We start from the raw sequence: 140,695 nt of genomic DNA on the forward strand, positions 1-140,695 counted from the left end.
TTAATAGCCCCTTTCCCATAAAACATAAATCAAGGCCGGGCGCAGTGGTTCACTGCAGTAAGCCGAGATCACTCCACTGCACTCCAGCCTGGGTGACAGAGCGAGACTCTGTCTCAAAACAAACAAACAAAAAACTGTGAATCAAAATCTACAAACCTTGTCATATAATAAAGCAAATAAAGCAAGGTGTACTAAGTTATAATCAGTGTGCACATTAGAGCAAGCACTACTTTTCCGATCTTAATTATTCCAGAGATGCTTGACCAATTTACTGGGCACGTGGGCAGTTTTCTGATTGCTGTTTCCACACTTTGCTTTCCCACAGAGAGATTTCCGCAGTTAGGGGCTGCTTTTTCAACGCAGGGAGATAAAAAGAAAAAAAAAAAAACACTTCCTCTTCTACCCCGCTAAAAACACCCATCCTAGGGAGCACGCCAGCATTTCCAGCGCTCAGGGCAGGGCCACCCGGGCCTGCGGCCGTTGCATTGGCTGGAAGCAGGCGGGCGATCACGGTTGATCGGCTCGGGTGCGGTCCAAGGGCAGCACCGCCTTCGGCGGGCCGCCTAGGGTGATTGGCTGCTGCAGACCCACCCACTCGTCGGTTTGCGGGTCGGCGAAGCCTGGATTGGTGGAGCTAAGAGCTGGCTCAGCAGCAGCTCACGCTCTTGGTTCAGGGTAGAGATGGCGACTGCGACTGGGCTGCTGAGGTGGCGTGTGGCGAGCTGGAGGCTGCGGCCGCCGCTTGCCGGCTTCGTTTCCCAGCGGGCCCACTCGCTTTTACCGGTGGACGATGCAATCAACGGGCTAAGCGAGGAGCAGAGGCAGGTGAGGAGACTGACCCCCTTCCTAGCCCGAAGGTCTCGTTCCTGCCTGGTCCCCATCGGCCCAGCGCCCCCCCAGCCTTGGCTTTTGCCCGTGGGCCGTTGGGAGCGCCAGCGCCCGGGCGGGATGCGGGCCTCCGGCCTGGGGCCGGTCCCCTGACCTCAGCCTGACGTCTGTGGGGTGAAGATTTGAGACCGCAGGGCAGTACTGCTGGAAGTAGAGAGGAGTCGAGGCTGGGAGAGCTCCTGGGGGACCGATGGTGTTTTGGTGGAGGATTGGCCAGGCTACTGCTTGTGGCACAAGGGCCCTCAATCTGTATGTAGTTCACTTAACCTGAACAGTCTGAGGTATGCTTCTGACACCTGGGTGATCATCGTAATCACCAGGGAGTCTTTTTTGTATAAACAGTTTGAGGGTTTTAAAAAGCTACAGTGAGCTCTCCTGTCGCTCCTCAGCCCATTGGGTCAAAACACAAAGTTGAACAAGTACTCGAAAGAAGCAGTTAGAGGCCAGGCACCGTGGCTCACACCTGTAATCCTAGCACTTTGGGAGGCCGAGGTGGGAGGATTGTTTGAGCTCAGGGGTTTGAGATCAGCCTGAGCAACATAGCCAGACCCCCATCTCATAAAAAATAGAAAAGAAGACGATGAAGAAGTATTTACAAATGGAGCAGAACCAGAGTCCTTCCTGAGACTTCATCTGGAGGCTGGATGGAGCTGGCAGAGGTGTGAGCCTCCCAGCAACTCCATAGTTTGTTTATAGCCAGCGAACGCTCAGAGCTTCCGTGAACCACCTCAGGCAGAAAGGGTTCAACCCCTGTTCTCAAGCTTTCCTGGCAAGAGGAGTTTCTTTCTTTTTCTTTTTTTTTTTTTTTTGAGATGGAGTTTCGCTCTTGTTGCCCAGGCTGGAGTGTAATGGCACTATCTCTGCTCACCGCAACCTCCGCCTCCCAGGTTCAAGTGATTCTCCTGCCTCAGCCTCCCAAGTAGCTGGGATTACAGGCATGTGCCACCACGCCCAGCTAATTTGGTATCTTTAGTAGAGATGGAGTTTCTCCATGTTGGTCAGGCTGGTCTCAAACTCCCAACCTCAGGTGATCCTCCTGCCTCGGCCTCCCAAAGTGCTGGGATTCCAGGCGGGAACCACCATGCCCAGCCACCAAGAGGAGTTTCTAATCTCTCTGAGTAATTGGTCCCTTTTAGTCAAAGGTTCAGGGGCTTGAAAGAGGCTGACAACTGTTGAGATCTGGAGGCTGCCTGGAATGCAGCTGGAGCACAGAGGGTGGGAGGTGGGAAGGTGCTGGGGAAGCTGGGAGAGTCAGCTGGGGTCAGCTCCTGCAGGGCCTAGCAGGCCTGGGTGAGAAGCTTGTGTTTCATTCTAAGTATAGTGGAAACCAATGGAATGATTTTTACGTAGGGTGTGACGTTTTAAAAATTACCATCAAGCTATCTAGGCTGAAGACCTTAAGAAAGAAGATCATCTCTGAGGAGGCATAAACTGCTGAGGCCTCTCACTTTCAGTCCGATGCTGTTTGGTGAAGTTACTTGTGACCTTTTCTCTTGAATGTGCCTTGGTAGTGGAGATGCTTTCCGCAGTGGCATCTGTTTACTTCTCTCCTATTAGCTTCGTCAGACCATGGCTAAGTTCCTTCAGGAGCACCTGGCCCCCAAGGCCCAGGAGATTGATTGCAGCAATGAGTTCAAGAACCTGCGAGTGAGTTGGGAGGCCTGGGCATTGGGGGGCAGTCTGGGAGTGGGGCTGAGCTTCACTGCTGCCTGGAAGAGCTCACATAGTTTTCTGGTAAATGAAACCTCCCTAAATGCAGCCCCTCTCTCTGAAGTGTTTGGGTCTCATTGTTCCAGCCACATGTGACTGGCTGCCTTCCGCTCAACACTCATTCCACTTATTCTGTTGGCAGGAGTTTTGGAAGCAGCTGGGGAACCTGGGCGTATTGGGCATCACAGCCCCTGGTGAGTATAGTGTATTTCCCTAAAGAGAACTTTTCTTGTGTGCCCTTTAAGACAGTTCCCAAAAGAAGCAGGAAGGGAAGGGAAAGACTGTGTTTAAAGAAACCCAGAACTGCATCTTTTGGACCTGTGAAAGCACCCATTGTCAGCCCAGAGAACAGAACACTCTTCTATTTTATTAGACAGTGATGTGGAGAAGGCAGAGGGATTAACTTGGTCATTGTGGCTCACTTGGATCAGGATCAGTCCAACTCTTGAACTCTGCTTACTTAACAGGCTCACCCAGGTGATTTGGGAAGTTTAGAAAACTCTGGATCAGGCCGGGCGCGGTGGCTCACGCCTGTAATCCCAGCACTTTGGGAGGCCGAGGCGGGCGGATCACAAGGTCAGGAGATCGAGACCACGGTGAAACCCCGTCTCTACTAAAAATACAAAAAATTAGCCGGGCGCGGTGGCGGGCGCCTGTAGTCCCAGCTAGTCAGGAGGCTGAGGCAGGAGAATGGCGTAAACCCAGGAGGCGGAGCTTGCAGTGAGCCAAGATCGCGCCACTGCACTCCAGCCTGGGCGACAGAGCGAGACTCCGTCTCAAAAAAAAAAAAAAAAAAAAAGAAAACTCTGGATCAAGTGGTTGTCTTCATGGTACCTCAGTCCTACTGCCTCCCCTAATCCCTATAAGCTTTGTCCTACCAGTGGCCTCTCGGCAGGAACACTCCGGGCAGGGTGTCCCTGCAGGGACTGCCTGTGTCCTCTTCTGCCCACACCTTGGTGCTCATTTGGGAGCAGATGGCAGGGGGAGTAGGGTGGGGGGTGGGCAGGGGAGAGAGGTGTCTATCTGGGCTTCCAGGTGAGGTGGCCAGATGATGTGTTTACTAGGCTCTCCGGAGGGAGAAGGCAGGGATCTGGCAGGCTCTGGTTTGGATATTCTTTTTTTTTTTTTTTTTTTTTTTTTTGAGATGGAGTCTCACTCTGTCACCCAGGCTGGAGTGAAGTGGCATGATCTTGGCTCACTGCAAGCTCCGCCTCCCAGGTTCACGCCATTCTCCTGCCTCAGCCTCCCGAGTAGCTGGGACTACAGGCACCCGCCACCACGCCCGGCTAATTTTATGTATTTTTAGTAGAGACGGGATTTCACTGTGTTAGCCAGGATGGTCTCGATCTCCTGACCTCATGGTCTACCCGCCTTGGCCTCCCAAAGTGCTGGGATTACAGGCATGAGCCACCGCGTCTGGCCTGGTTTGGATATTCTTAACCTCTGAAGGAGGCCCAGCCTGGCTTGCAGTGTCCAGTAAAGAGATGAGCCTAGGCCAGGCACAGTGGCTCATGCCTGTAATCCCAGCACTTTTAGAGGCTGAAGCAGGTGGATCCCCTGAGGTTGTGAGTTTGAGACCAGCCTGACCAACATGGAGAAACCCTTTCTACACTGAAAATACAAAATTAGCCAGGCGTGGTGGTATATACCTGTAATCCCAGCTACTCGAGAGGCTGAAGCAGGAGAATTGCTTGAACCTGGGAGGTGGAGGTTGCAGTGAGCTGAGATGGCGCCACTGCACTCCAGCCCAGGCAACAGAGCAAGACTCCATTTCCAAAAAAGAAAAAAAAAAGCCCAACCTGCTTTGGCCTGTATTCACTCTGGGCATGAGAGTATGAGTGAAACCCAATACTTCTCCTTACGTCCTAGAAAGTTACATCACCTTTCATAAAATGAAACCACTTAAAGATTAATTGCAACCATCTTAATGTAAAAGCATTGGGGGAAAGCCTGCTGGTCATTCCTAAGGAAGACTCTCCTATTGTGTTTTGGTGGTTTATGTACCCCACTCCCTGCAGATAATATGCTTCTGAATCAGATTGTATTTTATGGAAGAAAGAGGCAGTTAGAAATCAGATGAAAATGGCCAGGTGTGGTAGTGGGCTTCTGTAATCCCAGCAACTGGGGAGGCCAAGGCAGGAGGATCGCTTGAGCCCAGGAGTTCAAGGCTGCAGTGAGCCAAGATTACACCATTGCACCCCAGCCTGGGCAAAAGAATGAGAGCCCGCCTCTTGAAAAAAAAAGAAAAAATTCGATGACAACTCTTTCAAGGGAACCTGAAAAAGAAAGCCGGATATAAGTTCCAGTTTCTGCACGATGTCATGGTGGCTGTTTCTAATGTCACCTGCCTTCATACTTTCCTTCCTGCAGTTGTAGGGGCAGGTCAAGCTTTCCTTAGAGCCGAGGACAAGCCTGACTTGTTGGTCAGAGTGAACATGTGTATAGGACCTTGTTAGGCTTGACCCAATCAGCAGGGCTGGGGGTGGTATCAGGTGACCCAGCCACTTTGAGTTTGGATCTGCTGCCAAGGAAAAACCATGTATTTTATGAGGAGTTCTGAAATTCTCTGCCAGCATCTCATCTTCCCTCTGCTGCACAGCCCACCTGAAGATTGTCCCTGAGGCTGTGGCTCTCCTGTCCTGTTATCAGTCCTGCTTCTTTGGGTTCAGCCCTATGCTATAAAATCTCACCTTCCTTAGGCCTTTTGCAGACACATCACATCCTCTGGCTTTGTATCTGTTCTTGGTGCTTTGGATACCACCTCCATCCCAATGTCTTTGTTTTTCTCTGTTAAACTCCAGGCCCTCTTTCTTCATTTATTCATCTGCCTCTGCATTTCTGTAACTTTCTGAGTAGTGGGTGCTCAGGTTGTTCACGTATCTTCATCAAGAGGTCTGTCTGGGATAAAGCAGGAGTTGCAATGATTGCCTTCTGAATCACCCCTCAGCTGACAAGCAGCAGCAGGCAAAACCAGTCCAGTGAGCTTATAAGCAGGTCTGTAGCATCAGCTTATTCTTGTTGCTAGAGGGAATTTGGAATAGGTGCTGCAAGGTGTTTCCCTTCTGCCAACAAATGGAATCTCCCAATTTAATCTGGGCTGCCTTTTCCATTCCCTTGTACCACACCACTCCCAGTTCAGTATGGCGGCTCTGGCCTGGGCTACCTGGAGCATGTGCTGGTGATGGAGGAGATATCCCGAGCTTCTGGAGCAGTGGGGCTCAGTTACGGTGCCCACTCCAACCTTTGCGTCAACCAGCTTGTGCGCAATGGGAATGAGGCCCAGAAAGAGAAGTATCTCCCAAAGGTAAGGAAATGGAAATGTAATACTTGCTAATCTCACAGTGCAACAACCAGCTATAAGGCACCCTCTCCCCTTGGTGAGGGCCAGTGAGACCTGCTTTCTGTAGCATGCTGCCATGAACCCAGTGTGGTTAGGAAGGGGCCATGGATTGCTTTAAAATATTTGAGCCAAAAACAAAAATAGGACCAGACCTCTTGCATTGAACAACAGACAGACAACATGTGAAGAGAACGCTAAGAAATGGAAGAGTAGGACTAGCTTTCTTTGCAAAGGGAATGGAAAAAGGAGAGGCATTTTCAGCCTTGTAGCCATTGGGCTTCTTAGAAGAGACTTCTAGGACTTTACTGATACCCTGGTGTGAGAAGTTTAAAGGGGTGTAATGTGGACAGGAAGAAGCAGTATCAGTGAGCTGCTCTAGAGTACTCCAAGGTTGTAACAAGGCCTGTTGGGGGTTTTCCTTGCAGCTGACCAGTGGTGAGTACATCGGAGCCCTGGCTATGAGTGAGCCCAATTCAGGCTCTGACGTTGTCTCTATGAAGCTCAAAGCAGAAAAGAAAGGTGAGGCCGCTCTCTACTTGGGAGCCAAAATGGGCAGAAGTTCAGATATTATCAGGGTGAGGGAGGAACAATTGGAGGTGGCCCCTGTTGGGTTTCCAGAACTTTCTCAGAGCTGGACAGCTACTTGCTCAGCAGAAGGTCTATGGCCTGGCTGAGACAGGCCGAGATGGCTTGAGCAAATAGCCAACATCCTGCCCTTAGGAGATCACTATGTCCTGAATGGCAACAAGTCCTGGATCACTAATGGCCCTGATGCTGACGTCCTGATTGTCTATGCCAAGACAGATCTGGCTGCTACGCCGGCTTCTCGGGGCATCACGGCCTTCATTGTAGAGAAGGTGAGTATAGATGGGTGTAGGGCCGGGGAGGCTTCTGCCTCCTGACAGTGGAACCAGAGATAGCCCCTTCACTGATCTCAAATGCAAGCAGTGTTGTGTGCTCTGCAAGGCCCCAGAGGTGGGGATGAGGCAGAGAGCAGACTGCAAGGAGGGTAACCAGGAAGTCCAGGGCAGATGGGTCACTTCTGAAGACAGTGGAGCCGTCCTCAGTGCCAGGCCACACAAAGAGGTCTAGAAAGGGAAGGACTGAAAGGAGGTCAGGACGTGACAGTCAGGGTACATTGGTGGACCTGATGAGTGTGGCCGTGGGAGACTGAGGTGTGGGTGGGATATAAGTGGAGACTGCCCCTGCAACAGCCTTGACAACAAAAGCAAGAAGGAAGCAGAGCAGGAGTTCAAACAAAAAGTTAGGAGTTTGGGTGTGTTTTTAGGAATGAGAGAACTGAGCAAAGTTTTTGGTCAGAAGGGAAAAAAAAAGGGAAGAAAAAGGAAAATAGAGGGAGCAATTGAGGCGTCTGGGAATGAGTGGGCAGAACACAATGGTGAGCGGGGACAGGAGAGAGAAGGATGGGTTACAGGTGATGGTGCAGGAACCACCTGCCTGGCGATCATGAGGAGGAAGCTAGGGGCCCTGTGAGGGCTGGGGCCACGGGGGGGAGTTGGCAGAGAGTTTCACGAGCGAGTATTGTAAAGGTTTGCGGTACCCTCCATAGAGGGGGGGAAAGTAGCTCTCTAGAGTTGGAGCAGTAGGGACCTGGCTGAGATTGGAAATCTCAAGGTTATGTGACGCCCTGCTCATTACAGGTCGAACGGCAGCATGTTCAGCACTCTGCTGGGCACTTGCCAAAACATGCTGCAATCCAGTAGTCCAGGTCAAAGCACAGAGGGCTCAGTTCAGCCCTAGTGATATCCTTTTGGGTACAGACAGGAGAAAACAGAGGATAAGGGAATTGACTGGGCGGATGACAGTGTCTTGGAAGTAATGTCCCCTGGGGGAAGGAAATAAGGCCGGGGGGTCAGGAGGGCTCAGAGAACTGAGCATATCATTGAGAAAGAACTGTCCCCTTGAGAACTGGGGAGAACACAAGCTAGTGGCAGAGGAGGCTGGGATCAATCTGGGGCGTTAGCACTTGAAGGACCTGGGGGGAGCATGGGACTAGGATGCTGCCATGCTGTGCAGGTACAGGGACTCAGTAGGAAGGTGGGTGCCTTCTTCCCAGGGGCCTTTCCTTTACCAGGCCCCCTTGGGGCTAATCTGTAACCAGGACTGCCTTTTGATTCCTATAAAGGGTATGCCTGGCTTTAGCACCTCTAAGAAGCTGGACAAGCTGGGGATGAGGGGCTCTGACACCTGTGAGCTAATCTTTGAAGACTGTAAGGTTCCTGGTAAGTAGCACCGAGAATCGGGGAGCCCCTCTCCTGACCCCCTTCCAGGCTGATCTGGCTGTTCTCAAGCTGAGAAAGCCTCTGGGTTAGACAGGCTTGGCATTGTTAGCTCTTCAGTGACATGTGGCTAGGCTGTGAGCTGGGGCTGCGGGACAGCGCTCCTTCCTGTCCAGGGCCCTGCAGCGGCATGCCTAACTGGCATCACACGCTCCACACAGAGTCTGTACTCAGTAGCCAGAGAAGGGTCAGACCTACCCTTTCCCACTGATGTCCTTCAGTCTTCCTGTACTTTCGCCCGTCCACTGCATGTAAGTAACTCATTAACTCACATTTTTGTAAAAAAAATTTAAACATGAGTTATTCATTTTTAGCATTAATGATGCTAAGAAAAAAAAAAACACCTGAATCCACTGATGGAAACCAGACTCAGTGAAGAGAAGGCAGTTCTGTTTGAGTATGAGTATTTTCTCCCCCGAGGTGTAACTGAAATATGACATGGTGGAGGACTGTGGGAGAGCCAGCGCAGCCATCATGTACTAACCAGACCAGGGGCGTGGATTTGTTGTTTGGGTATTTTTTTTTTTTTTTTTTTTTTTTCGAGAAGGAGTCTTGGCTCTGTCACCCAGGCTAGAGTGCAGTGGTGTGATCTCGGCTCACTGCAGCCTCCACCTTCCAGGTTCCAATGATTCTCATGCCTCAGCCTCCCGAATAGCTGGGATTATGGGCACACGCCACCCTGCCCAGCTAATTTTTTTTTGTTTTTTTGAGATGGAGTGTCACTCTTGTTGCCCAGGCTGGAGTGCAATGGTGCGATCTCAGCTCACTGCAACCTCTGTCCCCTGGGTTCAGCCTTCTGAGTAGCTGGGATGACAGGCACACACCACCACGCCCCGCTAATTTTGTAATTTTAGTAGACAGATGGGGTTTCACCATGTTGGCCAGGCTGCTCTTGAACTCCTGGCCTCAGGTGATCCACCCGTCTCAGCCTCCCAAAGTGCCAGGATTATAGGCCTGAGCCACCGCGCCTGGCCAGGGGCGTGGATTTGATCACCAGTTAGGTTTGCTGTCTGCCTCAGCCATGTACCATGCCTATCACTGACAGCCCAAAAAAGTGTGCTTTAATTACAGGGAGCATCCAGGGAGGGGAACCTGTGCAGCTCCTTCTTTGTTGACAGGAAAAAATTCAGCTAGCATTAAAGGCAGGTCAGTGGTGTCAACTCATTTTCCTGCCCACACCTCCCAAGGCCATCCAGTCTGGCTTACTGGGTGGAGAGGTGCTCAGCAGCTTCTGTTACTATCTCTGAATGGCCTGTCTCCTGGACAAAGAAGCTTTCGTGGACTACCCTGCAGGGAGGTGACACTGGACCAGAGCTGACTCCACCTGGGGAAAGAGTAACTCTCTGGTTTCTTTATAGGTGCCTGTGTAGAAAGAGTCAGGGAGGGATTGGGTGACTTCTAGACCAATTAACTTTTCTTCTTTCCCATCCAAGGGAGTCCAGAGAGGGAAGGGAAAGATCTAACAACCCTGGGCTTTGTGGTTGGCCTTGTGGATGGGGTGGGGGTCCTGGCAGCTCCACTTCTGACTGGAAGGGGTTCACTTGATCGTTTTCTTTTACCTGGAACCTTAGTTGAATAAAGGTCAAGTGACATATTTTAGTGCCTTACTTGAGAGCCATGTTTCCACATCTAGTACCTTTGATAAAAGTGAGGAGGCTGTGGACAGCTCTCTCCCTCTGACCAGCACTTACCCTGGCAGCTGCCAACATCCTGGGCCATGAGAATAAGGGTGTCTACGTGCTGATGAGTGGGCTGGACCTGGAGCGGCTGGTGCTGGCCGGGGGGCCTCTCGGGTAAGTGTGAGGCTTGGGGGAAGCTGGGCTCTGTCGGCCTCCTTGGCCAGTGGCCCACCATGAGCAGCAGCATCCTTCCCCTTGGGGGCCAAAGGGAGCTGCCTCCTGGCCCCGCACTCTCCTGGGAGACAAAAAGAACCACCTCCTCCCATGTTGAATTTCTTCCCACAGCAGGGAAATATCATTAAGTGACAGACCAAAGGCCTGAGGAGCAGGGTGGCTCACTCGGCTGTGGAACGACACCTGGGCTGTCACACCCCTGCACCTCTGGTCAGTCAATGCCATAACTGCGGCTAGACTTTCTGAGGCTGCTTTTCTCCTCCCTGGGACTCCGGCCTTCCCACGCTAGCATTTTGCCACCACGCCCAGTGGGATGAGGAGGTGCCCATAGGACCTTTCTCCTTTCTGACAGGCTCATGCAAGCGGTCCTGGACCACACCATTCCCTACCTGCACGTGAGGGAAGCCTTTGGCCAGAAGATCGGCCACTTCCAGGTGAGCCGCGTGCTTTTGCTGACATGTACGCTTCGACTGGGCTGAAGTTTTCTTTGAAAAGAGAGGAAGTGAGGTGGGCACCGTGGAGGTTCACTGTCTCCTCTAGCAAATTGAGCTTGACTGCTTGGAATGCAGTCTTCCTCAGCATGCAGCCCGGCTCTGGAAGTCATCAGGAAGTTCATCACATTGCCACCTCGATGCCTGTGTGAGGTGGATGAACTAGACGTTGTAAGGTTGGAGAGCAAAGTGTGCAGGTTGTGGGGGCAGAAGGGAAAGAGGTTGCTATTTGTAGTTAGACCACCTGGTCCGAAGAAGCTGCTGGAAGGTAATAAGCGCTGGAGTAAATGGTGCCTTGGGAGCCATGCCTTTCGGAGGCAGTGATGGCCACTTGAGGGTGTCATGCGGGCCGTGGAATGGCCACTGTCTGGCCCTAACTCCCACACCTGCCTCCATCTCCGTCATCCTGGGTAAATCCCATCTCCTCTCCATGCCCCTGCTTCCTCATCCTTGGCTGTCTTGTTGCCGTTGCTGACCTGGCTTTTGGTAACTGGGAGAGTGTTCCAGCATGTTGACCTGTGACATCCCTTTGTGCTCAGTTGATGCAGGGGAAGATGGCTGACATGTACACCCGCCTCATGGCATGTCGGCAGTACGTCTACAATGTTGCCAAGGCCTGCGATGAGGGCCACTGCACTGCCAAGGTGAGAACCGCCTCAGTCCAGGAGAGGGGGGGCAGTGGGCCGGCGGCTGGGACTTGCTGTCTGCGTGCCTCGCAGGGCCCTGCTGACCTGAGCTTCCTCCCGTAGGACTGTGCAGGTGTGATTCTTTACTCAGCTGAGTGCGCCACACAGGTAGCCCTGGATGGCATTCAGTGTTTTGGTGAGTGATCCCCACTCCCCACTCCCAGGGCTCCCTCACTCTTGGGGCCTGTGGCTGCTTCAGAAAGCGTTTCAGGGCGGGCGTGGTGGCTCACACCCATAATCTCAGCACTTTGGGAGGCCGAGGCGGGTGGATCACCTGAGGCCAGGAATTCGAGACTAGCCTGGCCTACATAGTGAAACCCCATGCCGGGCGTGATGGTGCATGCCTGTAATCCCAGCTACTTGGGAGGCTGAGGCAAGAGAATCGCTTGAACCCGGGAGGTGGAGGTTGCAGTGAGCCAAGATTGCACCATTGCACTCCAGCCTGGGTGACAGACTGAGACTCTGTCTCAAAAAAAAAAAGCAGTCTCCTCTCCACTCCTCACTATGTGCTTATGCTAGGCCCAGATGAGCTGGGACCTTTGGGCTCTTTCTGTCCCAGTTACAAGGTGGAAATGGAAAGCAAATGAGAAAACTGCTAGATGCCAGGAGTTGCTGCTGCCTTCAGCAACACTCCCCTCTCATCCTCCCTGCCTCATAGACGCTAGGAAATGGGGAAAGGGAGATGTCTCAGAGGTAGGCCAGCCTTGTTTCCATGCTGTGTGGTGGTTAAGAGCATAGACTCGAGCCGAGCAGCTGAGGTTTGAATCCTTGAGCTGCTATGCTGGCGTCCTCTCATCCCCATTTGCCATGCCTGTCAGTGGCACCCCTCTTTCTTTGTCTGGTATCCTTAGCACTCTGAGTGGCCTTTCAGCTGCAACCTCTTGCCCACCCTACCCAACAAGGTACAGTAGTCCCTTCTTCTCCTCAGCTTTGCTTTTCACAGCTTCATTTACTGTGGTCAACCAAGGTCCAAATACACTAAATGGTGCTGGGCTCACACCAATAATCCCAGCACTTTGGGAGGCCAAGGTGGGCGGGTCACCCGAGGTCAGAAGTTTGAGACCATCCTGGCCAACATGGAGAAACCCCATCTCTCTTAAAAATACAAAAATTAACTGGGCGTGGTGGTGCATGCCTGTAATCCCAGCTACTTGGGAGGCTGAGGCAGGAGAATCTCTGGAACCCGTGAGGCAGAGGTTGCAGTGAGCCGAGATCGTGCCACTGCACTCCAGCCTGGGTGACAGAGCAAGACTCCATCTCAAAAAAAAAAAGTGCAGCTGGGCACAGTGGCTCATACCTATAACTCCAGCACTTTAGGAGGCTGAGGCGGGTGAATCACCTGAGGTCAGGAGTTCGAGACCAGCCTGGCCAACATGGTGAAACCCCATCTCTACTAAAAAATACAAAAAAAAAAAAAAAATTAGCCAAGTGTGACGGCGGGAGCCTGTAATCCCAGCTATTTGGAAGGCTGAGGCTGAAGAATCGCTTGAACCCAGGAGGCGGAAGTTGCAGTAACCGGAGATTACGCCATTGCACTCCAGCCTGGGTGACAAGAGTGAAACTCCATCTCAAAAAAAAAAAAAAAAAGGCCAGGCGCAGTGGCTTACACCTGTAATCCCAGCACTTTGGGAGGCCGAGGCAGGCAGATCACCTGAGGTCAGGAGTTTGAGACCAGCCTGACCAACATGGTGAAACCCTATCTCTACTAAAAATACAAAAATTAGCCGGGGCCGGGCACGGTGGCTCAAGCCTGTAATCCCAGCACTTTGGGAGGCCGAGGCGGGTGGATCACGAGGTCAGGAGATCGAGACTATCCTGGCTAACATGGTGAAACCCCGTCTCTACTAAAAATACAAAAAACTAGCAGGGTGTGGTGGCGGGCGCCTGTAGTCCCAGCTACTTGGGAGGCTGAGGCGGGAGAATGGCGTGAACCCGGGAGGCGGAGCTTGCAGTGAGCCGAGATCACGCCACTGCACTCCAGCCTGGGAGACACAGCGAGACTCCGTCTCAAAAAAAAAAAAAAAAATTAGCCGGGTGTGGTGGTGCGTGCCTATAATCCCGGCTACTCAGGAGGCTGAGGCAGGAGAATTGCTTGAACTTTGGAGGCGGAGGCTGCAGTGAGCCAAGATCATGCCACTGCCCGCCAACCTGGGTGACAGAGCACAACTCCTTCTCAAAAAAAAAAAGCTAAATGGAAATTTCTAGAAATAAGCAGTTCATAAGTTTAAAATCCACACTATTCTGAATACCATGATGAAGCATTGTGCCATCTGCTCTGTCATGTTTGGTACGTGAAGCGTCCCTTTGTGCAGCCTATCCATGCTATGTGGGCTACCTGCCCGTTAGTAGTCACCTAGAGTATCCAATCAGCTGTCTTGGTATCACAGTGCCTGTGTTCAAGTAACTCTTATTATTTTACTCAGTGGCCCCAAAGTGCAAGAATAGTGATGCTGGCATGTCATAATAGTTCTGTTTTAGTATTAGTTATTATTGTTGATCTCTTATTGTGCCTAACTCATAAATTAAACTTGCTCATAAATATGTGTGTATAGGGGAAAAAACAACATATATATGGGGTTTGGTACTATCCACGGTTTCAGGCATCCACTGGGGTCTTGGAATGTATCCCCCAAGGATAAGAAGGGACTAGTGCATTCCCCACACCCCTCCATCTTGCTACCTTTTGCTGCTTTTCTTTAATCAGTCTCTCCTCCTATGGCCTGTTTCTATATACTCGGCCTTCTCTTTGCTTTCTTTGTTTTGCCCACTGTCAATCACTTCCTTTCTTCTCTGCCCAAACCCTTGTTGCAGGTGGCAATGGCTACATCAATGACTTTCCCATGGGCCGCTTTCTTCGAGATGCCAAGCTGTATGAGATAGGGGCTGGGACCAGCGAGGTGAGGCGGCTGGTCATCGGCAGAGCCTTCAACGCAGACTTTCACTAGTCCTGAGACCCTTCGCCCCCTTTTCCTGTACCTAGTAGCCTTTCTTGGCAAGTAGAGATGTGGCGGCTCTCCCACCCTGCCTGCAGCAGGCCCTCCTGCCCAGCTGGTCTTGTTAGCCCTCTGGCCTCTGGATGAGGTTGAGTTCTCCACAACAGCTCCCAAGCATCATGGCCCTCACAGCCGGGCCAGTGCCAGGACTAGTGTTCCGTGACTTAAAATGGACTCAGCAGGAAGCATATTGTCTGGGGATTGTTGGGACAGGTTTTGGTGACTCTGTGTCCTTGCGCTCTAACTTCTGAGCCCACTTCCCAGGGTAGGCGTCTGGGGGCATGCAGATACCCGCCTCTTTCTCTTGGGTGAGCCTCTGGCAGGACGATCTCTCTGCTCAAGCACAGCAGAATCATGGCCCCTCCGTGAATTGGAACTTGGTGCAGGTTAAGTATCCCTAATCCTAAAATCTGAAACACTTCTGGTTCCAAGCATTTTGGATAAGGCGTATTCAACTTGCAGTCTCTTTTCTGGGGGAAAAAAATAATTAAAAACCTAGCCTAGCCAGGCGTGGTGGCTCACGCCTGTAATCCCAGCACTTCAGGATGCCAAGGTGGGTGGATCACCTGAGTTCAGGAGTTCAAACCCAGCCTGGCCAACATGTGGAAACCCCATCTCAACTAAAAATAGAAAAAAATGAGTTGGGCATGGTGGCGGGCACCTGTAACCCCAGCTACTTCAGGAGGCTGAGGCGGGAGAAACACTTGAACCCGGGAGGCGGAGGTTGCAGTGAGCCAAGATTGCGCCATTGCACTCCAGCCTGGGTGACAAGAGCAAAACTCTGTCTCAAAAAAACAAAACAAAAACCTGGCCCTTGTTTCTTCCAGTTTCTAGAGGTATCATCTCCTAGCAGCTTATGAACACATATGCTTGGCCAGGCAGGGTGGTGTGTGCCTGTAATCCCAGCACTTTGGGAGGCCCAGGCGGGAAGATCACTTGAGCCTAGGAGTTCAAGGCTGTAGTGAGCTATGATGAGACCACTGTACTCCAGCCTGGGCAACAAAGTGAGACCCTGTCTCTAAAAATAAAAATAAATGATGGCTGGGTGCCGTGGCACACGTCTGTAATCCCAGCACTTTGGGAGGCCAAGACGGGTGGATCACTTGAGCTCAGGAGTTCGAGACCAGCCTTGCCAACATGGTGAAACCCCATCTCTACTAAAAATACAAAAATTTTCCAGGGGCGGTGGTGCACACTTGTAATCCCAGCTACTCAGGAGGCTGAGGCAGGAGAATCACTTGAACCTGGGAGGCGGAGGTTGCAATGTGCCAAGATGACACCGCTGCACTCCAGCCTAGGCCATAGAGCGAGACTCTGTCTCAAAAAAGAAAAGAAAAATAGGCCGGGCGCAGTGGTTCACACCTGTAATGCCAACACTTTTGGGAGGCCAAGGCAGGTGGACCATGAGGTCAAGAGTTCAAGACCAGCCTGGCCAAGATGGTAAAACCTCATCTCTACTAAAAATACAAAAATTAGCCGTATTAGCCAGGCGTGGTGGCAGGCGCCTGTAATCCCAGCTAATCCCAGTCTCAGGAGGCTGAGTCAGAGAATTGCTTGAACCCGGGAGGCAGAAGTTGCAGTGAGCCAAGATCACACCACTGCACTCCAGCTTGGGTGACAGAGTGAGACTCTGTCTCAAAAAATAATAGGCTGGGTGCAATGGCTCACACCTGTAATCCCAGCACTTTGGGAGGCCGAGGCGGGCAGATCACAAGGTCAGGAGTTTGAGAACAGCCTGACGACCAACATGGTGAAAACCCGTCTCTACTAAAAATATAAAAATTAGCCGGGCCTGGTGGCACACGCCTGTAATCCCAGTTACTCGGGAGGCTGAGGCAGGAGAATCACTTGAACGTAGGAGGCGGAGGTTGCAGGAGCCGTGATCGTGCCATTGCACTCCAGCCTGGGCGACAACAGAGTGAAACTGTCTCAAAAAATAATAACAAAGTAAATGAACACATGTGCTGCTAAGAGTCTGCTGTGTGGCAGAGCAGAGGACAGCGTGCTTTTGTGTGCTGTTGGAAGACTAGCTCCTCCTGTACAGCACCTCTGAGCCCTTGTGCACTGCCCCACCCTGCCACAGGCACCATCCAGTCCTGGCCATGTGACCACCCACAGCTGACTGGGCAGCAGGCACAGGCCCTACCCGAGCAGACCGGAGTTGGCTAGCCTGACTCCAGCTGAGGCTGCCTGTGTACATTTCTCCAGATACCCTTTGGCTAATTTTGTTATTACTGCACAGTGGCTGCTGCCATTTTGTATTAAATATATTGTGAAACAAACCCATCTGCTTCTAAAGCAGTGATTTTGGGGAGAAGCAATCTACTTGCTGCTGCTTCCTTTCTGGATCCAGCTTGTGTCCTTGGAGAGTGGCTGGTCCAGGTCATATTCCTGCCCTTCAGCCTGTTATTTCATGAGGGACAGGAAGATAAAATCAGCCCTTAGGATAGAGGTCTCAGCCTCCCTTTCCCAGATCTCCCAGTGAGTTTTAAAAGAAACAGGGAGCAGGCCGGGCGCGGTGGCTCACGCCTGTAATCCCAGCACTTTGGGAGGCCGAGGCGGGCGGATCACAAGGTCAGGAGATCGAGACCACGGTGAAACCCCGTCTCTACTAAAAATACAAAAAATTAGCCGGGCGCGGTTGTGGGCGCCTGTAGTCCCAGCTACTCGGGAGGCTGAGGCAGGAGAATGGCGTGAACCCGGGAGGCGGAGCTTGCAGTAAGCCGAGATCGCGCCACTGCACTCCAGCCTGGGCTGGGCGACAAAGCGAGACTCCGTCTCAAAAAAAAAAAAAAAAAGAAACAGGGAGCCCAGAGTGCTAAGTTCTTACAGCCAGAAGGAAGCTTATAGATTTCTGAAAACTACGCCTATGTTTTTAAAAAGATCAACACAATTTGACTTTGTCAAGGTCAAAATGAACTAGAATCCAGATCTGCTAGTGGCAAAAATGGGGATGTTCTGAGAATTGCAGCCTTGGGCCCCACTGTACAGCCTGGATAGAGTGTGGTCTGAGAAGGGAATGGGTCTAGGTTGTTCCACCCCTTCCGAGTTCCCTAAAGAGGTAACTGGTTTTCTTGGCTCTCAGCCCAGCAGCGCCTATCCTGGCTTTTGGTCCTGGCCTGCAGCCAAGTTGCTGTTCCTAGCCTGAGGCTTGAGACAGGTGGGGTTAGCTCCTCACCAACCCCAGTTCAGTCCCATCCTGAGGGCAAGATCCTGGCCTCATAGGCAGTGCCTTTCACTTCCCTGCCATGCTCCCTGCTGTGTTGGAGATGAATGTGACTGAAAGGGCCATCTTGCTGGCTTAATGTGTGGCTGGAACGACCAGCCTGGAGACACAATGTGGCAAAATGGGGCGCTTCATCCAGTCTGTCTAAACCCTGTCGACTTGGGGAGGTGATTTCTTTCCTGATTCTGTATGTGAAGCAAAAGAAATGTTTTAAAATTAAAAGGAAAAAAACCAAAATGAACCATGTAGCCTGAGTGGTAAATGGAAGAACAAGGGGCACGTCTACTTTGGTTCTGGTGGGCGTGTTTGGTTGCCTACATGCATTGGGCAAATCTGCAGCACCAGCTGCCAGCACTGCTCCTTCCTGCGGCTGGCTTATTCCACTCCAATTTTAGGCAGGTCACACTATCAGAGCAGCTCACTGCTGTTGATGCTGCCTGCTCTGTGGGAGGGCAACAGAACCTTGGGATGTTTTTTAAGCGTGGTCTGAGCACACCCCTTATCAGAATTTGGCAACCTGAAAGAAATGCAGGTTCCTGGATCCTGCCCCAGACCTAATCACATCCCCAAGGGTGATTCTAGACACGGCAATCTTTTACAACTACCATCTGGGTCCTAGAGCAGGCTTCCCCGGGAGCCTGAGTCCTAATTCTAAATCCATATAATCCAGTGATAACAATCCCTTGCCCATGTAACTCTCTCAAGTCTGAGCTCCTTGATCTTTGCACAACCGAGTGCAGGAGGCAAGGTTTCGCGCAGGACACGCTTTCAGTAGACCGGTAAGGTGAGTTGCCCTCGGTGGGATGGGACCAGACCTGGTGTAAATGCAGCGCGCTGACTGGAGAGAGGTGCCCAGTCCACTGCCTGCTGGACGGGAACTGGGACCTAAGACCCGGGTGGTCATCTGTCTCGACCCCCAGCCTAGGGCAGGTCCAGAGTCCTTCCTCTGACCCTCTCCCTCCAGGCAGCGCGCTTCTTGGAGCGCAGCACTGGCTTGCCAGACGCAGCTCAGAAGTCGCATGGAGCTCGCCTGACCCCTGCCGGCTGCCGCGTGGTTGCAGACGCGCGGAGCCAGTCTATCCGGCCTTTGCCTGGGGTTCTGGTTCCAAGGCCCCCAGTCTGGGATTTCAGGACTCAACGACGTTTTGTTTTAGCCAATAAGGACATTAAAGGGAAGGGGGGTTGGGGGAATGCCATCCTCTATTACCATCATTTCATACAAGGCCTTTTTTTTTTTTTTTTAAGACGGAGTCTCGCTCTGTCGCCCAGGCTGGAGTGCAGTGGTGCCATCTCGTCTCACTGCCAGCTCCACCTCCCGGGTTCACGCCATTCTCCTGCCTCAGCCTCCCGACTAGCTGGGACTGCAGGCACCCACCACCGCGCCAGGCTAATGTTTTGTATTTTTAGTAGAGACAGGGTTTCGCCCTGTTAGCCAGGATGGTCTTGATCTCCCGACCTTGTGATCCGCCCGCTTCAGCCTCCCAAAGTGCTGGGATTACAGGCGTGAGCCATCGCGCCCGACTGGCTTTTTTTTTTTTAAAGACGTAGTCTCACTTTGTCGCCCAGGCTGGAGTGCAGTGGCCCGATCCCGGCTCACTGCAACCTCTGCATCTTGGGTTCAAGCGATTCTGGTGCCTTAGCCTCCCAAAGAGCTGGGATTACAGGCATGTGCCACCACGGCCGGATAATTTTTGTATTTTTAGTAGAGATGGGGTTTCACTATGTTGGCCTGGCTGGTCTCAAACTCCTGGCCTCAAGTGATCCACCGGCCTCAGCCTCCCAAAGTGCTGCGATTACAGGCATGAGCTACCCGGCCCAGCTAGGCCAGGAATTTTTTTTTTTTTTTTTTTTTTTTTTTTTTTTTTTTTTTTTTTAGACAGGATCTCACTCTGTCGCCCAGTGCAGTGGCGTGATCTCAGCTTACTGCATCCTCGACCTCCCTGGCTCAAGAGATCCTCCGGCCTCAGCCCTCCCCTGGCCACCCCCTTAACCCCTCAGTAGCTGGGACTAGAGGTGTGCACCACCATGCCAGACTAATTTTTGTGTTTTTTGTAGAGCTAGGCTTTCACCATGTTGTCCAGGCTGGGCTCAACTCCTGGGCTTAAGCGATCCTCCCGCCTCCACTTCCCAAAGCGTTGGGATTATAGGTGTTGAGCCAGTGTGCCCAGCCCTCAAATTTTTGTATATGCTTTATGTTCATGGTTTTAAAAAATACTACTATTTTTAAAAACTTATTTTAAAAAATAAAAGTCCCCTGTCCCTCCTATCCCCATTCCCACTCCCAGGACAAAACCACTTTTGAATCTTTAAGGGGCTTATTTTGATAATTCACTTCATACCTCTAAGTGACATGCTTACTTATTGATTTAATTGTAAGCACTTTTAAGGATAGTTTTTGTTTTTGTTTTTAAGATGGAATCTTGCACTCTGTCACCCATGCTGGAGTGCAGTGGCACAATCTCAGCTGACTGCAACCTCTGCCTCCCAGGTTCTAGTGATTCTTCTGCCTCAGCCTCCCGAGTAGCTGGGACTACAGGTGCACACCACCATTCCCAGCTAATTTTTGTATTTTTAGTAGAGACAGGGTTTCACCATATTGGCCAGGCTGGTCTCAAACTCTTGACCTCATGATCCGTCTGCCTCAGCCTCCCAAAGTGCTGGGATTCCAGGCATGAGCCACCATGCCCAGCCCAAGGATAGTTCTTTAAAGTGCATACATTTGATTTATGAGAAGTTATGCCCATACTTTTTTCACTTCCTCGGGCCAGCCCTGTCCACGGGCCAGTGTTTGGAAGCCCTGAAATCAGGTGGTACAGAGCCCCATGCACATTCCTGGCTGTCCCCAACCCTTGCCACATTTGGTACACAGAGCCTACAGCCACGCTAGTGCCGAGTGGGGGCTCTCTTCTCTCTATGTGCACCACTTGGTTACTCTTGCAGGGGGCCATTCCAGAATTCGGCCTCTCTCCCTCACCCACCACCCACCCACTCTCAGAGGCTAGCCTGATATCTCTTAAATATTTCTTGGACTTTCAACATCCTGCCAATTTGCCTCCATTCTTCCAGGCCACGCCCCTCAACCCTTCCTCTACACTGAACCAGTGAACTGTCAAGCTCCCTGCAAATTCTTCAGTGGCTCCCAGCACCTATAAGATCTAAGGCTTGGCAAGGCAAATATGACTCTAATCCCCCTGGGCCTTCCCCTTCTGCTGCTTCCCTCCTTCCCTGCTCAATGTTCATGTTCTTGTTGCAAGGAGTCCTCACTGCTGTGTTTCTCACCCCTGTGCCTTTTGTCTGGGGCAGCTCTGGAAGTCCTGCCAGCCCTTCAACCTTTCTCTTGCTCCCTCATCTCTAAAGCCTCAGGCCAGGGCCTGCCTCCTTCAGGAAGACCTCTCTTCTCCAACCTTTCCTCACTCCTCTGTCTCCATCTCATCCATTCTAGACGGGTCCCCTTCCTCCTTCTCCCTGGGCATATCTGCACTAATGGGCTTGCCACAAAGTTGTGTTTACTCCAGTCTCCCCAGCATTAGGCAGGCTATGAATTTGAGGGCTAGGACTGTGATTTAACTGTCTTTACATGATCACCAGCCAGCACAGTTCCCGGCATGTAATAGGTGCACAACAAATGTTTATTGAAAGAGTAAATGAGCTGTCACGTGACACTTAGCTCACACTTTGCTGGTATACAGTTATTTGTGTATATGGTGCTCTCTGAGTATATTGTAAGATCTTTTAGGTCAAAGACCATCTCTCACTTATCTGAACTCTCCCAATAACACCCGGGGCTCACAGTAAGTGCTCAGTGGCTATGTTCTTGCTAAATGAGTGAAATGACAGGTGGGCCAGAGCCCTGGACTAATCCCAGCATTGGCAGAAACAGCAGGGCCAGCCGGCTTTGCCTGGCCCTGTTTTCTCCAGGCCTTCCCACCCTGGAGTGGCCAGGGCCCAGCCGCAGAAGGGAGGCCCTCACCCCCATGCTCCTCTGACCCACTCAGAGACAGAAGGAAGCTGTGCTAAAAGACCCTGACCCTCCCCTGCTAGCCGAGGACGAGAATGGGAGCTGGAAGGGGAAAGGGGAAGAGCAGAGCCACACAGCCTTTGTGTTCTTGTGTGAAATGAATGGTATATATGGGGGAGTACGTACATGCACATATGCAGTGTGAAAAATAACAAATTCCTGTGTACCCAACATGCAGGTCAATGAAGAGAGTATTCCAAGCCCATGTGCCCCTCCTTGACATATTCTCCCCAGGGGAGCCACCATCCTGAATTTGGTGACAATCCTCCCCTTACCTTTCTCAGTGGCTTCCTGCCTCTGTATAGATCCCTGAACAATATTGTTTAGGTTGCCTGATTTCAAACTTTCTATAGCTGGACTCATACCACATATATATATATATTCTTCCATGTCTTGCTTTTTGGCTCATCATTGTACAGTTTTTGTTTTCTTGTTTTTTTGTTGTTGTTTTTCATTTGTTTTGAAACAGGGTCTCACTCTGTTCATGATCATGGCTCACTACAGCCTCAACCTCCTGGGCTCGAGCCATCCTCCCGCCTGGGCCTCCCAGGTAACTGGGATTACAGGGGCTTGCCATGATGCTCAGCTAATTTTTTTGTATTTTTTGTAGAGATGGGGTTTCATTATGTTGCCCAGGCTGGTCTCAGACTCCTGGGCTTAAGGGATCTGCCTGCCTCAGCCTCCCAAAGCTACTCAGCTCTTTTAAATTTTTTATTGTTTTTGAGACAGGGCCTCACTTTGTCACCAAGGCTGGAGTGCAGCGGCGCAGTCATGACTAACTGCAGCCTTGACCTCCCAGGCTCAAGTGATTCTCCCACTTCAGCCTCTTCAGTAGCTAGGACTATAGGCCCAGTCCAGCTATTTTTTTTTTTCTTAAATGTTTACAGAGACAGGGTCTTACTATGTTTCCCAGGCTGGTCTCCTGAGCTCAAGCCATCCTCCTGCTTCAGCCTCCCAAAGTGCTGGGATTACAGGTGTGAGACACGGTGCCCAGCCTCATTCATGTTAATGAGCAGGACTGTAATCTCTTCAATTTTTTTTCTTGTGTAGTATTCTATAATGTGGAAATATAACAATTTAATTGTCCATTCTACTGTCGATGGACATTTGGGCTGCTTCCAGTTTGGGGCTATTGTAAAACATTCCTGGCCAGACGCAGTGGCTTTTACCTGTAACCCCAGCACTTTGCGAGGCCAAGGCGGGCGGATCACCTGAGGTCAGGAGTTCGAAACCAGTCCGGCCAACATGGCAAAACCCTGTCTCTAATAAAAATACAAAAATTAGCCAGGTGTGGTGGCGGATGCCTGTAATCCCAGCTACTCTGGACGCTGATGCATGAGAATAGCTAGAACCTGGGAGGCAGAGGTTACAGTGAGCTGAGATCGTGCCATTGCACTTCAGCCTGGGTGACAGAGCGACACTCTGTCTCAAAAATAAAAGAAAAAAGGAAAAAACCATTCCCATGGGCATCTTCTGATGCAGATGTGCAAGTGTTCCTCAAGTCATAGTCCCAGGAATATAATTTCTCCGTTGTAGGCTATGCACCTGATCAACCTTACTAGATCATTCACAACTGCTTTCCAAAGTAGTTGTGGGTCTATTATTTTTTAGAACGATGCCACCAGAGGTGACTTGGGGTAAAAGTTGAATGCCAGCCCCAGGGCCAACCCCATGAGCTTATTTTCAGCAAGGGAGAGAAGTCAGATGGCAAAAGAGTGTGCATCTGTGCATTGCTGCTTCCCCAGCCAGGCCCATAAACCACATGTTCAACAAACCTTTACAGGCAAGCTACTAAGACCCATGCACTGGGCGAGGGGCTGGGGAGACGATAATGATTTAGCACAGACCAGCCTCAGAGAGAACAATTATGTTTCCATTTACCCTGCCAGGCAGCCGGATGCTCCAGTTTTGCCCTGGAAGACACGAGAGAGTAAGGGCCGGATAGATAAGAGGGAATTTTCTTGAAGGAAAAAAGGTATTCTGGGCCCAGGAATATCTCAGCACAGGCAGTACCTCCACTCCTCAAAGGTGGCCGGTGGCTCAGTGGCGGAAGTACAGAGGGCTGCCCTTGCTGGCAGGAGAAGGAAGGAAGGAAGGAAGCAAGAAGACTAGGGCTATGCTCGTGCTGGCAGAGAGACACAGCTCCAGATCCAGATCCATTCAGATGCATCTTGTGCCTTGTGCCCGTCCAGGAGCAAACACGGGTGAGCATGCACGTGGACACGCATACCTCCGCACACACTTTCAGAGAGGCTGTCAGACACGCTGCAGGAGCAGAGGCAAGGAGTGTGAACACGCAGCTGCTTGTGGAAGATAAGCCCAGCACTGGGGGCTGCCTGCCTGGCCTGTCTTGAGAGTCCCCTTGCACATCTGCCTGGGCTCCCAAGAGGCAACCTCTACAAAGATATGTGTTTTCAGGACAAGCTGCCCCCTCCCGCAAAACCTTTCTGTTTACAGGAATGGAGTAGCAAAATCCCTTAGTTCATATTTGAGTCCTGTCTGATGCTGACAGGCTGGCCAGGGCTGGGCATACAGTAGGTCTCTTTACTTGCTGAAGTAAAATAGTTAAATGAAATTTACTATAAGATAAATTAAGATAACTTTACTATAAGCTATATGAAGATTCAAAACAGGGGGAAAGAGAAACCTGAAATGAGAAAAGGGGAGTGAAGGAAGACTTGATGTCCTTCATAACTGGCCTGCATCCTGCCCAGCCCCTCCTTTCTTTCCAGAAGCCCACCAGTGGCCCAGAGTGGAAGGGTGGGAGTCAGACCAGCCCAAGGTTGCTAATTAAGACTAGACTGCCAAGCACGGTGGCTCATGCCTGTAATCCCAGCACTTTGGGAGGCTGAGGCAGGCAGATCACCTGAGGTCAGGAGTTCGAGACCAGCCTGGCCAGCATGGTGAAACTCCATCTTTACTAAAAATACAAAAACTGACTGGGTGTGATGGCACGCACCTGTAATGCCAGCTACTCGGGAGGCAATTCTCCAAGAATTGCTTGAACCTGGGAGACGGAGGTTGCAGTGAGCCGAGATTTGGCCACTGCATTCCAGCCTGGGTGACAGAGTGAGACTCTGTGTCAAAAAAAAAAAAAAAAAAAAGACTGGACTGTTTGTGGATTTTATATGACTGCTGCTGCTTGAGAGAGCTGAGATCTGCTCTCCCTTCCTAAGATTGCTTCCAAGGCCCAGAGCTGGCTGGCAGCAGTTCAGAATCACCACCTAGATATTGAGATACAGCCAGTCCCAGCTCCTCTTGTACCTCTTCCCAGCCCCTCCCTCCCAGGTACCCCTAGGCAGAGTATACCCTACGGTCCTTTGAGGCTGGAGAAGCAGGTGGTTGTGAAGTAGGCTGGCCTTTGGGACCTCCCTCTCCCCTGGTACCCTCCCTCCCTGGGAGGCTGCTTGGCTCCAGAGTGAAGGAGCAAGTAGGGGCCCTCAGTAGTCTTCTCCTTCCATGGCCAGGCTGCCCACCTGCTTGGAACCCGGCCACACACATCCCGGTGCCCCATTCACTGGCCCTCCAGGTTGTCAGAGACCTTTGTGCTGCAGTTTTTCTGCCCTCCCACCTGATCACCCACACCTCCAAGGGGGCTGCAACCTCATGTTCGGAACTCCTGAGCCTGGAGAGAGGCTGTGGGGGGTGGGGCAAGAGCCCTGGAAGTGCCCCAGAGTGTGGAGCCTGTTGCCAATAGGGGCAACAAGACAATCTCTCTGTAGGACTGACTGTGAGGCCACCCCAAAGAAGGATCAGGCAGAGAAATGCAGGCTCCTCAGCCCTGCCTGGGACATCTGCAGCTGCCTCAGAGCTCACATTGTGTGGATCCCAACAGCGTTTCCCTCACTAATGAAGACCCGGCCCTCTCCCAATTCTGCATTCCCCTCTTCCCCAAGGCTGGAAACCCGCTATGGCCACTCCTGTAGGCTCAGCCATCTTACACTACAAGCTCCCCTGATAAGCCCCATCCCCCACCCAGCCTGCTCACTCACCAGGAGCAGCCATACGACTCACTTCCCTGCTGCCCCGTGGAACTTCATCTCTCTGTGCCTCAGAGGGTCTGCCGAGCCCCTGTGGCCCACCACTCCATCCCCTGCCAGTGGATGCTCTGGCGTGGCCAGCCTCCTCACTCAGGCACCTGTTCCCCAGCTGGCACACCCCAGGCTCAGCCCACTCGAGTGACCTGCCCCCACATCCACCAATCCCCTGCTCAGTTAAGAATTGGCATTTGCTGAGGGACCATTATGTCCCAGGGTGCCAGCGATTCAAAGACTAGTAACAGTATGGGGCCAAAAAAGTTTACGAGTTATTTGGGGAGATAGACATAAAAATTATGAGACATCTCAATTACTCCAATTTTAATGTTACCCATTCTTTAAGACCCAGCATGGGCACTAACCCACTACATACCCACCTGTCTCTGGTTTGCTGCTGTATCCCCAACACTTTGCACTTGGCTCAGTGGAGCCCCTCTCCCTCCAAACAAATACTTGCATAATGAATGCAAAGCGGCGGGGGTGGCGGGGGGCAGGCTGCAGGGAGGATGACTTCTTTCCTTTGCCCTCCACCAAGCTTATCTAGATGAAATCAGATTTAAATAAAACATCAAGGGCGGCCTTGGAGCAGGGAGGGCAGGAGTGGGCAGGGGGGAATCGCAAGGCTTTGCCTTGAACTAAATTCTCCCATCTTTTTAGCAGCAGCTAAAAGAGCAGAGTTCTGGGGCCACAGCCTCTAGCTTCTTGGGGAAGCCATCTGGACTGCCAAAGCCAGAACTGTTTATGCCTCCAAATTTCAATGAGTCTGCCTTGTCAAACCCATAACCAATTGTTATCCAGTTGTTGAATGAATCGGGTCAGGAAATTTTATAGTAAAAATATGTACAAGTCACAAAAAGTACAAATGTTGGCGATCACTCCTGAAAACAGGCAAACTGGGTCAGGATGAGTGTGTTTAAAGGTAGGGAGGCAGAGCCTGGCACACAGTGTGGCTGCAGGAGGTAGTTTTCTAAGCTAATATGGCAGTCTAGCACTGTGGCCACCTGGCAGAGCAGTCAGGCTGCAGAGCCGCTGCGGCACAGGCAAAGGCTTGATTTCTCTGCCATTCATTCATCACTGAGTAGCTATTACCGAGAACCTATCATGTGCAGGTACCCTGTGGGCCATGGGGAAACAGTAGGACCCAGGCAGACGCAGATGTGGTTTTCACCCTAGCCTAGCCGGGCAGGCAGGTCTTAGCCAGGAATCACCGGCTTGCCAGGCTTGCCAGGAAGAAAGCATCGCAGGTTGCGGAGTGTGACTGAGCCTGAGAGATGAGATCAGAGAGCCTCCTGGCTGGGGCGGCAACAACAGTCAGTTCCAGATTTGGATCTTTATCCTGAGTGTAAGCAGGAGTCACGGAAGGGTTTAAGCAGGAGAGTGCTATGATGCAGTCTATTTTGGAAAGATCCCTCTGACTGAGAGCCCTCTGACTGGGGCAGAGTGGATGCGGGAGGCCGGGCTGTGGTTGGTCACAGAGGTGGGAGGAGATTCGAGGCTGGAGGCTCCAGTAAATGACAGGCTGTGGTGATGGATTAGCTATGGGTGGCGGCTCGGGAGGGAGAGGGAGGTGCCAAGGATGAGTCCAAGGTTCTTGACTTTTAAAACTGCCAGTGCCTTTACCCCACAGTGGAAACATTGGGAGAACACTGAGTTTGCTTGTAGCTGGAAGTTGGCTGAAGTGTATCTGATGTTCCTGAAAGACCATATTGATGTTTCAGTGTCAAAGAGAGTGCAGAAGGCAGGGAAAGGGTACTTTTGATAACGGCTTTGCCAAAGGAATATCTTTTTATAAAGAAATATGACAATCGACTTGCAACATTTTGCCCCCAATCTAACAGCGAGATGAATGTTGCTCACAGCAACTTCATGTGTAAAATTCGAATGAGTTGCTAACAGACATTTGGAAAACGTAAGAGTAGAGAATTGTTTGGGGAAGCTTATTTAGGAAGAAGTGATGGAGAAATCATTAAAAGTGACAAGGCTGGGATCTAAACCCTGGCTCCACTATTATTAACGTGACCCTGGGAAGTTACCGAACCTCTCTATGCTTCAGTTTTCTCATCAGTAAAATGAGAATAATAACATTATCTATCTCATAAGACTGGCTGGGGATTAAGAGTATGTGTAAAGAGCTTAATGCAGTGCCTAACTCATGGAATCTCTCCAGGAACATTACCTATCACAGAATACACCCTGACAGGGAAGCAACGAAGCAGGCAATTGCTGATTTCCCATAATCCCTTTCAACAAAGAAGAGTTGTTGTCCATATAACTAAGTGTAATTTTTATAAATGCCCTTATTAGATTTTTAAATATAGTATAATATTCACAAACCAAGGGGAAAAATTGTCAGGCTTCTCATATCTAACTAAGTCTTTCTTTGTTTTTTTTTGAGATAGACTCTCACTCCATCACCCAGGTTGGAGTTCAATCATGGCTCACTGCAATCTCCACCCCCCAGGTTCAAGCGATTCTTATGCCTCAGCCTCCTGAGTAGCTGGAACTACAGATGCGTGTCACCACACCTGTAGAGATGGGGTTTTGCCACATTGGCCAGATTGGTCTCGAACTCCTGGCCTCAAGTAATCTGCCCACCTCGGCGTCCCAAAGTGCTGGAATTACAGGTGTGAGCCATTGTGCCTGGCCTACCATATCTAAGTCTTGATGTCACTTTTCCAGCTACTAATCATCTGGCCCAGTCTTGCTTAGGTCATATACTCTTTGATGCACTCTTCAGTTTCTGAGGATCATGCCTCTGCTAGGTGGAGTAGCTTTCCTAGGTCAGAAGCAATGCTATCTGCATGGCCTCCCAAGTCTTCTTGGTGTCTGAACAGTGCAGAGCACAGGTGGCACTGTGGTTGGTTAACACCATACTTGTGGCCCAGACTGTAGTCCCCCCAGAGGGTGTCTGCTGGAAAGGGCTGGTCCTGGCTCTTGCTGTGGGTTCACTGAGGTTAAGTGAGGGTGGCAAAAGAACCGCAGGTGATTCTCTCCTCTGCTCTGGGTCTTGCAAGACTAGAGAGGTCAGTGGCTGTGGCTGGGAGCCTGTAGGAGATGGAACTATCTCACCTTGAGGAATGAGATTAGGGATGCCACAGAGAATCTTTCCCGAAGAGGGGAATGGCTATAGGGCCCTGGCCTTGGGAGGGTGGAGTGGAGAAGTCACGGGAAGAGGGGCTGGCCTCTCCCCCACACCTAGCAAAGGGAGCAATCCTGCCTTACTGAAGCCAGAGTGGGGCCCACTGCTGGGTGGACAGAATACAGCCACAGGCACTACATTGTCAGGGCTCCAGATGGGAGATAAGGAGTACAAAACAGAGGTGGAAGACTGATTCCAGCACGGAAGCAGGGCAGGCTTCAGGCATGGCCAGATTTGGACATGATGAAGTAGATTCACAATTGCTAATGTTCTGGGGGCACTTGGCTACATCAGGTGCTATTCTAAGTACTTTATATGTTTTAAGAAGCTATAGAGCCAGGATTGTACTCAGAAAGTCTGTGTTCTTAACCACTACGCTATGTGAAATGTAGAAAGAAGAAAGGTTTTATACCTATAAAGGGTTAGACCTCTATTTTATATGTTAAATGTCGCATGAAAAAAAGTGAAGGTTTTGGAGCCACTCCAAGCCTATGTGATCTTGAGCACTTACTTAGATTCTCCAGGTCTCAGTTTCCTCATTTGTTTGTAAATTTGAGAGTACATTTACCTACCAGAGTTCTTGAGGGTTAAATAAAGAAACATATGTTGAGTGCCTGTTCATGTCTTCTGTAAGACACCTGCCCCCTCTGGACCTCCTGCTGGCTTTGGAGGTTCTCAATACACTGTCCATTCCAGATCTGGATTTCCTCATCTTCCCAGGGGTCTGTACGTCTGGAATAAAGGAACCAACCATAGTGGATGCATCCCTGGACTTCCAGTCCGCAGTGCTGGGAGTTCCTCAGGGGAGAAGTCATACTCCAAGTTGATATCTGAGCAGATACGTGTTCTGGTAACAGTGAAGGAGGTGACCCTAGAAGCTGAGGTCCCAAGCAACCCAAACCTAGATCATCACAGAAATGTCATGTTTCTTGGAATGATTCTCCCATCTCCGTGTATTTATCCATTCAGTTTCTATTTACCAATTATTTACTATTCAGTTCACCAAGCATTATTAGGCAACTACTATTTGCCAGGTATCATTCCATGTTCTCAGGAGTCGCCTAGAAGAGCCCACAAACTCTGGACCATGTTTAATTTCCCTTTTCGTCTCCAGCCTGGGTCCATGGATCTTGGAGTGTGCTCAGTAAACATCTGCTCCTGGGGCGATAATGAAGGTACTACTAGAGACTGGCATGAGAATGCAACAGGGCTCTCTGAGTAGGTTCAAGGGAAGTAGACACTGCAAAGGCCTGCACCACGATACTCATCCATGTCTCTGTGGCCACAATGCAGGGCAAGGATCACACACCTGAAAACCTCTAGGGTTCAGGTCCCGTAAATGTCCCACATGGGCAAGGTGGGAGCATGGCAAACTGGAGCATGCCTACCCCATAAAGACTGCATTTGCTACTTAGTACCAACCTATTGTTGCAAGTGAAAATGTGCGACAAGGGTAGCAAATCTGATTTTTTTCAAGAGAAACTGTAATCCTGGATTTTTATTTTAAATCTCCAAAAATTCTAGCACTGGCCCCTAATTTTAATCTTTTTTGAAAGTCCCATAGACAGTTAAATAGAACTTGTCTGCCTGCTTACTTTTGCTCAAAGGCTACTAGTTTGGGAGCCCTAAGTGTGCCTGTGAAAGGGGAGAGGTAGAGGGCTGTGTGTCCTGGGGCCAGCTTATGAGAGACCTAGAATGCCATCCTTCCTTGGGGCCAGGACTGTGCTAGACACAGGAAGCCATAAAGAGGATGTCAAAGCCATAGGCCTGCCCTCCAGGGGTTTATAATCTTATAAATAAAGACTTACAGGCAAAACAGCAGATGGTCAGGAATGTGTGAGGAGGAGACAGCTTGGAGTCCGTGGAGTTCAGGGCAGCAGAGAGCAAGGTGGCCTTGAGCTTCAGGAGAGTTTCACCTGAGCTTCGAGAGACCTTTCCAGGAAGTCAGGCTTGGACTCTGAGAATGAGGATTCTGGAGGAGTCTGGGAGATCCATAAACAAATATGAATGGGCACGACCTATGCCGGAGACCCCAAAGAAAAGCCCCAGGGAATCCGCTTCCAGGTGTCATGGGAAAAGGCTCACAGGAAAGGGCAGGGCTACAGCATGAGGCTTCACTGACACCCCCACACCCCTTCCTATTGAAACTGGCCATCCCTGGCCTCAGAAGTCCAGTGGGGTCAGCCTCTCCAAGCTTGCAGAAGTCAGTGTTGGAGGCTTGGGCAAGTGTTCCAATTTCGGCTGGGGTATAAGCCCTGCCTGTGTGGCTCAGGCCAGGCATTAATGGCTCTAAGCCTCAATTTCCTAATTTGTGAAATGGTGATAGTAATTGCATATACCTATTGAGATTGGGGTGAGAATGAGAAACCAATATAGGATGTCATTTGCCCCTGTTCCTGTATGGTTTTTACGACAAATGTCCACCACCAGTTTGTCTCCAGTAGCGTGGGGAAAAAGCACCTGGAGGGCGAAGCGAAGCTGGTCCCCATGTTTTTCTTGTTACTGCTCTGGAAATGACATGGATTCTGGGAGGGCTGCCTATCTTAGAGGGCGAGGGAGGAGATGGAGCATGGGGGCCCCTCCATTTCTTCCCCCGGGACAGAGATGGTAGAGCTCCCGGTGAGCGGCAGGCAGGAGCGGCTGGGGTTGGGGGCAGCGCTAAAAGAGGGCTCTCTTTCCTCCAGGGCAGACCCTTTCCACCCAACACCCACCTGGGAGGGAGGGCGAGACCCAAGGTCAGAAGTCCCTGGAACAGGTGAGCACTGCGAGGGAACTGAGATGCAAGATCCTCCTGCCTGAACTCACACCCCGCGTGCTGCTCTCCCAACTCGCCTCTCGGATCTCAGACCAGAAGCTTCCTTTCCTTAAAATCCTTCTATGTTCTCCAAGGCCTTTGGGACAGAGCTCCTTGGCAGGGTTTACAAAGCTTAGGTGGCCCTACCCACCTCTCCGGCCTCATCTGCTGCCTCACCCCTATACCACAGCTCTGCACCTTTGCTGAAACTGGTACTCGCGCTTGGCGTGTCCTCATCTTTCTCCCACCTATGGCAGCCTGCCCGAAGAGTGCCTGCTCCTTCAGGCTCCGCTCTCGGCTTAGCCCCTTCTCGGAACGTCCCCGCACCTCAACCCAGCCCCTCGCCAGGGGCAGACCCTGGCAGCCTTCCTTCCTCCTCAGCAGCCATTACGTGTTGCTGTCATAAAGTTATCACTCTGTTTTCTGTCTACTTGTCTCTCTAGCCCCTGCCCATCCCAGCCTCCGACTGCAGGATCCTGGAGAGCAGGAAAGCTTGGCTCCCCGTGGTAACCCTAAGGCAGGCCCTCTGCCTGGGGCGTCCTGGCACCCGACGCGGGCCGGAGAGCCCGGCGGGGGCGCGGCGAGGGGGCGGCCGGGCCGCGGGCTCGGAGCCGGGGCTGGGGGTGGGCGAGGGGAGTCCTTCACCCTTGTGGCGGGCTCCTACCCAAGCCAGCCCACCGGGCCCAGCTCCCGCTCCGGAGCCGTGCCCACCGGGCCAGGTGATCTCGAACCTTCTGTCTCTCACACCCCAACAACAAACAACCCTCCGCGCTCTCCCTCTGGAGAAAGGAGGTGGAGCCTGACCTCAGCCGGAGGCTGCCGCAGCTGCCGGGGGGAGGGCTTGGAGCTCCAGCCCTTGGGGGAGCCTTTCCTCCAGGGAGTGGTAGGGGTGGGGGGCTTGGAGGGGGCTCCAGAGCGCCGGGGAACCTCTCCCCCGGCAGCATCGACCCTCCCCCAGCGAAGGGAGGAGGGGCGAGGGGGGTGGCTTCAGTGAGTGCCCGCTTCCGACTCTGTCCCTCTCTCAGGCTGGACTGCCCTCGGACACCTCCTCCCCCACTTACACCCACCCCCTCCTTGAACTCTGCAGTCCCAGAGGCAGGGTGAGACTGGGGACCGAGTGAGCCCAAGGGCTAAGATGCGACTCTGCGGGGCTCCCGGGAGCCGGGAGGGTGCCCATCCCCCACCCCTTGACGGTAGTCGGGGGTGTGGGCGGGGTGAGAAGGACCCCGGGGACACTCCGATTAGGTCTGGAGAGAGCCTGAAATAGGGTGCAGTCCGCCGTTGTTGGGGCTGCGGAGGAGGCGACTGGGGTGAGGGGCAGAGAATGCACCCCCAGAGAAAGGCATGGGGCCCCAAAGAGGGTAGGAGACGGGATTCAGAGGGCGGGAAGGAGAATGCAGAAACAGCTTTTACGGGGAGAGGCAGACTGCAAAGACGTCCCCTGGCCGGCAATCTGGAGGCTAGCGCTGGGCAGATGGGGGTTTTGGACACAGCGCCATGGACATGTGTTCCCCAAAGTCTGAGCGCATGCAGCCCCCTTGTTCCTTCTTGTGCGGAGACTGAGTCCCACACAGTCCCTACCTCACCGGGACCTCCCCACCCCCAAGGCCGGGGCCGTAGGTGCGTTTAGGAGAGGGAGAGGTCTTGTTCCTCACTGGGCGCTCAACAGCTCGCTCCTTGGTGGTAGGAGGCTACCTTGCCCCTCCAGCTCAAGAGTCAGGAGTAGCACTTCTACCTCCCCATCCCTAGGGAAGAGGGCCCCTGCAGGTGAAGACCAGACTTGTGCACTAGGATCTGCCTGGGGGCAAATAATTTCTGGAGATCCCTTTAAGGAGGGGTGTTCCAATCCCTTTAAGAGGGAGTGGGTCACAGCAAAAGGACTATAAAAGTCCAGCTTTCTTTATTCCCCCACCCCCCGGGGGCTTCCTATGATGGGGGAAGGGGCAAGTGCTGTTGCCGCATTTAATTGTTGCCTTGGTGTCCCTCCCGCAAAGAGCTGTGCTCTTCAGTTCCTCCAGTGGGGCTGAAGAGCCAGGTGGCTCAGTAAGTACTGCGGGGACCTAGACTTCAGGTACTCTGGGGGTTGGGATGGGGGCTGCCCCACTTCCAGGAAAGAAGATGGGACCCGGGCAGGGGTGCAGGGAGGAGAAAGTGGTCACTGCCACCACCGCAGGGACTGCACTGCTGCTGGGGTGCCCTGCCTGGTGCCAGGTGGTTGGATCTCAGGCCAGGCGGTCTTGGGGGACTGCAGCGGGCAGTGGCGGGGAGGTGCTGGGGCTGGGCTGGAGATGACGGAGCAGCCAGTCTGTCCTGGCTGTCAGTCTGGTTGTGTGTGGTGGGGGAGGGGTGCGCCGTGTGTTCTCTCTGGCCCTGGATGTTTTCCTCTCCGGCATCTCCCTCTGAGGCAGTTAACCCTTCCCGATGGGTCTGGAGGTGTCTGGGGAGAGAGAGCCCCTGCCTGGCAGCAGCTGGGGGAAGACTCCAGAGACCTGATGGACCCATTCCTCTTTCTAGACCAAGTGCCAAACCCTTTTTTCAGTGGGAGACCTCTGGGCTGCCAAACATACCAGGGAGAGGAAAGGTGATGGGCCCCAGGCATTGGCACAGCTGTCCAGTGAAGTGGGGTGGGGGCAGCATTCTCTCAGAAAAGGTTACAGGACCGAAGGAAGGAGGAAGAAGTGGAGCCCTTTCCAGCTGTGGAAGGGCTTTGGACTGGGAAAGAAGGAGGCCCAGTTGCAGAGGTCCCTGAAAGTTGGGTGAAGGAGGCTAGAAGAGGCCAAAAGATCCCTTTGGGGAACAGACAGGGTGTAGCCCCTGCCTCTTCTTTGCTGGCTTGTTTTAACAAGCAATAGGGAGGAAGGGGGGACAGAGGTGGCTCAATGAGCTGGCACAGGAGGAACACTTAGTGCTTTTAGCCAGCCTGTGTCCCCGCACCATAGCCCACTCAGTCAGAGCCTCCTGGGGCAGCAGATACAGTCACCCACACGGGAGGCTCTGAGGAGAGAACTCCTCCAGCGGCCGGGCAGGCACTTGTAGAGTGGGCTGTCATGACTACTTTGCCTCCTCTCCAGTCGGTATTCCTTCCTTTCCCTCCCACCGAGACCCCAGGTAAGACAACTCTCCCCTGCTCACCCCAGGGCCCCCTGATGCCAACACCAGGAAGACACCCAGTCCTGCCACCTCATCTGCTACCATTTCCTCGGCTGAGTGTGGGCTTCCTGCCACTTGGGTCTCCTTCCCTGCCACCAGGTACGTTCCTCTTCTGACCCTCCCAGCCTCCATCCTTGCCCATTATCAGGCCTGAAGTGGCTGCCAAGGTCAATGCCGCCCGGGCTGCAGACAGGAGCCTGGCCTCTCTTCTCTCTTGGCCTGTAGCATGGCTCTGCTCCTGTGGCCACCACTGCTGTACCCTCCGCCACCACTGCTGTACCCTCCACCACCAATCTCTGACGAGTGGGAGCCACCATGGGGTTAATTTCCCCATGAGACAGACTGGGACTGGGAGAGGGGGAATTCTGTGAGGCGGGGAGTAGTGCTGGCCTGCTGTGTGTTGGGGGGCCACTGCCGGGAACCTCTGCCCTATCCAGGAAGGGGAGAGATCTTTCAGTGCCCTACTTTTACAGCTTTGGGGGTTTTGCTTTCCCCAAGGGTGGGAGGTGGGAGAAGTGGCAGTGGGAGAACCTGGCCCTTCGAGACATTTCCGTGCCACAGTCTTAGCTTTTAGCTCCCATTCACAAACTTTCCCTCCTTTAAATGTGTCCCCCCAAACAGCTAAGACAGTCTGGGCCCCCTGGACAGCTCTGGAGGCAGATGGGGAACTGCTTCTGGGGGAGGTTGTTTCCCAGCCATGTTGGCTAGCAGCCCTGATTGTCTTAAAAGGCTGCCTGGGTGAGCGCTGGAGTCCCAAGGTCTAGGAAAGGCTGGGCGCTGTGTGTGGTGCAGGAGGAGCCCCTCCGAAGCCCCTGGGCCACACTCCAAGGCTGGGTTTTCCTTGCTTGCCTGGGCAGCCTCAGCACTCCGGGTGCCTCTCTCTGCCCAAGGCGTTCCTGGGGCCCAGCCCCTCCCTGGGCTGCTCCAGCGCTCTGGTGACTTGACACTACCCTTTCTGCCGCTGCTCCTTTTACCTCCTAAAGCTCCCCTCCCCCGCCTGAATTGGGAATGAGGCTTTGTTCAGGGGTGAACTCAGCATTTCTCAAGAACCTACTGTGTGCATATCCCGGGCTTAGTGAAGTGAAGTCCTAGGCGGGCTCTGGCACCACCAGGTGCCCAAGACACAGCTCCTTCCCGCACCTAACAGGGACTTCCCATCTCTCTCTGTGACCTCAGCCCGCTGTGCCCACCCACCCCACTGACCCCGCGAGCGTGCTCGGGCTTGGGAAGGCACGTCTGTGGGGGTGAGAGACGGAGCCACAGCATTCGGTGACTAGGGGGAAGCCAGGTAAGTGTCTACACTTGGTTCTCCCATAGCTTGGGGACGCGAGGGAGGGAGTCCAGCCGCTCCTGTCAAGCTGCCCGCCCCTTTCTCCCTCCCCCGGAGAGCTCTGATGTTCCCCGCGGTGGTGGAAGAGGGTGTGTGGGTGTCAAGGACTCACAGACCAGGCTCTGCTGTCAGCTGGAAATGGATGAGGGCTCCACACTCTGCTTCTGAAGAGGGTGAATTAGAAGCTGGGGTTGGGGGCGGTAGGTGAAGGGCAGAAAGAGGAAAAAGAGATGCGGGTGAGGGGTTACCGAGCCAGGACCGACCTTGCTGGAGAGGAAAGGAGACGTGGCAGGCAGGGAAGTCGGAAAGATGAGGCAAGGGCGGGAGGGGCTTCTCAGCAGTCGGGGCCCTTTTGCAGGAGTCTGGGGCCCTTTCTGCAGGAAAGGGGGGTTGTTCTCGCTTCATTTTCGGCTGGTCTTCCCGAAGCTTTGCCCTGGGGGCAGCAGCCTCCGGAGAGGGTGGGGTGTTCCTCGGCCCACAGTTTTCTCCCGCGCGTGCTGGGGAGGATATGGGGGAAAGGCGATGTGGAGGGGTGATGGCCAGGGCGGAGGTAGATAATATTTTTCCGGGGGGCTAGCAGCTGGGGGATTGGGGTCGAGTCATCGTGGGATACGGGCTCAGGTTCTTAAGACTAAGAGAAAAATCCAAGAAGCCGGCAAAGAAAATCACCCCTTGCCACCACCCTTGGCACCGCACCCCTCCCCCCAGGCCCCACCACTCCCCGCACCGCCTCCCCCGGCCGCCTCGTGCTGCCCCCTGCGTTGGGACGACCGACCCACGGTTCTGATTGGTCGGAGACCGGGAGGGGGAGCCGAGGGCCGGATTGGCTGGCGGAGCCAGCGCAGGGCGGGGCGGCTGATTGGCGGAGCTGGCCGAGGGGCGCGCTGCTGATTGGCTGGGGACGAGGAAGCAGGAAGGAGGGCGGCGGAGGCTCCGCTCTCGGGGAGTTTGTGGGGGAACCGCGAGCGGCGTAGCGGATCCCGGAGCCCGGCCCCCGCCGCCCGCCCGTCCGGCTGCCTGCCCCGCCCGTCCGGCCTCCGCCGTCCGCCCGCCCCGGCCAGGCGCGCCCGCCCCCCCCGACGGCCCCGCCCGGCCGCGGTCCCCGCTCCGCCCGCCCGGCCCCGGCCCCCAGGAGGAGGCGCTGACGCAGCAGCGTGGAGCCCGGGAATTGAGCGCCCCCGGGGGGTTCCAGCCGCCGGATTCCAGCCCGGCCGGGGCCTGCGGGCGCCCAGAGCCGCGCCGTCCGCTCCGCCCGTTCTGGTGAGTCAGGGGCCGGGGTCGAGGAGGGGGAAGGGGCGAGCTGGAGGGAGGGAGCTAGCGAGGTAGGCAGAGGAGCGAAGGGGGAGAGGACCGGCCGCCCGTCAGCGCGCCCCACCGAGCGCGCCGCGCCACCGCCCCCGCCAGCCCGGGAAGGGACGGACGGACGGACGGACGACGCGAAGCAGGTGCGGCCGCCCGCCAGCTCGCGCAGCCTCCCTCCCCTGGGTCCGGCACCACGGTCCCGCCATCGGGGAACGCGGCGCGCCTCGAGGTGACAGCCCCCGGGGGCCGCCTGCCTTGCAGGCCGGGGGCGGGGTGGGTGGCGGCCGCAGGGTGGCAGCTCGGCCGGGCGGCGGCGGCGCGGGCGTCCCGAGCTGCGGAGGGCGGGAGGACGCCGGTCTTTCCTCGCAGCCCCAGAGCCGGCTCGCCTCCGAGTGCGCGGGCGGCGAGGCCCCCGCCGCGCCCCCTCCCCCATCGCGGTCCCCGAGGCAAGGGGCCGCGGCCGGGGGCGGCGCCGCGGGATCGCCCGCTCAGGGTGGGGGGCGCCCTCCCGCGCTGGGAGCTGACCGGTTATTGCTGGATGGGGGGCAGGGGATGAGGGCCGCGCCGGGCCGGGGGCGGCGCGGGGGGAGGGTGGTATAGACCCGACTCTATCGGGCTGAGAGGAAGGGAGGCGCCGAAGACGGAAGGGGACCGGTTCGAAAAGCGAGTGTGGGCCGCGGGAGGCCCTGCGGGGACCTTGCGGGGCGGCGGCCGAGTCCGAGGTGGGGCGGGGGGAATCGAAGTTGTCAGACCGCCTCCAAGTGACAGCGGGACCCCGTGCTCGCGGCCCGGCCTGGTCTTGCCCTGCTCGCTCCGCCGCCTCTCCTCCGGGGCTGGGGGCCGGGTCAGGTCGGGCCCGAGGGGCTCGCTCGGCGGTGAAGCGCTGGACAAAGGCGGCGCCGGAGCGGGCGCAGGTGGTGGCGTCGGGGAGGGGAGCGGGTCCGAGGCACCCACTCCGAGGGGCGGGCGACGGGGCCGGACTCTGCCCCGGGGACTGCGGGGGCCGGGGCGCCCGCCGGGAGGAGCTGCGGCACTGGCTCGCCGCTCTAGCCGCTCGCTGTTGGCCTTGAGGCTCTGGGAAGTGGGGTCTACTCACCGGGGGCCGAGGGGCAGGGGTGGGGGTGTATGCTCATGATGTGCCCTGACTGGTGGCTACCGGGTGGCTACTCACCGAGGCGACAGACCCGGTGAGCCGCTCTAGAGCCTGTCAAGAATGAGTGGTTTTTCAGCAGGCAGAGGCTGCCTACAGGCAGAAGTCTAACCCCACCTGGGACGTCTCCTAGTCGCCCATTGTCGACAGTGTTAGAAGTGCAGACGACTAGTTGGATTCGGACAGGAGACACCGCCTCAGTGGGCTCCCGCCAGTCCTCCACAGCTGCCTCCAGCACTTTTCCTTAGCCACGAAGGTGGTACCCACTTAGAGAAATGAGGAGCTGAGTTTATAAATCCAGGCAGGAATTTAATGAAATAAAAAGGTTTCCAATCCTTTTACTTTGTGCCACCTGAGACTTTCCTCCCTACGCTCTTCACCTCGCTGTCTTCCTCAAAAAAAGGAGAAAAAGGGCCCAGAGGGACCACATGTCTTGGAGGGACACCACTGTCCTTGGCCAGCTTGGAGGACGCTTAGGAACCACTGGCTTAAGCTGTGAGTGCCTCCAACTCCACCAGTGACCAGCTGTGAGCTGGATGTTGTTTACCTGCTTGTAAAAACTTATTCAGGGCTCCCATGTCTCCCGTGTGAACCCCACACCCAAAAGAAGAGTTGGGATCGTAAGGACAGGGAAACTCAGGCTGTTTTAGAATGTGGATTTTGCTGAGAATCTGAGTTCGAGTCCCACCTCAGGTAGGACTGGTTGGAAGCCGCTCTCAACTGTGGTTGGCTGTAATCCCACCTGGGAAAGCTGCTTGTCTGTCTTGTCAGAGGGGTAGCATGGGCATGGGAGTTTATTGATGGCTACCCCCCATGGACCTCCCGAGAATGATCTAGACCCCAGCCTGGATGGAGCTGAGGCATATGGGAAAGGGAGGTATTACCTCACTCAGGAGGCTAAAGTTTGTTCTGAGATAATTTAATTGCGTGCCTAAAATCCAGACAGTGATGATGAATCTCCAGGCCTTTGTGCCTCCTGTGAGGCTACATGATACGTGATTTCTTTTAGTGGCAGTCACAAGGGGATGACCAGGTCTGGCCACTGGAATATGAAGGGGAGTTGCCCAAATAGCATTTCCCTCTTTGGTGGGGCTCTTACCTGGCAGGAGACTCATGCCTGTCAGATTTGGGGTTAAGGAGGGTTTGCTCCAGCGAGTTAAGCCAGTGATTAGGTTCTTTTTGATATCTCCCTCTCTTTCTTCCTTTCTGTTGCCCTCCTGTCCCCATGTCAGGCCTGTGTTGTTGTTATAACCTCCCTTTCCCTCTTGATTCCTTTGGCCCTTCTGATCCAGTCTGTATGCAGCTACCAGGTCATTCTTCCTAAAACACCTCTTCCCCGTGTCACTCTCCTTCTCACAAACTTGCAATGGCTTCCCATTCCCTGCAGTCTGACCCTAGACAGTGTCCCCTTCAGCTCTTCCCTAGCCATACCAAGGACATTTTTTCTTCCTGCATCTTCACTCCTGCCACTCCCCTTCCTTTACTTCCACTTGAATCCCACTTGTCCTTAGTCTGGTTGTTGCTTAGGCCACTCCAGGCCAACACAGTCATCTGCGCCTGAGCTCATGACTCTGGATTTTCTAACGTGGTATCCTCTTGAGTGGTTTTGTAGGTTGGAAGTTTCTTAAGGACAGGAACAATATGAGTGTTAAACCTATGTGTTTGTGTGTGTGTGAATATTCTGGTATTTCTTGTACAGTGCTGTGCACATCATTTTTGTTGAGTGAATAAATGTGGTTTGTTGCTGAGTTAGGCAGGAGCAAGGAGGAGACCTTCCTTTCAGCTTCTCCAGAAATGCTCATATTGGAGTCCTTGGAGGTTTCCAGCCCTTTTATATGGATGGGGCATGTTTGGGGTGCTGTAAATGGGAAATTTAATGGCTGTTTCTGATATTTCTGCTGGTGAAGAGTCCTATGGATTGCTTATGTGATACCGTATAGGCATTGGAAAGGGCTGTGATCCTGTTTTCCTCCTACCTCACCGGACCACCATTCTTTTTACCCAGCTTTGCTGCTCTTATGCAGTTTTCCTTGTTCATGCTAAATGAATCCATATGTTTTATCTCTTCTCAAACCGGGTGCAAATGAGGGAGAAAACACGATTCTGAGCACAGAAAAAACAAATACTCCTGGGTCTGGCCCAGAGATGGGACTTTTGGGGCTGGTTTGGAAGAGGTGTTTATGGGGGCATCACCAACATAAGAGGCGCAATCAGCCCCACATTGGTCCCCTCATAAAGGAAAGCTGCAGTCCCTGCTCCCTCAGGCTTCTGTTTTTGTTCACCATCAACCCTGGACCATGGGGTATACGGGAAAGAGGACTGGTGACTGGTTAGAGGCTAGATAGTGAAAAAATATATTCTGCATCCATCCCCTTTCCCCCAAACCTCCCTTTTGTGCCCCAGTTTGATGATTAATGGACCAGCATTTCCCTTCTACGCGGGAAGGCCACCCCTCACAGTTGCCATGGCAATGCAGACCGCTCCCCCGTCAATTAAAAAAAAAAAATCCCTACTACTTCTCTCCTCCTTCTACTGTAGCAGGAGAAAAGCCACCTCAGAATGCATCTCCTGGGCTCTCAGCTCCTCAGCTGTGTTTGCTGTGTGTCCTAGAACACGGTCCTTCCTCTCTTTCTGGGGATTGCCTGAGTTTCTTCACTCTGAGCAAATTGTGCCCCTTCTGGAGCCAGCAGCCCCTGGAACACTTCTATCAAGAAACAGAGAAAATTTCTGTTTATTTATTCATCCCTAGTGCGAATTAAAAACCAGCGAGAGCTTTTGGGTTAAAAAAAAAAAAAAAAAAAAAAAAAAACCCTTTCACACCTTGTCTGGTTAGAGGTATAAGTTGGGGAGCATTTGACATCCAGAAGGGAAGTTTTAGTAAACCTGGAAGGAATTCAGCCTCCTAGCATACATGCTTCAAATTGGAGTTCTATGGGGAATTTTCAAAATTATTTTCATTCCTCCTCATCTCTCTGTTCCAGCATCCAGGAAGACTTGTGTGTTTTCATTTTATCTGTTCTTATTCCTCTTGGCCTTGCTCCGGCAACATCTGGCCTCAGCACCCTGTCGCAAGGTGAGTCATTAAGGAGAAAAAAAACCTTAAGGAAAAAAAGTCTCTGGAGTTGAGAAGTAGCCTGTGTTGAACTAAGGCTGCCAGGCGAAGCTGCCGAGTTTATGGAGCATTATACGAACAGCCCCGACATTAAAGGGCCTCCTTTTTATGAATGGGTTGTGAAGAATGTAAATAAAGCAGCATCTCTCAATGGGGAAGCATTTTACATAAGCAGTACTACCCCGACCCAAGTATTTATGGGAATTTGCTAGCACAGTCTGGCAAGGCTCACTTCCTTTGTGAACTTGCCATTGTGCTGGGGACTTTGGAGGGACAAGGAAAGTGTGCTTTGGTTCTGAGGGCAGCCCTAGCACTCCCGCTCTGCAGGTTTCCTGGCCTTGACTTGATGGGCCAGCTCATGGCTGGAAATGCCTGTTAACCCTGAAGTGACAGAAAATACCATGTGTAGTCAAGAGCTCATGATAATTAGAGGTAGAGGCTCCTCATCCTGGGGTCCCGAGATTGTGTGTCTCCTGACACATCATGCTACTTAGACCTCCGCCCGACAGAGGACAGGGAGGTCTTGGATGATGAAATCTTGCCTGGTTTTATGGGAGGCACCTAACTGGTGTCAAATGGGCTGGTTTGAATTTCAGCTCCTTTATGTTCCCCTGCCCACCTCCTGGTACTGCCACTAATGAGCAGTAAAATGGCTAAAAAGGAGGAGGAGGAAGAGTACCAGCAGCAGTGAGGCTGCAGATGGTCTGCTCAGGGCCAGACAGCCTGACAAGCACCCTCACTTCCACCGAGCGCCGGCCCAGCCCTGGGGTTCCAACAGGGGTGTTGGTGTCCTGCCCCAGGTGACGTTGTCAGCAGGCCCTGGAGTACAGTCACCTCTAGGACTTGGTGTTGTGTTTCTGTGGGTGGGAGTGGGACCATCAGATTTCATTTTTCCCAGTGGGAAACGCCTGCAAGAATGGTTATTCCCTTGACTCAGTGTTCCCCCTACACAAAAAAATAACATTGTCTTTAAGATCCTCTGCAGGCCCAATCCACCAGGAGAAAAAAATGGGCGTGTCTCTCAGCCTCACTAATTTGAATTGAGAACTTATTTCCAAGCACTATGACCAAGTTAACTGAATGAAAAAAGCAAGTGACTTTTCTTAATCAGTATTATCAATGTCAGGCAGGAACTTAGGTCTCAATATTTTTGCTTGCATGTGTTCCTTTTCCAGTGGGTTTGGGGAAAAGAGGTGCTTTGACCTCCTGTCCTTGGGTAAGGAGAATGGAACCTGTCTTTCTGCTGTTCTCTTGACCCCAGGGATCTCACCTGGAGCGGTGCTGATGGCTCCTACTTTTGTTCCATCTCCAATGCCTTTTAGGGACTCATAGCCTCCATCGGTGCAGCTTTTTCAGCTTCCTGCGTGCAGTGGACAGGGGTAGCCCACACAGACCCTTCTCCAACTCTGGTTTCCTGTCCACAATGTTTAGGAATAATTGTTAATCACATTCTCATGTGGCCAGGTGGTTTAGAGGTCAATTACTGTTTTTTAGAGGACCTATGTAGAAATCATGGGAAAGGTATTATTAGGGTGCCGCTTGATGCCAGGAGATCCTGACAAGTATGCCAGAAGGAGGGGTGAAGTCACGTTTCCACCATAGTCAGGGCCAGCAGGGCCTTCCTCAGTAGTGAGGGGTGTCTCCTGCTTTGTGCCTGGAGGGGTTTTCACATCGGCTGGAATATAAAAAAGAATTATAAACATGATTGAGGCCAGGTGCCGTGGCTCACACCTGTAAATCCCAGCACTTTGGGAGGCTGAGGCGGGTGGATAACTTGAGGTCAAGAGTTCAAGACCAGCCTGGCCAACATGCTGAAACCCTGACTCTATTAAAAATACAAAAATGAGCTGGGTGTGGTAGCATATGCCTGTAATCCCAACAGCTGCTTAGGAGGCTGAGGCAGGAGAATTGCTTGAACCGAGAAGGCAGAGGTTCCAGATCACGCCAGTGCACTCCAGCCTGGGCGACAGAGCAAGACTCTGTCTCCAAAATAAATAAATAAATAAAAATAAAAATAAAAAGGATTGAATAACTGAGAGATGATCTCCAGAGAAATTGAAAGGACTTGAATTTATTTGGCCCAGATAGAGGTAGACAAGGGGCAGTTAATATGTCTTTGCATGTTAAGATGACAGTTTAGAGCGTGATGACCAGTTTTTAGTCTTCATTGCGGTTTGGACTGGAGGAAGGGAATTTCACCTGAGTCAAGAGATACGGATAGATGCCTGGTTGGGGGTTACCTTTTTCTGGCTTTACTCTAAAATCAGGACAATGTATCCTTGAAGCTTTCTCATTTATTCATTTATTTATTTAGCCGTGACTTAACTTCTTAGCATCTCACCTTTTTCTAGGATATGAAATGTTTGTTTCACCTGGGTGCAGCGACTCACGCCTGTAATCCCAGCAACTTTGGGAGGCCAGGACAGGTGGATCACGAGGTCAGAAGATTGAGACCATCCTGGCCAACATGGTGAAACCCCGTCTCTACTAAAAATACAAAAATTAGATGGGCATGGTGGTGTGTGCCTGTAGTCCCAGCTACTCAGGAGGCTGAGGCAGGAGAATCGCTTGAACCCAGGAGGTGGAGGTTGCAGTGAGCTAAGATTGTGCCTCTGCACTTCAGCCTGGATGACAGAGCAAGACTCCATCTCAAAAAAAAAAAGTTTCTTTCAAAAAAAATTTTTTTTAATTATATTTATGTTTTAGCCCATACATACCATTTAATTGGAGTACATCTTTGGTTCCTCTGTGGTAGGAAAACTAATAATGTGTGGTAATGCCAATAATCAAAGCACAGAAAAATAAAACTGAATGTGCAAGTTATCTTGCATCTTGGTCTGTGATCCAGCAGCTGTCCTGCGATGCCCTAAGTAGAGGCAGCATGTCGCAGTGCAGGAAGTGTGGACCTTGGTGTAGACACTGGGATGGCTCGCCTCAATCCTGGGAGGATTTTAGCAACATTTTTTTTTTTTAAGAACCAGCTTTGTCACCCAGTCTGGAGTGCAGTGGCGTGATCATGGTTCACTATAGCCTCCACCTACCAGGCTCAAGCAGTCCTCCCACCTCAGACTCCTGAGTAACTGGAACTACAGGCACGCACCACCATGCCCGACTAATTTTTTATTTTTGTAGAGATAGGGTCTCGCTGTATTGCCCAGGCTGGTCTCTTAGCTCTGGCCTCCCACAGCACTGGGATTATAGGTTACAGGTGTGAGCCACCACTTCCACCCAGCATTGGTGATCCACCCGCCTCGGCCTCCCAAAGTGCTGGGATTACAGGCGTGAGCACCGCACCCGGCCTTTTAACTCTTTATAACTGTTTTTTTTTCCTTGTTAGGATGAAATGGTAACAACTAGCTCATAAGACTGTTGTGAAGGTAAATGAGATAGTGAATGTAGTGTGCTTAGGACCTTCCCAGGAGCGTAGTGAGTGCTTGACAAACATTGACCATCCTTTTACAGTAGACACCTCTGCAGTGAATCAGAAATTTCCAACCCTGCACACTTAGGGCGTCTGGGGACTGATAATGCTAACTTTAACTTTAGTTCTTTGCTCCTGATTTCACATATCTATGACATTCTTTGTCTTGATACAAGTGTCCGTAGTACTGCAGTCACTTGCTTAATGGTTTAGGGGCAGCCAGTGGAATGCTTTCCTGAGGTAGCTGGGCAACTTGGGAGAGAGAAGAAAGAGGATAAGGCCAGGCATAGTGGCTCATGCCTGTAATCCCAGCACTTTGGGAGGCTGAGGTGGGAGGATCACTTGAGGCTAGGACTTTGAGACCAGCCTGGACAACATAGTGAGACCTTGTCTGTATAAAAATAAAAATATTTTTTTTTTTTTTTTTTTTGAGACGGAGTCTCGCTCTGTCACCCGGGCTGGAGTGCAGTGGCCGGATCTCAGCTCACTGCAAGCTCCGCCTCCCGGGTTTACGCCATTCTCCAACCTCAGCCTCCCGAGTAGCTGGGACTACAGGCGCCCGCCACCTCGCCCGGCTAGTTTTTTGTACTTTTTAGTAGAGACGGGGTTTCACCGTGTTAGCCAGGATGGTCTCGATCTCCTGACCTTGTGATCCGCCCGTCTCGGCCTCCCAAAGTGCTGGGATTACAGGCGTGAGCCACCGCGCCCGGCCCAAAAATAAATTTAAAAATTAGCCAGGCATGGTGGTGTGGGCCTGTAGTTCCAACTACTTGGGAGGCTGAGGTAGGAGGATTGTTTGAGCCCAGGGATTTGAGGCTACAGTGAGCTATAATTGTGCCACTGCACTACTACAGCCTGGGTGACAGCAAGACCCTGTATCAAAAAAAAAAAAAGAAAAAAGAAAATGAAAAAGGATGGTAATGAAGGAGGGTTGTGCCGTGAAAATACAAGAGATTTCCTATTGTAACCTTGTTGCACTGTGGATTAAATTGAAGATGCACAGTGGACTCCTGGGATGGAGGAGAGTTTTGAGGTCAGAGGGCTCTTGTCTTGGGCCTCAAGTGGTACTCTAAGTCTAGGATAAAGATGTTACACAGGGTGGGGCAGGTGGACAGCCAGATCTTCATTTCTTCTTATTAAGCTCTCGTTAAGTCATGTGGGTGGGATTTACTGTTAAGAAAGGCAGAGCCTACCTGCCCCCATAGGGCTGGCATCCTATTGGAGGTGGCACTAGCCACTTAACTAGTTAGGTGAGTGATATTTGGGTAGGGTGCCCATAACTCTGATAGGATCTGCCTTGCGATTCTGCTGCTGCTAGTGGAATGTGGGGGAGGCCTGGTCTTGGATCTTGTTCCTCACAGCTGGTTCTTTCAGGAGGTTAGTGCTCTGCTGGGGAGGCTGGAGACAGCTCCATCTTGGCCTGGCTGGCTAGTTTCTGTTCAGGACTGGAGCTAGCACCTGTAGTCTTGGCAAGCCATTTTAGAAATCTGAGTTGTTGGTCCATGGAATATCCTGGTGGTTGAACCAACACACGTTCTTTGCCATTCCTGGGCAGGTGCTTGGAGAAGGCTGGTGAGCTGTTCATGTTTTTTGAAGAATGGTGCATCAGTAGCACAAGGTTTCCCCTGGTTCTCCTGAGGCCCGTTGCTGTGCTTTGGGGTGCCCTGTCCCGTTTTATTCCTCCTACATTGTTAGCTGCTTGGAGCAAATGGGTCTTGCTGCAGGTGTAGGTTTGCCTCTGGCTGATCCTGGGCAGTGTGGCATCTAGATGGGAGGGTCCGAGGGAGCCTTAGCCCAGAGTTAAGGGGTGCCCCCCAACCCCTGCCTGGAGTCATCCTACGTGGAGCCAATAGGGGTGAGTCTGGGAAAAGTTGCATTTGTTTCCTGCTTTAAGACTTCAGCTTTCGGGCCGGGCATAGTGGCTCACACTTGTAATCCTAACGCTTTGGGAAGCTGAAGCAGGCAGATCACTTGAGGTCAGGAGTTCGAGACCAGCCTGGCCAACATGGTGAAAACCTGTCTCTGCTAAAAATACAAAAATTAGCTGGCCGTGGTGGCGAGTGACTGTAATCCCAGCTACTCGGGAGGCTGAGGCAGGAGAATCACTTGAACCCAGGAGGCGGAGGTTACAGTGAGCTGAGATCGTGCTGTTGCACTCCAGCCTGGGCAACAAGAGCATAAACTCCGTCTCAAAAAAAAAAAAAAAAAGACTTTAGTTTTTGTTTGTCACCCCTTCCTGCATCCAAACATTTATGAAATGAATTTCTCAGAGTGCTGCCCACTCCCTTCTGGGCTTTTGTTCCCACGGTACACGTGGCATAAAGTAGGCCCCTCAGTAAGTGTCTAAATGCCTGGCTCATATGTACCCTCTGAGAAGCTGCCTTGGGGGGACCCCTCAGCCAAGCTCTGAGCAGTCCATTATAGCCCTTGTCACACTATCTTGTTGTCTTCCTACCAGCCCATGCTCCAACTCTTGAGTCTTTTGCGTTTTTTCCAGCACTTCGTCTGGTGCTTGTAGGGGAAAGAGAAAACAAATGAGCTTGTATTGAGAACCTACTGGATTCCAGGAACTCTGCTAGGCACTTCACACACATTCTTATTTAACTTAATCCTCACAACAACCTTGCTGTCTAGACAAGGAAACCAAGGCTCAGAGTTCAAGCTGTTGACTAAGGCCACGTAGGATTAGCATTGGCATGAAGTGGCTTCCAGCCCCACATAGGTCTCCCCTCTGCTGTGGGGGGCCAGCAAATGTTGGCTGAATGGGCAAAGGTCACAAGAGGTGCTGTGTGCCTGAGAATGAGGGGCAGGCTTAGCTGGGCTAGCGCCTGTGGATGCCGGTCTACCTTATGCACACAGGAGTTGTGTACTGGAAAGAAGCTGGGGGAAGGCATGTTGCCTAAAGTAGGGACGTGTGCCTTTTAAGAAAGCGTCTAAAGACTAGTTTTTTATTGCATGTGATTACCTTCTAATTTGTCAGGTTAAAGTTCGTAAGGCAGAACACTGGTACGATTAAAACACAATGCTCTCTGCCCACTCTCCTCACTCGGGGATCTGTGTGTTGTATAGCAACTTCTAGATCTGAAAGGTATACTCTTGTTTCTCTTGACCTCAGCCCCTGCCACCAGACCCGAGGGCAGTCTAAAAACAAGCCTGTGTCCAGATGGATCAGGCCAGTTCCTTTCAGCTGTACTTCATGCTCCCTGCCCAGGTGTTTTTAGGCTCCCAGTCTGGTTGCAGAATGAATTGAGTGCCCACAGCAAGTGAGGCTGAATGGGCACTGAGGAGGCAGGGCTAGTGGCTAAGGCCTCTGCTCTCTCTTTGAGGACAGTGCTCCTTGCAGCTTTGTGCTGTGGAGCTGAGACTTCTGCTCTGCATGGGTGCCTGCACCGAAGCCTCATTCAGGTGGCACAGACAGGCAGGACACACACCCTCTGACCTCACCCTGTGGGTCTAGCCCTGATGTTAGCATCTGAGGAACCTGGCCTTTCACTGTAGAGTTGAGTGTTTCTCAGAGGCACAGAGCTGCTGTTCAGGATCTGTTGGGATAGTTTCTGCCCCAGCCCTCTTGCTGAGTTGTAAACTGAACCCCCCACAGTTCACCCCACACTGGGCCCTGCAAGGGAAAAGGAGGAGTGTCATCATCACTATCTTTCCTTGGGGTGGGCACTTAGGGTGTATTTAGTGGAATAGTGGCAGAGCAAAGTTCAGGTGCAAGCTTGGGTTTTCAGATTTCTCACTGGGGTAGGTGGCATCGGTCCCAGGCTCCTGCTGTGGGGAATGGCCAGCCAGGGCCATCTGCCCTCCTCTGTCGGGTTGGAAGGATGGGGGAAGTTGGCCTGACTGCCTCTGCTTACCACCACTCTTAAGGAAGACTCTTTTTGGTATATCCATCTTAGATGAGGGATCTGGAGTTTGGAAAAGTTAAATACATTGCTCGGGAGGAACAGAGCATTTAAATCCAGGTCTGCCTGACTCAATGCTTTGGTTCTTTCTGCTTTACCAGCTCTTTTTTTTTTGTTTTTTTTTGTTTTTTTTTTTTTTGAGATGGAGTCTCGCTCTGTCGCCCAGGCTGGAGTGCGGTGACTCAATCTCGGCTCACTGTGAGCTCTGCCTCCCGGGTTCATGCCATTCTCCTGCCTCAACCTCCCGAGTAGCTGGGACTACAGATGCCCGCCACCACGCCTGGCTAGTTTTTTTTTTGTATTTTTAGTAGAGACGGGGTTTCACCGTGTTAGCCAGGATGGTCTTGATCTCCTGACCTCGTGATCCGCCCGCCTTGGCCTCCCAAAGTGCTGGGATTACAGGTGTGAGCCACCGCGCCCGGTTTACCAGCTCTTTAAGAGATTCAGTAGCTACTAGCTGTGTCTTTACCTGGCTTTACCATAAGAATTTCAGCAGCTTCACCTGTTTCTCCATAAAGTAACAGCAACTAAATTTAAGTGAAAAGGAGCCTGGTTTTGTGCCCTTTCCACTTTTCTTCCCTGATAGAAGATTCAAGAAATTCAGTGCTCATGACAAGTGTTTTATTCCTTTCACGGATGGGAGGGGTTATTCCAAGAGAGAATGCAGAGGAGGACAATGCTGAACTCAGCTCCAGTTGTGGTTTTAGCTGTAATTGGAAGGAGGTGGCTTCTAATGGGGCAGGGTCCTTCCCAGCCCTCACTCAGATGACCTGATTTGCCCTTATCTAAGACTCCCACGATTCCCTCCCTCTCATTAAAAATAAACCAGGCTGGGTTTGAGCACTGTGGGAGGCCAAGGTGGGAGGATTACCTGAGCCCAGGAGTTTGAGACTAGCCTGGACAACATAGTGAGGCCCTCTGCACCCCTCCCCCCCCCCCGCAACCTGTCTCTACCAAATTACCTGGGCATGGTGGCACACACTTATAGTCTCAGTTACTCAGGAGGCTGAGGTGGAAAGATCACTTGAGTCTGGGAGTTCAAGGCTGCCATGAGCCATGATTGCACCACTGCACTCCAGCCTGAGCAACAAAGCAAGACCCTGTCTCAGACAACAACGAAAAAGAAAAACCAAAGAAGCCTGAAAAGCAAAATTTAAAGTGCAGTCCTGAAACCCTCAGGATGGTGTGCGGGGTGCAACCCAGAGCTGGGTAAGTAAGGGGAAAGCAGCAACCACAACTGAGGGCCACTTCCTGCCCCGGGCAGCCTCTGCTTGTGGGAGTGATCTGGGCTGTGACCTGCCCTTCCAGGCCCCCACCCTTGTTTCCCCAAAGCAGTACCAGCACCCCATGCTCCTCTGGGCCTCTGACTCTCCCTTGAACCTTCAGCCCAGCGCGAAGCACCTTGGTTGTGCTCTGCTCGTGCTGGTGGGGTTGGTGTATGGTGCTGCTACAGCCTGAGGGCCAGAGCAGGGCATCTGTCTGTCCCTTTCTGCTTCTGTGGAGATGACTACTCCCAGACCCTACTGTGACAGTTTAACTGGGCCTGACCTCCCCCTCAGTTTTGAAATCCTCATGCCCCTGAAGTGAAGGTGGCCTGTTTGCTGTCTTTAGAGTACACTTCTGAGGATTTGGGATTCAACCTGTGCTTCTCTGGGTCTTTGGTCTGTATGCCCACCAGCCAGCCACTGTCCTTCCTGGCAGCTGTATCAGAGCTGGGGACCATCAAACTGGTTTTCTCCAGTGAGAGTTTTCTTGACATCTTTTAGTGTCAAGAAAGTGCCCTGGGAATCCCTCCTAGAGACCTTCCCAAGGGGGCATGGACCACTCGTGTCTGGGAGGACACAGCTTCCCAGAGAGGAGGGGATAGTGCTGAGAGAACCCCAGCATACCTTGTCCGCTAGTAGTGGTTGAAAGTTTCTGGGTGAGCTAGTGCATAAGTGGGAGGGGCAGCAGGAGGATTGGCAGGGCTAGGAGAGGGGAACCAAGCCTACTACTTTGCTGGGATCCCCTCTCCCCAACCAGCCCTGTAGCTGGGCCGTCCCTTGTGGGTTGGAGGGGCCCTGGCAGGCTTGTAGCCCCTCCGCCCAGCTCCACCCCAGGGAAAAAGTTGCAGCCAAGCTTCTTGCTTCTTTGGCTTCAAAGCATGACTCACACACGCTCTCCCCAGATTGGAGTGCAGCGAGAGGCAGGCAGCAGAGACCCCAGCCTCTCCTTAGGATGCTGAGTGGCTGGACTTTGCACCACAGGAAAGCTAGGAGTTGTTTTGTGATGTGCTTTTGATGGCTTTGGGTGTTTTTAGCTAGTGACAGAGGATTTGGCAGATTTTAGGGAGGCTAGCAGGAGGCTGTTCTGCTCGATTTGGAAATGTGACTCGCACCCTGTGATTCAGAGGCTTCCCAGGATCGTCAGCACCCTACCCCCCAGGGGAGCAGTGGATGTCCCTGAGGGACTGGAAAGCTGAATGAGAGGTTAAAGAGCAACATTAGTCCACAGGGAACAGATTCTCAAAGGCTCTGGGCTCAGACTCCTGAAAGTGGAAGCTGTGTAGTCAAGGCACTGACTTCTTTCCCACCTCTCTGTATTTGGGACCTCTGTGTGTTGAGAGGGGAAGACTGAGTGGGGACAGCCATCCCAAGATTGACGACCATCTGCCCATGCAGCCAGTCTCCCAGCAAACTGGAGGTCAGGGGTGGCCAGTCATCCCGCTGCTAAGAACGCTTCCACTAGTCAGGCCTGACAGCACCTCCCTGTGCTGTCTTTCCCAACTGCCTTCTCCTCACTTTGTACTTCGTGTCCTTTTCCTCAAAGACCACAAGCCCAGGTGATCTCCACTTTGGCTCCCAGCCGTTCCTAGGCCCAGCCCCTCTGGTAACTTGGGGCCTGTTGAGGGGCTTTGGCCCCTGCTCAGATGCATCGTCTGTTCACTCATCCATCATCTCCAGGCCTCTTGGGAGTTGGAGAGGGCTGGATCTGGGCTTCCTAGGAAATACTGATATGCTTCTGCTGCTTCTCATTGCTTGCTCCTCCACCTCCAGTACAGGGGTGCCTGGATATGAGAGAAGGGGCTGTGGGTTATAAGCAACGGGATGTTTTTTTTTATTTTATTTTTTTTGAAACAGAGTCTCGCTCTGTCGCCCAGGCTGGAGTGCAGTGGTACGATCTTGGCTCACTGCAACCTCCACCTCCAGGGTTCAAGTGATTCTTCTACCTCAGCCTCCCAAGTAGCTGGGACTACAGGCTCGTGCCACCATGCCCAACTAAATTTTTTTTTTGTATTTTTAGTAGAGACGGGGTTTCACCATATTAGCCAGGATGGTCTTGAGCTCTTGACGTCGTGATCCACCCGCCTGGACCTCCCAAAGTGTGGGGATTACGGGCGTGAGCCACCACACCCGGCATTGCCAGGAAGCCTGCTGAGCAGACAGGGACGGGTGGTCACCTTGATTACAAGCAGGAAAGAGACTTATGGAACCTAGCAGATGCCTGGGATTTTTTAGGAGCTCTCCGTCTGTGCTTCAGGAATGAATGGATTTGCCTTCTGTGACTCTGTCTTGCCCGGGGTCTGGTCTCTGAGCAGCGGCAAGTCCCCGCACGTGGCCAGAGCAAAGCCTGGCATGCTGCCTCTCCTCTCCAGTTTTCCGTGTCCTTTCTCAGGGGTGAGGGTTGCCCACGCCACACTCAGCCTGGTTTTCTGAGAACTCTTTCTCAACTAATGCAGCATGTCTCTGGAGTGGAGGTGTCCAGTGACCCCACCCACTGGCCCAAGGCCATGGGAGCTAACAGGGGAAGATTCAGGAATGCCTGGGAGCCCTCAGGCTTGGGACTTTCAGGGTTAAATCCTGGCCCAGCAGGGACTGCTCTCAGTTCCTCTGTAGAATGAATGTGAACAACAATAGCAGTGGGGAAATTAAGCTGAAAAGCCTGGGCCTGCTGGGTGGGGATGGGTTGCAGGGGTGCCTGGTGAGGGACAGAACTTGTCTGGCACCTTACTTGCCAGCCCGTGTGCTTTGGGTTGAGTGGTAGGAAGTGAACAGCTCTGCAATCTCTGACCACCGCCCCCTGCAGTTCTTCATTGCCTTGGCTCTGCCAGCTTCCAGTGCACAGCCAGCTCTGGCCTCTCACTCCGAACTGGGGCTCAGGCTGCCGCAGGTGTATGTTGGAGTGTTTTGCCAAGCAAAGTTAGGGGATGATGCCTGGTCATATGCATTTCCTGTCAGGGGCTTTGGGCTCCCTGAGACTCTTCCCCACCTCCTTGCATCCTGCCCCTGCCTACAAAGAGGGAGAACTGAGCACAACTAGCAAGGCAGCGCGTTTGTCTCCTGTGTTAGTGCTTCTCTTTGATACTTTCTTTTCCCAAGTCTTTGTGGCCGGCAGGGGTTTAAAGCGGTTTGGCAGATCTGGTGTGCAGCCCCTGGGTTTTCTCTATCCCCAGGAATATGCTGATCCCGGCCATACTGTTACCCTTGCCCTAGGTACTGGCACCCTTTGGGCTGCTCTTGCCTGGAATTTGAACCGAAGTTCAAATGAAACTTCTCCACCATGGGCCCCTCAAAGCTGAGACCTCTCCACCATGGGCCCCTCAAAGCCAGGCCTTCACCCTTGATAGAGCTTTTCCAGCCAGACCCAGGTTGTGGCGGTCTTGCTTTATGTGCCAGGGGAGTAGTCCTCAGAGACTGACTTTGCCTTCTTCATGGCCCAGCAGGCAGGTTCCCCATCTCAACTCTTCACTATCTGTCTTCTTATCCTCCTGTGGCCAACCTCAGAAGCCCTGTGTTTGGGGAGGGGGTTGTTAATGCCTTGGTTATACTTTTGAAAGAATAGATGAACTCCTGGCCAAGCGCAGCAGCTCACGTCTGTAATCCCAGCACTTTGGGAGGCTGAGGCGGGCATATCACGAGGTCAGGAGATCGAGACCATCCTGACTAATATGGTGAAACCCCCTCTCTACTAAAAATACAAAAAAATATTAGCCAGGCATGGTGGCGGGCGCCTGTAGTTCCAGCTACTTGGGAGGCTGAGGCAGGAGAATGGCATGAACCTGGGAGGCGGAGCTTGCAGTGAGCTGAGATCTCGCCACTGCACTCCAGCGAGACTCCGTCTCTCAAATAATAATAATAAAAATAATAAAGAATAGATGGACTCCTACCACTCAAGCCCCCATCTTGGGAGGCTCTGTCTTCAGAGCCTCCTCCTATCCAGTGATGAGTATCTAGTGAGAGAAGGACGGAAAGAAAACAAAGAGCTTTGCCACCAGCTCCTCCTATCCCCTGTCCCTGGGGTCTGCATTGCTCCCTAGGCTTTTCAGGGGCTTAGTTCAGAGATAACCCTAGGCTAAAAGGAAAGAGGGGGAACCAGTCCTTGCACAGCTGCTGGTAGCCTGATTCCACTGCACCTTCACACTCTGGAAGGGGAGTCCTGGGAAAACCCATACTGGAGGCCAGGGTCACTGCACCTGGGGCTGGGTAGGCTGCAGTGGGAGAGAAAGCAGGCAGGGGCAGGCCAGAGAGGGCTTCTCTCATTGCCCACCTTCTGTCCTGCAGGTTGGAAGTACTCCATGACACACACTCGGAGAAAGTCTCTTCCCATGCTGAGTTCGGGCCCCAGTGGCCGCCGAGAGCCCCTGCAGATGGAAGACAGCAACATGGAGCAGGGGGCTGAGGGTGTGGAGCCAGGCATGCCTGAGAGCCCAGGTCACCTCACAGGGCGCCGCAAGAACTACCCACTTCGTAAGCGCCCATTGGTTCCTGAGAAGCCCAAGGCCTGCAAAGTGCTGCTGACTCGCCTGGAGAATGTGGCCGGTCCCCGGAGTGCAGATGAGGCTGATGAGCTACCGCCTGACCTGCCCAAGCCCCCCAGCCCAGCCCCATCCAGTGAGGACCCTGGCCTTGCCCAGCCCCGCAAGCGGCGCCTGGCCTCCCTCAATGCCGAAGCTCTCAATAACCTGCTGCTGGAGCGAGAGGACACCGGCAGCCTGGCCGGCACCCGCCGCAGCCGAGCGGGGGATCCCCACCGCAGCCGGGACCGGGACCGTGCTACTGGGGGCTGGTCCTCCTCCAAGAAGCGGCCCCGGCTGGGGGACCTTGGAGGAGGAAGTCGGGACCTGTCTCCAGAGCCAGCACCAGATGAAGGTCCCCGCCGAGATGGAGACCCAGCTCCCAAGAGACTGGCTAGCCTGAACGCAGCTGCTTTCCTAAAGCTGAGCCAGGAGCGGGAGCTACCCCTGCGTCTGCCTCGTGCCCATGCAGAAGTAGATGGGCGCTCCACTGAGCCCCCAGCACCCAAGGCCCCGAGGCCAAAGTGGCCCAAGGTCAATGGCAAGAACTATCCCAAGGCTTGGCAGGGGGCCAGCTCTGGGGAGGCTACAGGCCCACCCGGCTGGCAAGGCTGCCCTGATGAGTCATGGCCATCTACAACTCCTCGCGGACCATCCATCCAGCCATCTCATCAGCCCCTGAGCAAGGCTCTGGAGAGCCCTTTGGGGCTGCGCCCTCACCTACCCCTGCTGATGGGTGGACAGGCGGCTCTGAAGCCAGAGCCTGGGCGCCCAGGCGAGGAGTCACCCGCCCCTAAGCAGGAACTGCATCAGCCCTCGTTCCCCACACCTCAGCTGTCTCCGCTGCCGATGCCTGGCAACCCCGCCGACTATAGTGGCCTATGTGTTGGGCCCGAGCTCACTGCACTAGGCAGCTTCTACCTGTACTGTGGCCAAGAGGGGCTGCAGTGTGGGGGCTACTCGCCCTGCCCCATGCTCCCTGAGGGCAAGCTATCCCCAGTGGCTGCACCTCAAGAAGAGGGGCTCCTCTTAGCCCCGAGCTCAGTGCCCTCAGGCACCCCTTTTCAGCACCCTCCCTGGGGCTCCTCTCGCTACTGCTCTAGTGAGGACACTGGAGTGAATGGCTACAGCATCTGCGGAGTGTTGCCCCTGTCTGTCACCCGCGCTGGCACTACCTGTGGCGGCTGCCCATACAAAATGCCTTTTGCAGCAGGTGAGGCTTCCTGGGTCCGGGATATACTGAGGAGTCTCAGAGACACAGCATCCCAGGAGGTTGGGCTGTTGATCTGAGCAGGGGTCTCCCTTGGGGTCTGGCTGCTAACTGGAAGGTAGGGGCTTTCAGAAGCGAGAACTCCCGTAGTCTGTGCCCCAAGCAGAGGAGCATTCCCAAGAACAGGGCCCCATGTATAGTTGTGGACAGCCTTGCTCTTCCCAGGCTGCCTGTGGAGATTCTTGGCCTGGCAGTTAGGTAGCATTGCAGTGGTACAGGCCACAGGAAGGCCTCTCTTCCCTCCTCATCCTGGGATACTTCTTCTTAGACTCTGAATAGCAGGTTAGTTATTGGAATTAGGACTTTTACCAAACTGTTCTAATGGCCTGGCCCTTCTGCCCTCCTCGAGGAAAGCTAGAATTCCTTACTTTCTAGAAACCAGTACTCTCTGCATGCAGGTGAAGTTCAGTATTCATGGGAAGAGTGGTAGGTACCAGGCTCAGTAGGTGGTACCTACTGCACAGGGCAGCTTTTCCCTGGCTATACAGGCCTTGAAAAAGAAGTGCCCAGACTGAGCATCACTTTGCTGGGTGTGGATAGAGAGGGTACACCGTGAGAACAGACAAACAGAGTTCCCTGACGTGGATGGAACGCAATCAGGGCCCACAGCTTTGGTGTCTGCCTGCCTGACAAGACCCAGACACCTGCCCATGCTCCGGCTGTTGAGACACTCCCAGAATCATTTCTCTTCCCTAAACTGGCAGAGGTATCCTCACCTGCCTCTCCAGGCTCCCTGCCTGCCTCCTGGGTGGAAATGAGACGTCCTGGCCAGCAGGTCTGGCCTGCTGCTGGGGAGGTGAGGGCTGAACCTTCCAGATCTCCCTTCCCCCCACATCCTTCCTTGTAGGGGTCTATAAAACAACTTTATAGACCAGTTGGCCCTGGCCAGACTGGTTATTTCAGGTTGTGGCTTGAGTTAGAGTTCTTGTGACATGAGAACAGGCTGCTGCTGAGGGTTTTCCTTCTTTTTTTGTGCCATTCCCCAAGTCTAGACCCTCATCCTCTCCCCCTAATAATAAGGACACCAGTAAACACCACGTACCAGGCACTGTTCTAAGTGCTTTACATATGGGAGGCTGCTTGCCACGTAATTGAGCACAGACTCTGGAGCCAGACTGCCAGGAGTGGAATGTTCTCCCCCACTTCCCTAGCCATGTGACTATGGGACAAGTCAGTAGCTGCTCTGTGTCTCAGTTTTCTTAACTATAAAATGGGGGTAATGATACCTACCGCGTAGGGGTTTTGTAAGGATGAAATGAGTTAATGTGTTCATAAAAAAACCAGTCAGTTACCAAATGTATGTGATATTTGTAACTACTATTTATATTGTTCTGAGGGTTAGGTGACTTGCCTGAAGTCACATGGCTAGTAAGTGGCAGAACCCAGGCTGTCTGATTCCAGAACCCCTATTCTCAAGCATTATGAAAGCCTTAGAAAATTAATATCAGGGCCAGGCGCAGTGGCTCATGCCTGTAATCCTAGCACTTTGGGAGACTGAGGCGGGCAGATTGCCTGAGCTCAGTAGGTTGAGACCAGCCTGTCTAACGTGGTGAAACCTTATCTCTACTAAATGTACAAAAAAATTAGCTGGGTGTGATGGTGGGCACCTGTAGTCCCAGCTACTCAGGAGGCTGAGGCAGGAGAAATACATGAACCCGGGAGGCGGAGGTTGCAGTGAGCCAAGACAGAGCCACTGCACTCCAGCCTGGGCAACAGAGCGAGACTGTCTCAAAAAAAAAAAAAAAAAAAAGTTAAAAAGGATGTTCCAACCACCTCTCTTTCAGACTGAAAGGGGAGATGACCAATCTCCAAGATCAGGAAACCCCCCGTCCCCTTAGAGAGTCACTCTGACAGTCCACCATAAAAAGGCCTCTGATCCCATTGGCCACCTCATTGGCCTTTGGTTGCACACTTAGAATTAAGACAGGAGCAGGCTCTGAAACAGATGGGTGATGGGGGTCCTGTCCTGACCCATTCTCTCCCTTTCCTAGAAGGCTGCAGATCCCTGAGCCAGTTGGAATTTCCTCTCCCAGAAGCTGGCCACCCAGCCTCACCCGCCCACCCACTCCTGGGATGCCCTGTACCCAGTGTACCACCTGCAGCAGAGCCCGTCCCCCATCTTCAGACACCCACTTCGGAGCCTCAGACAGTAGCCCGTGCGTGCCCTCAGAGCGCCAAACCGCCCAGTGGTTCTAAGTCAGGTCTGCGCACGGGCTCCAGCTGCAGGCACACTGCAAGGAGCAAGGCAGCCCGCAGGCCCAGTCACCCCAAGCAGCCACGTGTCCAGCGCCCACGCCCTCGCCGCCGCCGTCGCCGCCGCACTAATGGCTGGGTACCTGTTGGGGCTGCCTGTGAGAAGGCCGTGTATGTCTTGGTAAGTGCCAGCTCTTAGCTGATGACAAGAGGGAGGGAGGCAGTGGGGACACAGGACTTGCAGTGAGGTAGGTGCTAGGAGCACCTGGTTCTAGCTACTCTGAGAGGTGACAGGGGACTCCAGTTTACTTGTACCCCAGGAATCAGTCATGCTGGCCCACCCAGCTTGCTTCCCTAGCCCCCTACTGATCCTGTACCAGACACCCCAGGGAGGTCAGGAGATACACAGTCATAGCTGGTGGCTGCCATCTCTGTGAGTGTCTTCCCCTCCCCTCCCTGCTCACTCTGTCCCTTTTACCCTGGACTGTAAAATGGAGGACTGTCAATGGAGAACTTTTCTGGATAAGTATATAGAGGAAGTTGGAATGCGCAGAGAAAATTAGTGATACAGAGAACATCTGGGATGATGAAAAGAGGCCAGGTGCAGTGGCTCACATCTTTAATCCCAGTACTTTGGGTGATGGAGGTGGTAAGATCACATGAGGCCAGAAGTTCGAGACAAGCCTGAGCAATATAGACCTCATCTCTACAAAGTAAAAACATTAGCTGCACAGTGCTGTGCACCGGGAGGCTGAAGTGGGAGGATTGCTTAGGTCCAGGAGTTCAAGGCTGCAGTGAGCTGATTGCACCACTGCACTCCAGCCTGGATGACAGAGTGAGACCCTGGCTCTTAAAAGTAATTAATTGGCCGGGTGCGGTGGCTCACACCTGTAATCCCAGTACTTCGGGATGCCGAGGCAGGCGGATCACGAGGTCAGGAGATCGAGACCATCCTGGCAAACACGTGAAACCCCGTCTCTGCTAAAAATACAAAAAATTAGCCAGTTACCCGGGAGGCTGAGGCAGGAGAATGGCGTGAACCCGGGAGGCGGAGCTTGCAGTGAGCTGAGATCCAGCCACTGCACTCCAGCCTGGGTGACAGAGCAAGATTCCACCTCAAAAAAGAAAAAGTAATTAATTAAAAAGAATGTCAACTAAAATTTATTGAGGCTGGGCAAGGTGGCTCATGCGTATAATCCCAGAGCTTTCAGAGGCTGATGCTGGAGGATTGTTTGAGCTCAGGAGTTCAAGACCAACCTGGGCAACAGAGCAAGATCCTGTCTGTACAGAAAAAAAATTTTTTTAATTAGCCAGGCATGGTGGCATGCATCTGTAGTCCCAGCTACTTGAGAGGCTGAGGCAGGAGGATCGCTTGAGTCCAGGAGGTTGAGGCTGCAGTGAACTATGATTGCACCACTGCATTCCAGCCTGGGTAACAGAGTGAGACCCTGTCTCTAAAAATAAATAAATAAATAAATAAATAAAATTTATTGAGCACCTCTTAGATGCCAGAACTGAGCTAAGTACTTTGTAAGTATTATTCCCTTTAATCCTTGCCACTATCCTATGCGATATATATCCCATCTTCCTATAATTAATCCCATTTTACAGATGTGGAAGCTGAGGCTTAGCAACACTTGAAATAATTTGTCAAAGGCTGTGCCCCTTATAACAGTGGTTTAAGAGTTCAGACCGAGACTTGTTCCATTAGGAAGCATGAGCACTTACCCAGCACTGGGGGGCTTGGAGTGAGAGTCAGCTGTCAAGGGTGTGGTGGTCAGACCTCAGCCCCAGAAGCATCAGGCCACTTTTCCACCCTTGTTCCCATTTCCCATCCTTTCTCCAACCATGAGAATGCCCCAGCCCCATCTAAACAAGCATAGTGGTTTGATAAAACCAAGGTAGTGGTTTGACTACCGTGAGGAAAGGATGGAGAGGATGTCATTTCCTCCCTCTGTCCTTACTCTGAGTGTGGCCCTGCAAGCATATTTGTGTCATTGGTTTGTTGCCTAGGATGAGCCGGAACCAGCCATCCGAAAGAGCTACCAGGCGGTAGAGCGGCATGGGGAGACAATCCGAGTCCGGGACACTGTCCTCCTCAAGTCAGGCCCACGAAAGACCTCCACACCTTATGTGGCCAAGATCTCTGCCCTCTGGGAGAACCCCGAGTCAGGTACCTCTCCCTCTGGCTGGGGACCCAAGGGGCAGCTGTCTTCAGCAGAACTGTAGGCCCCAGATTGGCCCCTGCCTGGAGTTTGACCTGGCATGAGTCTCCCCATGTTCCTGGCACAGAGTCTGCCTTCCACTCGGCTGGGGTCTGTCTGCTGCCGAGGGCTGTGGGTGACCTTGTGGCTTGGGTTGGATCAGCTCATTAACCTTTCCAGCCAGCAGAGCCTGGGCACCTGTCCCCCCACCTCACCTGTCAGTGCCTTCTCCCCCTTCTCCCTCCATGCCTAACAGCATTCCAGGCCTCTGAATGCTTGGCCTGGGGCAGGGGACATGGGTTGCCGGAGCCTGCAGGATTGGGCCAGGCATTGAGGTTGGATGAACCTCCAGGGCAACCAGCCAGCCTCTCTGCCTGAGTAACACAAGTTGCCAGTTCAAGCTATAACCACGGTGTTGTCCCCCCAGGAGAGCTGATGATGAGCCTCCTGTGGTATTACAGACCTGAGCACTTACAGGGAGGCCGCAGTCCCAGCATGCACGAGGTGAGCTGCCCGGCAGATGGGTCAGGGAGGGCAGGAGAGACAGAGGGAAAGGTTATGGCACTAAGACGTGGTAGGGGGAGGGCAACCATGGGCTGTAGTCAAATCCCTCGCTTGTCACTTTGGACTCCAGAGAACCTGGGAAAGGACCCAGGATTTATTCTCTTTTCCCAGCACTGCCCCAATTCATGTTTCAAAGGGAATAATAACCTTTGTCTTAAAAAGGGGAACAGAAAGGGAACCCTTGAGGTAGCAGGTGCCAGTGAGAGCAAATGGATGTGTTCTCCTGGCAGCAGGAAAGGTGAGGTGGAGCTGCATACCTGGTCACTTCTGGTATTGTCTATAGTATGGGAGGGAGGGGAGAAGAGACTCGTTCTAACACCCCATAGGCTCCACCAAGCCGTGTGCTGAAAGAGGTGACTGCCACCTGTGTGTGCCCTGGGCTCACCTTTTATTTCACTTTCCCTTGCAGGGACTTTTCATCTAACTAGAAAGATGAACATTTCCCCTCTCCTATGCTAGGCAGAGCTGGGGGTTGGGAGGTCAGTGAGTCAGGAGCTGGAGCAGATACCTGGCTATTCTGGAGAAGGAGGGGACCTAGAAGGGACTCAGGAGGAATGCCTGGAGGCAGTAGGTGAGGCATACTTAGACTGAATTTCCAGGGAAGCTTCCTGGCTTGCTGGAGTCATCGCAGGTCAGCAGGCCAGCAGAGGGGTTAATGTACACCTTGCTCCTGGAATGAGGTGCTTTCCAGCCCTGGTAACAACCTCCACCTGTCTCCCTTTGAGCCCTTGCAGAATGAAGTCTTTGCATCGCGACATCAGGACCAGAACAGTGTGGCCTGCATTGAGGAGAAGTGCTATGTGCTGACTTTTGCCGAGTACTGCAGGTGGGTGGTTCCCTGCACCCTCTGGCTGGCCTCTTCCCTCAGGCTCCCCAGGCATATTTAGGGGCTGCTTGGAATTCCCCGAGAGGATCTCATTCTGCTCTCTACCTGATCTTACTCCCTGAGCCTAATCTCCCAGAACTTACTTCCTTATTGCCTGCCTCTACCATCTGATTCTTTTTTGGAAGAAAGAAAAATTGTTGCCACACTGAGGTAGAATGCTTGGAGCAGAGTTGGGGGGTAACATTACTGCTCTTGGAAAAAATTTTGGCGAATTGGTAGGCGAATGGAGGGAGGCCCTGGCAGGTGTGGTTCTCCAGTGACAGAGAAGATAGCCTGGTGGTTGGCAGAGCAGACATCACCCCTGGGATGGGTGGAGACAGCACCACCCCTTGGGGAGCTAGGATAGCCTAGCTGTCAGGGTAGAGTAGGGTAGGGTAGGGTAGGGAAGGAATTGGTCTTCTGCAAAAGTGACTGTAGTAAAGATAGTGAATGGTATCTCTCTGCAGGTTCTGTGCCATGGCCAAGCGCCGAGGCGAAGGCCTTCCCAGCCGAAAGACAGCACTGGTTCCCCCCTCTGCAGACTACTCCACCCCACCCCACCGCACAGTGCCAGAGGACACGGACCCTGAGCTGGTGTTCCTTTGCCGCCATGTCTATGACTTCCGCCACGGGCGCATCCTTAAGAACCCCCAGTAGCCTCCTCATGCCTACGCTGGGGCTACCTGTGGGCAAGTGGGGCTCGGGGTAGGGGGCACTGCTTGAAGCACAGCACTTGGTTAGGGGGCCACAGAGGCCTAAGTTTGCTGGCCTGTGGTTTTCTTGGGTGGGGGGAGGGCAGGGGCCCCCGTGGGTTCTGGGCCCCAGGGGAGGGAGCTGGGGAGGCCAGGGTATAAGAAAAGCATCAGAGCTCTCAGCTTGGCCCAAGGTACCTTCTGTGGTTCCCCTGGGTGGAGATTTCCGAAGAAGTAGTCTTCTCTGAGGCTGGGCCAAGCCTGAGGGGCATGGGGCCCTAGGAGGGTGGGGGTGGCAAGGAGGGGCAAGGTCCTTCAGGAACCAGACTCAACAGGCCCTTCTGTAGCCTCCTCCGGGCCCTCAAAGGGGGAGTGGGAGCCAGCTTTACCTCACCCACTGTGACCCGCCGCTTCCCCTTCAGCCTGGGACCAGGCTTTCCTAGATCCCAGCACAGCTCTGAGCTTGTTCCTTTGAGGCATGGAGAGCCAGAGTCTGGCTTCCAGAGCATTGACTTCCTCTTCCTAGACTTGAGGCCTTTGTCTGGCTTTCCTCCTTTGCCCTGCAGTAGCAACTGGTGCTGGGACAAGTTGACCCACCCTTCACAGTCATGGGTGTGGCCCGCTTGAGGGAGTCTCCTGTCCACCTCCCAGAGAGGGCCACCCAGCAGGTCTGGCTTCCCAGAAAGTTAGCTGATGATTGTGGGGTTTGGCATGTCTGGGAGGGAAGATGGGTGCTGGGAGAGGGTTGGGGGCAGGGGGCAAGGAAAATTGCTACCTGATTTGTTGGAGATTTTTCCTCTTGCCTTACACATGGAGGTTCCAGTAAACCTCTTGCAGAACTTCACACATGATTTTTCAAGCCACACCCACCTGAAATCAAACCAAAGGAGTGCTGTGGCTCCCCTTGCCCTGCCACCTTTTCCCTAGTCTTTTGTAGATTGCACTAATTTACATCCCAGCGAGAATCAACACTGTATCAGTCCACAGACCTGCTGAGCTGCAGCCACTTACTCTAGGAGCTAAGGACCTGCATTTTCAGTTTGTTCCTGTTGCCCAGAGGCCCTGTTCTCACCTCATGCTGCTCCCCAGAGTAGACTAAGAGGCTCAGTCCCCTGTTGTCCTTGTGGAGACTAGGCCTTGGCCCTGGCCCTGAGACTCTGTGAGGCGGCTGGAGCAGCCTGGCTATTTCCTATTTGTACCAAAGAGGAGCATGGTGGGAGAGGGAGTGGAGTGCAGTGTGGCTTGGGCGTGGCGCTGGGAACCTGCTAGCTGAGCACTTCCACAAGGGCATACTCCCAGGGGCAGGGGCCAGGGCTGAGAACTGCAGCCCTGGGTCTTCCCTTAGGGAGGAGGGGCAGACGAACCCAGCAGGCTGAGGAGGTGGCACTGGGTGAGGACAGTTGGGCAGGGGCTGCAGAGGGAGGTAGAAATGAACCCTGAGGGCTCCCCCGACATGCCCTGCCCTGTCCCTTAGTAGATGAGTTGCTCCTGATTGGTCATTGGGTTTGGGTGAGGCCTGGAGGCTTCAGAGGTGAATTTATGCTTGGGAAGCCTGATCCCAAACCTGAAGGGAAGGGACTTGGGTCTCCTTGTATTGAATAAGCTGTTTGGAGGAAGGTGTCCGTCTGGGAGGATGGGGCAGTAAATGAGGTTGGCAGAGTGGCAGTGGGGACTCTGCAGAGCCAGGCTTGGAGCCTGCTCATTCTGAGCCCTTGCTGCCAAGGAGCCCAGCCTCACCTAGCAGGAAAGGAGATCATAGCCCTCCTCCCAGGAGGTAGGGTCTGCTGCCCTGAACTTAAATGCTTTTGAAATCTCTTAGATGTGGAAATATTTTTTCGAACCTGAAAATGCAGCTGGTAGAATTTCAATGGAAGCATAATCCATGTAAAATATATTTTAGTTGATATTTTGTAAAATGCACTTTTTGTGTGTGTTGATCCTGGTTTCCCAGATCTGTATTTCAGTGTTTACAAGGGAGGAAGGACCTTTCCTCACCTCCCTTTTGACAGAGATTAGAAGTACTTCTTTAAGAAAAAAATAAATTTGAGAAATTGTATTGATTTAGAAAAGGATCATTTCCTGTGTGTCCTTTTGTCTTTTGATGTGTGGGGTGTGGAAAGACTCACTATTCTTATTTCAGAGGTCCCTCTTTAACCCCTGTGGCATGGGTGCTCACTGAGGCCAGTGAGCAAAGAGGGCAGGGAAGCAGGGGGAAAAGAGAGTGAGGGGAGGAGACAGAGGGACTGGGAACTTGGAGGTGACTTCTTGATTTCATGGTGGCCACAGCTGCCTGCTTAGGTCTGTGCAAAATACTTCGGTTGCCAGCCCTCACCTGGCCAGTGACTTCGAAATTGGTCCCCAAGTAGGTACATGGTAAAGATACCTTCTCTCACGAAGTGGCTCCTGCCTGTAATCCCAGTGCTTTGGGAGGCAGAGGCGGGAGGGTTACTTGAGCCTAGGAGTTTAAGACCAGCCTAGGCAACATAGACCATGTCTCTCCAAAAATTTTAAAGTTAGCCAGGCCTGTCAGTGCATGCCTGTAGTCTCAGTCGGGAGGCAAAGGTAGGAGGATTGCTTGAGCCCAAGAGCCCGAGGCTGCAGTGAGCCGTGATCACACCACTGCAGCCTAGGTGACAGAGTGAGATACTGTCTCGGGAAAAAAAAAAAAAATCCCTCCTCATCACCTTGGGGAACTGGCCAGCACTGTACTGGGGCCTCGGTGTCTTGCAGCTGGTGCTGCTTGCTTGCTGAGGAAATAAAGGCCACATCATGGGGCCAAAGGTTTGTGGCCAGCTGACCCCTGCTTCAGCCCAGCCCTGGTCCCAGTCTGGAAGCCTCAGTGTTGACCATGTTCCAGGTGGGGCAGCTCTAAGGCCATAGAGGTTCCTGGGAGCCACGGCACACAGCACACCCCGCACCCTCTTCTGCGTTTTGCTAAGGCATGGTGCATGTGGGCAGGAACATTTCTTCAGAAGTTATTGGTGGCACAGACACCACCATGCATTTTTCTAGTTCTGCCTTCAGTGTGTTATCCACAAGACTCCCTTGAGGTGAGTGGTAGCCTGTCCTCATCTTACAGACAAAGTGGTATGGAGATAAGTTCCAGGCTCAAGGACTCTCACTGCCTCACCCTGACTGCTAACACGGAAAACTACCCTCTAACGTTAAAGAAGGGAGCACATGTAGCCACATTATCAAAAAATTTTAAAGGTCTAAGGTCATTTTTTCCTCTCCTGGTTTAAAAGACATACTTACTGGAAAATATGATTTTAATAGAAAATCCTATCACCAGAAATGTATACCTTTAGAACTATTGGAAGCAAGGAGCAGCGTAGTCAAGGCAAAACCTTCACATAAACTTCTGATGCAGCAAATGGACAGGTGGTAGCCTGCAGATGCACCAGGGCAATCGGATGTGGAGAGATGGAAGGCTGCAAGGCTTTGCCATTCCTTCCCCTGGTTCATCCTGTGTGCTTTCCTATTGCTGGGATTGGGGGGCCATCAGTGAGTCCTCTGGTGTCACCTCATCCCTCAAGTCCCCTCATTCTTCTGAATTCATCTGATCACTGGTAGCTCCATTCTCCCAGTAGTATCTTCTGTTTTCCATCACCTGCTCTGTACAGTCTGCCCTCAAGTCAGCTGCTTCCTCCCTTCTAGCCATTCTGTGATATGCCCCATTAATCTCTCAAGGGCCACGATTAGGAATTTAGATTTTAGAATCAGAACCACCCATATTGAGTCTCATCTTCCCTGAGCCTCTCTTCAGCTATACAAAGGGAATGCCCACACTAGCTCCCTGCCAGGGTGGCTGTAACAACTAAAGGAGATAATGAATACAAAACACTTAGCGGCCACTGTCCGAAGTACACTTGGGCTCTAATCGTATTGCTCTGCTGTTTCAGAGCCTTGCTGACTCTCCATAGGCAGCAAGAATGTAGCTGGATGAAGTCAGGCTACTGAGCCGGGTTCCCAGTGGGAAATGGTGGTTGCTGACATCCAAAGCACTTGGGGTCTGCTGTCTGCCCAAGTGACCAGCCTGGTGCCATGGAGCACACATTTAGCTCCCGACAAGGAGACTGCGTGTTGTTTCCCAGCTGTTCTGTGCCCTCAGCTCCTCACCCTTCCAAATGTATGTTGGCCACACCAGCAGCTGACAGACCAACACATCAGCCCCTCCCCAGAGTGCCCAGTTATCCCACTGCCTCATGCCTGGTGAGAAAGTAGAGGAGGGGAGATGCCATTTCCAGACATTTCAGCATTACCCAGTGGACAAGCACTGTAGTCAGTCCCCAGGTATTGCTAAACACAAGGGTCACCATGGAGACACTGGTCAATGTCTGACAGTCCTGCTCTTTCCTGGAGTGGCCACGACCTGCGGGACGGAGGGAGGTAAGGGTGGCAAGGGGGAGCACACCGAGCACTCTGCTTCCAGCTGGAAAGACCAGCCTCCGGCATGTCTGGACTCAGAGAGAGCGCTGCGGGCCTCCCAGCCTCCAGACCGGTTGCTGGAGGAAGGGCTAGGGCAGGCCTGAGTTTGTGGTGGATCCCCCTGGTCCAGCTCCCTATAGACACACGCTGCACGAGAGCGGCCTCGAGTCTTTCCTGCCTTCGAAGTCTCAGCAGCTTTTGTCCCCAAGCCCAGAGGACAGGGGTGGCCCTGACTCAGGCGCCCTCTTCCGGGTAGGGGTCCGCGTGCGCCCTCCCCAACCCGCGCCCCGCAGGGGCGCCCGCCCCTCTCCCCGCCCCCGGCGTGGGCCCGCCCCCGCGCCTGTGTCACTGCGAGGCCGCGGGTGGAGAGCGGCCGGGCGGGACATCCGGCCCGGGTCCCTCGCCGCGCCCGCCGCCCTCCGCCCGCCGCCCGCTTCAGCGCCGCAGCCCGGGAGCCGGCCACCCCTACAGGCGCCAGGGCCGTCCCCTGCCCTCCCCTCCCCAACTCCCTCCCGGCCCAGACCCTCCTCCCGCCCCCAGCCCGAGCCCGCCTCCCAGGCCGCCCTCGGATCGACCGGGCCCGCGCAGGCCCCCACCCCGGGAGCACCATGTTCCCCCGCCCGCTGACCCCGCTGGCGGCCCCAAATGGCGCCGAGCCCCTGGGCCGGGCGCTGAGGCGGGCCCCTCTGGGCAGGGCCCGGGCGGGGCTGGGGGGGCCGCCCCTGCTGCTGCCGTCCATGCTGATGTTCGCGGTGATCGTGGCCTCCAGCGGGCTGCTGCTCATGATCGAGCGGGGCATCCTGGCCGAGATGAAGCCCCTGCCCCTGCACCCGCCCGGCCGCGAGGGCGCAGCCTGGCGCGGGAAAGCCCCCAAGCCTGGGGGCCTGTCCCTGAGTGCTGGGGACGCGGACTTGCAAGTGCGGCAGGACGTCCGGAACAGGACCCTGCGGGCGGTGTGCGGACAGCCGGGCATGCCCCGGGACCCCTGGGACTTGCCAGTGGGGCAGCGGCGCACCCTGCTGCGCCACATCCTCGTAAGTGACCGTTACCGCTTCCTCTACTGCTACGTCCCCAAGGTGGCCTGCTCTAACTGGAAGCGGGTGCTAAAGGTGCTGGCGGGTGTCCTGGACAGCGTGGACGTCCGCCTCAAGATGGACCACCGCAGTGACCTGGTGTTCCTGGCAGACCTGCGGCCTGAGGAGATTCGCTACCGCCTGCAGCACTACTTTAAGTTCCTGTTTGTGCGGGACCCCTTGGAACGCCTCCTCTCTGCCTACCGCAACAAATTTGGCGAGATCCGAGAGTACCAGCAACGTTACGGGGCTGAGATAGTGAGGCGGTACAGGGCTGGAGCGGGGCCCAGCCCCGCAGGCGACGATGTCACATTCCCTGAGTTCCTGAGATACCTGGTGGACGAAGACCCTGAACGCATGAATGAGCATTGGATGCCCGTGTACCACCTGTGCCAGCCTTGTGCCGTGCACTATGACTTTGTGGGCTCCTATGAGAGGTTGGAGGCTGATGCCAATCAGGTGCTGGAGTGGGTACGGGCACCACCCCAAGTCCAATTTCCAGCTCGCCAGGCCTGGTACCGGCCAGCCAGCCCCGAAAGCCTGCATTACCACTTGTGCAGTGCCCCCCGGGCCCTGCTGCAGGATGTGCTGCCTAAGTATATCCTGGACTTCTCCCTCTTTGCCTACCCACTGCCTAATGTCACCAAGGAGGCGTGTCAGCAGTGACCATAGGGTGTGGGGCCAGCAGCTGGTGGGGACTGGTTTCAACGCCAGCTTCCTGTGCGTCTGCCTGTCATTCGGAGAAACCCTGGCTCTGGGGCTTGGGGCTTCTCAGGATGCCTGAATGGCGGAGACTGCCCTCAGATGTTCCTTGTCCAGGGTGGGTGCCCACAGTGACTCAGAGGACAGGGCTAGGCAGGAGACTTGCTGCTTCTCATTGAGGGGGTCTCTTGGGGGACAGACACCAGTTTGCCAGTGAAGCAACATACCTGATCTAAAGACTGGCTCCAGATCCCAGGCTGCCAGGATTACGCAGTCCACTTGGTCTACCTTAATTTAACCTGTGGCCAAACTCAGAGATGGTACCAGCCAGGGGCAAGCATGACCAGAGCCAGGGGACCCTGTGGCTCTGATCCCCCATTTTATTCAACCCATGTGCCTCAGGACTGGAGTGAGTAACCATACCTTATAAATGACTTTTGTGCCTTTCTGCTCCAGACTCAACATTTCCTGCACCTGCCAGTTCTTTCCATTTTTCCAACGAAAGGAAAACGGAAGCAGGGTCCTTGCCTGGTAGCTCCAGGACCCAGCTCTGCAGGCACCCAAAGACCCCCTGTGCCCAGCCTCTTCCTTGAGTTCTAGGAACCTCCTCCCTAATTCTCCCTTCCTTCCCTACAAGGCCTTTGAAGTTGTGACTGTGGCTGGTATATCTGGCTGCCATTTTTCTGATGCATTTATTTAAAATTTGTACTTTTTGATAGAACCCTTGTAAGGGCTTTGTTTTCCTAATAGCTGACTTTTTAATAAAGCAGTTTTATATATAAGGTGAGCATTTCTGTGATTTCCCTTGGAGCTCCTGTGGGCCCAGCAGATCTCCTCGATGTCTGTCTCCCCATGTCAGGGGAGGCAGCCTGTAGGTAGAGAAAGTAAGGTATAACTTGGTTGGGTTGGTCCAGTGGGCCATTGCCATTCCATGGAGACTTTGGGGGCTTTCTAATAGGTTATCCCAGATCACAGACTCAGATTCTGGGATGTCACCAAAGGGCAAGCCCTGTTAGGAATGGCCTCAGGTCCAGAGCATACCTACTTGGATTATTCCCTAAAAAAGTAGGTGGGTAGGAGATACAGGATCTTCCTCCTCTTATTCAATACGAGTTGAACGAGAAGGTCCCCCAGAGCATTTTCTTTCTTTCTTTCTTTTTTTGTTTTGAGTTGGAGTCTCAATCTGTTGCCCAAGCTGGAGTGCAGTAGCACCATCTCGGCTCACTGCAACTTCCACCTCCCAGGTTCAAGTGATTCTCATGCCTCAGCCTCCCAAGTAGCAGGGATGACAACAGGCACATGCCACCACACCTGGCTAATTTTTGTATTTTTAGTAGAGATAGGGTTTTGCCATGTTGGCCAGGCTGGTCTCAAACTCCTGACCTCAGGTGATCTGCCCACCTCGGCCCCCGCAAAGTGCTAGGATTACAGGTGTGAACCACCGCACCTGGCCCCAGACCATTTTCAAATGAAAAAATTGTGTGAGCAAGGAGATTTTTTCTGGCATTACAAGGAAGGCAGGCAAGGAGATTGAGTGAGGGTCAGGCTCTTGTTGTCTTAGGTCCAGAGAAAGCTGTGGAAGGAACGCAGTTGGAGCAGCAGAGGACAGGCTTCAGTATGGCCCATTGCCCCATTGCTCTCCAGAGATCCCAGGCCCACCAGGAGTTGCTGGGCCCATGGGAGAGATGCAAGGGCAGACCTGGCCATTCTCTGTTAGCCCTATTTCACATACCCCCAGTGGGAACTGCTGTACTTTAGGGACCTGAGGCTATGGTAAGAGGTGGGGTCCAAGGAAGGGAGGCGGGGGGGCCCCCTTGCAGGTGCTGCCTGTCCCTAGCTTTGCTATTGGTTGGACTTTGGAGAGGAAAACTAACACTATTTCCCAAATTTGGGGTAGGGGGTTTCTATGGGCACTTATGGCTCTCCACCATGACTCATCAGGCCATGTTGCTTCCAGGAGTCCTTACCTGACCCCCTGTCTGGTTCAGATGTCCTTCTTCAGAGTCCCCTTGGCTCTGGGGACATTACCTAGACCGATCAAGTCCCAGCCCTATTCCTCACCAGCTGCCTACCTATCTCTCAGAGCCTCTGTTTTCTCCAGTGTGTCGTGGGAATGAAAACACTGATCTCATGCAGGTTGCTGGGGTAGGAGGGAGTTAATGAAAACAAAATGAATAAAAGGGCCCATCCCCGCACCTGGCTCAGTGGATGTTCTTTGGATGCTGGTTGAACACCTGACCCCTCAGAGGCCTGTGGGGATGAGGGAGAAGCCAGGACACTGTGTCCGGCCCAGCACTGGAGATCACTACTACCTCTAGGCAGGGCCCCTTTGACCTCTGGGTTTACTTCCTCTACCAATGAGTCAGACCTTCTCTGAGTTTCCGACCCCTCAGGACCCCCGTACTGCACCCTCTTTTTCCTCCTTGCCTGGGACCTTTAGCGGCTCCAGACATACAGCAGCTAATCAGTCCCCCCTAACTGGGGCCTGCAGCACAAACAGAGAACCTGGAGAACAAACACTGGGGCCAGCTGCTGTACTCACTCCATTTAATCCTCAAAACAGTCACGTGCCGGTGGGGTCATCCTGTTTTACAGACATGGAAACTGGCACAGAGAGGACAAATAACCTGCCGAAAGTGTCCAACCCAGGCCTGTCTGCCTCCCAAATAGGAGGGAGGGAGGAAAGGAAGAAGGCTTATGGAAGGTGTGGGTAGAGAGAAGAAGGAATAGGAAAGCGAAGTTAGAGGAAGGGTAGGTGGGGTTGTAGTCAGGGGTATTTGCAAACACTCTCCTTCCTCAGTTTTTTCATTCCCTCATTTGCAAAGAACCCAATTGAGCCCAGCTGACTTTTACCAGTTCCTGCCCTGGAGGAGTGGGAGACAGATCGTGCTCTTGATGTGGTTAATTTATTGGCTACTCTCCTCCCAGGCAGAAAAGGGGTTCTGGGCCATAGAGCATCCTGACAGCCACAACTGGACACCTGTGGTGTGGGGACAAGGGTGTGGGGAAGAGGAGAGAGAGGGACAAGGGAGACAAATGCCACCTTCTGGGTCATTATTTTTCCTCTAGTCAGCACCTGAGGAAAATAATTTGTCATCTAGCTTCCTTTCAGGAAAACAGACTTCTTAAAAGAAGCTGCCAAGTAGGTGGCATAGAAATGTGGCGTCCAGCGGGCCCTGGTGGGACCTGCTTTATGCTGGGTACCCAGGCCAGAGCTGGAGGCACTACCAGCTGTGGGTCACCAGGGCGGGGGTGGGGGCATTCTCAGGACTGGACGCCTGGACTGTGTCTTCTGGGGATTCCTCCTTTTCCTTTTTTTTCTTTTCTTTTCGAGACAGAGTCTTGCTCTGTCACCCAGGCTGGAGTGCAGTGGCGTAATCTCGGCTCACTGCAACCTCCACTTCCCGGGTTCAAGCAATTCTTCTGCCTCAGCCTCCCAAGTAGCTGGGACTACAGGCGCCTGCCACCATGCCCAGCTAATTTTTGTATTTTTAGTAGAGATGGGGTTTTACCGTATTGTCCAGGCTGGTCTCGAACTCCTGACCTTGTGATCTGCCCTCCTCAGCCTCCCAAAGTGCTGGGATTACAGGCGTGAGCCACCGCACCTGGCGGATTCATCCTCTTCATTGCGACCCTCTGGAGCCATGCCCTACCCTCCCGCCTGTCCCCTCAAAAGACGAGGGGCCCCTTTAGAACTTACTCCCCAGACAACCCAACCCAGGTCTCCTAGGCACAGGGGCAGTTAAATTCTCTCACGGCTGAGGCCTATGGACAAAGGGAAGGGGAGGAGCCCAAAGCAGGCGGGCCTTCCTGTCTCGACCGTGATTCTACTTCCAGGCTCCACTTCTTGTCCATTTCTCATCTCATCTGAAGGTACTGCCCAGAAACCACCTTAAATTTGGAGGCTCTTCCCGCTCCTTTTCCCACTCTCGCCTCTGCCCCCACACCCCAGGAGCATCACACCACACAGGGCCCCTTCAGGACACGATAAGGCAGACGCGGGCAGCTGACCCACCCCCCTGGGTGAACACTGAACCCTCACCTTTCCATGGGCCTATCACCACAGGGCCAAGCTCCCAAGACCCCCACTCAGGATGGATCTTTCTTTTCTTTTCTTTTCTTTTTTTGAAACAGGGTCTTGCCCTGTTGCCCAGGCTAAAGTGCAGTGGTGCAATTATGACTCACTGCAGCCTCAACTTCCCAGGCTCAAGGAATCCTCCCACCTCAGCCTCCTGAGTGGCTGAACTACAGGTGTACACCACTATGCCCGGCTAATTTTTTCTATTTTTTGTAGAGACTTGGTGTTGCCCAGGCTGCAAGGATCTTTGTTTTTGAACGAGCGCCTGCCTGGCTCTAAATAAGAGGAAGACATTCTTTCTCTTCCTAAAGAGAAAGACTAATAATGAACAGTAGCTACTGTGAACTGAGAGTACCCATGCCGGTGCTTTACAAGCGTCATCCTCTCCATTCTTACAACCCAGCAAGGTAAGTAAAATTATTTCCATTTTCTAGATGAGGAAATTGAGCCAAAGTGACTTGCGACTTGCCCAAAATTGATGGCGGGGTTGGGATTAAAACTCAGCTCCAGTTAAGATTTTTCTTTTTCTATTTTTGTTTCTAACTTTTGGGTTCAGGGGATACACGTGAAGGTTTATTCCATGGGTCAATTGTGTATTGCAGGGGTTTGGCATACAAATTATTTCCTTGCCCAGGTAATGAGCATAGTACTCACTGGGCACTTTTGGGATCCTCACTCTCCTCCCATCTTTCACCCTCAAGTGGTCCCAGTGTCCATTGTTTTCTTCTTTGCGGACATGCTTACTCAATGTTTAGCTCCCACTTATAGGTGAGACTGTGAAGTATTTGGTTTTCTGTTGCTGGTGTTAATTTTCTTAGGATAATAGCCTGTAGCTCCATCCGTGTTGCTACAAAGGACATGATTTTGCTCTTTTTTATGGCTGTGTAGTATTCTATGGTGTGTATGTACCACATTTTCTTTAACCAATCCACTGCTGTCCATTTAAGGTTTGTTCCCTTCAAAATGAATATGCATTATAAACTACCCAGCTTATTGGATTTGCTGATGTGCCTCATGTTCCTTCTCTCTGATTCGTGTACCCTTCTCCAGCCCTCCTTCTCAACACTGCTCAAATGATTCTGTTCACAAGTCTCTCCGACTATTATAAAATCCCCTACGTTTGCCTACCTGAAGATCAGCTTTCCAGTACTGTTGCACCCAGACCATGAATGTACTAGACTATTAGTTCAGATCCTCTGAGAAGCAGATACAAAGACAGAATTAGATGTGCAAGAGGTTTATTGGAGAAAACACCTGTGAAGGATAAAGGAGAAGGGAGGAGCAGGAGGCAGAAAGAGCCTACATTTGTGAAAGGAGAGAAGGAAGGAAGCATTGGGTAGGAAGAGTCTCAGATTACAGTGCATCTTGAGAAAGTCTCTGTAAGGCCAGTGGAGAATCACAGGCAAACATTGCCTTTTAGAGGGGTTCTCTGTGGGCAGAAATGGTGCAGCGTTAGCACCCCAGGCATGTTCAGGCGTTGGGTAGAAGCAGCCAGGGGAAACCTGAATATTGAGCCAGACAGAAAGGTGTGGCAGCCGGAGGCTCTCAGCCAGCTGCACTTCTCACAGCAAGTTCTCCTGAAGAACAAGCTGAGCAGTGCACCTCTGCGCAGACCTGGCATGTCTGCTGTGACTTATGGGAGTTGGCCCCCAGGGATTTTGTTGACACAGTGATCTTTCGAACAACCAGAAAACAGCTGTGGGCCTAGCAAGAGCTCTCGATGTCCTAGGGGTACTGAACTAAACTCTCCCCCATGGCCATCCCCTGGCTTTATAGCTGGACCACTGCCTCTGCCCTCTTTTTTTTTTTTTTTTTTTTTTTTTTTTTTTTTTTTTTTGAGACTGTCTTGCTCTGTTGTCCAGGGTGGAGTGCAGTGGCATGATCTCGGCTCACTGCTATCTCCACCTCCTAGGTTCCAGCATTTCTTGTGCCTTAGCCTCCCGAGTAGCTGGGACTACAGGTGTGTGCCACCATGCTCGGCTAATTTTTGTATTTTAGTAGAGATGGGGTTTCGCCATGTTGGCCAGGCTGGTCTTGCACTCCTAACCTCAAGTGATCCACCCACCTTGGCCTCCCAAAGTGCTGGGATTACAGATGTGAGCCACCATGCCTGGCCTCTGCCCTTCATTTGACCATGGAAGACATGTACCATCACTGTGCTGAAATACTCATGCTATAATATTCAGGACATTTTCTCTGCAATTTACCCAACTCACTGCAGGTTTTGATTATGTTTGGTTTATGTCTTTGTCATTAATTGGTGGATATTGATGCTCACCTTTGTCTACTTTCCTCTCTCATAGGCTCACATCCTTAGCTGGGGTGGAGGGAGCAGACTCACTCAGAGGCCGAATCTAGATGCTAGTGTCATGGACCTTTCCAGGATATAGTCCAATCTTATTCTCAATGTGATTATCTGGTTGGACTTAAACTCCAGGGGCAGCCTGAGAGGGAAGGGAAGTTCCCTCAAAGAGAGTGTCCGGGGACCTGCATACATGTGAATGTCAGATTTTCTGTAGCGTCCTTCTACTGAGCTCTTCAGCTCATCACTGCCTGATCCTTGCTTCAACAGAGGACTCATCTACAGAGGAGAACTCATAGAGGCAAAGGGAGTCACAGGATCAGCCCTGATCTGCCACTGTGAGGGGACAAGGAGGACCAAGTTCAGGCCAGGTCATTTACTGCCCCCTGAGCCCTCTAGCAGGAAAGCTGTGCCAGCCTCAGCCTTGGGGTAGCAGGGCACTGGGGAGCAGAGAGAGATGAGGAACTTCAAGGGTTCGGGAAGGAGGAGCCATTCCTGCCAGTGGCCCAGCAGTGGCCCCAGACTTGCTGGGCTGCTGCCTCACTGCCTGGTTGCAGATGGAGAAAAGCAGATATTCAGCCTCACAGCAGCCCAAGGAGCAGGAGCCCAACAAGCATCACCTGATTATTTTTCTGTTCTCAGTGCTAGAGAGACTGAGCTGCCTCTGTGACTCCCACCAGAGCCCACGGGCAGCAGAGTCCTCAGAATCCAAGCATCGTGGCCAGAGGGGCCACCAGAGCAGAGGAGTCCGTGGGAGGTGGAGATCAGGCTGGGCTCTTAATGTGCTGCTTTGAAGGGCCACAGGCTGCCTGGTGGAAGGCACTGGAAACAGACCCAAGAATAGGGGGGTTGGTTGGGTGGGGCCAGTGTTTCTGGTTGAAGAGCTAAGCAGAGTTGGGGGTCGGCTGGCTCCTGGCAGCACAGGCATCCCTCTCTCCCCCATGAGAATGTATAATAAGCCTCTTCCGTAGAAGCTGACAGACACAGTGGCTGGCCAGTCTCCTGGAAGTTCTGCTGCCTGGGTACAGGTGTCCAGTAATAAAAAAAAGAGAGCTTTTCCAACAGATGAAAGAATGAGCTGGCCTAACTATGGCAGGAAAGCCAGAAAGGAAAACGCTAGCCCCTGTGCAACTTTTGGGGAGGGGTATTTGATTTTTGCCCACTGAGACTATCCTCAGCCCAGGTACCAACAGACAAAAAAATAACTAGATAGAGGACTGGGGGGGCAATGGCCACAGAGGAGGATGAGAAAAGGAAGGAGACCCATAATTGCAGCTCAGATGCTGGCCCTCCCTGAGGCCTTTCTCAGCTACTGACTAGTTAGCCTTTTCTTCCTCTGAAGTCCCATGGTTCCTAGTGCATACTTCTAGGACAGCTTTCAACCCATGCTGTTACTTGTCTATCCTACAAACTGAGGCTTTCCAAAGGCAAGAGCCAGGTCTTCTCTTTGTACTTGGTACATAGTAGTAGCAGGTGTTTGATAAATGTTGAATCAGTGGAAGGCCTGATGATTGATTGGATGGAGGGAGAGGTATGTGTGTAACACGTGTGAATGGAAGGATGGATGACCAGGTAGATAAGTAGTTGGATGGATAAATGGATTGATGGAATGATGGATGGGAAGAGGAACTTCTGCAGGAAGAGAAATCACAAATCTCAATGGACATCTGGCAGTTGGTATATTGCCTCTTAAAATGAGACAACTGGAAGGAAGGAGAGATGTTCCACTAAAGAAGCAATAGCAGGAGCTTGGGGTCCAGGACGGAAGAAGTGGTCAAGGCAGGGCTGGGTCCTGGGCTTGGCCTCTGATGGTTGTTAGAGTCTCTTAGTTATAAAGGAGACAGAGCAAGCAGATTCTGGCATTTTAGTCCAGGCGCTGCCACAAGCTTCTGATGATCTTGAGCAAGTCCCTTCTCTGAGTCTCAGTCTCCTCACTTGTCACCTTTACCACCTTATGTGATCTTGCAGACCACATGAGGAAGGGAGTTTTGCACAGCATAAAACTCCACGCACAGAAGAATGGAGTGCAGCAGTGGCATGAGAGCTTAGGAGTCAGGAAGTCCTAGATTCAGATTCTTGCTCTGTTGCTCCAGAACTTACTGGCTGGGCCAGCTGAACAAGCCTTTAAACCTTCTGTTTCCTCACAAGTGAAATGAGCAAAATAATATCTATCTTGACGAATTGTTGTGAGGTTTCAAAATAAGTCACAGAAAGTGCCTGACATTCAGTACATGGAAGCCAATATTACATACAATGGACTGATCAGGGCTGCTGTGTGTGTCTGTGCAGCTGACACCAGGACACAGGCTGGGTCTCCAGAGGAAGGAAGGAACACCTCCTCATTCTCACAAAAGTACTGTCTGCTCTCTGAATTCTGCACCTAGGGGGCTGCCTCCAACAAGGCTGGGATGAAAAGTATCATCTTCAGCTCTAATTCCTTACCTTCCACAGAGAAGTCTGAAGGCCAGACTCTGAACTTGGCTGATGACCTAATCTGGTTGGGCCCAGACATCTTCCTCCCACAGTGTGAAGATCATGATGCCGCCATCTGAGGCGGGGGAGCCCTCTGTATCTGGGAGTACTGTTCACACTCCTTAAAGAGCCAGGCAGAGTGGGAAGCCTCCAGCACTCAAAGTCCTGCCACCAGCCCATGCCAGAAGCCTGTCATTCCACCATTCTACGGCATTGTTCTCTTGGTTTAGGAAATCATCCCCATGTAGACGCAAAAGTCAGCTCATCATAGTAAGGAGCCACCATTTGCCGATTACTTCTTTGTGCCAGACCCTGCGCTAAGAGGGGTCAGTACACCTTTTTCCTTTTCTTTATTTTGAAGATGCCCATTGAACTACTTTATAGTTATAACTATTTTATAACAATGAACATCCACGACCTAGATTCACCGTTGAACATTTGCCATATTTGTTTTATCTCTCTATATATGTATGTTAGGCGAAACCATTTCAGACTCCATTACAGACATCATGATGCTTCATCCCAAAAAACTTCTGCATGTGTCTCCTAAGGAAAAGAACACTCTGCTATCTAACTGAATACCGTACTCAACACTAAGGCATTTTACATTAATACAACAGTATTATGTAAGTCCACACTAAAATTTTCCCAATTGCCTGAATAACATGTGTTATGACTTTAAAAAAAAATCCAGGATTTAGGCAGGGCACGGTGGCTCATACCTGTAATCCCAACACTTGGGGAGGCCAAGGAGAGCAGATTGCTTGAGGTCAGGAGATAGAGACCAGCCTGGGCTACTTAGCGACACCCTATCTCTTAAAGAAAAAAAAATTCAGCTTTCAATCAAGGGTCATGCACTACATTTTGTTGTCACGGCTTCTCGGCCTCCTCTAATCGAAAACAGCTTTCATTTTATTATTATTATTATTTTGGTCTTTCATACCATTGCCATTTTGAAGCATTCAAATCTGCTGTTTTGCAGAATATCCCTTAATTTAGATTTTCTGATGGCTTCCTCATGTCAGATTCCGGTGGACCTGCACATTTCATCCTCATAGTAACTCTGACAGGTTTTTTTACTCCGTTTTATGGAAATGGGGGCTGAGGCTCAGCAAGGGCTGTCCCATGCTACTAAGAGGCTGCCCTGGGACTGGATGCTGGTAATTTGCTTTGTGCCCTCATATCTCATGCAGCTGTGATGTCTTAGCAGTTGGATTCTTTTTATGATGGCTTCATTTATCAGCCCCCTTTAGCACCTTGAACAGCCCCCTTTAGCCACAAACGAACAGCAGAGTTTGACAGGGTCTGGCTTGGGAGAAAGAAAGGTAATCCAGGGCAGGGGACACCTGTAACATACCATCTGCAGTGAACCCTGGCCTCCATAGTCAGCCCTGTCTGGAACCCCTCCACCCCACGTGGTCCTTTTAGGCTACCTTAGAAATATGACTTTTCCTGACCCTTCTAGACCTCCAGGGAAAGTGATGCATCACACACACACACACTCTCACACACACACACTCACTCTCTCTCACACACACACACAGTACTTAGGATGTAACAATCCTCTGGGTACAGTCATCACTGAATTCTGTCCTGTTGCCTAGCAACCCTAGGACATTTCAGCCCTTTCCAGCCAGAGAGTGGGTGGAGGGGGCAACCACATGGCTGGCTGGTACCTTCTTACTCTGGGGGGTCTCCTCATGATCAGTTGCATAACAGCCACGGTGGTCCTTGCACTCTGGGGAGTTACCCTCCTACTCCCAGGGGATGAGCAATCTCTTTAAGGTCTTTCCTCCTGGGTTGGGAGCCACACAAGTATGCCATGGAATATGGCGCTCCTCTCTGGGCAGAGTGCCTGAGAGCTAAGAGGAGGATGACACCTCCCCCTGCAGTGACTCTTTAAGAGAAAAGGGTGAAAGGAGAAGATCCAGGTAAGAACCTCATCATGCCAGGAGAGTTAAGCTTCTCATAGAATGGTTCCACAGACATTCAGAGACCTGCTGGCCAGGAGTGCTGGGTTTGGGGCCAGGCCATGCTTCTCCGTGAAAGGAGAGAGATGGATGGTCCATATGCCTGGGCAGATCCTAATTATCCAAGTCTGCAGTTACTCTTGAATATATGTGTATTACTTTAACCCTCTTGTTTGGGTAAAGTTTAGGCCAAGCATCATTACCTGGGGTGTTCAGGACCCCTTAGGGGTCTGTGGACAGAATTCAGGGCATTGGTAAAGTTGGGGGGAAAGTTACCTATTTTCACTAACTTCTTCTGAAATATATAAAATATTTTATGAAATAGTAAAATCTGTGACTTTGTCATTTATAGAAATCATAGATTTTTTATATAACTTTACAGTTGTTGAAATGTCAATTATACTCACCACCACTTAGAAATTAAGGGAATTGGCCGGGTGTGGTGGCTCATGCCTATAATCCCAGCACTTTGGGAGGCCGAGGCGGGCAGATCACGAGGTCAGGAGATCGAGACCATCCCGGCTAACACGGTGAAACCCCATCTCTACTAAAAGTACAAAAAAATTAGCCAGGTGTGGTGGTGGGTGCCTGTAGTCCCAGCTACTCAGGAGGCTGAGGCAGGAGAATGGCCTGAACCCAGGAGGCGGAGATGGCAGTGAGCCGAGATTGTGCCACAGCACTCCAGCCTGGGTGATAGAGCAAGACTCCGTCTCAAAAACAAAAAACAAAAAACAAACAAAGAAAAAAAGAAATTACGGGAATTATTAAATCTGTCATGAGATCCTTAATGTGTTCATAGGTATAGTAGTCCCCCTCTGCCCACGAGGGAAATGTTTCCGAGAGCCCCAGTGGAACTGTGACTAGTACCAAACCCAATATTACTATGTTTTTTTCTATACATACATACATAAGTATGATAAAGTTTAATTTATATATGAGACATGGTAAGAGACTGACAAATATAACAATCATAAAATAAAGAAATTATATTGTAATAAAAACTATATGAATGTGATATATCTCTCTTATTCTCAGAATATCTTATTGTACTGTATTCTTGTGTTCTTTTCTTCTTGTGAAGAGAAAGGGACTGTGCGGGATGGTGCCAGGTTCCATCATGCTACTCAGAATGGTGTGCAATTTAAAATTTATGAATTGTTTATTTCTGGCATTTCCCACTTAATATTTTTGGACCATGGTTGACTGCAAGTAACTGAAATTGCAGAAAGCAAAACCACAGATAAGGGGACAGTGAATGCTATACATATCAATATAGTATTATATAAAATATTTTTAAAATTTTGATAACTCAATTTCAATATAACTAGTTTCATTTCAATATAATTAGTTTCATTTGCAATCTGATGTATTTTTTATGCAAAGCATTTTTCTGAGGCTTCACCAAACCACCAAAGGGGGCTGTGGTACCAAAAAAGGTTAAGAGTCTTGGGTTTTTGTCAATCGAGGACTCAAGGAAGTATTTTGGGGAGTCTTCTAATTTTGAACTTTAAATATTGATGTTAATTAAACAAATTATTATATAATATTCCTAGTAGCTGGAATGACTGCCTTATACAGAGCACTGCCACTCCATTGCCATTTCTGAGTTTACATTTACAGCAGAGGTGAAGCCAAGCAGTTCCACCCAAATTGTTCCATTCTAATTAGGAAAAAAACGGGCAGACCTAATAAGTAAATGGTGATGATATTTAAAAAGTGGTGAAGTTGAGCCCTTAGCATAACGAAGTTGCTAAACTCGAAAAGCCTGTACTCTAGCGGTTGGCACCATAGTCAGGTGGGTAGAATTCAGTTGCAGAAAACACAGTATCATTTGCCATATGAAGTTAATGATGTTAATCTGAATTGTTTCTGTTGTAATTTTGTTTGAATTTGTAAGTTTTGGGTTTTTTTACTTAGCATATGTGTCCTTAGCTTCATGTTTGTTCTTGCTTGAGTACATGCCCAGAGATCTGGGCATTTTTTCTTATTCTTTCATTGGGGGTACTAACTCACGCATGAGAAATGCTGCGCTCTGTTACTTACTGATAACTCTTCATGTTTCCCTCTTTATTTATTATTATTATTATTATTATTATTATTATTAAGACGGAGTCTCGCTCTGTTGCCCAGGCTAGAGTGCAGTGGCGTGATCTCAGCTCACTGCAAGCTCTGTCTCCCGGATTCACGCCATTCTCCTGCATCAGCCTCCCGAGTAGCTGGGACTACAGGCACCTGCCACCATGTCTGGCTAATTGTTTGTATTTTTAGTACAGATGGGGTTTCACCGTGTTAGCTAGGATGGTTTCGATCTCCTGACCTCATGATCTGCCCGCCTCAGCCTCCCAAAATGCTGGGATTACAGGCATGAGCCTCTGCGCCCAGCCGATATATTCTTTCTTAAATCTGTGGCCAGGCCTATAATTGTCACAATGAAAATTAGAAAACCTACAAAATGTCAGAGGATTCAACTTTAAAATCTGTCTCAAAGGACTCAGAAAGTAGTGATTCACTTTGACCCCCTCAAAGATCAAATATCAAGCAATTTACCAGTTAGTGTTTTTAAATGATGTGTAGCCCTTAGCAGACTCTAAGACCAATAAGATGGCATTGTCATTCCCAGAAGTGCAGACTCCTCTCTGTCCTGCTCCCCCACTAATCTTTTGAACATCCCAGCTGCTCACATTGCCCCCCAACAACATGGTAGCTTTTCCAATTGTTCTGGTGACCTCACTGTATGTTTCCGTGGTACTCAACAGCCTGTGGAGTGGTGGCCAGTCTTGGACAGTGCTCTAGTCCCATGACTGTGCCCTTCTTTGCAGGTAGCTTCCTCTTGGCATTGCCTCCTCCCTGTCCTCAGGAGACACTCTCTTCTTTGTCATCTTCCTCTGTGGTGTCGTGTCCTTACTCAAAAATACAAGTCCCTGTATCACCACACCTGACTCCTTGATATCGGGTGGTTTCTCTTCTATCATTCCAGTTCTTGAAGTGTCTAGAAAGTTCAGTTTTACATTCCTTTTCTAGAAGAAACCTGGAAAATAAGTCTTCCAGGACCTGGCTAGAGGATACAGCTTGAGGAACATCACCCAGAACAGCATTAAAGGATGCTTCTTTCCCCCGCCCCCCCAAATCAATAGGTCTTTTATTGCATCATTTAAATATCACAAGTAAGTTTTAGCAGCCATCCGGTATCTTGTTTCTGTAGCTGGACAACTCTTAGATCTCAGTCATCAGCCTGCTGAACAGTTACTTTTTCAGAGACATAGATGCCATCCAAAAACTTCCTGATATCGTTGTTTTTAACTGTTGTGGCTTGCTGAATTTGAAACAAGCTGAGTGTCATTTCCTTCAAGGATTAATTTATCTTTCTGGGCTTGAGATACTGAACAAGCAACACCTGGTCTCATCTGAACCCTGCAGATGTATTTTTCACCCAAGAAATTTAGGATTTCCACAAGAGACCCATTCTCCTGGATAATGATGTTGATGGGGAAGTGAACATACACAGACCTCATCTTGTAACAGAAGCCCAGTGTAATACCCTTGTTCATGTTCTGTACATGACTACAAATAGTCCGAATGGTAACCAGTTCCTTTCTGTTACCACACCATTTGTCAACCCAGAGCCTCTTTTTTTTTTTTTTTTCTTTCCGAGAAGACTGAGTTCTACATTGATGTGATTGAAGTTCCTCCACAGGGTTGCTCTGGGGCCTTTCACGACAACTGTGTGTCCCTTTAGAGTAATGTCGACATTTTCTGGAATGTCGATAGTCTGATTGCTGAAAATGGTTTTCATTCTCACAGTAGACGTAGCAAAGAAAGAAAGGATGTTTCTAGACCACGGTTTTGTTTTTGTTTTGTGATTAAAAAAACATGTAACATCAATTTACCCTCTTAACAATTTATGGCCAGGTGCGGTGGCTGAAGCCTGTAATCCCAGCACTTTGGGAGGCCGAGACGGGCGGATCACGAGGTCAAGAGATCGAGACCATCCTGGCTAACACGGTGAAATCCCGTCTCTACTAAAAAATACAAAAAACTAGCCGGGTGAGATGGCGGGCACCTGTAGTCCCAGCTACTCGGGAGGCTGAGGCAGGAGAATGGCGTAAACCCCAGAGGCGGAGCTTGCAGTGAGCTGAGATCCGGCCATTGCACTCCAGCCTGGGCAACAGAGCGAGACTCTGTCTAAAAAAAAAAAAAAAAAAAAAAAATTAAAAAATGTACAGCACGGTATTAACTACATACACACTGTTGTACAGTAGAGCTCCATAACCTTTTCATTTTGCATGACCGAAACCCTATTCCCATTGAACAATTCCCCATTTCCCTTCCCTCCCCACCATCCCCTGGCAACCACCACTCTACTTTCTGTTTCTATGAGTGTGATTACTTTAGATACCTCATCTAAGTGGAATCATACAGTATTTGTCCTTTTTGACTGGCTTATTTTGCTTAGCATAATATCCTCAAGGTTCATCCATGTTGTAATACGTACCTGAATTTCCTTCTTTCTAAGGCTGAATAATATTCCATTATTACACCACATTTTCTTTCTTTCATCCAACAATGGACATTAGGTTGTTTTCACATCTTGGTTATTGCGAATAATGCGGCAATGAATGTGGGCATGCAAATATTTCTTTGAGATCTTTATTTCAAGTCTTTTGGATATATTCCCAGAAGTGGGATTATTGGATCATATGGTAGCTCTATTTTTAAGTTTTTGAGGAACCTCCATAGTGTTTTCCATAATAGATGCACTATTTACAATCCTACCAACAGTGTGCAAGGTTTTCAATTTCTCTACATTCTCATCAACACTTGTTTGTGATGAGGCTTCCTTAGGTTGCTCAGGCTTGACTCACATTCCTGGGCTCAAGCAAACCTCCTGCCTCAGCCTCCTGAGTAGCTGGAACTACAGGCATGTGCCACTGTCCCTGACTAACATTGTTTTTCGGTTTTGTTTTGTTTTTTATAGTGGCCATCCTAATGGATATGAGGTGATAATTCACTGTGGCTTATGATTTGCATTTCCCTAATTAGCCTTTTATAGGCTTGTAGACCATTTGTATATCTCCTTTGGCGAAATGTCTATTCAAGACCTTTGCCCACTTTTTAATCAGGGTTTTTTGTTTGTTTGTTTGCTACTGAATTGTAGAAATTCTTTATATATTCTGGGTATTAACCCATTATCAGATATATGCTTTGCAAATATTTTCTCCCATTCCATAGGTTGCTGCTTCACACTATTGTTTCTTTTGCTGTGCAGAGGTCTTTAAGTTTGATGTAGTCTCATTTTTACTTTTGTTGCCTGTGCTTTTGGTGTTACATCTAAGAAACCAGTGCCCATTCCAATGTCATGAAGCCTTCCCCCTATGTTTTCTTCTTATAGTTTTATAGTTTAAGATCTTATGTTTAGGGCTTTAATCCATTTTGAGTTAATTTTTGTATATGACATAGGTAAGAGTCCATCTACATTCTTTTTTTTTTTTTTTTTTTTGAGACGGAGTCTCGCTCTGTTGCCCAGGCTGGAGTGCAGTGGTGTGATCTCGGCTCACTGCAAGCTCCGCCTCCTGGGTTCATGCCATTCTCCTGCCTCAGCCTCCCGAGTAGCTGGGACTACAGGCGCCCGCCACCTCGCCCGGCTAATTTTTTGTATTTTTTAGTAGAGACGGGGTTTCACCGTGTTAGCCAGGATGGTCTCGATCTCCTGACCTCGTGATCCGCCCATCTCGGCCTCCCGAAGTGCTGGGATTACAGGCTTGAGCCACCACACCTGGCCCATCTACATTCTTTTACATGTGGATGTTGTTTCTCAGCACCATTTGTTGAAAAGACTCCCCTTTCCCCATCGTGTAGTCTTGGCATCTTTGCTGAATATCGTTTGACCATATATGTCTGGGCTTATTTCTGGGCTCCCTATTTTGTTCCATTGGTCTATATGACTATCTTTATGCCAGCACCATACTATTTTGTTTACTATAGCTTTGTCATGTTTTGAAATCCAGAATTAGGAGGCCTCTAGCTTTGTTCTTCTGTCTCAGATTTTTTTTTTTACTATTTGGGGTCTTCTTAGATTCTATATGAATTTGAAGATGATTTTTTCTATTTCTGCAAAACATGCCATTGGTAGACCAGGGTTCCTTAACCTGTGGTCTCAGAATCCCTGGATGGCATTGAGGGTGCTGAGGGCCCCTGACACTTTGTGTTTCTGCTGACAAGCATTTTTATCTGGTCATTGCTGAGACACATGAGGGTTCCCAGGAGGCTACGGTCTAGGCTCCTAATTCCACACTTCACAAAGTCAAGAGTAATGGCCATGGGCAGTGGATTTGTCATGATGCAAGGGGAAATCACAAATAAGCATCAAATTCAAAGGAGCTCATGGAGTACAAATCCGGCTTTTTTTTTTTTTTTTTGAGACAGGGTCTCTCTGTCACCTCTGCTGCAGTACAGTGATACAATCATAGCTCACTGCAGCCTCAGACTCCCAGGCTCAAGTGATTCTCCTCCCTCACCCTTCTGAGTAGCTAAGCCTACAGGTGCACACCACCACACTTGGCTAATTTTTTTTTTTCTTTTTCTTTTTTTTGAGATGGAGTCTTGCTCTGTTGCCAGGCTGGAGTGCAGTGGTGCGATCTTGGCTTACTGCAACCTCTGACTCCCTGGTTGAAGCAATTCTCCTGCTTCAGCCTCCTGAGAGGCTGGGATTACAGGCACGTGCTACCATGCCCAGCTAATTTTTGTATTTTTAGTAGAGACGGGGTTTCACCATGTTGGCCAGGGTGGTCTCCATCTCCTGACCTTGTGATCCACCTGCCTTGGCCTCCCAAAGTGCTGGGATTACAGGCGTGAGCCACCGTGTCTGGCTCATGCTTGGCTAATTTTAAAAAATTGTTTTGTAGAGATGGGGGGGTCTCACTGTGTTGTCCAGGCTGGTCTTGAACTCCTGGCCTTAAGCATTCCTCCCACCTCAGCCACAAAGTGTTGGGATTACAGGTGTGAGCCACCATGCCCAGCCAATCTGACTTTATTATTACCTACTATTGTTGCTGTTGGATTTGTTCAGTTAGCATTGTGACACTCTGGGAAAAATACTGCTGGCTTAAACTATACACTCATATAAGAGTTTATTACACAGAAAACATTAACTGATTATTGCAATGGATAGTATTTTGCCCTAAAATGGATGTCCACTTTTCTCAAAACCAGTCCGTTTTCTGTTTGGCTCTCTGGTGGTGTATCATCTTAGGCTGTAAGTCCCACAGGAACTGGACAGTATCATTTTTATTTTTTGTGTGTTTGTTTTTGAGATAGGATCTTGCTCTGTTAAAAGCCCAGGCTGGAGTGCAGTGGCACAATCATCCCTCACTGCAGCCTCAATCTCCCAGGCTCAAGCAATCCTCCCACAGCCTCCCAAGTAGCTGGTACGACAGGCATGCACCACCACACCAGGCTAATTTTTGTATTTTTTGTAGAGGTGTGGTCTTGCTATGTTACCCAAGCTGGTCTCGAACTCCTGGACCGAAACAATCCACGTGCCTCGGCCTCCCAGAGCACTGGGATTACAGGTGAGCCACCTCTCTGGACCGCTAGTATTTTTTTTTTTTTTTTTTTTGAGACAGAGTCTCGCTCTTTTGCTCAAGCTAGAGTGCAGTGGCACGATCTCAGCTCACTGCAACCTCTGCCTCGCAGGTTCAAGAGATTCTCGTGCCTCAACCTCCGGAGTAGCTGGAATTACAGGCGTGCGTCACCACGTCCAGCTAATTTTTGTATTTTCAGTAGAGACAGGGTTTCACCATGTTGGCCAGGTTGGTCTTGAACTCCTGAACTCAAGTGGATCTGCCTGCCTTGGCCTCCTAAAGTGCTGGGATTCCAGACATAAGCCACTGCGCCTAGCCCTGACAGTATCTTTTTTTTTTTTTTTTTTTTGGAGATGGAGTCTCGCTCTGTCTCCCAGGCTGGAGTTCAGTGGTGCAACCTCCACCTCCCGAGTTCAAGTGATTCTCCTGCCTCAGCCTCCTGAGTAGCTAGGACTACAGGTGTGTGCCACCATGCCTAGCTAATGTTTTGTATTTTTTAGTAGAGACGGGGTTTCACAGTGTTAGCCAGGATGGTCTCGATCTCCTGATCTCACGAGCCGCCCACCTCGGCCTCCCAAAGTGCTAGGATTATAGGCATGAGCCACTGCACTTGGCCTAACAGTATCAGTTTTAATTGTCCTTGCTCTAATCTTGTTAAGTGTAGGTTTTTGTGATGACAATGTTTGTGTATATGTTCCCTGGCCATGTCCAGCAGGTTAGGAAGCAGCTTCACAATGTGTTTACACATTTTGCTCAATAGCTTGTATTCTTAAACTGCTATTGGAACAGTAACATTTTAAAAATAATTGTTAATTTAATTGTTTTTTTTTTTTTTTTTTTTTGAGACGGAGTCTCGCTCTGCGGTTCAGGCTGGAGTGCAGTGGCCGGATCTCAGCTCACTGCAAGCTCCGCCTCCCGGGTTGACGCCATTCTCCTGCCTCAGCCTGCCGAGTAGCTGGGACTACAGGCGCCCGCCACCACGCCCGGCTAGTTTTTTGTATTTTTTAGTAGAGATGGGGTTTCACCGTGTTAGTCAGGATGGTCTCGATCTCCTGACCTCGTGATCCGCCCGTCTCGGCCTCCCAAAGTGCTGGGATTACAGGCTTGAGCCACCGCGCCCGGCCAGTTAATTTAATTGTTAATGAGACTCTTGTTGGTTAAAACACAAGTGAAATAAGATCTTATGTTTTATTTTTCATAATTCAAGACATTCCTTTGCTCCTGGAAAGCACCACCTGAAACATTAGGATAATATCGCAAACATTAGAATGATGCCTCCTTGTACCCGCAAAGCAAATTTGCCGATCTTGTGTTGGTTTTCCCCCTCTGCCCCTCTCTCTGACTACAGTGGCTGTTGTTTTGTCCTCATTCCTTTTCCCTCCGGAGCCACAACTTTTCTCAGGGGTCTAGAGCTACTTTACCATTCAGAGTGCGCTGTCACGAGCATCACTGGTCAGAAAACCATTCATGCATGCCAGGGTCATTGGTGAGTGCCTACCTTGAGCCAGGCACTAGCATTTCCCCGGAGGAACAATACAAGTTGCATTCTGGTGACAGGCCTTGTGAAAAGAAAATTTTTGGTGGTCAAATATGTTAGGGAAATCCAGAGTTACACAACATTTAAAAGATGACTGCAGAATGTTTCTTTTTCCTAATACGTTAATGTGTCTCCTATATTTGCATGAGAGGTGTAGACAACAGAACATACACGGTTCTTCTTCTCAACTTGTTTGACCAGGTAATCCCTTTTTCACAAGTGGATTTCCTCTGAATCCGCTTTGGGAAAGACAAGTTTCTAGGAGACTCACATCGGCTCCTAAACCAGCTTTGCCATTCTTATTGTTTCCTATAGATAAATACATGTAATAAATATTCTCACATACTTTTTTTTTTTCTTTTTCTGGTGAGACAAGGTCCCTCTCTGCCACCCAGACTAGAGTGCAGTGGCGCAATCACTGCTCACTGCAGCTTCGACCCCCCGGGCTCCAGCGATACTCCCATCTCAGCCTCCCGAGTAGGAGGGGGCCCTGGAGGAGGGGTCGCTCCACGTTCACCAGGCTGGTCTCGAACTCCTGCCTTCAAGCGATCCTCCCTCCTAGGCCTCCCACATTGCTGGGATTCCAGGCAGGAACCCTGTGGGCGCCTCCATCTTCTAACTTCTGGCTGAGCCAGATGATTCTGGGAGAAAGGAGACTTCCGATTTTAAAATGGCGGCTTGGGCCGGGCGCAGTGGCTGACGCCTGTAATCCCAGCACTTTGGGAGGCCAAGGAGGGCAGATCACAAGGTCAGCAGATCAAGACCATCCTGGCTAACACGGTGAACCCTCATGTCTACTAAAAGAAATATAAAAAATTAGCCAGGCGTGGAGGTGGGCGCCTGTAGTCCCAGCTACTCGGGAGGCTGGGGCAGAAGAATGGCGTGAACCTGGGAGGCGGAGCTTGCAGTGAGCCCGAGACGCCGTCACTGCACTTCAGCCTGGGCTAGAGACTCCGTCTCAAAAAAAAAAAAAAAAAAAAAAAAAAAAAAAAAAATGGCGGCTTGACTTCCCCGCCCTCCAGAAAGCCAAAAACAAATATGCAGCCCTGAGATTTTCCCCGGCGACAACCTGGAGCTCAGATTTGAGGATGAGACAGATCCGGGGAGCACGGAGAAGTGAAAATCTTCTGAGTAGGCGGTAGGAAAATCAGCCTTCCACATCCGCCGCGCCCCGCCCCACCACTGAGCCCCACACCAGGCGCGGGGAAACTTTCCCTCCGTGCGCGGGTTCAGTGGTGGGAAAAGTGAGGCTCAAGTGTCAACCAGGTTTCCCACCATGTTGGATTTCCTGGCAGGAGGCCTGTCCTTGCCTCAGCCATGGAAAACGCGGTGCCTGCTGAGGGGAACCACATCCCCACAGGACTGGCGGAGACAATGGGGGCGGTGGCCGGACCGCCATCCCCGGCCCTGGAAACTGCTCTGTAGCCAATCAGAGCGGGTACTCAGCAGCGCCTTGCTGGAGGAGGCCCGTCCCCAGGTGCTTGGGCGCCAACCCCTAGGCAACCTTCCCGGGAGCCCAGGTAGACGGAGGGGGGTGGGTACCTGAGCATTTATTGTATTACTCTTCGAACTGTGGGGATATTTTATGTGTACTCCTTTGAATGTATTTTTTTTCCCCAAAAGTTAGGTTTTTCGGTCGGGCACGGTGACTCACGCCTATAAACCCAGCACTTTGGGAGGCTGTGTCCGGCGGATCACCTGAGGTCAGGAGTTCCAGAGCAGCCTGGCCAACATGGTGCAACACCGTCTCTACTAAAAATACAAAAATTCGCTGGGCACCGCCACTCACGCTTGTAATCCTTGCACTTTGGGAGGCCAAGGCTAGGAGATAGCTTGAGTCCAGGACTACAAAGACCAGCTTGGGCAACATGGCGAAACCCCATCTCTACCAAAAAAAAAAAATAATCATCATCATCATCATCCCAACAACAACAACAACCCAAAACTAAAAAATTAGCCAGGCGTGGCTGCCCACACCTGTGATCCCAGCTACTCGGGAGGAAGGAAGATAATTTGGGCCCGCAAGGTGGAGGGTGCAGTGAGCTGAGATCACGCCACTGCATTCCAGCCTGGGTGACAGAGTGTGAACTCGTCTCAAAAAAAATTGTTTTTGTAGAGGTGAGGTCTCGCTATGTTGTTCGGGCTGGTCTGGAACTCCTGGGCTCAAGTGATACTCCCATCTCAGCCTCCCGAGTAGCTGGGATTACAGACGCACGCCACCATCCGACTAATTTTTGTATTTTTTGTAGAGACGGGGTGTGGTGGCGGGCGGGGGGTGGAGGGTGTCTCTCCATGTTGCCGAGGCTGGTTTCGAACTCCTGCCTTCAGGCGATCTTCCCGCCTGAGTATCCCACATCGCTGGGATTCCAGGCGTGAACCCAGTGAGCGCCTCCATCTTCTAACTTCTGGCTGAGCCAGATGATTCAGGGAGAAAGGACTTCCGGTTTTAAAATGGCGGCTTGACTGCCCCGCCCTCCGGAAAGCCAAAAACAAATACGCAGCCCGGAGGTTTTCCCCAGCGACGATTTACAGCTCAGACTTGAGGCTGAGACAGATCCCGGGAGCACAGAGAAGTGAAAATCTTCCGAGCAATCGGGCTTTCACATCCGCCACGCCCCTCCCCACCACTGAGCCCTGCACCGCCCACGTAGACGGAGGGGGTGGGTACCTGAGCATTTATTGTATTACTCTTCGAACTGTGGGGATATTTCATGTGTGCCCCTTTGAATGTATATTTTTTTTTCCCAGAAGTTAGGTTTTTCGGTCGGGCACGGTGACTCACGCCTGTAAACCCAGCACTTTGGGAGGCTGTGTCCGGCGGATCACTTGAGGTCAGGAGTTCCAGAGCAGCCTGGCCAACATGGTGCAACCCCGTTTCTACTAAAAATACAAAAATTCGCTGGGCACCGCCACTCACGCTTGTAATCCTTGCACTTTGGGAGGCCAAGGCTAGCAGATCGCTTGAGTCCAGGACTACAAAGACCAGCTTGGGCAACATGGCGAAACCCCATCATCCCAACAACCACCACCACCCAAAACTAAAAAATTAGCCAGGCGTGGCTGCCCACACCTGTGATCCCAGCTACTCGGGAGGAAGGAAGATAATTTGGGCCCGCAAGGTGGAGGGTGCAGTGAGCTGAGATCACGCCACTGCATTCCAGCCTGGGTGACAGAGTGTGAACTCGTCTCAAAAAAAATTGTTTTTGTAGAGGTGAGGTCTCGCTATGTTGTTCGGGCTGGTCTGGAACTCCTGGGCTCAAGTGATACTCCCATCTCAGCCTCCCGAGTAGCTGGGATTACAGACGCGCGCCACCATCCGACTAATTCTTGTATTTTTTGTAGAGACGGGGTGTGGTGGCGGGCGGGGGGTGGAGGGTGTCTCTCCATGTTGCCGAGGTTGGTTTCGAACTCCTGCCCTCAGGCGATCCTCTCGCCTGAGTATCCCACATCGCTGGGATTCCAGGCGTGAACCCAGTGAGCGCCTCCATCTTCTGACTTCTGGCTGAGCCAGATGATTCAGGGAGAAAGGACTTCCGGTTTTAAAATGGCGGCTTGACTGCCCCGCCCTCCGGAAAGCCAAAAACAAATACGCAGCCCGGAGGTTTTCCCCAGCGACGATTTACAGCTCAAATTTGAGGCTGAGACAGATCCCGGGAGCACAGAGAAGTGAAAATCTTCCGAGCAATCGGGCTTTCACATCCGCCACGCCCCTCCCCACCACTGAGCCCTGCACCGCCCACGTAGACGGAGGGGGTGGGTACCTGAGCATTTATTGTATTACTCTTCGAACTGTGGGGATATTTTATGTGTGCCCCTTTGAATGTATTTTTTTTTTCCTAGAAGTTAGGTTTTTCGGTCGGGCACGGTGACTCACGCCTGTAAACCCAGCACTTTGGGAGGCTGTGTCCGGCGGATCACCTGAGGTCAGGAGTTCCAGAGCAGCCTGGCCAACATGGTGCAACCCCGTTTCTACTAAAAATACAAAAATTCGCTGGGCACCGCCACTCACGCTTGTAATCCTTGCACTTTGGGAGGCCAAGGCTAGCAGATCGCTTGAGTCCAGGACTACAAAGACCAGCTTGGGCAACATGGCGAAACCCCATCTCTACCAAAAAAAAAAAAATCATCATCCTCATCATCCCAACAACAACAACCCAAAACTAAAAAATTAGCCAGGCGTGGCTGCCCACACCTGTGATCCCAGCTACTCGGGAGGAAGGAAGATAATTTGGGCCCGCAAGGTGGAGGGTGCAGTGAGCTGAGATCACGCCACTGCATTCCAGCCTGGGTGACAGAGTGTGAACTCGTCTCAAAAAAAATTGTTTTTGTAGAGGTGAGGTCTCGCTATGTTGTTCGGGCTGGTCTGGAACTCCTGGGCTCAAGTGATACTCCCATCTCAGCCTCCCGAGTAGCTGGGATTACAGACGCGCGCCACCATCCGACTAATTCTTGTATTTTTTGTAGAGACGGGGTGTGGTGGCGGGCGGGGGGTGGAGGGTGTCTCTCCATGTTGCCGAGGTTGGTTTCGAACTCCTGCCCTCAGGCGATCCTCTCGCCTGAGTATCCCACATCGCTGGGATTCCAGGCGTGAACCCAGTGAGCGCCTCCATCTTCTGACTTCTGGCTGAGCCAGATGATTCAGGGAGAAAGGACTTCCGGTTTTAAAATGGCGGCTTGACTGCCCCGCCCTCCGGAAAGCCAAAAACAAATACGCAGCCCGGAGGTTTTCCCCAGCGACGATTTACAGCTCAAATTTGAGGCTGAGACAGATCCCGGGAGCACAGAGAAGTGAAAATCTTCCGAGCAATCGGGCTTTCACATCCGCCACGCCCCTCCCCACCACTGAGCCCTGCACCGCCCACGTAGACGGAGGGGGTGGGTACCTGAGCATTTATTGTATTACTCTTCGAACTGTGGGGATATTTTATGTGTGCCCCTTTGAATGTATTTTTTTTTTCCTAGAAGTTAGGTTTTTCGGTCGGGCACGGTGACTCACGCCTGTAAACCCAGCACTTTGGGAGGCTGTGTCCGGCGGATCACCTGAGGTCAGGAGTTCCAGAGCAGCCTGGCCAACATGGTGCAACCCCGTTTCTACTAAAAATACAAAAATTCGCTGGGCACCGCCACTCACGCTTGTAATCCTTGCACTTTGGGAGGCCAAGGCTAGCAGATCGCTTGAGTCCAGGACTACAAAGACCAGCTTGGGCAACATGGCGAAACCCCATCTCTACCAAAAAAAAAAAAATCATCATCCTCATCATCCCAACAACAACAACCCAAAACTAAAAAATTAGCCAGGCGTGGCTGCCCACACCTGTGATCCCAGCTACTCGGGAGGAAGGAAGATAATTTGGGCCCGCAAGGTGGAGGGTGCAGTGAGCTGAGATCACGCCACTGCATTCCAGCCTGGGTGACAGAGTGTGAACTCGTCTCAAAAAAAATTGTTTTTGTAGAGGTGAGGTCTCGCTATGTTGTTCGGGCTGGTCTGGAACTCCTGGGCTCAGTGATATTCCCATCTCAACCTCCCGAGTAGCTGGGATTACAGACGCGCGCCACCATCCGACTAATTTTTGTATTTTTTGTAGAGACGGGGTGCGGTGGCGGGCGGGGTGGGGGAGGGTGTCTCTCCATGTTGCCGAGGCTGGTTTCGAACTCCTGCCCTCAGGCGATCCTCCCGCCTGAGTATCCCACATCGCTGGGATTCCAGGTGTGAACCCAGTGAGCGCCTCCATCTTCTAACTTCTGGCTGAGCCAGATAATTCAGGGAGAAAGGACTTCCGGTTTTAAAATGGCGGCATGACTTCCCCGCCCTCCGGAAAGCCAAAAACAAATATGCAGCCCCGAGATTTTCCCCAGCGACGATTTACAGCTCAAATTTGAGAATGAGACAGATCCCGGGAGCACAGAGAAGTGAAAATCTTCCGAGCAGACGGTAGGAAAATCGGGCTTTCACAGCCGCCACGCCCCTCCCCACCACTGAGCCCTGTACCGCCCACGTAGACGGAGGGGGTGGGCACCTGAGCATTTATTGTGTTACTCTTCAAACTGTGGGTATATTTTATGTGTGCCCCTTTGAATATTTTTTTTCCCCAAAAGTTGTATTTTTTTGGCCGGGCATGGTTACTCATGCCTGTAATCCCAGCACTTTGGGAGGCTGAGGCGCGAGGATCGTCTGAAGTCAGGAGTTCGAGACCAGCCTGACCAACATGGTGCAACCTCCATCTCTACTAAAAATACAAAAATTTGCTGGGCACTGTGGTTCACGCCTGTAATTCTTGCACTTTGGGAGGCCAAGACTAGCGGATCGCTTGAGTCCAGGACTACAAAGGCCAGCCTGAACAACCTGGTGAAACCCTGTCTCTACCCCCCCACCCCCTGTAAAAAAAAGAAAAACAAAAACAAACAAAAAATCCCAACAACAACCCAAAACCAAAAAATTAGCTAGGCGTGGCTGCCCACATCTGTGGTCCCAGCTACTCAGGAGGAGGGAAGATTATTTGAGCCCACAAGGCGGAGGGTGCAGTAAGCCGAGATCATGCCACTGCACTGCGGCCTGCGCGACAGTCTGGGTGACAGAGTGAGACCTTGTCTCCAAAACAAATTTGGTTTTGTAGAGGTGAAGTCTTGCTATGTTGTTTGGGCTGGTCTCGAACTTCTGGGCTCAAGCGATCGATCCTCCCACCTCAGCCTCCCGAGTAGCTGGGATTACAGACGAGCGACACCGTCCGACCAATTTTTGTATTTTTTTTTTTTTTTTTTTTTGAGACGGAGTCTCGCTCTGTCACCCGAGCTGGAGTACAGTGGCCGGATCTCAGCTCACTGCAAGCTCCGCCTCCCGGGTTTACGCCATTCTCCTGCCTCAGCCTCCCAAGTAGCTGGGACTACAGGCGCCCGCCACCTCGCCCGGCTAGTTTTTTGTATTTTTTAGTAGAGATGGGGTTTCACCGTGTTAGCCAGGATGGTCTCGATCTCCTGACCTCGTGATCCGCCCGTCTCGGCCTCCCAAAGTGCTGGGATTACAGGCTTGAGCCACCGCGCCCGGCCCAATTTTTGTATTTTTTGTAGAGACGGGGCTTTCCATATTGCCAGGCTGGTCTCGAACTCCTGCCCTCAGGCGATCCTCCCGCCTGGGCCTCCCACATCTCTGGGATTCCAGCCATGAGCCCAGTGGGCGCCTCCATCTTCTAACTTCTGGCTGAGCCGAGATGATTCAGGGAGAAAGGGGACTTCCTGTTTTAAAATGGCGGCTTGACTTCCCCGCCCCCCAGAAAGCCGAAAACAAATATGCGACCCCGAGATTTTCCCCAGCGACAACCTAGAGCTCAGATTAGAGGATGAGACAGATCCCGGGGACACGGAGAAGTGAAAATCTTCCGAGCAGGCGGTAGGAAAATCGGGCTTTCACAGCCGCAACAGCCGCCACGCCCCTCTCCGCCACTGGGCCCTGCACCAGGAACCAGGCACGGGGAAACTCTTTCCCCGGCACTCGGTTCCGTGGTGAGAAAAGTGAGGCCCAAGGGACAACCAGGTTTCCCGCCATGTTGGGTTTCCTGGCAGGAGGCCTGTCCTTGCCTCAGCCATGGAAAACGTGGTGCCTGCTGAGGGGATCCACATCCCCAGGACTGGCACAGACAAAGGGGGCGGTGGGCGGGTTGCTATCCCTGGCCCTGGAAACTTCCCTGTTTCCAGGAGAAGCTCCAGGGAGGGTCGCCCGAGGGCAGGAGTTCGAGACCAGCCTGTGGAGAGGCTTAATCAGAGCGGGTACTCAGTAGCACCTTGCTGGAGGAAGCCGGTCCCCAGGTGCTTGAGTGCCAACCTCTAGGCAGCCTTCCCGCCCAGGTAGACAGAGGGGGTACCTTTACCTCTACCTGAAATACTATAATACCTTTATTGTATTCTTCGAACTGTGCGTATATTTTATGTGTACTCCTTTGAATGGATTTTTTTCCCAAAAGTTGGGTTTTTCGGCTGGGCACGGTGACTCTCACCTCTAATCCCAGTGCTTTGGGAGGCTGAGGCGGGTGATCACCTGAGGTCAGGAGTTCGAGACTAGCCTGGCCAAGATGGTGAAAACCCGTCTCTACTAAAAATACTAAAAATACAAAAATTAGCCGGGCCTGGTGGTGGGCACCTGTAATCCCGGCTACTCAGGAGCCTGGGGTGGGAGAATCGCTTGAACCTGGGAGGCGGGGGTTGCAGTGAGCCGAGATCGCACCACCATACCCCAGCCCAGGCAACAAAGCAAAACATCACCTTAATTAAAAAAAAAAAAAAAAAGGTTTTATTTTTCTCTTGCTTCAGTATTAAGCAACGCAGCTTTTACAATACACATGCTGTTACTTGTTGACTTCAAAAATGTAGAACCAGGAGGGCGCCTGGTTCTAACGCCTGTAATCCCAACACTTTGAGAGGCCGAGGCGGGCGGAAGTCTTCTTGGACCCCAGAAGTCTCGTTTTTTGTAGAGACATGGCAAAACCCCATCTCTGCAAAAAAATACAAAAATTAGCAGGGAGTAGTGGCGGAACTTGTAGTCCCAGCAACTCAGGAGGCTGAGATGGGAGGATTTTTTCAGCCCAGGAGGTCGAGGCTGCAGGGAGCCATGATCGTGCCACTGCACTCCAGCCTGGGCGACAGAGCATGACCATATCTAAAAAAATAATAATAAATAAATAGAAATGGAGAATCAACTTCCTGAAGTTTGTTTTTGTTGTTGTTGTTTTGAGACGGAGTTTCACTCTTGTTGCCCAGCCTGGAGTGCAATGGCATGATATCTGCTCACCACAACCTCCACCTCCCGTGTTCAAGTGATTCTCCTGCCTCAGCCTCCCGAGTAGCTGGGATTACAGGCATGTGCCACCATTCCTGGCTAAGTTTGTATTTTTAGTAGAGACGTGTTTCTCCATGTTGGTCAAGCTGGTCTCGAACTCCCGACCTCAGGTGATCTGCCTTCCTTGGCCTCCCAAAGTGTTGGGATTACAGGCGTGAGCCACTGCACCTGGCCTCAAGTTTTAAATTATAATAAACATTGACCATTTTGGGTTTGTGCTAAAAAAAAATTCTTTTTTCACTTATCTATTTAAATTTCTTTTTTCAAACTATGCATAAGAAGACTTTGATGCTTGGAATGCCTGTAAATATTATTCAGTTTAATTGTATACCACGTAATAGAACACTTCCTCCTCTATCCTTGTAAAGACATAATCTCCTTGTGGTGTCTGGCATAGGGGTTAAGAGCACAGAGTGGGAAATCAGGCAGACTTGTGTTCAGATTCACAGTTCTTTACTTGTCTGTATGACATTGAGTAAATTGCTTCACTTCTTGCAGCCTTGGTTTCTGAATGTGTAGAACGGGATTTGGAGACTTAGATTGGGATAATGCATGTAATACTCTATAAATTGCAGCCATTTTTATAAAGTACTTACCAGCACCATTGATGAATGTAATCTTGTGAACTAGCAGGTAGAATGAGTGACTGTTGGTTTTAGGTGCAGCAGCAGGTCTTCCTGTGCTCTACTTTTGTAATGGTTAGTTTTGAATGTCCACTTGGCTGGGCCACAAGATGCCCAAATATTTGGCCATACATCATTCTGGGTGTGTCTGTGAGAATGTTTTGAGAAGAGACTAACGTTTGAATGAGTAGACTGAGTAGAGCTGATTGCCTTTCCTAACGTGAGTGGACCTCATTCAATCAGTTTAGGGCCTCAATAAAACCAAAATGCTAACCTTTCCTCTAGAGTAGAGGGGTAACCCCTTCAGCCCGACTGCCTGGAGTGGGATCCTGGTCTTTTCCTGCCTCAGACTTGAACTGAAACATAAGCTCTTATAGGTCTCAAACCTGCCAGCTTTCAGACTAGAATTTACACTGTTGCCTCTCTGCTTCTCAGGCTTTTGGACTCCAGCTGGAGCTATACCTTTGATGCTCCTGGGTCCCCAGCTTGCCAACTACAGAGCTTGGGATTTCTCATTAGGATAAATCTTTCTATGTTATGTATATATTCCATTTGTCCTTTTTCTCTGAAGAACTCTGACTAAAACAAACGTTAATAGATACTCTTTAAAAAAATTTTTTTAGACAGGGTCTCACTCTGTCACCTAGGCTGGAGTGCAGTGACACAGTCTCGACTCACTGTATCCCTGACCTCCTAGGCTCAAGCAATCCTCCCACCTCATCCTCCCAAGTAGCTGGGATCACAGGTACATGCCACCATATCTGGCTTATTAGAATTATTTTTTTTAATTTGAGGCCAGGCACGGTGGCTCATGCCTGTAATCCCAGCACTTTGGGAGGCTGAGGCAGGTGGATCACTTGAGTCCAGGAGTTTGAGACCAACCTAGGAAATATGGCAAAACCTGGTGTCTACCAAAAAAAAAAAAAAAATTCAGATGTGTTGGCTCGAATATCCGTCCCAGCTACTCAGGATACTGAGGTGGGAGGATTGTTTGAGCCTGGGTGATGGAGGTTCCAGTGAGCCAAGATCACACCATTGTACTCTAGCCTGGGTAACAGTGAGACCTTTGCCCAAAAAATTTTTTTTTTTTTTTAGAGTAAAGGTCTTGCTATGTTTCTTGGGTGGGTCTCAAACTCCTGGGTTCAAGTATCCTCCTACCTCGGCCTCCCAAAGTTGAGATTACATGTGTGAACCACCCCTGGTGTGTTTCTTAAACCCAAGGAGGAGCTTACAGATGGGGAGAAGCAAATACCTGATGTATGAATATAGATAACTGTGACTGTCAAATAACTGTCTCTGAAAACCCTTCCCTTTAATATATGTTCAGCCTATGAGTAAATATGTTTCAAGTGTGCCCAAAGCCGTTTTTAAGTACCAGCGCTCTTAGTGCAAGGCATTGCTGCTGTCAGTATGATGTGCCAGTGAGATACTTGCCTTAATGAACACCAGTTTGAAAGTTTCTTTTTCTTTTTTTTTTTTTTTTGAGACAGAGTCTCGCTCTGTCACCCAGGCTGGGGTGCAATGGCCGGATCTCAGCTCACTGCAAGCTCCGCCTCCCGGGTTTACGCCATTCTCCTGCCTCAGCCTCCCGCGCATCTGGGACTACAGGCGCCCACCACCTCGCCCGGCTAGTTTTTTGTATTTTTTAGTAGAGACGGTGTTTCACCGTGTTAGCCAGGATGGTCTCAATCTCCTGACCTCGTGATCCGCCCGTCTCAGCCTCCCAAAGTGCTGGGATTACAGACTTGAGCCACCGCGCCCGGCTGAAAGTTTCAAACACTTTATTCTCCTGACATGTATTTCAGCTTTTCAGGATCTGCTTTTTAGGTAAAAAGGATAAAATAAAAGGAGGGCTGCCTGCCACCGAAACAGAAACTTCAGATATCAGAAATTAGGGTTAGGAGATTTTTGGTATATGCACACAGATCAGAAAAGTGTGCTGATTCCTATTCGGTACCAAGTGAATGTTGTCAGTGTCTTCAAGAGGGTCAAAATGTCTCAAGTATTGAGATCCAGAATGACTGAAATAATCTCCTGCTTCTGACATGATCAGGTGTCAAAGTGTGGGTTTTAGTGTATGTTTCAGTCCCCAAATCTCCCATTCCCTCGTAGTTCTCATTTGTGGACTGAGTGAATGCCGCATGCTTGTGTTTCCATAGCCTTGTGGTTTTCAAGTGGTCTCCGTGCTGTTTGAAGTGCCACAGGCAATGGTCGCGAGAACTGGGTGCTGATACACGCTGTGAGTCAGTAGTTCTGATGAAACATCCATCACTGTGATTAGTCTTTTTTTCTGCCACTTCCTGTTCCTAGTAGATCAAAGGGTTAAAAATGCCCTGTATCAGTAATTGTCTACCAAACCATCTGTACATATAGATTATGCTGTTTAGGTTTACAGGTGCATACCCAAAATGAAGAACATCTGTCTTGTTGCTGTCAGGATATATGTAGCAATCCTACCAGAATCAGTGCTCCACAGATTCATCAAGAGGGGCACCAATTCTGTTTTAGTATGTGGGTTTCCCATTGACTAACAGTGGCTCTCTTTCCATTGAAATATGTTATTCGCCTCAGTGAATCCTAATACAGTGGTTTCAACGTCACAATTGCATGTGCTAATAGAATACCCAAGCTTCTAGAAAGAGTTGTTTATGTGCATTGTCTCCATTTCTGAACTTCCTATTCATTCCTCGACTCCAGCTCCCATCACTCCATAGAATCATTTTCCCCATGGTCACCAGTGACCTCTGTCTTACTAGATTCAGTGGGCATCCTCAGGCTTCTTTCTTGACCTCCCAGCAGGATTCAGTCCTGAGAATCACACTCTTCTTGCTGAAACACCCTCCTCCCTTAGCTTTCTGGACAGCCCCCTCTGCTAGTGTTGCTCTTCACTCTCTGACCGCTTCCTACTCCTCTGGCTCTTTTGTGGGTTATTTCCTACATGCAGTCACTGAATGTTGAGGCTTGTCAAGGTCTTCCCGAGTCCTCTTTCTCTTACTGTATGTTTTCTCCCAGCTCTCTCATTCTTGCGCAATGTTTCCTTTTTCTTCTCTTTTTTAGAGATGGGGTCTCACTTTGTCACCCAGGCTGGAGTGCAGAGGTACAATAATAGCTCACTGGAGTCTCCAACTCCTGGCCTCAAGCAATCATTCCTCGGCTTCCTGAGTACTTGGACCACAGGTGTGCATCACCATACCAGGCTAATTTTCTCTTTTTCTTTTTTTAGAAATGGGGTCATGCTTTGTTTCCCAGACTGGTGTCAAACTACAGACTTCAACCAATCCTCCTGCCTCAGCCTCCCACAAAGTGTTGGAATTACAGGTGTGAGCCACCATTCCTGGCCAAATGCCTGATGTTTCAAGTAGCATATATGCCAGTGATCTCAAATACAGATCCTTAGCCCAGGGCTCACCCTCTATGTTACAGAGTCGTGTATCCAAATGCTAATTAATTAGCACCACCACTTAGGCATCTCAAAGGTACTTAAAATTAGACATGTTCAAAATTCATGCTTTTCTCCCCAAGAAAAAGGAGAGGAGGAAGTATGTTAGTCTGTTTTGCATTGCTTATAAAGGAATACCTGACACTGGGTAATTTACAAAGGAAGGAGTTTTACTTGGGTCACAGTTCTGCAGGCTCTACAAGCATGGCTCCAGAATCTGCTCGGCTTCTGGTGAGGTCTCAGGAAGGTTTTACTCAGAGTAGAAGGAGGAGGGGGAGCACGCGCATCACATGGTGAGAGGGAGCAAGAGAGAGAGGAGGAGGTGCCAGATTAGGTTGTTTTTTTTTTTTTCTTTTAGACAGAGTCTTATTCTGTCACCAGGTCAGAGCACAGTGGCACAATCTCGGCTCACTGCAACCTCCACCTCCTGGGTTCAAGCGATTCTCCTGCTTCAGCCTCCCGAGTAGCTGGGACTACAGGCATGCGCCGCCATACCTGGCTGATTTTTGTATTTTACTAGAGACGGAGTTTCACCATGTTGGCCAGGACCTCCTGACTTCATGATCCACCCACCTCGGCCTCCCAAAGTGCTGGGATTATAGGCATGAGCCACTGCACACAGCCCAAGTCTTACTTTTGTACTCTGTTCCTATCATGATGAACAAGACCTCTATTCATCCAGTTCCACAGGCCACACACCTGGGAATCTTGCTTAACCCCTTTTTCTCCCCATGTTCCAGTCAGTCGTCAATCTTGTTTTATCTTCAAGATGCCTCCACTTCTCTATATCTCTACTCCATCTCTAGTGCCACAATTAAGGTGAGGACTAATATTGTCTTGTGTCTGAACTATTGCAGTAGCCTCCTTTCTATCTTCCCAAATCTCCATTGTCCCATTCCAGCCCAATTCTGCTTACATCCTTCAATAGCTTTCCTCCACTCTTAGGATAAAGACCCATATACTCAGCACAGCCATAGACCCTGCATGGTCCACCCTGTCCTCCTTTCTGACCTCCACTTCCTAGGACACTTTCTCTAGCCACATAGACCTTTCAGGTGCTCAGTTACACCTGCTTCCCTGCCTACCACAGAGCCTCTGCACATGCTATTCCCTCTGAAATGCTTTCCCTCATCTGCCTCATTGCCTGTCATCCTTTAAACCTTCCCAATTGTCACTTCCTCAGGGGAGCCTCCTTGACCCCCTCCAGTAGATAAGTTGGCCTGCCATAAGCTTTCACAGTGAGATGTACCTCTTCTTTTTTTTTTTTTTGAGACGGAGTCTGGCTCTGTCACCCAGGCTGGAGTGCAGTGGCTGCGATCTCGGCTCACTGCAAGCTCCGCCTCCCGGGTTTACGCCATTCTCCTGTCTCAGCCTCCCGAGTAGCTGGGACTACAGGCGCCCGCCACCTCGCCCGGCTAGTTTTTTGTATTTTTTAGTAGAGACGGGGTTTCACCGTGTTAGCCAGGATGGTCTCGATCTCCTGACCTCGTGATCCGCCCGTCTCGGCCTCCCAAAGTGCTGGGATTACAGGCTTGAGCCACCGGAGATGTACCTCTTCTTTATGGCCCTCCTGTCTGTGTGATTATATATCTCCTAGGGCAATTATTTAATTAATGGCTGGCTCCCAATTAGCCAATGAATTTGAAGCAGATAGACACCATATATCTAATTCTGCTTACCTTTGTGCCTTCAGCTTAGCTATTGCAAATACTAAGAATGTTAACTGTTGAACAATAAAAGCGGTTTTTCAATTTTGCTTTAAAGTATTTTAGTGGCCGTGCAAGGTGGCTCATGCCTGTAATCTCAGCACTTTGGGAGGCAAGGTAGGAGGATCGCTTGAGTTCAGGAGTTCAAGATCAGCCTGGGTAACATAGTGAGCCCTCCTCTCTATAAAAAAAAATTTAAAAATTAGCCAGGTGTGATGGCATGTACCTGTAGTCCTGGCTGCTTGGAAGGCTGAGGAGAGAGGATGCTTGAGCCCAGGAGTTAGAGGCTGCAGTGAGCTATGATTGCACCACTGCACTCCAGCCTGGGTGACAGAGCAAGATCTTGTCTCTAAAAAAAATAATAATAATAAATGTTTTAGTGGGTTTGTATTTGCATTCCTTAAATAACCATAAATATAAAGGTTTTCTACTTGCCTCTTTTGATACATTTCTCAATCATGAATGGATCTACAAAAAGGGAGGAAGTGGTAGGCACCTAAAGAGCCAGAGCCTGAGGTATATGAGGTTTTTGATGTCCCAGGTCTTATTTAAATCCTGAATGTCACAGGTGTTATTGCACTTCTGACTCATCAGTGCTGCTGAAAATGTTCCCCAAGAGACTGCCACTTGTGTCGAGGGACCATGAGCCATGTTACCTCCCAATTCTGGACATTTTCTAGGCTGTATCATCATGTTTTCATAATCTGACAACCTACAGCTCAGTTAATGACATAAAACAATTCCGTGATCTCTAAGCACGTTGAAGTCACTGGGTAAGACCTCAGCACCATGGGCCCCTCCTCTCCCCTGGGCTGACTCTGCCAGCTCACTCTCAGCTGAAGCTGCCCTTACTGCGCCTGCCTCTTTCATGTCTACCACTCTGTATAGCTGCCCTTTTCTTACTGCTCTAGCCACTGGCTGCCAAGAGACAGGGCCACTACCCTGGCCCTCGTGACATTCGTCTGCAGCTGCCATCTCTGCTAATGCGAGGGGAGGGATGGTTTCTCCACTGTCATCAAGCCCAGCTCTCTTGAGTCTGGGCCAGACCTTGAATAGTCTGGCTTGTGAACGAGACACCAGCTAGCTCTTCCAGATGGCGTTCATGTGGCCCAGCATTCTCCTACCTTAGGATGAGTTCCTGCCCACTGAGTTTGCTTCTCTTAGAAGTTTGGGGCAGCATTTTTCTACCTTTCTTATTTAGGAGCCCAACCTGTGTTTTGAGACAGAGTCTGTCACCCAGGCTGGAGTACAGTGGCACCATCTTGGCTCACTGGAACCTCTGCCTCCCGGGTTCAAGCGATTCTCCTGCCTCAGCCTCACAAGTAGCTAGGACTCCAGGCGTGCGCTACCATGCCTGGCTAATTTTTGTATTTTCAGTAGAGACGGGGTTTCACCATGTTGGCCAGGCTGGTCTTGAACTCCTGACCTCAGGTGATCCACCTGCCTCAGCCTCCCAAAGTGAGCCACCGTGCCCGGCCGCCAGAGCCCAGCCTTGAATCTCAGCATCCTCTCTGCCACTTCTCAAGACATCCCAGTGGGCCTCTGGATAAAAGATGTATTTGATAGACAGTTCTGTTATCCCAGACCCCGAGATGACCCTAGCATAATCCCTGGACACTCTCGCGTATGCTGAGGCTTTTCTCCTAGACCCCCGTTCTATCACATAGTCTGTGCCCCCTCAGCTCAGTCATTACTTTTCTGGGCAGCCTCTTTTGACCTGCAGACCAGATCAGTTCTCCGTGGTTTGCTCCCTGATCACTGTGTCCCTCTCCTCTGTAGCTCTTACAACAGCTTGTAATTCTATATTTGATGCATATCTCTATCCCCCACCATAAGGTGAGGTCATCAGAGGCAGCAGTTCTGTCTTTCTTGCCTACCACTGCATCACCAGCATGCTGCTCATATGGTCCATGGTAGGGCTCAGTATTTGTTGAAGGTGTGAATGAACTATGATTCACTTCATTATGTGTCGGTCTTTTAAAAATGTTTATCTTCAATAAACCCATTTCTCTGTGATGTCAAGTAAAACATTTTTGGAGGCAGTCACTAACCAGCATGCATTGCATGTGTGAGCACCACAATATTTTTATACTTGTGGGTTTGATAATCCAACCATATACTTTATTAAAGTATTTCTTTCAGGGTTGTAAAAAAACGCTTTATTACTGGCTTGCGGGCAACCTGGCTCTGGGGGAAAGGGGTCATGTTATCACACTGCAGACAGGTGAGGATACCAGTGCCAGGCAGGGAGGAGGCTGTGAGGATGCCCAGCTCCTGCTTGGGGATACTACTTCCCCGCGTTCAGTTTTGCAGATTGCAGAGGACTTGAAGAAGGGATGTAGGCAGTTTGAGCACTGCGTGGCACGGATTCCTGCAATCCCCAAAGTCATGAGGGGGCTCTTTGGAGGGGGTCTCAGAATGGGAGTGTATGGTTTGACTTTGGATATTTCCGGGTTTGCTTTGTAGTTTGTCAAGTCATCGTACTGTATGCTACTGGCAGATGATAATATGTTAACCAAAAACGACAACAAAGCAGTTGTGATGTGAAGGATGAGGCTAGACTTAGAGTCAGAAACATCATCCAGTTCATTGGTTCTTGGTACATATTGAGAATGAACCCTTGTGGAATGGAAGGAGAAGCTCCTGGGAAGCAGTGTGTGAAGGTGGTAAGGGTCTTGTTGCCAAGGCAATAACCATTCACTTCCATGGAGCACTGGCCAGGGGCAGGTGCTATGCGGAGCACTTTGCATGCATGGTCTCATTTAACCCCACAGTAATCTATGAGGTTTTTTTTTTTTCTTTCTTTCTCTTTTTTCTTTTTTAGAGACAGGGTTTTTGTCACCCAAGCTGGAATGCAGTGGTGTGATGATAGCTCATGTAGTCTCAAACTCCTGGGCTCAAATCATCCTCCCACCTCAGCCTCCTGAAAAACTGGGACTACATGTGTATGTCATCATGTCCAGCTAAGGTTGGTTGGTTGGTTTGTTTTTTGTTTTCTTTTTTTATTTTTTTTTTGAGACGGAGTCTCGCTCTGTCGCCCAGGCTGGAGTGCAGTGGCGCGATCTCGGCTCACTGCAAGCTCCGCCTCCCGGGTTCACGCCATTCTCCTGCCTCAGCCTCCCGAGTAGCTGGGACTACAGGCGCCCACAACCGCGCCCGGCTAATTTTTTGTATTTTTAGTAGAGACGGGGTTTCACCGTGGTCTCGATCTCCTGACCTTGTGATCCGCCCGCCTCGGCCTCCCAAAGTGCTGGGATTACAGGCGTGAGCCACCGCGCCCGGCCTGTTTTTTGTTTTCTTGAGACAGAGACTTACTCTGTCACCCAGGCTGGAGTGAAGTGGTGCGATCTCGGCCCACTTCAACCTCCACCTCCTGGGTTCAAGCGATTCTCCTTTCTCAGCCTCACAAGAAGCTGGAATTATAGGTGTGCACCACCCCACCTGGCTGATTTTTTAATTTTTAGTAGAGACGGGGTTTCACCGTGTTGGCCAGGCTGGTCTCAAACTCCTGACCTCAGGTGATCCGCCCGCCTCAGCCTCCCAAAGGGCTGGGATTACAGGCGTGAGCCACCGCGCCCGGCCTTTTTTTTTTTTTTTTTTAATTCTTGTAGACACAGGTCTTGCTATGTTGCCCAGGCTGGTCTCAAACTCCTGGGACAAGCAATCCTCCTCCCTCAGCCTTCTGAGTCCCTGGGATTACAGATGGGAGCCACTCTCCTAGCCCACTAGGGTTCTTATTATCAACATTTTCCATAATGAAACCAAGTGTCAGAGTGAAAAAATGTGCCTGAGGTAACAGCTAATAAATGTCAGAGCCAGAATTTGAAGCTAGTTCTGTTGGACTTGACATCAAGCCACTTAACCTTGGGATACACTGGTTTTCAGGTAAGTTGGGTTCAAGCCCTGCTCTTCCATTATGGCTGTGTCTTTACCTTATTTCTGTGAAAACATTATGTGTAAAATGTGAATAATAACACCTATGGCAGAATATTCTGCAAAGATTAAATGAGACAGTGTGGATGAATGCTTTAGAACTGCACTGTCTGATACAGCAGCCATTAACCACGTGTAGCTTTTGAAGTTGGAATGTGGCTAGTCTGAATTGAGATGTTTTATAAGTGCAAAAAATACACTGGGTTTTGTATCCTTAGTGGGAAAAAATGTAAAATATCTCAATAATTTTTCTGTATTGAGTACATGTTGAAATGATATTTCGGATATACTGGGTTAAATAAAATATATTACTAAAATTAATTTCACCTATTCCTTTTTACTTTTAAATGTGATTACTAGAAATTTAAAATTACACATGTGACTCACATTACATTTCTATTGTACAGCACTGCTCTGGAGCCCTGTAAATATGATTTACTACTGTTACGGTAATTTCACTCAGAACAGCATTCCATTTCGTCACTGAGGTCAGCAGCTAGACTGAGTCTGCCATAGAATGAGTCCCTATTTTTCTATAAATGTGAGTTTTAGTGTATAAAAAAATTATAAGGATTCATCTTTTGAATCCAGTCCTTCTCATATGTATTTTATTGTCATTTTTCAAATACACACAGTCTTCCAAGGAGACAGAAGTCCCTATGTCTGGAGAAATTAACACACTCAAATATATAAATGACAATTTAAAACATTCTGACCCACATACTTTATTCAGGTAACTGGAGAGTAACCTTCATCTTGAGCACAGAATCACTTTTCCCTTGCACATGATGGAAATCATTCCCTCCCTCCCCCCACATTACTTATCAAATGTTGCATATTCCAATTCAAAATAATGCCTGAATCCTTACTGTTTCAAACACTATCTGTGAAAGCATATCATTTTAAGGCATGCCTAAAGTTTGTGTTCTTACTTTTACCCATCATTCCAGCCTGGATACTTTTGGATCCTGATTTTCTCAATGAACATCATACTATCCCTTTCTACCTTACGTTTTTATGCAAATTTCATTTTATACTTTCTGTAATTCCTTCAGGTCACTAAATGATAAAAGAAGACATGACTAAAGATAGACTAGTTAACTAAATTATAATCTCCATAAGGACAGAGGGCCCAAATTTACATACCTGAAATAGAGGACTGGTCTACATTCCATATTGAAGTTAAATTCCAAGAAAATGCAATTTACAATGAAAGGATTTTTTGTTTACTTTTGTTTTCTTTAGGGTAACACTAGCTATTGTAACACATAATCCCAACATATAACAAGTTTAATATAACAAGTTTATTTCTACTTCCCGTAACAATCCAGTGCTAACATTCCTGGTCAGTTGGGTGCCTTTCCTCCTCTGGTGATTCAGGCCCAAGCAATTTCTCATCACATAGCTTCATTATCTCCTTGGCTTTGTCATCCATGCAGCCAGTCAGCAAGAGAGAACTTGGAGGGGGCATACATACTCCTTTTTTTTTTTTTTTTTTTAGATGGAGTCTTGCTCTGTCGCCCAGGCTGGGGTGTAGTGGCATGATCTCGGCTCACTGCCATTCTGCCTCCCGGGTTGAAGCGATTCTCCTGCCTCAGTCTCCCGAGTAGCTGGGACTACAGGCGCCTGCCACCTCACCCAGCTAATTTTTGTGTTTTTACTAAAAGACGGGATTTCACCATATTGGCCAGGCTGGTCTCGAACTCCTGACCCTGTGATCCGCCCACCTCGGCCTCCCAAAATGCGGGGATTACAGCCGAGAGCCACCACGCGCAGCCCATGTTTCTTTAAACTGGCCTGCAAGTGGTACACAATTATTTATGTTCTATCATGTGAATTTATCACTTGACCCCACCTACCCACAAGGGGAACGGAAAGACAGTTCCTGGATGGGAAGCTTTTTCCTAGCAATACACGACACTACAAAGAGGAGCATAAAGTCTGGTAAACAGTTCTCCATCCCTGCTACAACCTTTTTTTTTTCTTTTTTTTTGAGACGAAGTCTCGCTCTGTCGCCCAGGCTGGAGTGCAGTGGAGCAATCTCGGCTCACTGCAAGCCCCGCCTCCCGGGTTCACGCCATTCTCGTGCCTCAGCCTCCGGTGTAGCTGGGACTACAGGCGCCCGCCACCGCACCTGGCTAATTTTTTGTATTTTTAGTAGAGACGGGGTTTCATCGTGTTAGCCAGGATGGTTTCAATCTCCTGACCTCGTGATCAGCCCGCCTCGGCCTCCCAAAGTGCTGGGATTACAGGCGTGAGCCACCGCTCCCAGCCCGCTTTTTTTTTTTTTTTTTTTTTTTTTTTTTTTTGAGTTGAAGTCTCACTCTGTCACCCACGCTGGAGTACAGTGGCACGATCTCGGCTCACCGCAGCCTCCTTCTCCCGGGTTCAAGCACTTCTCCCGCCTCAGCCTTCCGAGCAGCTGGGACCACAGCTACGTGCCACTGCGTCCAGCTAATTTTTTGTGTTTTTAGTAGAGACAGGGTTTCACCATGTTGGCCAGGCTGGTCTTGACCTCAGGTGATCCGCCCGCCTCGGCCTCCCAAAGTGCTGGCATTACAGGTGTGAGCCGCCTTGTCTGTCCTCTGCTACAATTTATACATGGAAATTATTTCTATAAGGATGAATGCAAAATGTTGAGATGTATTCCAGACTTCACCATCCAACTTACCTATCATCACTGCCCCTAAACACATTAAATAACACTTAAAATGCATTGCATAAAATAGGGATAATAAAAGACTGTGTAATCATTTATTGCACCAAAGGCAGTGGTCATAAAAGTGTACCACCAAGATGGAATGAGGAGGCATAGGAGGATAAAGGAGTGGCAGGGTGACCAATCTCCACATCCATTCACTGAATTGGGGGCAGATGCAAAGACAGGGCAAGAAGATTCCATATGAGGGAGGCTGTAGTCTGGTCTCCTTATTGCTCTTAAAATTAGTAAAGTAGTATCAACTGTTTTCCTCTCAATTTTATTAACAAAAATCATATGGTTATTCGTATTTGCTCTCTCCTGGTCAACGTTTCTAGATGACTTGCTAGCTGAAAACCTTAGAAAGATGGCTTAACACCCACATTGTCATATGTCATATAATTATGTGCACATTTATGTAAACTGTGAAAGGGTAAACATGAACAATGACCCCTCATTTCTTTGTATTCCCCACAGTGCCTAGCAGTGCCTTACCACAGCAGGCACCTGCTAGATGTGTGTTGATTTTTGATGGATGTAAGTGGATCCAGTTTGTTATGATTGTGCTTTATCTGAGTCTTCTGTTCTAAAATATTTAAGTTTTACATATGTTATAGGCATCAATTCTCTTCATGGATACTTCTTTCTTTGATGTGAAATGAGTGCATTCTATAAAAATGTCCTCTAAATTGAGGTGTCCCCATGTCTTTAGTTCTGAATCTGCTATCCAGCTCTGAATCTGGTGATTGGCTAAGGAATTAAATTTGTTTTTTATGTTAATTAGAACATAATAAAGAAAATTTATCTTTTAAAAATCTGAAGATGGATATTTATTTAAAAAGGCAGTCACATCCGGGCATGGTGGCTCATGCCTGTAATCTCAACACTTTGGGAGGCTGAGGTGGGCAGATTGCTTTGGGCACAGGAGTTTGAGACCAACCTGGGCAACATGACAAAACCCCATCTCTACAAAAAAAAAAAAAAATTAGGTGTGGTGGCATGTGCCTATAGTTCCAGCTACTCCACCTACTTGGGAGGCTGAGGCAGGAAGATCACCTGAGCCTGGGAAGGTCAAGACAGCAGTAAGCCGTGATCGTGCCACTGTACTGCAGCCTGAGTGACGAAGTAAGACCCTATCTCAAAAAAAAGTCACCTTGGATCATTTTATCATATCATATGTTTATTTATTGTATGTACTAATGTAGGGCAGGAGTAGGGATAAACATTGTGAGGCCGAGGCGGGCAGATCATAAGGTCAGGAGTTTGAGACCAGCCTGGCTAATATGGTGAAACCCCATCCCTACTAAAAATACAAAAACTAGCCTGGTGTGGTGGTGCATGCCTGCAGTCCCAGCTACTTGGGAGGCTGAGGCAGGATAATCACTTGAACCTGGGAGGCAGAGGTTGCAGTGAGCCAAGATCATGCCACTGCACTCCAGCCTGGGCGACAGAGTGAGACTGTCTCAAAACAAACAAACAAACTGAATTTCTCTGTTACATGGGAATTCTTAGAAATAAAAACCCGAGGCTGGGCGCAGTGGCTCATGCCTATAATCCCAGCACTTTGGGAGGCTAAGGCGGGCAGATCACAAGGTCAAGAGATTGAGACCATCCTGGCTAACACAGTGAAACCCCATCTCTACTAAAAATACAAAAAATTAGCCTGGTGTAGTGGTGCATGCCTGCAGTCCCAGCTACTTGGGAGGCTGAGGCAGGATAATCACTTGAACCTGGGAGGCAGAGGTTGCAGTGAGCCAAGATCACGCCACTGCACTCCAGCCTGGGCGACAGAGCGAGACTCCGTCTCAAAAGGAAAAAAAAAAAGAAAAACCCGAAACTAATAACCCATTAAAAAATGAGCAAAGGGTATAAGAATCTATACACAGGAAAAAACACAATGAACTTTAAATATATGAAAAGATGTTCAACCTCATTTGTAAGATACATGTAAATTAAAACTACACTGAATACCTTCGTCACAAAAAGTTTGGCAAACATCCAAACCTTTGATAACATACTCTGTAGGTGAGGGCATAGGAGGGCGAGGTGGGACAGCCTCTGCAGAGAGCAATTTGACAATATCTCTCAAAACTGAAAATGCACTTCCTTCCATCCAGCAGACTCCACTTTAGAAATTTACCTTAAAGGTAAACTTATGTGTAAAATGACATGTATAATAGGTTATTCACTGCATTATTGTTTGTAATGGCAAAACATTGGAAACAATCTAAATGCCCACAGATAAAAGGACTGGATAATTCATTTATGGTACATTCATACACTGAGATAATATTGTATTATGAGAAAAATATTTTTTAATGAGAAAGCTCTCTGTAAGCTGATACATAAAGATTTTCAGCTGGGCAAGGTGGCTAACACCTATAATCTCAGCATTTTGGGAGACCGAGGCGAGAGGACTGCTTGAACCCAGGAGTTTGAGACCAGCCTGGGCAACAAAGTGAGCCCCATCTCTACAAAAAAATAAAAATAGCTGGGCATGGTGGCACATTCCTGTAGTCTCAGCTACTCAGGAGGTTGAGGTGAGAGGATCTCTGGAGTCCAGGAGTTTAAGGTTTAGGTGAGCTATGATTGCGCCACTGCACTCCAACCTGGGCGACAGAGTGAGACCCTGTCTCTAAATAAATACATTTTTAAAATAAATAAATGAAAAGGTCTTCAAAGTATATTAACGGGAAAAAGCAAGATATAGAACAGTGTGAAGAGTATGCTATATTTTGTGTAAAAAGGAGGGGAGCTTATTCCTATGTGTGTGTTGGTGCATAAAGCAACTCTGGGATCAGATTAATAAAGTAGAAGGAAAACAGATGGGAAGGGTGGCTAAGAGATGCCATAGGAGGGAGACTTTGTGAAAATGTTTTAAATATCTCCTGACGGTTGAATCTTGTTAACATATTGCCTATGCAAAAAGTTAAAAGTAAAAAATTCACATGATTTCAGTGAACTTTTTTTTTTTTTTTTTTTGAGATGGAGTCTCACTCTTGTCACCAGGCTGGATTGCAGTGGTGCAGTCTCGGCTCACTGCAACCTCCGCCTCCAGGGTTCAAGCCATTCTCTTGTCTCAGCCTCCCGGGTAGCTGGGATAACAGGCACGTGCCACCACGTACAGCTAATTTTTGTATTTTTAGTAGAGGTGGGGTTTCACCATGTTGGCCAACTTGGTCTTGATCTCTTGACCTCGTGATCTGCCCACCTTGGCCTCCCAAAATGCTGGGATTACAGGCATGAGCCACCGTGCCTGGCTCAGTGAACTTTTAATTCTACTTTTTTTTTTTTTTTTTGAGACTGAGTCTGGCTTTGTCGCCCAGGCTGGAGTGCAGTGGCCGGATCTCAGCTCACTGCAAGCTCCGCCTCCCGGGTTCCCGCCATTCTCCTGCCTCAGCCTCCGGAGTAGCTGGGACCACAGGCGCCCGCCACCTCGCCCGGCTAGTTTTTTGTATTTTTTAGTAGAGACGGGGTTTCACCGTGTTCGCCAGGATGGTCTCGATCTCCTGACCTTGTGATCCGCCCGTCTCAGCCTCCCAAAGTGCTGGGATTACAGGCTTGAGCCACCGTGCCTGGCTAATTCTACTTTGATAGGATGATGGTGGTCTTAGGAAAATTTGAATCTTCATGATTAGTGACATAATTACATGGTACAGACCATCCTGTATAGCTAATTGCTTCTTGTGCCTAAGTCTTGTCTTCCCAGTGAAATCAATCGCTAGCCCTCCTCACCTCTTTTGGAACCTCTGCAGTGTTTAACCTGGGTACGCAGTGAATATCTGAGGACAACTGGTTGGTTGATTAGGGCTCTCAGACTTTCATTCCATTTCATCATGAACACTTATCATATATTTTCAACTTTTCAAGTAAATCAAAATATTAATGCACAAGAACAAGTCAGACAGGCACATAGTTGCCAGGTAAATTGGGGCTCCTCAGAGTGTATCTTCAGATTTTTAACAAAAGGCAGTTTCCATCTTATTGATGAAAATGTGTTTGCTTTCTATTCAATTACCCATTGTATATTAGATGGTGTTTCGTGGTTCAAATGGCTGTCTGTATAAAATGCCAACCTTTAAAAATCTATTTCTTCCACTCCTGTTTCAATGTCGACAACTCTGTTGGTAGAATCTGCGAGTTGGTGTCTTTGGAACCAAAGGATAATTCAGCTGAGATGTTTGATTTTACGATTCGATGTGATCTCACTTCTCCATGTAAGCAGCTTCCAACAAAATCACTTACTGGAGAAAAGAGAAAAATACCTAACAGTCCAGCGCGCTGTGTAGACCGCGGGGGCTGTGTCAGCGGAGCAGGCGTCTGGAACACTCCCGCCAAGGCCAAGGGGGCTCCCGCCTCCCCTCCAAGCGGTGGAAACCCGCCCTCCGCCAGCCTCTGGCGGTGGGAGCAGCTCCCCCTGCAGGATCTGCAGAGACGCCTCCTGGGCTTTCTGTTCCGGCCTCGCGTTTCCCGGGCGCCTCGGTGTGAAGACAGCTTAGTGCTGTGCCCGCCTGCTCACTGCTTCCCAGTGGGGGAATTCGGGTGAGCCATGGCAAGCCAGGGGGCCCGAGAAGCTGGTGAGGAGTGATGATGTCAGCCAACCCCAGGCAGGACCCCAGAGCCCAGCCAGGACAGCCCTGTCTCCTGCCTGTACCCGGGGCTCCTCCTCCAGCACACAGGACAGGTAAAGGCTGGCTCTCCCGGGTTAGCATCTCTTCCCTCCCACCTCACAACCTTTTCTTTTCCCAGCTCCAACTTTTCCCTTTTCCCCACCTAGAGAGACTCCAGAACACATATGCTTGGGCGAATTATTCTGGGGCAATTAACGTGGCTGGGTCTCAGTTTCCTTTTTTCTGTGTAGTAATACCAAATTGACAATCCCTTTAGAAAACTATTTGGTAGTTTCTTATAAAGTTAGGCTGGGTGCGGTGGCTCACGCCTGTAATCCCAGCACTTTGGGAGGCCGAGGCAGGAGAATCGCTTGAGCCCAGGAGTTGGAGACCAGAGAAAGAGAGGGAGAGAAAGAGAGAAAGAAATTAAAATCTATGTCCACCGAAACACTTGCCCACAAATGTTCATAGCAGGTTTATTCATAATAGCCAAAGACTACAAACAACCAAATGTCCATAAACAAGTAAAGTCATAATACATTGTCATGTGTTCATACGATGGAATACTACTCAGCAATAAGAGGAACAAACTACTGATATGTACTACAGCATGAACGAATTTCAAAAGCACTGGATTAAATAAACCGCTGTACAATTCCGTATGAAGGTCTGAAAACACTAAGCTAATCTGTCGTTTAGAAATCAGAACAGTGGCTTCTTTGCATAGTACAGACTGAGAAGGGCACAGGGAACTTTCTGGAGTGATGGAGATGTTCTATATCTTGACTGAGGTGATGGTTACATGAGTACATACATTTGTCAAAACTCAGAATTGTACTTTAAAATTTGTACATTTTACTGTATGTAAATTAAGCCTCAAATTTAAAGTACCTTTATTTATTTATTTATTTATTTATGGCAGAGTCTTGCTCTGCTGCCCAGCCAGGAATGCAGTGGCACAATCACGGCTCACTGCAGCCTCTACCTCCTAGGCTCAAGCAATCTTCCTGCCTCAGCCTCCTGAGAGTAGCTGGGACTACAGGTATGTGTCACCACAGCCAGCTAATTTTTTCATTTGTTGTAGAGATAAGCTTAAAATACCTTTATAAGCCAGGCACAAAAACATACTTTGCATGTTCTCATTTGTGGGAGCTAAAAGTTAAAACAATTGAACAACTCATGGAGCTAAAGAGTAGAACCATGGTATGAGAGGCAAGGAAGGGTAGTGGGGAGGGTAGTGGGGTTAATGAGTATAACAATATACTCAGATAGAATGGATAAGATCTAGCATTTGATAGTACAGCAGGGTAACTACAGTCAGCAATATATTATTGTACATCTAAAAATAGCTAAAAGAGGCTGGGCACAGTGGCTCACACCTGTAATCCCAGCACTTTGGGAGACCGAGGCGAGTGGATCACCTGAGGTCAGGAGTTTAAGACCAGCCTGGCCAACATGGTGAAACCTCATCTCTACAAAAAATATAAAACTTAGACTGGGCGTGGTGGCTCACGCCTATAATCCCAGCACTTTGGGAGGCCGAGGCGAGCAGATCAGGAGGTCAGGAGATCGAGACCATCCTGGCTAACACGGTGAAACCCCGTCTCTACTAAAAATACAAAAAAAAATTAGCTGGGTGTGGTGGTGGGCGCCTGTAGTCCCAGCTACTTGGGAGGCTGAGGCAGGAGAATGGTGTGAATCCAGGAGGCGGAGCTTGCAGTGAGCCAAGATCGTGCCACTGCACTCCAGCGTGGGCAACAGAGTGAGACTCCATCTCAAAAAAAAAATTAGCTTAATGTGGCGGCACATGCCTGTAATCTCAGCTACTTGGGAGGCTGAGGCAGGAGAATTGCTTGAACCTGGGAGACAGAGGTTGCAGTAAGCTGAGATCATGCTACTGTACTTCAGCCTGGGCAACATAGTGAAACTCCATTAAAAAAAAAAAAAAGCTAAAAGAGTATAATGGGAATGTTTTTAACACAAAGAAATGATAAATGCTCGAGGTGGTAGATAACCCATTTACCCTGATGTCATTTTTATTTTATTTTATTTTTGAGACAGAGTCTTGATCTGTCACCAGGCTGGAGTGCAGTGGCACGATCTTGGCTCACTGCAACCTCCGCCTCCCAGGTTCAAGCGATTCTCCTGCCTCAGCCTCCTGAGTAGCTGGGACTATAGGCGCATGCCACCATGCCCAGCTACTTTTTATATTTTTAGTAGAAATGAGGTTTCACCATGTTGGCCAGGATGGTCTCGATTTCTTGACCTAGTGATCTACTTGCCTTGGCCTCCCAAAGTACTGAGCTTACAGGCATGAGCCACCGCGCCCAGTCCCTGATGTGATTATTATGCATAATATGCCTGTATCAAAATATCTCATGTACCCCTAAATAGATACACCTATGCAGCCATAAAAATTAATAATTTAAAAATATCTTTGAAAAAATAATAATTTATACTGCATAGGGTGGTTGTAATTATTAAATGAGTTACTATGGAAAGTGTTTAGAGCTGTACCTGGCATATAGATGTTACCGTATACATAGTCATATAGAATTTATAGTGTATGTATATAGTATTTACACAGCATTTACATACAGTATTTATAATTAGTCTGAAATCTGTGACATTGTGGAAAAGATTTACGTTTTGAAGTACTCTATGTTCAGAATTTTCCATGAAGGAAATTCACAATTTGGAAGGAGGGATCACTTTACCACTGTTTCAGTCTCATAAGGGGTTGTGAGGATCAAATGAGGCCATATACCTCAGCTACATTTGTATTTGATTAATAAAAGAAAATACAAGTGTAGATAGTGGTCATCCAACTTAACTTGCCAACATAATTTCTATATCTGAGAAATGCTGCTTCAAGTCCAAAGCAGCATAAAATGATGCAAGCACATCACACATTCTCATGACCTGCACATCACATATGCAACAATTCCATGAATGCTCATAGATGTACCAGAAGATATCACCCAGACATGGTTCTTTAAACTGGTGCTCTGTGAGACTCCTTGGGGAGGGGAAAGATCTTGACCGCCTGGGTTTGAATGCTGGTTCTGTCACTTATTACATGTGATATTGGGGGAGTTACTTAACCTCCCCAGGCTTCTGTTTCCTCATCTGTAAAATGGGACTGATACCTACCTCCTGGATTTCTGGGCAAGTTGGATGAGAAAAGCTATGTGTTTCAGAAATAAAAACTCTTGCTGACCTCTGCAGACTGTGGATGCTGGCGATGCAAGTACTTGTTGAGCAGGCTGTCTCGTGTGGGTGAGAGTGTGTATTCCCACGAGCAGTCTTGGAAAGGCAGGACCGGGTGATCTTAGGGAAAGGGGAGAGAGAGAGAGTTCAGAGGAAGCTCCGGGAGGGAGCACCTGGGGCTGCGCAAGATTCAGAGATTGATCAGAGAAAGGGTCCGTGAGAAACAGCCAAAAAGGAAAACAAGGGAAGAGATGTTTAATGTAAAGAAATGCTTCACCCTATTGCTTTATGTATGTAAAATCTCCTCTTTCCTTGGTTTCCGCTATAAGCCTTCAATAAAATCCACCTGTGCAAGTGGATTCTTTTGGGAGGGGTGAGAGAATTGGTAAACCCTGCTTCGAGGATACCATAGGGAGGAATGTAGGTTGCAAAACACCCACATCTGAGTTACTTCTGTAATGTGCTTTGCACAGTCCTAGGTTCAGGGTATGTGCGTAATAAGTGACAGACATTTTACGTCGTGTTGTATGTGTGCACACATTCTGGTAAAAACTTGCCTCACTCCACGCCGCAGCCTCATGTCAGCGGCCCAGTACGAGTGTTTCTATGACAACCATGGCGTCTCTGCGCCTTCAACGTGGGCGCTTGTGAATGGGGATGTGGGTATAGTGGGTTCCAGTTCCGCCTCGCCAGTAGACCAGCAAATCCTCCCTCTTTTGGAGACAAATTATTCTCTTCCACTCGCCACTTAGCTTCACGCTGGTCGTAGGCGCCGGGCAGTGAGCCGTGTCTCCGCTCTCCTGTCCCGCAGCGGCCGCGCAGGTCCAGGGCCCACTCCAGAGGACCTGGCCACGGTGGCTTCTCACCCCTGCCGATAACAGGCCCCTGTGCGCTCCGCTAGACGCTAGCGCGGCCCCAAGCTCCCAGGCGGGCCGGGGGCGTCCTCACTGCGCGTCCTCTGCTCATGGCTCTGGCCTCACGCCTCAAGCCGCCGCGTGAGAGCCGAGGAGCGCGCAGGGGCAGGTTCCCTGGCCGGACGCTCCCTCCCCAGGGCCCCGGTCCGGGTCAAGGTCTCGGCTCTGCCCGTCCGCAGCGCCGCCCCCTGGCGCGGAGCCCTCGGGAACGTGCTGGCCGCCCCAGCGCCGACCTCGCGCAGCCGGTTCCGCCGCTGCCGCCAGGGCGGAGACTGGCTGCCCGCTTGGACCCGGCGGCAGGGCGGAGCGGAGGCCTCGGGCTGGGCGGCCGCGCGGTGCGGGCTTGTACGTGCCTTCCATCTCGGCCCGTGGGGCCTGCGCTCTGCCTGATCGGACGGAAAAGAACGTTTTAGATTGGAGTTTTAAGACTACTCTCCCGATGCCGCTTGAACTGGGTACAGGCGTGTGTAAAAACAGGGTCACAGGCTCAGTGCGTTTAGTGGTGATGCAACTGTGGCTGAGCGCCAAGCCTCTGGCAGGCGACGCCCCGGCAGGCAGCCCTCCAAACCCACAGAGGAGTGTGACCCCTCCCCATGTCTGCATCCCACCCGCCTCTGCCCTCCTCTCTGCTCCTCAAACCTCTACTTTGGGGATAAGTATTAACTCTCCTGGCTCTAACTCATCCCACCTGATGAATGTCCCTCAAGGATCTGGGGTTGCCCTACACGTCTTTGGGCCCTCTTTTTTCGGGCTTCTAGCTTTAGCCATAGACCTTGGTCTTTGTCCTACTTTCTCCTCCACCTCACCATCACCCTGTTTTCCCTGTGACCCAATCTCTTTCCAACGCCCCTGTACCTTCATCAGCCCCAATCCTGATGCCTGAGCAACTTCATTAAAAGTAACTACCATCCACCATCAGCCCAGGATCACTCAGCTCCTTCAGCTGTAACCCTAGAATTCAACTCTCACAGCCATCCTCGCCTTCATTTTTTAGACTTCACAATTCTGTGGTTATTTCTGGCTCTCTATTCCCCATGCTCACTAATCTCCATCCTTAACATGCCCCCACATGCTGACCTCCAACTTTTTTGTCTTCATGGTCCCTGACTCAGACCTTCCCTCCTGAGTGGGGCCCCCACTTCCCTTGAATCTGGGATCACTGGCCCAGCCCAGCACAGAATCTTCTGATGTTGGCCTGATGGAGTTTGTGTGTCCTGCTGGTGTCCACATGTTGAGACTCCAGCTGCTGCCCTGCTCCGGGCCCCAACCCTGGCCTGCATCCTCATGTGTGCTCCCAAACCTGCCAGCCACAGTCCACAGAACAAATTCCAGCTCCTGCTGCTTCTGCCGAAGGAATTAGAATCCCATTTCTTTTTTTCTTTTTTTTTTTTTTTTTTTTTTTTTGAGACGGAGTCTTGCTCTGTCGCCCAGGCTGGAGTGCAGTGGCCAGATCTCCGCTCACTGCAAGCTCCGCCTCCCGGGTTCCCGCCATTCTCCTGCCTCAGCCTCCCGAGTAGCTGGGACTACAGGCGCCCGCCACCTCGCCCGGCTAGTTTTTATTTTTTAGTAGAGACGGGGTTTCACCGTGTTAGCCAGGATGGTCTCGATCTCCTGACCTCGTGATCCGCCCGTCTCGGCCTCCCAAAGTGCTGGGATTACAGGCTTGAGCCACCGCGCCCGGCCCCATTTCTTTTTTTCTTCTGGTCTTTTTTTTTTTTTTTTTTTTTTTTTTTTTTTGAGACAGTCTTGCTCTGACACCCAGGCTAGAGTGCAGTGGTACCATCCCGGCTCACTGCAACCTCTGCCTGCTGGGTTCAAGCAATTCTCATGCCTCAGCCTCCCAAGTAGGTGGAATTACAGGTGGGTGCCACCATGCCCAACTAAATTTTTTTTTGTATTTTTACTAGAGACGAGGTTTCACCATGTTGGCCAGGCTGGTCTCAAACTCCTGGCCTCAAGTGATCAGCCCATCTCAGCCCCTGAAAGTGCTAGCATTACAGGTGTGAGCCACTGCGCCTAGCTGGAACCCCATTTCTTTTTTTTTTTTTTTTTTTTTTTTTTTTTTTTTTTTTTTTGAGACGGAGTCTCACTCTGTCGCCCGGGCTGGAGTACAGTGGCTGGATCTCAGCTCACTGCAAGCTCCACCTCCCGGGTTTACGTCATTCTCCTGTCTCAGCCTCCGGAGTAGCTGGGACTATAGGCGCCTGCCACCTCGCCCGGCTAGTTTTTTGTATTTTTTTAGTAGAGACGGGGTTTCACTGTGTTAGCCAGGATGGTCTCGATCTCCTGGCCTCGTGATCCGCCCGTCTCGGCCTCCCAAAGTGCTGGGATTACAGGCTTGAGCCACCGCGCCCGGCCAGAACCCCATTTCTTAATCTCATCTGCCATTAAGGGTCCTGCATCCTCCTGGGTCCTCCTGGGACAGAAGTTTTACTAGCCTTCATGGTGAAGGAGGAGCAGCGCTTAGCCTCATCCTTCCTCCTGGCACACCCAGGGGTGCTATTGGGTCAGCCAAACATACCCCCAAGAATTGGTATAGGAAACAAAGGCTGGTTTGATCTTCGGAGTCTTGGCTGCTCCTGTTTCCTAAAATTGATAGTGACTACATCGTCACTCTCTGAGTACCTACTGAGTATAGTAAGGGACTCTCAGAAGGAGAAAGCATTGTCCTCTCTCCTGGCTTAACTAAATCCTACCCCTTCCATCAAGGCCCAAGTCCTACACATTGAGGGCTTAATTAGAGCCTGCCTTTATCTCTCGCTGTGGTCTTCTCTGTCATTGCTGTTTCCAGAAAGAGACAGTGATGTCAACTCTCTCCCTCTGGTCAGCTCTGGAGCACCAGCCACATCTTAAGCTGGACAGCCAGTCACATGCCAAGGGAGGCTGGGCTCCCATTTTCAGAGGCTCTCAGGGTGTGTGTTGTGGATATGTGCCCAAGAAGGTGTGTGTTCATGGCTCTCCTCTGCCCCAGGAGGCCTCCGCGGAGTTGTTCTTGGCCCATCGCTGAGGACACGCTGTGTCCTGCCTGCCTCTGGATTCTGGATGAGAGCAGGAGTCTATCGTGTTGGGAATTCACACTAAAATACTGCTTCCCACATTTGAGGATTTCTTGCACCATGAAAGACTTTGGAGGGAGGGGCCAACAGGGGATGGCTAACTTTTTACTTAGCCAAGCAAGTTCATTCAAAATAATTACTATTGGCTGGATGCGGTGGCTCGTGCCTATAATCCCAGCACTTTGGGAGGCCAAGGTGGGCGGATCACTTGAGGTCAGGAGTTCGAGACCAGCCTGGGCAACATGGTGAAACCCTATCTCTACTAAAAATACAAAAATTAGCTGGACGTGGTGTCACGTGCCTGAAATCCCAGCTACTTGGGAGGCTGAGGCACGAAGAATTGTTTGAACTGGGGAGGCGGAGGTTGCAGTGAGCTGAGATCCTGCCACTGCACTCTAGCCTAGGCAACAGAGCGAGACTCCATCTCAAAACAAAACAAAAAACCACCATTTCCTATCCTATCAGTTAATAAATAAACAGACTTTATAATTCCAAAAATATGGAAATGACATCATTTTAGGATTAATTTACTTTTTTTATCTTTTTGTTTTAGAATAATTTCACACATAAAATTTGCTACAATAGTACCATGAACTCCTATATACTCTTCACCCAGATTCACCAATTGCTAATGTTTTGCTATATTAGGTTTATGAGTTTCTGGTTTTTTAAATTTTTTTTGAGACAGAGTCGCACTCTGTCACCCAGGCTGGAGTGCAGTGGCTCAATCTCGGCTCACTGCCACCTCTGTCTCCCGAGTTCAAGCAATTCTGCTTCAGCCTCCCAAGTAGCTGGGATTACAGGTGTATACCACCATGCCTAGCTATTTTTGTATTTTGAGTAGAGACAGGGTTTCACTATGTTGGCCAAGCTGGTCTGGAACTCCTGAACTCAAATGATCTATTGCCTTGGCCTCCAAAAGTGCAGGGATTGTAGGCATGAGCTACTGTGCTCAGTCTTGGTTTACAATTCTCTCTTTCTGCATTCACACACACAGAGAAAGAGAACACACGTACAAGACAGAATACTCTCTGTTTATATAAATTACTGAATTATTTGAGAGTAAATTATAAACATTGTACCTCTTTACCCTGAAATACTTATGTACTATCACCAAAACCAGGAAACTTAATATCACTGATATAAAATTATAATCTACATAACTGATTAAAATTTTGCGAATTATCCTAATAATGTCCCCTCTCCCTCCCCCTGCTGCTACTTCTCTCTCTTCTCCCCTTCTCCCCCTCTCCACCCTCCTTTTCTTCCTCCTTCTCTACACTCTCTTTCTCCTCTTTTTCTTTTCTTTTTCCTCTTCTAGGCATTGCTTTCTCTGGCCCAGGATCCACTCTAGGATCACATGTTGCTTTTGGTTGTCATGTCTCTTCAGTTTCCTTCAATCTGTTGACAGTTTCCTCAGGTTTTCTTTAGTCTTTCATGACATTGACGTTTGTGTATATGAAAAGTACAGACCTGTTATTGAGTAGAGGGTCCCTCAGTTGGTTTGTCTGATGTTTGCTCATGGTTACACTCAGGTAATGTGTTTTTGCCAGCATACCACAGAAATGATATGTCATGACATCAGAAGGCATAGGACATTGGTTTGTCCTATTTAAGAGATGTTAACTTTGCTCTTAGTTAAAAGGGTGGCCACCAGATTTCTCCACTGTCAAATTACTATTTTTCCCTTTGTAATTAGTAAATAATTTAAGTGGATTAATAAGTCTTTTAAAGGAAATAAAATCTTCATTTTACATCTTCCTAAGTGAGTCTTTTTTTTTTCTTTTTCTTTTTCTTTTCTTTTTTTTTGAGATGGAGTCTCGCACTTTTGCCCGGGCTCGAGTGCAATGGTGTGATCTCGGCTTGCTGCAACCTCCACCTCCCAGGTTCACACGATTCTCCTGCCTCAGCCTCCCGAGTAGCTGGGATTACAGGCGCACCCCACCACACCTGACTAATTTTTTGTATTTTTAGTAGAGATGGGGTTTCACTGTGTTGGCGAGACTGGTCTTGAACTCCTGACCTTGTGATCCGCCCGCCTCAGCCTCCCAAAGTGTTAGGATTACAGGCGTGAGCCACCACGCCCAGCCAATAAGTCTTTTAAAGGAAAAAAGGCTTTTTGAAAAATTTATAACATAATCGTTATTTTGGACTGACTCTTAAAAACCCTGGCACGAGGATGTGAGCAAATTACTCATTTATCTATCAAATCCTTGAGTACTGCATGTGCCAGGTACTGCTCCAGACCCTGCCTTCTCCATCTAACTCCCTCTTTAGTCATCCTGGACAGACTGGCCCCAGGCTTGGGTCCCCAAAGCCATTTCTTGAGCTGCTTGAAGGCAGGAACTGATATAGAGACACAGCTGCTTGAAGGCAGGAGCTGATACAGGTAGTGGTTCTGGAATCTAGGGTACTCAGAGTGTAACAAGGAGACCTGCTCTCAACTCTATGGATACAGCAAGGCTCTTCTGTGATGAAAGAAATAATATTGCTGTCATATGTGTTTGTATTTTAATTAACTTTCTCTGAGTTACACTGTAGTAACAACCCAAAACTCTCAGCGGCTTACAATAATAAGGATTTATTTCTTACACACATTTTATGTCGGCTGTGGTCATTGATGGTTCTGCTCTGTGTTGTCCTCGCCATTCTGGGATCTGGGCAGAAGACATAGCCTCTGTTTGGAACATGTCATCCTCATGGCAGAGGGAAAAGGAAAGTGATAGAAGTCTGTCATAGTTCTTAAGCCTTCTGCAGGAAAAAGCATTGTCATTTCCACTTATATTTATTGGCCAACGCAAGTCGTGTGACCATGCCCACCATTAATGGGACAGTGAAGTGTATTCCTCCTAAAAAGGAGTGTTGCAAGTCACATAGCAAAAGGAGAGGATTGTATAATCACCTCACAGGAAAGGATAGAATAAATCAGAACCAATAATGCAACCAACTATGGTAGAATGCTTTTTTTTTTTTAATTGAAACAGAGAGTTTCGCTCTTGTTGCCCAGGCTGGAGTGCAGTGGTGCGATCTCGGCTCACTGCAACCTCTGCCTCCCAGGTTCAAGTGATTCCCCTGACCTAGCCTTCCGAGTAGCTGGAATTATAGGCACCCGCCACCACGCCCGGCTAAGTTTTTGTATTTTTAGTAGAGACGGGGTTTTATCATGTTGGCCACGCTGGTCTTGAACTCCTGACCTCAGGTGATCCACCCGCCTCAGCATCCCAAAGTGCTGGGATAACAGGCGTGAGCCACCGCACCCAGCTGGTATAATTATTTTATACAGGTTCTGTGGACCAACCTTCCAATTTACAGAAAACAGAAAGGACCAGAGGAACAAGTTAAACAACACGATGAAGAAACAGTCAATCCAAAATGTGGAACATTCTGTAAGAAAGCTGGCCCGGAGTCTTCAAAAAGACAATGTTACAGAAAAAGAAAGAAGTGACTCTTTCAGCTTAAAGGATACAACAATTCATAAACTTGGATTGAATCTGATATTTAAAAATCTGTAATTAGGGACAATTGGGTAAAATGTTCTATAAACTAAATATTAAATGATATTAGATAATTATTGTTAACTTTTTAGATGCGATAATGGTTTGTAGTTATGTAGGGGAATGTCCCTCTTTTAGGAGATACACGCAAATATATTCAAAGGTGAAGTGACAACATTTGCAATTTACTTTCAAAAGGTTAAGCAAAAAAGTATTCATGGACGGGCCAGGTGGCTCATGCCTATAATCCCAGCACTTTGAGAGGCGGAGGCAGGCAGATCACCTGAGGTCGGGAGTTTGAGACCACCTGACCAACGTGGAGAAACCCTGTCTATACTAAAAATACAAAATTAGCTGGGCGTCGTAGCGCATGCCTGAAATCCCAGCTCCTCGGAAGGCTGAGACGGGAGAGTCGCTTGAACCCAGGAGGTGGAGGTTGCGGTGAGCCGAGATTGCGCCATTGCACTCCAGCCTGGGCAATAAGAGAGAAACTCCGCCTCAAAAAAAAAAAAAAAAAAAAAAAATTTCATATATAAAGAGAGAGAGCAAAGTTTTATAATGCTTAAAATGTTGAAGCTTGGTGGAGAGTGGAGGGATGTTAATACTATTCTTTCAAATTTGCTGCTTTTGAAATTCATAAAAATAAAAACAAGTAGGAGGGAAAGTATATAGGTGTAGGGTGTAGTTGTAATTTATAAAAATAAAGCGTCTTGAGTTCTGTGGCCTCACATGTGTAATCCCAGCACTTTGGGAGTCTGAGGTGGGCGGATCGGATCACGAGGTCAGGAGGTAAAGACCAGCCTGACTGGCCGGTTGCGGTGGCTCACACCTGTAATCCCAGCACTTTGGGAGGCCGAGGCGGGCGGATCATGAGGTCAGGAGATCGAGACCATCCTGGCGAACACGGTGAAACCCCGTCTCTACTAAAAATACAAAAAAATTAGCCGGGCGTGGTGGCGGGTGCCTGTAGTCCCAGCTTCTAGGGAGACTGAGGCAGGAGAATGGCGTGAACCCAGGAGGCAGCGGAGCTTGCAGTGAGCGGAGATCGCGCCATTGCACTCCAGCCTGGGTGACAGAGCGAGACTCCGTCTAAAAAAAAAAAAAAAAAAAAGACCAGCCTGACCAACATGGTGAAACCCTGTCTCTACTAAAAATACAAAAACTAGCCAGGCATGGTGGTGGGCGCCTATAATTCCACTACTAAGGAGGCTGAGGCAGGAGAATCCCTGGAACCTGGGAGGCAGAGGTTGCAGTGAGCCAATATCGCGCCATTGCACTCCAGCCTGGGCAACAGAGCGAGACTGGGTCTCAAAAAATAAATAAATAAATAAATAAATAAATAAATAAATAAATAAAGCTCACTTTAAAACGTTTCTACATTTATCTTAAAGGAACATGAGGAGGATGGCCGGGCGCGGTGGCTCAAGCCTGTAATCCCAGCACTTTGGGAGGCCGAGATGGGCGAATCACGAGGTCAGGAGATCGAGACCATCCTGGCTAACACATTGAAACCCCTTCTCTACTAAAAAAAAATACAAAAAACTAGCCGGGTGACGTGGCGGGCGCCTGTAGTCCCAGCTACTCGGGAGGCTGAGGCAGGAGAATGTCGTAAACCTGGGAGGTGGAGCTTGCAGTGAGCTGAGATCCGGCCACTGCACTCCAGCCTGGGCGACAGAGCCAGACTCCGTCTCAAAAAAAAAAAAAAAAAAAAAAAAAAAAAGGAACATGAGGAAAAAAAGTTATTTTAAAAAAGAATAAAATGTTTCTGAACTTACAGTATTTTTAAACTCATTATAATTTTCTCTATTTGTTTAATCTCCACTAACATGAGAAAGCCCTTAATTTTTATTTTATTTTATCTTAATTTTTTTAGAGACAAGGTCTCACTTTGTCACCTAGGCTGGAGTGCAGTGCCACGAATCACAGCTCACTGTAGCCTCGAACTCTCAGCACTTTGGGAGGCTGAGGCAGGAGGATTGCTTGAGCCCAGGAATTCGAGGCTGTAGTGAGCTATGATCAACTGCACTCCAGTCTGGATGACAAAGTGAGACCCTGTCTCAAAAAAATTAAATAAGATAGAAAGCCTCCTAATTCAGCCTTTCTAGAAAGTCTTTTTTTTTTTTTTTTTTTTGAGACGGAGTCTCGCTCTGTCGCCCAGGCTGGAGTGCAGTGGCCAGATCTCAGCTCACTGCAAGCTCCGCCTCCCGGGTTCCCGCCATTCTCCTGCCTCAGCCTCCCGAGTAGCTGGGACCACAGGCGCCGCCACCTCGCCCGGCTAATTTTTTGTGTTTTTAGTAGAGACGGGGTTTCGCCGTGTTAGCCAGGATGGTCTCGATCTCCTGACCTTGTGATCCGCCCGTCTCGGCCTCCCAAAGTGCTGGGATTACAGGCTTGAGCCACCGCGCCAGGCCGAAAGTCTTAACTAATATATTGTATTATATGAAACACCTTACAAACTTCATATCCAGTTTGTCTTGGGAATTTCACTAAGAAAATTACCGTGGATTTCTGTAAAGATTCAGCAACAAGGAAGTGCATCCCAGCATTATTTACTTCAGTGAAAAAAATGGGTATAATTTAAATGTTCCAACAATAATAAACTATGGCCCAGTCACCCAAAGATAGGAGTACAATACAGCCATCAAAAATGAAGTTGTGGGCTGGGCATGGTGGCTCTTTCCTGTAATCCCAGCATTTTGGGAGGCTGAGGTGGATGGATCATTTGAGGCCAGGAGTTTGAGACCAGCCTGAGCAACATGGCGAAACCCCGTCTCTAGAAAAAATACAAAAATTAACCAGGGGCGGTGGTGCATGCCTGTAATCCCAGCTAACTCAGGAGGCTGAGGTGGGAGGATTGCTTGAGCCCAGAAGTGAGCCAAGATCGCGCCACTGCACTCCAGCCTGGGCGACTGAGCGAGACTCCGTCTCAAAAAAAAAAAAAAGAAAAAGAAAAAAACATAAAAATGGTATTTGAAGGAAGGCTACTGAATTACCAAATATTTTCTTCTGAAGAACATGAAGGAGCCCCCCTTGTGGGTGCCTGGACCCTTAATCAGAGCTGAGACCAATCGGAGCCGCAAGGTGGCAGTGGTGCTCGCTGAGGCTGCCCTTGGGCTGAGCTTGGGCCAGCCCCTCGCCCGGAGAGTGCCCCCTCCCCCAGCTTCCCTTTTACCCCAACACACACGGACACCCCCTGAAAGAAGAGACAACCTGGTGTGCACAGCTGCCCCGCCCCTCTCTGCACCTAAGTCGAGGGTGACAGGGGAGTGGAGACGACAAATTGAGAATGTCCTTTCCTTGGAGGAAACTGGGAGGTTTCCCCTAACAACTTTTGTCTCTAGATGTGGCTCCAGCTGCCAGATATTTGTGTGTGTGTGTATGTGTGTGTGTGTGTGTGTGTGTGTGTGTGTGTGTGTTCTGCATATTTTGCTTATTATATCATTTTTCTTGGATGTTGTGTACTTGTTTTAATGTTTAGAACCTGTTCATTTATTTCAGGACAGTATGTACAGAACACAATGTTGAAGAAAATACATTTACTTTGTACCCAATTCTATGCATATTTTCTTCTGCTTTTCAGTCCACACATTGTTCAACATATTGGAATTCCTTTCTATACCTGCTTTGAAGCAGAATCAATGCACTATACTGATATAATTTCAGCAAATAACTCAACTACTGACTGAATGCATAAATGGCATCATTTTGCATTCTGGTCTGTAGGCTTATAATAAAAGTACTTCATCTACAAAGCAATAATGCAACTTTATTTATAAAATCATTTTCCAATTAAGAAAATACTCAGTAGTTTATAAAAGTGGACATTTGCATAATCTTTTTCATAATTCATGGAATTGTTTAAAGTGTAAAATTCACTGTTTTTTAGTATATTCACAGAGTTCTACAACATCATCACAATCAATTTTAGAATACAATTGAATCTTGAACAACGTGGAGGTTAGGGCTACCAGCCTCCCTGCAGCTAAAAATCCATGTGTAACTTTTGACTCCCCCAGAGCTTAACTACTAATAGCCTACTGTTTACCAGAAGCCTTACCGATAACATAAACAGTTGATTAACACATATTTTGTATGCTGTATATATTATACTCTTACAATGAAGTAAGCTAGAGAAAATAAATGCTATCAGAAAAATCATAAGAAAGAAAAAATAGGTTTACTATTCATTAAGTGGAAGTGGATCATCATAAAGATCTTCATCCTTGTCATCTTCATGTTGAGTAGGCTGAGGAGGAGGAAGAAGAGGAGGAGGAGGAGGAGGAAAAGGGGTTGGTCTTGCTGTCTTGGGGTGTCACAGTCAGAAGAAACTTCGTCTATCAGTGGACCAGTGCAGTTCAAACCTGTGTTGTTCAGGGGTCAACTGTATTTTCATCACCCCCAAAAAATAAACCCTATATCCATTAGCAGTCACTCCTCACTTTCCCCTGTGTATTTGCCTATTCTAGACATTGCGTATAGATGGGATTATATAACGCGTGGTCTTTTGTGACGCTTTTCTCACTTGGCATAATGTTTTCAAGGTTCATCCATGTTGTAGCATGTATCAGTACTTCATTCCTTTGTAGTGCCAAATAATATTCCATTGTATGGAGTTTTATTTATCCATCTATCAATGGATGGATATTTGGGTTATTTCCACTTTGGGCTACTATGAATAATACTGCTATGAATATTCATATACAAGTGTCTGTGTGGGATATACCTAGGAGTGGAATTGCCACATCATATGACTGTTTTCCAAAGTGGATGCACCATTGTACGTTCCCACTAACAATGTATCAGGGTTCCAGTTTCTCTACATCCTAGCAGGTTCTTGTTATTGTCTGTCTTTTTGATAAGAGCTATCCTAATGAGTGTTAAGTGTATCTCATTGTAGTTTTGATTTGCATTTCCATGATGGCTAGTGGCCATTTCCATATCTTCTTTGGAGTGATGTCTGTTCAGATCCTTTGCCCATTTTTTAATTGGGTTGTCATTTTATGATTGAGTTGTTAAAGTTCTTCATAAATTCTAGATAGCAGTCCCTTCAGGTATCTGATTTGCAAATATTTTATGCCATTCTGTGAGCTGTCTTTTCACCTTCCTGGTGGTGGTCTTTGAAACACCAAAATTTATAATTGTGATAAAGTCCAGTTTATCTATTTTTTTCTTTTGTCACTTGTGCTCTTGCCTATCCCAAGGTCACAAATATTATTCCTATGTTTTCTTCCTATATTTCTTCTAAGAAATATATGGTTTCTCCAAAGTAATGTGGGTTACAAAAAAAAAAAAAGAATAAAAGAAATATATGGCATGTAGGGTGTCAGATGGGGTCTAACTTCATTCCTTTGCAATTGGATATCCAGTCGTCCCAGCACCATTTGTTAAAAATACCATTTTTTCTCCATTCAATTGTCTTGGCACTCTTGTTGGAAATCAATTAATCATAAATGTAAGGGTATATTTCTGGACTCACAATTCTATTCTATTGCTTTATGTCTATCCTTATGCCAGTACCACACTGTCTTGATTACTACGGTTTTATAGGAAGTTTTGAAATTAGGAAGTGTGAGCCCTCCAACTTTGTTCTTCTCTTTCAAGACTGTTTTGGCTATTGTGGATTCCTGGAATTTCTATATGAATTTTAGAATCAGCTTGTCAATTTCTACCAAAAAAATCCACTGTGATTTTGCTATAGATTGCATGGAATCTGTAGATCATTTTGGGGAAAACTGGCATCTTAACCATGTTACGTCTTCTGATCCATGAACATAGGATGGTTTTCCATTAATTTAGGTGTACACCTGTTTTTTAAATGTTACTGGGCAGGGAGCTAAAATATCAGATGGTTCTATTTATTTTCAAACAGTTGGGTACCTTGAGTAAAGCCCGTTAAGCATGTAGATGCCACTCAGCAAAACCTGAGGAGGACAGTCCCTACCTTTGCAGTACAGACAGTTGCTCAGCATAACTCAGAGGTGCTGCCACAAGCTGCTGGTTTTCTTTTCTTTTCTTTTCTTTTTTTTTTTTTGAGACGGAGTCTCACTCTGTCGCCCAGGCTGGAGTGCAGTGGTGCAATCTTGGCTCACTGCAAGCTCCGCCTCCCGGGTTCACGCCATTCTCCTGCTTCAGCCTCCGGAGTAGTGAGACTACAGGCGCCCGCCAGCCTCCACGCCCGGCTAATTTTTTATATTTTTAGTAGAGATGGGGTTTCACGGTGTTAGCCAGGATGGTCTCAATCTCCTGACCTCGTAATTCACCCGCCTGGGCTGGGATTACAGGCGTGAGCCACCGCCCCCGGCCTTTCTTTTCTTTTCTTTTTTTTGAAATGGAGTTTCGCTCTTGTAGCCCAGACTGAAGTGCAGTGGTGCGATCTCACACATTGCAACTTCTGTCTCCCGGGTTCAAGTGATTCTCCCGCCTCAGCCTCCCGAGTAGCAGGGATTACAGGCGTATGCCACCATGCCTGGCTAATTTTTATATTTTTAGTAGAGATGGAGTTTTCACCATGTTAGTCAGGCTGGTCTCGAACTCCTGACCTCACTTAGGTGATCCACCCGCCTTGGCCTCCCAAAGTGCTGGGATTACAGGAGTGAGGCACTGCACCTGGGCAGCTGCTGGTTATCTGCTACAAGAAAAGGTGGGTAAGGGCTGGGCACGGTGGCTCACGTCTGTAATCCTAGCACTTTGGGAAGCTGAGGCAGGCGGATCACCTGAGGTCAGAAGTTCAAGACCAGCCTGACCAACATGGAGAAACCCTGTCTCCACTAAAAATACAAAATTAGCCAGGCGTAGTGGCACATGCGTGTAATCCTAGCTACTCAGGAGGCTGAGGCAGGAGAATTGGCTGAAACCGGGAGGCGGAGGTTGCGGTGAGCCGAAATCCTGCCATTGCACTCTAGCTGGGCAACGAGAGTGAAACTCCATCTCAAAAAAAAAAAAAAAAAAAAAGGAAAAAGTGGGTAAGTCTCTCTGAATTTATTTTCCTTACCTGTAAAAAGGAAACAACCATAATTACCTCAACTACTTAGTAAAATTGTGTTGAACAAATTTTTTGAATTATAAAAACAGATAGGTAAACAATAGTTTATTAAATAGGACATAAAAAGGGTCAATAAGCAAATGAAAATATCTCAATATCAGTAGCCAACTGAGAAATGCAAATTAAAGCCACAGTGAAATACACACCCACCAGAATGGCTAAACTTAAAAAGACTGATACTATCAAGTCCTGACAAACACATGGAACAATTAGAACTCTCATTCATTGCTGGTGGGAGTGTTAAATGGGACAACCACTTTAGAAAACATATTGGCAGTTTTTAAAAATAAAACTAACAGACATAACAGTAGTTCCATTTTGTGGTATTTACCCAAGATAAATGAAAATGTATATTCACAGAAAAGCTGTACATGAATGTTCATAGCTGTTTTATTCACAATAGCCAAAAACTGGAAACAAATATCAGTTGACAGGAGAATGGATAAATAAATTGTGGTATATCCAGAACAATTAAAGACAGGTCAATACTTTAAAAGAACAAATTATTGATACACATAACATGCATAATCTTAAAAATATTATGTTGAGTGAAAAAAGCCAGACACAAAAGAGTATGTACTGTGTAACTGGATTTATGTAAAATTCTAGAATGGACAAAGCTAAGCTATAGGGACAGCAGATCAGTGGTTGCCTGGGGCTTGTGGGGATGGGGCAATTGGCTGCAAAGAGGCATGAGAGAACTTTCTGGAATGATGGAAAGGCTCTGTCTTCGTTGGAGTGGTGGTTACATGGGTGTATACCTTTGGAAAACTTCATCAAGCTGTTTTTTTTGTTTGTTTTTTTTTTGGAGACTGGGTCTTGTTCTGTTGCCCAGTTTTTCTATAGCCTCGACCTCCTGGGCTCAAGCAATCCTCCTGCCTCAGCCTCCTGTGTAGCTATGATTACAGGCATATGCCACTATGCCCAGCTATTTTTTAAATTTTTTGTAGAGGCAGAGTCACACTGCGTTGCCCAGGTTGGTCTCCAACTCCTGGGGCTCAAGCAGTCCCCTCACTCAGTCTCCCAAAGTGCTGGGATTACAAGCATGAGCTGCCATGCCCAACCAATCTGTTCTTTTTTTTTTTTTTTTTGAGATGGAGTCTCACTCTATTGCCCAGGCTGGAGTGCAGTGGCATGATCTCGACTCACTGCAACCTCTACCACCCAGGTTCAAGCAATTCTTCCTCAGCCTCCCGAGTAGCTCGGATTACAGGCCCCTGCCACTGCGCCCAGCTAATTTTTTTGTATTTTTAGTTGAGACAGGGTTTCATCATTTTGGCCAGGCTTGTCTTGAACTCCTGACCTCATAATACACTTGCCTTGGACTCCCAAAGTGGTGGGATTACAGGTGTGAGCCGCTGCGCCCAGCCAAATTTTGTAATTGTAAATTTAGATGGGGTTTCACCATGTTGGCCAGGCTAGTCTCAAACTCCTGACTTTAGGTAATGCGCCCGCCTCAGCCTCCCAAAGTGCTGGGATTACAGGCATGAGCCACCGTGCCCAGCTGAGCCCTCTTCTTCTAAAGTCTCCCCAAACTACGTTATGTGTCCTAAATTTTGAAAAAGTCCTAAATATTCTTTTTTTTTTTTTTTTTTTTTTTTTTTTTTTTTTGAGACGGAGTCTTGCTCTGTAGCCCGGGCTGGAGTGCAGTGGCCAGATCTCAGCTCACTGCAAGCTCCGCCTCCCGGGTTTACGCCATTCTCCTGCCTCAGCCTCCTGAGTAGCTGGGACTACAGGCGCCCGCCACCTCGCCTGGCTAGTTTTTTGTATTTTTAGTAGAGATGGGGTTTCACCGTGTTAGCCAGGATGGTCTCGATCTCCTGACCTCGTGATCCGCCCATCTCGGCCTTCCAAAGTGCTGGGATTACAGGCTTGAGCCACCGCGCCCGGCCAAAGTCCTAAATATTCTAAAGCCACACTCTTTTAGACTTATTTCCAAGACCTCAGGGAGGCCTGCCAGTCCTTCTCAGGCCACCGTAACCGACCTGAAGTGTCCTCTTACCCAGAGCTCAGCTTTTTTGACCTCACCCTGACAGGCCACTGGGACCTTGCCCACTCCTCAGAGCTGACCCTGCCTGATACCCCTTGTTTCTCCCTTAAGCTTTGAGTGCAGAGACCCAGGACATTCAGTGCTCAGGGAATACTGGGTGGCTCTGGCCTGGGTTCTCCAAGCCTTAGAAGCCACCTGCCCACAATTTCTGGTCCACCCAAGGCCCGGGCCCTTGGGAGCTCATACTTTGGTGTCTCTCCTTAGATATAAATAAAATAGTGTCAATAATTACATATCTGTGTCCTTGGCTTTTTTTTTTCTCTCTCCATGACCTGCAAGTCACCCTGGATGGTGGCTGGGGTGGTTAGGCTCTACTGTTGTTTCCCACCGGGAGTGCGGACGAAAGGCCTCTTGAACACCTGTGAGCTGCCTGGTGCCTGCGTGGGCCCACTGCAGCCTCGCTTCACACAGCACGGGCTGTGTAGATCAGAGCCAGAGAAAGTTAAAGCTGCTCATGAACTAGGGATAAGCACCATTGACAGTGGTCACTGTCCTTCCGAACATTTTTTTCATGAAAATATGTGGGCTTGTTTATAAGTGTGTGTTGGGGGGTCATTTGTTTTTAACAGGCTGGGCTCATGCTCTTTCAGCTCAATAAATATTTATTGATTAGTTACTATATGCCAGGTACTGTTTTATATAACTGAAAATAATACTGTAACTTGTTTTTGCTTAAAAGCATAAAATCTTTCCACATCAGTACATAATGATCTCCATCATTATTATTAACAGTCACGTAGTATTCCATAGCATGGCAGTATCACAACTCTAGAATTTAACTAGTTTTAGACATTCAGATTGTCTCCATGTACTTTTCCATTACAAATAATGCTGCAGTGAATGCCTTTGTCATATGACCTTGTGCACATTTGTAATACTGACATTCGTAAATATTTCTAATAGACTCCTTTAAGGGAAACTGCTTAATTAGAGCAAGTGTACTGGCTGGGCGTGGTGGCTCACACCTGTAATCCCAGCATTTTCAGAGGCTGAGGCTGGCAGATTATCTAAGGTTAGGAGTTCAAGACAAGCCTGGCTAACATGGCGAAACCCCATCTCTACTAAAGGTACAAAAATTAGCTGGTGGCATTTGGCTGTAGTCCTGGCTCCTCAGGAGGCTGAGGAGGCGGAGGTTGCAGTGAGTGCCACTGTACTCCAGCCTGGGTGACAAAGTGAGACTCAGACTCATAAAAATAATAATAATAAAATAAAGTAAATATGCTGATTATTTTATTTTATTTTATTTTATTTTTTGAGACAGGGTCTTGTCAGAGCAGCAGTACACCCAGACAACAGCAGTACAGTGATGTGATCTCAGCTCACTGCAACCTCTGCCTCCCAGGTTCAAATGATCCTGCCATCTCAGCCTTATAAGTAGCTGGGATTATAGGTGCAGGCCACCATGCCCAGCTAATTTTTGTATTTTTAGTAGAGACACGGTTTCACCATGTTGCCTAGGCTGGTCTTGAACTGCTTTTTTTTTTTTTTTTTGCTTTTTTTTTTTTTCCTTTTGCGGCATAGTCTCACTCTGTTACCTAGGCTAGATTGCAGTGGCACGATCTCAGCTCACTGCCACCTCCGCCTCCCGGGTTCAAGCATTTCTCCTGCCTCAGCTTCCCGAGTAGCAGGGACTACAGATGTGGGCCACCACACCTGTCTAATTTTTATATTTTTAGTAGAGACAGAGTTTCACCATGTTGCCCAAGCTGATCTTGAACTCCTGATCTCAAGCGATCCACCTGCCTTGGCCTCCCGAAGTGCTGGGATTACAGGTGAGAGCCACCGCACCCCACCGAATGTTCTTAAATGTTGTACATAGATGCTATGGTTTGAATATTTGTACCCTCCAAAACGCTTGTTAAACTTAATCCCCAGTGTGGCGGTATTGGGAGGTGGGGCCTTTAAGAGGTGATTGGGGCCGGGCGCAGTGGCTCAAGCCTGTAATCCCAGCACTTTGGGAGGCCGAGACGGGCAGATCACGAGGTCAGGAGATTGAGACCATCCTGGCTAACACGGTGAAACCCCCCGTCTCTACTAAAAAAAACACAAAAAACTAGCCGGGCGTGGTGGCGGACGCCTGTAGTCCCAGCTACTCGGGAGGCTGAGGCAGGAGAATGGCGTAAACCCGGGAGGCGGAGCTTGCAGTGAGATCGCGCCCCTGCACTCCAGCCTGGGCGACAGAGTGAGACTCCGTCTCAAAAAAAAAAAAAAAAAAGTGATTGGATAATGAGGGCTCTGCTCTCACAGATGAGTTCTTTCATTCATAAATTCATTGATTAATGGGTTACTATGGGAGGGGAGCTGGTGGCTTTGTAAGAAGAGGAAGACAGACCTGAGCTAGTACATGAGCGTGCTCAGCCCGCCTCAGCGTGTGGTGCTGTGCTCTGCCCTTGGATGCTGCAGAGAGTTCCGACCAGCAAGAAGGCTCTCTCTGGATACAGCCCCTTGACCTCGGACTTCTCAGCCTCCATAAGAGTAAGAAATACGCTTCTTTTTGTTATAAATTGCTCAGTTTTAGATAATTCTCTTATAAGCAACAGAAAACAGACTAAGATACTGGGTATCGAGATTGTACCCATTCATTCTGCTACTACTAGTGTACAAGAAGGCCCTTTCCCCTACTCCCTGTGGCCTATCTTCACTAATTTTGTCAATTTGATAGATAAAAATGGGCAATAATCTTTTCAGCAGAAATCATTCTCAGCAGTCGATACTGACTGAGCAGTTTACAACCTTCAGCACAGGGCACTTTTAGAGTGTAAACTGAGAGAGGCGAAGCTCTGGCCACTCTCATGGGGGAAGATTTGGATTTGGCTAACACTTGTGCCGTCCGTCATGTACGTTCACACACTTGGTCTTCTTTCTCCCTCATAACCACCTTCTAAGGTAAATATCATTGTCTCATTTTTTCAGATGAGGAGACAGGCCCAGAGAGACTAACTTCCCTAAATCAAAAAGTTAAGAAGTAACAGCCCGGGGTAAGGGGAGTCTGAGAGTGAAGGGAAGAGTAGCAGAGGCAAGGCCATCATTAACCCTGGAATTTGTGTGGAGCCAGGGCTGGGTCTCAAGGCCAGGCCAGACCAAGGGAGGAGTGGAGGAGGAAATGATATGAAATTCTTTGCCATGGGCTGCAGACTGTGGAATCTGTTTTGCCTGTGCTGAGGGCTTGTCCTGGTTGGGCATGAGGTAGAGGCTGCAAAGAGTCCAGAGCCCTCAAATCCAGGGAGGGGAAGGCCCCAGGTCTGGTAATGCAGAAGGCCTGAGGAGAGAGTGGGCAGGGATGTTACCCTGCTGACGTCGGAGGTGTGTAGGAGTTGATTATACGGAGCAGGCCTTGTCCACAAGCGAATGGGGAACTTCTTCCATCCTCCTAGCTGGCCTGCCCAAAGCCCTTAGCACAGATCCCATTTCTCAAAAAACTATTAAAAAAAAGAAAAAGAAAAAGGAAAGAAAAGTAAAAGAAAACCCCTAAACAGTCCTCTTTGCATAATGGTGGCTCTGAGCCTGGGAGTTCCAAGGACAGACTTGTGTCTCATCACCTCTGGCTCCAGCATGTGCTAAGTGGTCCTCAGCGCTCAGCATTCTGAAGAAATATTTTCAGCAGTCTCTGGGTGGGGACCCAGTAGGCAGCTAAGTGCCTTTCTCTGGAGATTCTGTTCCCCAGTGAAGGTCAGCTCAAGTGGATAGGCTTCCAGGGTCACAGAAACCTCTGTGGACCCACACGTACAGGAGAAGCAGCCGCTCTGCAGGGGTGGCTTCGTCTCAGCCCCTTTTCCCACACAACCTTGGTGCACAATATGCTACTCTGTGCCAGGGGTCTTAAAGGGAAGCTTAACACATGGCGGCATCACTGGAGTGGTGATTTGCCAGTGTTTTCAGATGACAGAGGGCCAAAGAATACAGAAAAGGGCCTTGCATCCTGAACCTGGTGAAATTGTGGCCCAGGATCACAGGAAAAGAACACACATTTCCTCAGCCTTTTTAAATGAGAAAATAGTACAAATAATGGAAACTCTATTCTTTGGTTGGTTATGTGTTTATTCTTAGGAAATGCATTTATATGCAGAGAGAAAAAGAGGGAGAGAGAGAGCAAGCACGTGCAAATGTGGTAACATCAGTGAATCTGGGTAAAGAGTATTTGGAAATTCCTGGTACATTCAACTTTTCTGTAAATTTGAAATTGTATCAGAATAAAAAGCAAGTATTCTCTTCCTCAGTGCATGCACTAAAATTGGAACATACAGAGATTCGCACGGCCCCTGCGCAAGGATGATCAGATGGTTTGGATGTTTTGTCCCTTCCAAATCTCATGTTAAAGTGTGACCTCAGGCCGGGCGTGGTGGCTCACGCCTGTAATCCCAGCACTTTGGGAGGCTGAGGTGGGTGGATCACCTGAGGTCAGGAGTTCGAGACCAGCCTGGCCAACATGGTGAAACTCCATCTCTACTAAAAATACAAAAACTGGGTCAGGTGTGGTGGCACATACCTGTCATCCCAGCTACTCGAGAGGCTGAGGCAGGAGAATCCCTTGAACCTGGGAGGTGGAGGTTGCAGTGAGCAAAGATTATGCCACTGCACTCCAGCCTGGGCAACAAGAGCGAAACTCCATCACACACACACAAAAAGTGACCTCCAATGTTGGAGGTGGGCCTAATGGGAGATATCTGGGTCGTGGGAGCGGCTGCCTCATGAATGGCTTGGTGCTGTCCTCATGGTAGTGAGTGAGCTGTCACTCTGAGTTCACGTGAGCTCTCTCTCTCTCTCTCTGGTTGTTTAAAAGAGCCTGGCACCTGCTCTCTCCCGCTTTCTCTCTCTCTCTCTCCCTCCTGCTTGGTCCCTCTCTTGCCATGTGACACACTGGGTCTGCTTTGCCTTCCACCATGATTGTAAGCTTCCTGAGGCCTCACCAGCAGCAGATGCTCGTGCCATGCTTCTCATACAGCCTGCAGAACCATGAGCCAAATCAACCACTTTCCTTTATATATAAATTGCCCAGTCTCACTCAGGTCTTCCGTTTTTTTGTGTGTGTGTTTTTTTTGTTGTTTTTTTTGAGACAGAGTCTCACTCTGTCACCCAGGCACAGTCTTGGAACACTGCAACATCTGACTCCCAAGCTCAAGTCATCCTCCCACCTTAGCTTCCTGGGTAGCTGGGATTACAAGCGTGTGCCACCATGCCCGGCTAATTTTTGTATTTTTTGTAGAGACAGGTTTTGCCATGTTGCCCAGACTGGTCTTGAACTCCTGAGCTCAAGCGATCCACCCATCTCGGCCTTCAAAAGTGCTGGGTATGCAGGCATGGGCCACCGCGCCTGGCCAGACATTCCTTTAGAGCAATGCAAAGTGGACTGATACAGATGACATGCAAATTTGTGAAGTGTTCCATATTTTTTACTACATGTTCTCATTTATAAGTGGGAGCTAAATAATGTGAACACATGAACATAGAGTGTGGAATAGTAGACACTGGAGACTTGGGAGGGTAGGAGGGTGGGAGGTGGGTGAAGGATGGGAAATCAGGGGGTACAATGTGCATTATTTAGATGATGGCTACACTAAAAGCCCAGATTTCACCACTGTGTAATATATCTATGTAATAAAACTCCACCTGTATCCCTTAAATTTATATATATATATATATATATATATGTTGTTTTTTTTTTTTTTTTTTTGAGACAGAGTCTCACTCTGTTGCCCAGGCTAGAGTGCAGTGGTGGGATCTCGGCTCACTGCAACCTCCGGCTCCTGGATTCAAGTGATTCTCCTGCCTCAGCCTCCTGAGTAGCTGGGATTACAGGTGGGAGCCACCATGCCTGGCCAAATTTATATTTTTAAAAAGTAACAAAAAGATTTACAAAAACCAGAGGAGCATTTTTAGGTAAATTAATCTTCATTCCCACAAGACTAGCACAAGAATGGGTTTACATTTTGCATAGATTTTGATTTTTTTTGTTGTTGTTTGAGACAGGGTCTTGCTCTGTCACCAAGGCTGGAATGCAGAGGCATGATCACCGCTCACTGCAGCCTCAACCTCCTGAGCTCAAGCAGTCCTCCTACCTCAGCCCCCCAAGTAGCTGGCACCACAGGCACATATCACCATGCTTGGCTAATTTTTTTTTAGAGATGGGGTCTATGTTGCTCAGGCTGCTCTCAAACTCCTGACTCAAGCAGTCCACCCACCTCAGCCTCCTAAAGATTTTGTGGGTTTTTTTTTAAATATGAAAAGATATGTTATTATTATTATTAGTGCATATACCACATTGCACTTTCTCCAATGGCAAATGAGGCAGAGGGTAATATTTCTCTTTAATTCCCTAAGAACCTCAATATCATCTGTCTTCTGGAGGATTCAGTTTCTTCTGACATCTGTGATATTGTCCACGAAGATACCAACTGTACTTAGTATAAATAACATTTTGCTAAGTTGTTCTATTAGGGGTTCTCGCTCAAGGTGTTCACTTTTTTCTTCTCTAGTTTTCAGCTCTTGACCGTGTGTTTCTTCATTATTATACACAGGATCTGGTCAAGGGATAGATTTTGTGCGTT

General features: G+C 49.8%; 3 protein-coding genes, 1 long non-coding RNA gene and 3 pseudogenes across 31 annotated transcripts; 4 read left to right on the forward strand and 3 right to left on the reverse strand.

Moving 5' to 3' along the window:
- Positions 1 to 667: 667 nt before the first annotated feature.
- Positions 668 to 31,895, forward strand: IVD (isovaleryl-CoA dehydrogenase). 11 transcript variants are annotated; one of them, XM_065547771.2, is made up of 13 exons: positions 668 to 825; positions 2,446 to 2,535; positions 2,741 to 2,792; positions 5,733 to 5,902; positions 6,364 to 6,457; positions 6,659 to 6,795; positions 8,085 to 8,181; positions 9,923 to 10,031; positions 10,444 to 10,525; positions 11,122 to 11,226; positions 11,332 to 11,404; positions 29,796 to 29,856; positions 31,366 to 31,895. In XM_065547771.2, exons 1-12 carry the CDS (start codon positions 682 to 684, stop codon positions 29,849 to 29,851), a joined length of 1,209 nt encoding a protein of 402 aa, XP_065403843.1. In that variant the 5' UTR covers positions 668 to 681; the 3' UTR covers positions 29,852 to 29,856; positions 31,366 to 31,895. The 11 variants fall into 11 exon arrangements, 9 of the variants coding, with proteins under 9 accessions (XP_065403843.1, XP_073851621.1, XP_065403840.1 ...); XM_073995520.1 differs by having other exon boundaries at positions 9,938 to 10,031; XR_012414788.1 differs by lacking the exons at positions 29,796 to 29,856; positions 31,366 to 31,895 and adding an exon at positions 23,698 to 24,080 and having other exon boundaries at positions 9,872 to 10,031.
- On the reverse strand, positions 25,849 to 36,734 carry LOC102143025 (uncharacterized). Its single transcript, XR_012414789.1, has 4 exons — positions 36,219 to 36,734; positions 30,490 to 30,663; positions 29,254 to 29,413; positions 25,849 to 27,235 (listed from the first exon to the last, which is right to left on the reverse strand). It is a non-coding gene; the product is annotated as an uncharacterized lncRNA (long non-coding RNA).
- BAHD1 (bromo adjacent homology domain containing 1) lies at positions 35,625 to 64,475 on the forward strand. 18 transcript variants are annotated; one of them, XM_005559183.4, is made up of 8 exons: positions 35,625 to 35,913; positions 41,389 to 41,480; positions 54,386 to 55,831; positions 57,880 to 58,262; positions 60,095 to 60,254; positions 60,713 to 60,789; positions 61,575 to 61,675; positions 62,182 to 64,475. In XM_005559183.4, exons 3-8 carry the CDS (start codon positions 54,400 to 54,402, stop codon positions 62,369 to 62,371), a joined length of 2,343 nt encoding a protein of 780 aa, XP_005559240.2. In that variant the 5' UTR covers positions 35,625 to 35,913; positions 41,389 to 41,480; positions 54,386 to 54,399; the 3' UTR covers positions 62,372 to 64,475. The 18 variants fall into 18 exon arrangements, with proteins under 18 accessions (XP_005559240.2, XP_005559241.2, XP_073851613.1 ...); XM_073995513.1 differs by having other exon boundaries at positions 35,872 to 35,913; positions 61,584 to 61,675; XM_045395297.2 differs by lacking the exon at positions 35,625 to 35,913 and adding an exon at positions 36,900 to 37,215.
- Positions 64,476 to 67,205: 2,730 nt separating this feature from the next.
- On the forward strand, positions 67,206 to 69,391 carry CHST14 (carbohydrate sulfotransferase 14). Its single transcript, XM_005559187.4, has one exon. The coding sequence runs from the start codon at positions 67,443 to 67,445 to the stop codon at positions 68,571 to 68,573; it is 1,131 nt and encodes a 376-aa protein (XP_005559244.1). The 5' UTR covers positions 67,206 to 67,442; the 3' UTR covers positions 68,574 to 69,391.
- A 13,204-nt stretch (positions 69,392 to 82,595) lies between these two features.
- Positions 82,596 to 83,762, reverse strand: LOC102144569 (large ribosomal subunit protein uL6-like; annotated as a pseudogene).
- Positions 83,763 to 138,351: 54,589 nt separating this feature from the next.
- LOC123574802 (U6 spliceosomal RNA) lies at positions 138,352 to 138,444 on the forward strand (annotated as a pseudogene).
- Positions 138,445 to 140,348: 1,904 nt separating this feature from the next.
- LOC141407183 (large ribosomal subunit protein mL42 pseudogene) overlaps positions 140,349 to 140,695 on the reverse strand; it is a 679-nt pseudogene continuing 332 nt past the window's right edge.

Source organism: Macaca fascicularis, chromosome 7 (genome assembly GCF_037993035.2).
Source record: "Macaca fascicularis isolate 582-1 chromosome 7, T2T-MFA8v1.1".
NCBI lineage: Eukaryota > Metazoa > Chordata > Mammalia > Primates > Cercopithecidae > Macaca > Macaca fascicularis.

Coding starts and splice junctions, on each gene's coding strand:
- IVD (XM_065547768.1), top strand. CDS start 682: ATGGCGACTGCGACTGGGCTGCTGAGGTGGCGTGTGGCGAGCTGGAGG. Junction 5,903..6,363: donor AAGAGAAGTATCTCCCAAAG/GTAAGGAAATGG, acceptor TTTTCCTTGCAG/CTGACCAGTGGTGAGTACAT. Junction 11,405..31,365: donor GGATGGCATTCAGTGTTTTG/GTGAGTGATCCC, acceptor TCTTTCCTCCAG/GGCAGACCCTTTCCACCCAA.
- BAHD1 (XM_005559183.4), top strand. CDS start 54,400: ATGACACACACTCGGAGAAAGTCTCTTCCCATGCTGAGTTCGGGCCCC. Junction 55,832..57,879: donor CAAAATGCCTTTTGCAGCAG/GTGAGGCTTCCT, acceptor TCCCTTTCCTAG/AAGGCTGCAGATCCCTGAGC. Junction 58,263..60,094: donor AGAAGGCCGTGTATGTCTTG/GTAAGTGCCAGC, acceptor TTTGTTGCCTAG/GATGAGCCGGAACCAGCCAT.
- CHST14 (XM_005559187.4), top strand. CDS start 67,443: ATGTTCCCCCGCCCGCTGACCCCGCTGGCGGCCCCAAATGGCGCCGAG.